This window comes from Dendropsophus ebraccatus, chromosome 10 (genome assembly GCF_027789765.1).
Source record: "Dendropsophus ebraccatus isolate aDenEbr1 chromosome 10, aDenEbr1.pat, whole genome shotgun sequence".
Taxonomy (NCBI): domain Eukaryota; kingdom Metazoa; phylum Chordata; class Amphibia; order Anura; family Hylidae; genus Dendropsophus; species Dendropsophus ebraccatus.
This window is the reverse complement of record NC_091463.1, coordinates 78,755,857-78,869,303: the sequence shown is the minus strand read 5'-3', so window position 1 is coordinate 78,869,303 and position 113,447 is coordinate 78,755,857. Positions and strand designations below refer to the sequence as shown.

General features: G+C 43.9%; 4 protein-coding genes and 1 long non-coding RNA gene across 5 annotated transcripts in view; 3 read left to right on the top strand and 2 right to left on the bottom strand.

Annotated features, from left to right (window-relative positions):
* Positions 1-23,117: 23,117 nt before the first annotated feature.
* LOC138766151 (uncharacterized) lies at positions 23,118-33,043 on the bottom strand. Its single transcript, XR_011358683.1, has 4 exons — positions 32,486-33,043; positions 26,471-26,577; positions 26,157-26,370; positions 23,118-23,617 (listed from the first exon to the last, which is right to left on the bottom strand). It is a non-coding gene; the product is annotated as an uncharacterized lncRNA (long non-coding RNA).
* Positions 32,495-47,617, top strand: LOC138766150 (putative Kunitz-type serine protease inhibitor). Its single transcript, XM_069943523.1, has 8 exons — positions 32,495-33,049; positions 40,833-41,003; positions 42,399-42,470; positions 42,554-42,715; positions 42,809-42,859; positions 43,652-43,822; positions 43,911-43,961; positions 45,399-47,617. Exons 1-8 carry the CDS (start codon positions 32,698-32,700, stop codon positions 45,566-45,568), a joined length of 1,200 nt encoding a protein of 399 aa, XP_069799624.1. The 5' UTR covers positions 32,495-32,697; the 3' UTR covers positions 45,569-47,617.
* A 16,574-nt stretch (positions 47,618-64,191) lies between these two features.
* On the top strand, positions 64,192-69,359 carry LOC138802991 (histidine-rich glycoprotein-like). The gene is made up of 4 exons (XM_069986798.1): positions 64,192-64,298; positions 67,064-67,263; positions 67,349-67,420; positions 69,088-69,359. Exons 1-4 carry the CDS (start codon positions 64,277-64,279, stop codon positions 69,202-69,204), a joined length of 411 nt encoding a protein of 136 aa, XP_069842899.1. The 5' UTR covers positions 64,192-64,276; the 3' UTR covers positions 69,205-69,359.
* Positions 69,360-73,183: 3,824 nt separating this feature from the next.
* YIF1B (Yip1 interacting factor homolog B, membrane trafficking protein) lies at positions 73,184-82,686 on the bottom strand. The gene is made up of 8 exons (XM_069986797.1): positions 82,566-82,686; positions 80,108-80,334; positions 79,880-79,984; positions 77,813-77,891; positions 77,668-77,725; positions 75,524-75,679; positions 74,818-74,911; positions 73,184-74,229 (listed from the first exon to the last, which is right to left on the bottom strand). The coding sequence occupies exons 1-8, from the start codon at positions 82,591-82,593 to the stop codon at positions 74,074-74,076; spliced, it is 903 nt and encodes a 300-aa protein (XP_069842898.1). The 5' UTR covers positions 82,594-82,686; the 3' UTR covers positions 73,184-74,073.
* A 10,657-nt stretch (positions 82,687-93,343) lies between these two features.
* Positions 93,344-113,447, top strand: part of KCNK6 (potassium two pore domain channel subfamily K member 6) — a 24,440-nt gene continuing 4,336 nt past the window's right edge. Inside the window, exons 1-2 of the mRNA XM_069986795.1 lie at positions 93,344-93,699; positions 99,267-99,583. Of these exons, the coding sequence (XP_069842896.1) occupies positions 99,277-99,583 (307 nt within the window). The 5' untranslated portion in view covers positions 93,344-93,699; positions 99,267-99,276. The remainder of the gene's footprint in view (positions 93,700-99,266; positions 99,584-113,447) is intronic.

Sequence of the window (113,447 nt, the reverse complement as noted above, 5' to 3'; positions counted from 1 at the left end):
AAGATGTTTGTGTTTCTGTTCACTTTTGCATGACTCTCTTTGGAGTACTTCCAACTCAGCATGGCTGTTTCCTCATCTATAAAGTCCAAGGAGGACACATCATAGGATGAGCTGAAGAAAAACTTGAAGAATTCATCAGTTTTAGTCACGATACTTGTGTTGGTTAAATTTGGTCTCTGTCCAAATTTTCCCCACAATGAATTTAAAAAAAGTTTTGAAATTTGTCGTTTTGCAGGATTTATACCGATTTGATCGGGGCGCAAAGATATCCCTTCTCTTGCTTTGTAATCTTCTATGTACCGCCTTTTCTTCTCCTCATCAGTACACCAGCCAGGATACCCAGAGGCTTCTTGCTTATCTCGAAGATGCAGTTCAATGTACTCTGAAAACAGACTGTCAGATGTTTTTGGAAAATGCCAAATTTCGTAGATTTTAGCAATCCTGTAACCCTTCTCCACAGCTACCTGGATTTCTATAGTGCACCAAGTCCCTGTTATAGCACGTTCTTCATCACTGTGATCACATTTTGTCCTAGCTAGGTTTATAGCACACGTCTGACATAAAGGGAACATGAGTTTGCCATTGGCTTTCATGGGCAGCACAGGAAAAAATAATTCTTTTGGTGGATACACCTTTACTTTAGCAATGCCAAAATACTCTGTTATGTCTTTAAAATCCTCATAAATGATATCTGGGTGGTCTATAGGATATACCTTGGTCTTGTTAACAAAAGGGTATAAGCTTGTAAAGTCATAGTAACTTATGGTTTCCCCAGGGGCCACTTTATGGTATAACTTAATGGCATTGGTTCGGCCCCCATATAAAGCTTCCCGAGGCTCGAGGGGTTGCGGTAACTGCATTTGTGAGAGAAAAGCTTGAAGCTCTTGGTCACCTTTGACCATTTGTTGCCACTCGTGTTCCCATAGAGCCCTAACTTTATATTTGCACTGTTTAAGATAACATTTTTTTCTTTCATATTTGTCATACAGCTCAGCATTAGGAGATTTAGTAACAACATTGGTGTCATCTTTGTTAAAACAAATCGGACAACCGTGGTAAATGCAGCCCAAAAACTCGAAGGCTGTGTGAACCCCATTAATTTTAGCATAGCCATCCAAAAAGTATCGTCCTACCTTCTTCTCACCCCCACGCAATGCATGTTGTATGTTGATTTGTTCCTTGTAAGAAATGTACATGAGCCATTGTATAGCTGGCGTGGAAAATCGTTTTTTCGTTTTGTGATATCTGTCATTAGGCAAGATAGCTATGGTCTTCTCGGGTAAAAACTTAAATGTATACATAGCCATACAGAGCGATGCTAACGTGGTGAGTTGGAAGGGATCTACAGTATAATCTTCCTCATTTTTTGTCATCTCCATTACTCTTTTTCTGAAGCAAACGCAAGCTTGTCTTAAGATTTCCACGTCTTGTTTGCAATACTTCTTAAGTTCTACCTGAAAGTCGAAAACCTCCTCTTTGTCCCTTTGTTCATTGTACCATTTCAAAAACTCTTCTTTTTCTTGTGGCATCATGGAATCCACCCCATAAGTTTCAATAGGAGGAAGACTTCCTACGTAGTTTTGGTTATCACAAGTATTGAAAAAATGAGGGAAGAAACCTTTAACCTCCGTGAACCCCAAAGCTTGGGGCAACTTGCTGAGTTTCATAGGTAGAAAATTTATAGAGTCAATGAATCGGATTTTGAGGGGAACTACGTCTACACATAGCAATTTACCGCCTTGTGCTATCAACTTTATTTCGAATTTCTCCCGAATCAGTTGGCGCAACACAAAATAGGAATCGTATTTCCCGGCATTATGAGCGATAAATGTGTATTTTTTAAACCTAGAATCTATAAAATGTTTCACAAATTGGTCTATACTCTGAAACTCCCAAAACCTGGTACCATCTAAAGTTGTGGCATAGATGTAATTAGGGATGTGCTTCTGGGTGTCCTGAGTGCACTCGATATCATATACAATGTAATCGTCATTTTCCTTTTGCGCTTTGTAACGGGACATATAACATAGGTGATCTTCAAATTTTCCTACAGTATCTCCACACACGCGACATTTTAGGCCTCGACACTCGTGTTTACTGTCGGCCTTATAGTATCGATTGCACTCTTCACAAAGTTCTTTAAGTTTGCATTCTACTTTATTTTCTTGGGCCTTCGTTTTGTGGTTATCAAGACATTCTTCAGAACGACAAAACAATCTGCAAGAGGGGCATCTGATTTCCCCCGTTTTGCAGCAATCCCTTCTAAGACAGGCTTTACAAAAACCCTTACAAGAGTGATCGTTTCTGTGATGAAATACAGACAGACAGCAGTTACAGAAGTAGTTAGCGCCGAGAAATCCCTTAATGTTCTTTATCCCATAATAATGTTCATTGTGGTGCAGTATATATAAAATGTTATCTTTATATGGTTTCTCGCCTTCAAAAAATTGCATTTTCTCCTGATCATAATAGAGAATGTGTATGGTCACATTTAAGTGGGTCTCAAACTTGGCTACATCACTGAAGCTGACCATGTGATCCTCTGATAGACCTAACTCTTCATGGAGGACCTTGGCTTTCGATAGACGTTCTTGGTCGTTTAATCTCTGACTTAATAGAGCAATAAGACTGGCCGCAAAACATAACTTATTGTGACTGAAATCAAAAAGCCACCGTCTTTTTTTTTCTATGATTTGACTGAAACATATAGACTTCAAGGTTCTACGTTTCTTACCAGAGCCAACTCTGTTTCTCACAATGGTGACTGTTAACGTGAGAGAGCTGCTCCCCAGACAGTCGCTGTTACTCTGCAGCACACTGGCCACATGGCTTAAAAACTTTTCTGCATCTACTTCTTCTTTATTCTTTGTGAAGGAATTTATCGACTTTGTGAGGCTATCGCCTTCCATTCTTAACTGGACACGATCCTGAGAACCAATGTCATCCATACTATTATCCAGTAAACTTTGTACTGACCAATGTACAGCCTCCAACACTTCTTGAAATGATGGAAGATGGTCTACATTTTTAAATCTAAACTTTTTGTAATATTCAACTACACGAAACTTAGTTAGATGGCGGTTAAATTCTTGGATGGTTTCCAATATTAATGATACATTTTCTTTTGGGACTGTCACTCCTTGCTTAGGTGTCTGAGCCCTAATGCCACAACCCAACTGTATACCTGCACCAATCTGTTCAAGGGGTTTAGGAGGAATATAGTCCGCACAATTTAGAGGAACATCTGAAGCAATCCTTTTACAAGTGGAAGACCCCTGAGTAACATTCGAAGATGGCTGTATAACTTGTTCTATGTTGAGATGATGGTCATTTGACCCAAGTGGCAGCGTAGCATATGAATCTGCAGTTGGATCTTCTTCCATCTTCTCCAAAGTCATGGAGGTCAACCCGTCATCCAGTGTTAAATTAGCATCATATGGCAGTTTTTGTCTTTTACAGTCACTGGCATTTTGAGGTGGTATACTATTTCTTCTTTTCGGGTCTTGATTTGTATTGGTAAGGCTGGTGGAAGGGTCCATCTTCACATTAACTGTAGCTGTACATCAAAGCAAGTAAGTTTCTTCCTTGGAAGAGCAGGTAGGTGGTTTAAGAAATGGTATTCAAAATGAATCCTGGAAAACAGCACAAAAGTATTAAACAAAGATGTAATAATATATAACACAATGGTTAATGAACTATATATGCCTGTCGCTTCTCAAAGGGCATGTGTTGTCACAAAATTACCTTTGTTTAAAGAGGTTAAAAATGTGTTAGCTACTTAAAGGAGAAGTCTGGTGAAAATTTTTATTAAAGTACTAGAAAATGTACCCGGCGCTGCCCGGGTATAAAGTGTCAGTGTGTTAATTAGATTTGTTCTAAGGTGCCCAGGAGGCCAAGCTAAAGGTATTGTTTCATCTGAGTTAATCAGTGGAATTAGTGTATACCTGTAGTGCATAGTTGGAGGGGTTCTGTATACCCACAATGTATAGTTTTTAGGGGTCTCGCATATCTGTAGTGCATAGTTGGGGGGGCTGTATACCTATAGTGTATAGTTGAGGGAGGTCCTGTATACCTGCAGTGTACAGTTGGTGAAGGTCCTGTATACCTGTACTGTATAGTTCAGGGGTCCTGAATACCTGTAGTATATAGTTGGTGCTGTATACCTGCAATGTATAGTTGGTGGAGGTCTTGTATACCTGTAGTTTATAGTTTGAGGGTCCTGGATACCTGTAGTGTATAATTGGTGGAGGTCTTGTATACCTGTAGTATATAGTTTGGGGGTCCTGTATACCTGTAGTAAATAGTTTGAGGGTCCTGTATAACTATAGTATAGAGTTGGTGGAGGTCCTGTATACCTGTAGTGTATAGTTTGGCGTCCTATATACCTGTAGTATATAGCTGGTGGAGTTCCTGTATACCTGTAGTATATTTGGGGTCCTGTATACTTGTAGTATAGAGTTGGTGAAGGTGCTGTATACCTGTATTATAGAGTTGGTGTAGGTCCTGTATACCTGTAGTGTATGGTTTTGAGGTCCTGTATACCTGTAGTGTATAGTTTGGGGTCCTATATACCTGTAGTATATAGTTGGTGGAGTTCCTGTATACCTGTAGTGTATAGTTTGGGGTCCTGTATACCTGTAGTATATAGTTGGTGGAGGTCCTGGATACCTGAAGTATATAGTTGGTGGAGGTCCTGTATACCTGTAGTATATAGTTTTGGGGTCCTGTATACCTGTAGTGTAAAGTTTGGGGTCCTGTATACCTGTAGTATATAGTTTTGTGGAGGTCCCGTGCACTTGTAGTGTATAGTTTTGGGGTCCTGTATACCTGTAGTGTCCTGTATACCTGCAGGGTTGTATTTACCCGTATGGCAGTGTTATTCAGTCACAGTGTGTCGGTATTGGTCATGTCTGGTATGACAGTGTTATCCAGTCACAGTATGGCGGTATTGGTCAGGTCTGGTGTGGCGGTGTTATCCAGTCACGGTATGGTGGTATTGGTCAGGTCAGGTATAGCGGTGTTATCCAGTCACAGTATGGCAGTATTGGTCAGGTCTGATATGATGGTGTTATCCAGTCACAGTATGGTGGTATTGGTCAGGACTGGTGTGGCGGTGTTACCCAGTCACAGTTTGCCGGTATTGGTCAGGTCTGGTATGGCAGTGTTATCCAGTCACAGTATGGCGGTATTGGTCAGGTCTGGTATGACAGTGTTATCCAGCACAGTATGGCGGTATTGGTCAGGTCTGGTACGGCAGTGTTATCCAGTCACAGTATGGCGGTATTGGTCAGGTCTGGTATGACAGTGTTATCCAGCACAGTATAGCGGTATTGGTCAGGTCTGGTGTGGCGGTGTTATCCATTCACAGTATGGCGGTATTGGTCAGGTCTTATATGACAGTGTTATCCAGTCACAGTATGGCGGTATTGGTCAGGTCTGGTATGACAGTGTTATCCAGTCACAGTATGGCGGTATTGGTCAGGTCTGGTGTGGCAGTGTTATCCAGTCACAGTATGGCGGTATTGGTCAGGTCTGGTGTGGCAGTGTTATCCAGTCACAGTATGGCGGTATTGGTCAGGTCTGGTGTGGCGGTGTTACCCAGTCACAGTATGGCGGTATTGGTCAGGTCTGGTATGGAGGTGTTATCCAGTCACAGTATGGCGGTATTGGTCAGGTCTGGTATGGAGGTGTTATCCAGTCACAGTATGGCGGTATTGGTCAGGTCTGGCAGTGTTATCCAGTCACAGTATGGCGGTATTGGTCAGGTCTGGTATGACAGTGTTATCCAGCACAGTATGGCGGTATTGGTCAGGTCTGGTGTAGCAGTGTTACCTAGTCACAGTTTGGTATACCTGTTGTGCCCTGTATATACATGTACTGTATAGATGGAGTAGGGGGTCCTGTATATACATGTACTGTATAGATGGAGTAGTGGGCCCTGTATATACATGTACTGTATAGATGGAGTAGGGGGTCCTGTATATACATGTACTGTATAGATGGAGTAGGGGGCCCTGTATATATATGTACTGTATAGTTGGAGTAGGGGGCCCTGTATATACATGTACTGTATAGATGGAGTAGGGGGTCCTGTATACATGTACTGTATAGATGGAGTAGGAGGTCCTGTATATACATGTACTGTATAGATGGAGTAGGGGGTCCTGTATATACATGTACTGTATAGATGGAGTAGGGGGCCCTGTATATACATGTACTGTATGGATGGAGTAGGGGGTCCTGTATATACATATACTGTATAGATGGAGTAGGGGGTCCTGTATATATATGTACTGTATAGTTGGAGTAGGGGGCCCTGTATATACATGTACTGTATGGATGGAGTAGGGGGTCCTGTATATACATATACTGTATAGATGGAGTAGGGGGTCCTGTATATACATGTACTGTATAGATGGAGTAGGGGGTCCTGTATATACATGTACTGTATAGATGGAGTAGGGGGTCCTGTATATACATGTACTGTATAGATGGAGTAGGGGGTCCTGTATATACATGTACTGTATAGATGGAGTAGGGGGCCCTGTATATACATGTACTGTATAGATGGAGTAGGGGCTCCTGTATATACATGTACTGTATAGATGGAGTAGGGGGTCCTGTATATACATGTACTGTATAGATGGAGTAGGGGGTCTACCAGTTATTACTGTGGATGTTGTGAGGCAGCTTCCCTAGCAACCATTGCTCCCTGTGAAAATGAAAGCAGTAATCCTATTGGTTGCTAAGGCTCCAACTGCCGTGTCTGCTGCAGCTAATTATATCACCTGTGTTTGCAGTGAGGAGATTTTCCCATTCATCTCTATGGGGCGCCTCTCTTTCCCCTCCCCCTCCCCTCCTGTACATCTGGCGGGGACGGGACCTTCGCAATAACCTTCCCGGGCACCCAATGTATCTGTGTGCCAAATTTGGGGTCAAACGGTTCAGGCGTTTGGAAGTCTATAGAGGACAGACAGACAGACAGAAGGACAGACAGACTTTGATTTTTATGATATAGACTAGAAAATGTACCCGGCGCTGCCCGGGTATAAAGTGTCAGTGTCCTGTATACCTGCAGGGTCGTATTTACCATTAGGCACCCATGGTCTGGTGTGTAGGGTAGCACCTTGCAGAGGGACAGTACCCTCCTGTTCAGACTTGCCAGAAAATCTGGTGTCTTTTCGAGGGGGGTATGGCGGTATTGGTCTGGTATAGCGGTGTTTTCCAGTCACAGTATGGCGGTATTGGTCAGGTCTGGTATGGCAGTGTTATTCAGTCACAGTGTGTCGGTATTGGTCATGACTGGTATGGCGGTGTTATCCAGTCACAGTATGGCGGTATTGGTCAGGTCTGGTGTGGCTGCGTTATCCAGTCACAGTATGGCGGTATTGGTCAGGTCTGGTATGGCAGTGTTATTCAGTAAAGTGTGTCGGTATTGGTCATGTCTGGTATGGCGGTGTTATCCAGTCACAGTACGGCGGTATTGGTCAGGTCTGGTGTGGCGGTGTTCTCCAGTCACAGTATGGCGGTATTGGTCAGGTCTGGTATAGTGGTGTTATCCAGCACAGTATGGCGGTATTGGTCAGGTCTGGTGTGGCAGTGTTACCCAGTCACAGTATGGCGGTATTGGTCAGGTCTGGTGTGGCGGTGTTACCCAGTCACAGTTTGGTATACCTGTCCTGTAGTGCCCTGTATATACATGTACTGTATAGATGGAGTAGGGGGTCCTGTATACATGTACAGTATTGATGGAGTAGGAGGTCCTGTATATACATGTACTGTATAGATGGAGTAGGGGGTCCTGTATACATGTACAGTATTGATGGAGTAGGAGGTCCTGTATATAGATGTACTGTATAGATGGAGTAGGGGGTCCTGTATACATGTACAGTATAGATGGAGTAGGGGGTTCTGTATATATGTACTGTATAGATGGAGTAGGGGTTTCTGTATATACATGTACTGTATACATGGAGTAGGGGTTTCTGTATATACATGTACTGTATACATGGCGTAGGGGGTCCTGTATATATATATATATGTACTGTATAGATGGAGTAGGGGGCCCTGTATATACATGTACTGTATAGATGGAGTAGGGGGTCCTGTATACATGTACTGTATAGATGGAGTAGGAGGTCCTGTATATACATGTACTGTATAGATGGAGTAGGGGGTCCTGTATATACATGTACTGTATAGATGGAGTAGGGGGCCCTGTATATACATGTACTGTATGGATGGAGTAGGGGGTCCTGTATATACATATACTGTATAGATGGAGTAGGGGGTCCTGTATATACATGTACTGTATAGATGGAGTAGGGGGTCCTGTATATACATGTACTGTATAGATGGAGTAGGGGGTCCTGTATATACATGTACTGTATAGATGGAGTAGGGGGTCCTGTATATACATGTACTGTATAGATGGAGTAGGGGGCCCTGTATATACATGTACTGTATAGATGGAGTAGGGGCTCCTGTATATACATGTACTGTATAGATGGAGTAGGGGGTCCTGTATATACATGTACTGTATAGATGGAGTAGGGGGTCTACCAGTTATTACTGTGGATGTTGTGAGGCAGCTTCCCTAGCAACCATTGCTCCCTGTGAAAATGAAAGCAGTAATCCTATTGGTTGCTAAGGCTCCAACTGCCGTGTCTGCTGCAGCTAATTATATCACCTGTGTTTGCAGTGAGGAGATTTTCCCATTCATCTCTATGGGGCGCCTCTCTTTCCCCTCCCCCTCCCCTCCTGTACATCTGGCGGGGACGGGACCTTCGCAATAACCTTCCCGGGCACCCAATGTATCTGTGTGCCAAATTTGGGGTCAAACGGTTCAGGCGTTTGGAAGTCTATAGAGGACAGACAGACAGACAGAAGGACAGACAGACTTTGATTTTTATGATATAGACTAGAAAATGTACCCGGCGCTGCCCGGGTATAAAGTGTCAGTGTCCTGTATACCTGCAGGGTCGTATTTACCATTAGGCACCCATGGTCTGGTGTGTAGGGTAGCACCTTGCAGAGGGGCAGTACCCTCCTGTTCAGACTTGCCAGAAAATCTGGTGTCTTTTCGAGGGGGGTATGGCGGTATTGGTCTGGTATAGCGGTGTTTTCCAGTCACAGTATGGCGGTATTGGTCAGGTCTGGTATGGCAGTGTTATTCAGTCACAGTGTGTCGGTATTGGTCATGACTGGTATGGCGGTGTTATCCAGTCACAGTATGGCGGTATTGGTCAGGTCTGGTGTGGCTGCGTTATCCAGTCACAGTATGGCGGTATTGGTCAGGTCTGGTATGGCAGTGTTATTCAGTAAAGTGTGTCGGTATTGGTCATGTCTGGTATGGCGGTGTTATCCAGTCACAGTACGGCGGTATTGGTCAGGTCTGGTGTGGCGGTGTTCTCCAGTCACAGTATGGCGGTATTGGTCAGGTCTGGTATAGTGGTGTTATCCAGCACAGTATGGCGGTATTGGTCAGGTCTGGTGTGGCAGTGTTACCCAGTCACAGTATGGCGGTATTGGTCAGGTCTGGTGTGGCGGTGTTACCCAGTCACAGTTTGGTATACCTGTCCTGTAGTGCCCTGTATATACATGTACTGTATAGATGGAGTAGGGGGTCCTGTATACATGTACAGTATTGATGGAGTAGGAGGTCCTGTATATACATGTACTGTATAGATGGAGTAGGGGGTCCTGTATACATGTACAGTATTGATGGAGTAGGAGGTCCTGTATATACATGTACTGTATAGATGGAGTAGGGGGTCCTGTATACATGTACAGTATAGATGGAGTAGGGGGTTCTGTATATATGTACTGTATAGATGGAGTAGGGGTTTCTGTATATACATGTACTGTATACATGGAGTAGGGGTTTCTGTATATACATGTACTGTATACATGGCGTAGGGGGTCCTGTATATATATATATATGTACTGTATAGATGGAGTAGGGGGCCCTGTATATACATGTACTGTATAGTTGGCGTAGGGGGTCCTGTATATACATGTACTGTATAGATGGAGTAGGGGGTCCTGTATATACATGTACTGTATAGATGGAGTAGGGGGTCCTGTATATACATGTACTGTATAGATGGAGTAGGGGGTCCTGTATATACATGTACTGTATAGATGGAGTAGGGGGTCCTGTATATACATGTACTGTATAGATGGAGTAGGGGGTCCTGTATATACATGTACTGTATAGATGGAGTAGGGGGTCCTGTATATACATGTACTGTATAGATGGAGTAGGGGGCCCTGTATATACATGTACTGTATGGATGGAGAAGGGGGTCCTGTATATACATGTACTGTATAGATGAAGTAGGGGGCCCTGTATATACATGTACTGTATGGATGGAGTAGGGTGTCCTGTATATACATGTACTGTATAGATGGAGTAGGGGGCCCTGTATATATATGTACAGTATAGATGGAGTAGGGGGCCCTGTATATACATGTACTGTATGGATGGAGTAGGGGGCCCTGTATATACATGTACTGTATAGATGGAGTAGGGGGCCCTGTATATACATGTAATGTATAGTTGGAGTAGGGGGTCCTGTATATACATGTACTGTATAGATGGAGTAGGGGGTCCTGTATATACATATACTGTATAGATGGAGTAGGGGGTCCTGTATATACATGTACTGTATAGATGGAGTAGGGGGTCTTGTATATATATACATGTACTGTATAGATGGAGTAGGGGGTCTACCAGTTATTACTGTGGATGTTGTGAGGCAGCTTCCCTAGCAACCATTGCTCCCTGTGAAAATGAAAGCAGTAATCCTATTGGTTGCTAAGGCTCCGTGTCTGCTGCAGCTAATTATATCACCTGTGTTTGCAGTGAGGAGATTTTCCCATTCATCTCTATGGGGCGCCTCTCTTTCCCCTCCCCCTCCCCTCATGTACATCTGGCGGGGACGGGACCTTCGCAATAACCTTCCCGGGCACCCAATGTATCTGTGTGCCAAATTTGGGGTCAAACGGTTCAGGCGTTTGGAAGTCTATAGAGGACAGACAGACAGACAGACAGAAGGACAGACAGACAGACAGACAGACTTTGATTTTTATGATATAGATTGTACTGCCCCCCAAAAGTTATACAAATCACCAACATACTCTTATTACAGGAAATGCTTATAAAGTGCTTTTTTCCCTGCACTTACTACTGCATCAAGGCTTCACTTACTGGATAACATGGTGATGTCACTTCCTGGATAACATGGTGATGTCACTTCATGGATAAGATGGTGATGTCACGACTCGACTCCCAGAGCAGTGCGGGCTGTGGCTGCTGAAGAGGATGATGGCAGGGGGACACTGAGGGACACAGGGCACTGGAGGGACACTGAGCATCCCTCTGCCATCATCCTCTCCAGCAGCCACAGCCCGCACAGCTCTGGGAGTCGAGTCGTGACATCACCATCTTATCCAGGAAGTGACATCACCATTTTATCCAGGAAGTGACATCACCATTTTATCCAGGAAGTGACATCACCATTTTATCCAGGAAGTGACATCACCATGGTATCCAGGAAGTGACATCACCATTTTATCCAGGAAGTGACATGACCATGGTATCCAGGAAGTGACATCACCATGTTATCCAGGAAGTGACATAACCATTTTATCCAGTAAGTGAAGCCTTGATGCAGTAGTAAGTGCAGGGAAAAAAATCACTTAATAAGCATTTTCCCACAGGGGCTTCTAGTATATGTGTAAAAAAAAAAAAAAAAAGTATTGTTATTAGTAAAAAGCCCCCTCCCCTATTAAAATGTAAACATCAAAAAATGACACCTCCCACAGCCCCATAGACCAAAGGATAAAAGCGCTATAAGCCTGGGAATAGAGAGATTTTAAGTAACATATATTTGAATCGAACAACAGTAAGTATGCAATAAGGGCAATGGCACACCAAAAATGAAAATGAATATGAATATCTTTATTTAAACAAACCATGAAACATGAAGAAAAAACACTTGAAAAGAGTTAAAAACACTTAAAAAACAGAACAAGAGACCATGATTGTAATCATGTGCTCAGGGCCAATAGTGGAGAACCATATACTCCAGGTAAATGTCTCAAACCCCATCCAATTACATAATGCTAGTCCCTTATCACAAAAAGGATCCTGGTCTCAAGTAAATGGATACAACCAAAGTTCAAAAGCATGAGAAATAAGCTAGATACACACATAAAGAGAATTTCACAGGAATGGAAAATACCTGTAACAAACAAAAGGAAGAAAAAGACAAACATGCAGGACCTAGATGGAATAAAGCACAAGAGACCTAGGAAACAGGGCCGTCTTACCCATTGGGCATGGTAGGCGGCTGCCCGGGGGCCCTTGCGTCCTAGGGGGCCCCTGCCCTCTGTGACCTGTATTTTTCGCTTTATAAGACGCACTTATAAAACTAAGTGCGTCCTATAAAGCAAAGACGGCTCCCAAGCAGTGCTGAGCACCGCAAGGAAGCCGCCCCGCCTGCCCCCTCTATTGCCGATCACTATGCATATGCATAGTGAGCGGCCCAGCCCGCCCCTTTTATCGCCGCTCAGCTGAGCCGATCAAAAGCCCAGGAAAGTGCAATGAGCAGCACTTTCCTCGGCTTCTGATCGACTCAGCTAAGAAGCGATCGAAGGGGCGGGCTGTCCCGGAACTCACCCGTCCGCAGGCCCCAGCAGCTGATGTCTCCCGGCAGCGCGCTCCCGTCATCCTCCGGGAACAGGCAGCGGGGTACAGAGACGCTGCCTGTGTCCTGGATGTGTCGTGCAGCCAGACACTTCCGGCACAGGCAGTCTCTCTGTACCCCGCTGCCTGTGCCGGAGGATGTCGGGAGTGGCGCGCTGACGGGAGAGGAGCTGCTGGGGCCGCCGGACAGGTGAGTAACTGGTTTGTTGTTTTGGGGGGCACTGGCTACTATGGGGGGCACTGGCTACTATGGGGGCACTGGCTACTATGGGGGGCACTGGCTACTATGGGGGCACTGGCTACTATGGGGGGCACTGGCTACTATGGGGAGCCCTGGCTACTATGGGGGGCACTGGCTACTATGGGGGCACTGGCTACTATGGGGGCACTGGCTACTATGGGGGCACTGGCTACTATGGGGGGATTGGCTACTATGGGGGGATTGGCTACTATGGGGGCACTATATGCAAAGATGTGGGGGATTTGATGGCGGCGGTTGGGGGGGGCAAATCGCACCTCTGCCCAGGGGCCCATAATGCTGTTAAGACGGCCCTGCTAGGAAAGACACGTGGTGAAGGGCGGGAGGGGGGGGGGGGGAGAGGCAAGAAACCAGTAACTATGGCCCAAAAGTGTAACTTTTGGGCCATAGTTACTGGTTTCTTGCCTCTTCCCCCCCCCCCTCCCCCTCCCGTCCTTCACCACATATCTTTCCTAGGTCTCTTGTGCTTTATTCCATCTAGGTCCTGCATGTTTGTCTTTTTCTTCCTTTTGTTTGTTACAGGTATTTTCCATTCCTGTGAAATTCTCTTTATGTGTGTATCTAGCTTATTTCTCATGCATTTGTATCCATTTACTTGAGACCAGGATCCTTTTTGTGATAAGGGACTAGCATTATGTAATTGGATGGGGTTTGAGACATTTACCTGGAGTATATGGTTCTCCACTATTGGCCCTGAGCACATGATTACAATCATGGTCTCTTGTTCTGTTTTTTAAGTGTTTTTAACTCTTTTCAAGTGTTTTTTCTTCATGTTTCATGGTTTGTTTAAATAAAGATATTCATATTCATTTTCATTTTTGGTGTGCCATTGCCCTTATTGCATACTTACTGTTGTTCGCTTCTATTCTGTTTGGTATGCAGGCTTTTGTGCACCCGTTTTCTTATTGGTATTTACATATGTTATGACATTTAGAGCAGTGCATCTCCAGTTTTTTTGTTTGCCAAGTAACATATATTTGTTAACAATGGTTCAAATTTTTTACAAGCCATAAGATACAAGAAAAGTTATACATGTTATATATTGTTTTAATCGTAACGACTTGAGGAACATGCATAACAAGTCAGTTTTACCCCAGGGCGAATGGCGTAAAAATAAATAACCCCCAAATAAAAGAAATGCAGGGTTTTTTTTTTTATTTCACCACACATTGAATTTTTTTCTGGTTTCGCAGTGTACTTTATGCAAAAATTCAGCCTGTCATTCCAAAGTACAATTAGTGACGCAAAAAATAAGGGCTCATGTGGGTTTCTAGGTGGAAAAATGCAAGTGCTATGGCCTTTTAAACACAAGGAGGAGAAAACGAAAACGCAAAAACGAAAATTGGCCCCGTCCTTAAAGGGTTAATGACAACATGAACTATGAAGCAACCTATTCCTAACCCCATATTACAGGTCAGCGCTCGATTACTCCTCGATCCCCGCTATTACATGCACTTTTTTTCAAGTTTACAGAGCAAATAATTTTTATGGAAAAGTCACTGCAAAGTACAATTGGGATCATAAAAAATAAAGTCTCATTTGGGTCTGTGGCTATGTTCACACAATGTCAAAAATAGAGAAAATGCACAGAAAATGCTGCAGCAAAGAGCAAGTGCCATATAACATTTTAGTCTTTTTAGTATTTTTTTTTTTAAATAATGAGGTTCTTAGCAGACGTTTGATCAAACTGAATGTACCAACTCACCACGTTAAGGTGCCCTCAGAGAGTTGGACCCTATACTAACAATTGCCTCTCTCGGACTATAAGCAGGGCCGTATTAACAGCTGCTGCTGCCCTAGACACTAAACCTGAAGGCGTCCATCTTGGGGAGCGTGGGGAAGAGTGGTCTTGGCCACATGCATTTTACATGTAGAAACATTATCTGAATTGAATTGGTAGATTGATAGGTAATAGCTCCAGGCATCACACAGCCACACCAGACCTGAATCATACTGCCATACTGTGACTGGATAACACCACCATAACCCCCCTCCGAAAAGACACCCGATTTACTGGCAAGTCTAAACTAGAGGTGGGAGACTAAAAAAAAATAAAAACATTGTTTCCTTCCCCCTGCTCCCTGGTGCTGCCCCCTGCAAGGAGGTGGAAAATACGGCCCTGACTATAAGTCTACATATCTGGGCATGTAAGAGCAACTGAACTCTGTGTAACACACCTGCAGGAGCTGGGTGAAGTGCATGGCTATAAGGAGGGAGCCACCCCCCACATGTGAAACATAACAAAAAAACATAACAAAAAAATAGAGAAAAGGCGTCTGATTTTGAAATTTAAAATAACGTCCGTTATTGCCGCAATTTAACTGACTGCAGTGCAATGCATTGAGGTCAATGGAAAGACGGACGTCCAATGCACACAATGTATTGAATAACGGACGCCAAAATACTGATCATGAAAATTATTTTGCAAACAGCGGACGTTTCTTATTAGTTGGTCACACACAGTTTGTCTTTTGTCACTGTTCTTTCTCTGTTTTTACTATTAAATTCAATGGACTCTTCAATTACGCCAATTAGTAACCCAAACCAGAATAATGTACCAAACAGCTGTCATTGCACTAAGGGAAGGCTAGACAGTTATGTGACGTCCGTTATTTTAGACTCAAAATAACGGACGTCATTTTAAATGGAGCTAAAAAACCGTTGTGTGAACAAGCGCTAGGGCCTTTTAAAAGAATATGCACAAAACAACAATTATCTCGGTCCTGAAGGGGTTAAGATTGGCTTAGTCTTGCGTACTGTGGAGTCTATTTGTGTTACAAACATACGTGTTTCAGGTTGGAACGTTGCAGAGTTGCTGGACTTCGGTTTCTTCAGCGGATCCGAGCAGATGCGAGTCCCGAGTGATGTGGTGAGCTGGGATTCTTTCTTTCTTCCTTTCTAGTAAGCAGGTTGGGATGTCTTTTCTATCTGTCAGTTTCCCTTGAAGCCCTGGCTCTTTTTTTGTTTGCTCAGGATGACATCCTGGTATAAGCCTCCTACAGTTCTCATAAATGGCATGCCCTATTGTATTACGCAGCTGGCTCTTTCCACTCGCCATAACAGGTTGGATTCGTTTTTTAGACGAATATACAGAAAGGCCAAAAAAAGAGATTAAACACAACACACAGATATCTATATAAGTTAGACTTACCTCAGCTTTCACCTGTGAGTTCCTGGTATGACTCAGTCTATCACCTCCAGCAAGTAGATCCCGTGTACTGAGAATCCCCAGATATCTTCAGTCATATACAGTCATCGTCCCCCTCACAATAATGGGAGGAGTTTCTTTGGCTCCAGTCAAAAGAAGGAACTAAACTACAATAACTACTTTGGCCGATTCTTTAACTCCAGATATCTGGTGTCAGAAAGTTACCGTATATAGATTTGTAATTTATTTCTATTTAAAAATCTCAAGTCTTCCAGTAGTTATCAGCTGCTGTACATCCTGCAGGAAGTGGTGTATTCTTTCCAGTCTGACACAGTGCTCTCTGCTGCCACCTCTGTCCATGTCAGGAACTGTCCAGATCAGTAGCAAATCCTCATAGAAAACCTCTTCTGCTCTGAACAGTTCCTGACATGGACAGAGGTGGCAGCAGAGAGCACTGTGTCAGACTGGAAAGAAAACTTCACTTGCTGCAGCATATACAGCAGCTGATAAGTATGGGAAGACTTGAGATTTTTAAATAGAAGTAAATTACACACCTATATCCTTTTGACACCAGCTGATTTAAAAGAAAAAAAATTCACTGGAGTACATGTCCTGGTACCGATCAGTAATAAAGACATAAAAGATATACATGGAAACTGAGCTAATCCTGACCGATCACTATTGATCACAGCTCCAGTGCAAGTGGTGGGGACTGTAATTTCTCTTTATTTCTTTTATGGGTTTGTATGTATTAACTGTAAGCGTTCTACTATGTAACATGCCTTAAAATACAACATTGCTGCATATAGAAATCAAAGGATTTTTTCTCAAGAACAATTATAGCTAAAGACACAGAGGCTAGAAACAAACAAAAAAAAATACCTACAATCTCATGCCGCAAGCTCTACTGGCAGCTATCACAGCTACAATGAATGTATCTGATTTATTTCCTGTTGCTTTTATAGCACCTTCAGTAATATGTAAGGAAGGTAGAAAGAGATACACTCTAGTCACGGTACTAGCTAGTACTGTAACAAACATGCAGTACCGGGAATAGCCTTGTGGTGGCTCCAGTAATCACTATTTCAGGTACACACTTATTCTCTGGGTACTGCTGCTTTCACGCTGGTTTTATTCTCTTGAAAAGGATAAGAAAGAGACAAGTAACAACCCCCCCCCCCTTCATTGCACTGCAAACAGAGTAGGGAGAAAGCCAACGTCTGAAGACTGCAGTGCTGCGTAGTAGGTAAGTATGGAGTTTTTTTTTCTTCGGGTGCTTGGTGGAATACATACTTGGGGGGAGGGGAGAACATGGTGGAATACATACTGGTGAAGGGCATAGTGCTAGGAGGGTGCCTAGTAGAATTCAGTACATACTGGTGGGGCGTATGTAGCTGGGGGGAAGAGGTGGAACACATACTGGGGTGATGTGATGCACATCAGTGGAAAACAATGGATGCAATCACGGATGGGTATCCACGAATCACAGATCTAGCTAGCGGACTAAAATCACGGTCCTTAAAAATCACTGGTCATGTGTATGAGGCCTTGGGCTATGTTCCCACACACTATTTTTGCTCAGTATTTTGGAACCAAAACCAGGAGTGGACTGGAAACACAGAAAGTTCCACTCAATTTTAAACAGTGTGTGAATATAGCCTTTCTGTGTTTTTAGTCCACTCCTGGTTTTGGTTGCAAAATACTGAGCAAAAACACTGAGGGAACATAGCCTTAGCCCATGTTCACACAATGTATCTTCTGCATAAATCATGGCCGTTGTTGCAATTTGCAACAATGGCCGTGATTTATGCAGAAGATACACATAGTATACGCTCCGATTGGGATTCCAACCGTCCGCACGAAAAACTGACATGTCAGTTTTGTGCGGCCACTATTCAATGTCAGTTCACACAATGGAGCGTGTGGCTCCGGCTGCTTGCTCCATTGTGTGCAACGGTGAATTGGGATGCGGGCGCAGACGGGTGTGCCCACATCCCAATTTAACAGAAATGAAGATCATCTGGCCAGTACTGCAGTACCAGCCGGGATGATCTTCTCTGACACTGATCGTTCTGTGACTCGGCTGGGTCACAGAACAGCCGGTGTCTTACATCATGTGAACATGGCCTTAGGCTGCGTTCCCACATTGCAGATGACGCATTAGTCCACAACCACAGCTATGTGTTCACGAATAGAGGCACAATGACACTGATCAATCCTGGCAATATCACAAGTCAATTGTGAACTTATGGGGGAATACCAAATTCTGGGTCCAACTAAGGATCTTCTGGTGCTGTGGTGTTGCTGTCTGATCCTGAGGTGACAGGTCTCACAGAGGGGCTTGTTATATGTAACCACTGACAAGCTACTACCCAGGGCCCTTAATGGCCTATAGAAATCTGAATCAGGCCCTTTCCTATCTTTGGAATCCAGCCTCACTCATCTCTTCCTATACAAACACTCTTTGTTGTGGTTCTAAATAAAGATTTAAAAGTTCAAAAGAACTTTTTATTCTTGGCTAATTTACAGGGAAAATCTCACCCAGTGGGCAATAAAATCAATCAATGTAAAATCAAGAACTGTGATTGTAGTGAGACCATGCAGTAAGGGAGTGTTCACACATTCAGGTTTTTAATACAAAGCCAGGAATGGGTCTTGAAAGCAGAGAGCTCTCAGTCTTTCCTTTATATGCGTCTTCCATTTTTGATCCGCTCCTGGCTTTGCATTTAATAATTGCCATTAAATACCTGACTGTGTAAACACAGACTAAAGGGGTTAATGATAAACTAACTTATAGTGACCTCTCTTAGGGAGTGTCCTCCACACAATAACCGGCCTGACTAGTTTATACTGCTCTGCCTTCAATTGACTTTAGTTGTTTGGCTGGAACTGGAGTCTTGAATGGTTGAAGACTCTTCCTTGTCGTGCGCAGCTTTGAATTTTTCTTGGAAACAGCAAATGTTGTCACATGCAATGGATACCTGTTACTAGTGACACAGCATAGGCATGGAGTCCAGCAACACTAATATGCTGGTGTGTTACATTGTGGCAGCATTAGCAACGCAGTTAATCCAACTCCCATTAAAGTTGATGGAAGTTATGTATATAAAATAACTGGCATTTATGCTGATCACCTCTGTCAGCCTCCAGCAGACCAGAGCAGTCCATTCTAGAGATAGATGTGAGCCCCAGAGATGGAAATTCTGTGGATTGTGTGTGTGCAAATAGCCCTTTAAGGAACTTTATCAGGTGGAAAAGTAAAAACTAGAGATCGTGGCGCAAAAAATGACACTGCAACCAGCCCTGTAAGCGGAAAAATAAAAGCCCTATGGCTCTTAGAAGGCGAGGAGGAAAAAATAAAAAGGCAAAAATGAAAAACGGCCTAGTCATTAAGGCCAAAATGGCGGCAGAGGCAAGGAGTTAAAGGGGTTCTCCTTGCACCAAGATAGTTTATAGGCTGTCGGGAGCAGCATAACAAAAATAACCTTCTCACCTGCCTGGGTTTCTTGCAGCCTCTACTGGGACATCTTCTAATTTCCGCTTGTCACTCTTCTTCCTACATGGACTCACCTTGTCAATAACTTTCCGCCTAAGGGCCCTATTCAACGGGGCGATTATCGTTTGAAAAATTGTTAGATCGTTCGTAATTGAGTGATAATCGTTTTGTGTAATAGCAGACAACGATTAAATGACCAACGAGAAATCGTTGGTTGTTTGATAGAATTTGGACCTATTTTTATCGTTGATTGTTTGCAAATCGTTCGAGCATCGTTCGTGTGTAATAAGACGTTGTTCGCAGTAGCGGCGACAGGGCGACTGCAAGAATGATCATAAGTAACGATCATCAATCCGTGTAATTGGGTGTCAATTTCAGGTCATTTGCTTGGTGTGTGGGGACCTTTAAGGCCCTTAATCACGGTCCGATTTAGAGGAACAAGCCAGCGCCAACCTGTCAGGTGTTACACACACCCACAGCAAGCAGGTAAGTGGGGGGGGGGGCGGGAAGCTGCGGGGGAGCTGCCCAGGTGATCATCAGATCGTCCCGGGAGCCCATAGTAGACAGCGGCGGTCTGCTGCCACCACCCCTATTACATGGAGTGATGGCAGCAGATCGTTGCTCATTGATCGTTTGTGTTTCAGCCTGTCAAAAGACAATGATCAGCCAACATTGTGCATGTCGGCTAATCGTTGTCTGCTATTACACGAAACGATTATCGGCCGTAACTGCCAATATCGGTCGATATTTGCTTTGTGTAATAGGGCCTTTAGAGTCAAGAAGGTTCTAGAGGTCAGACCCCAATGATGGGGAAGTGATCATATATCTGAGCAATATGCCATCACTTTAAGGACTGGATTTAGGAAACACTGGTCTTAGGTTTACACAGGCCGATAATTGGTCAGGAGCATTGCAAGAAACTCTCCTGTGGCCCATGTTTAAGTGACTGAGAAAACGCACCTTGGCTGATCTTCTGTTTAGAACAGGCTCCAAAACAGATAGTTATCGGCTATGTGCCCCCGTATACTTGTCATCATCATTATGGTTGACCTACTGGGTACTAACACTATGGTAATATTTGCCAATCATGGGACAGTTGTTTGTATAGATTGACCTCCTTATGGAGAATGAGCAGTATATGATGATGTCACGGCAGGGCCCGGGTTATCCTCTAATGTAACACTGTCATTAGTGTCAGATAATAATAGCACATAAATAGGGTGACTTATACAGCGTGTCTCACAGGATTAAACCAGAGCTGATGATGTTCTATAGAGATAACACAGGGCCCGCTCACAACCCCTTGTCTCTATTCTCTATTGGTTCTGTTACGGGTATTAGCTGCGCTACATGAATCCTTTGCCCTTTTCAATACAGAACAGCATTGATTTTACTTGCCCTGTATGGCGCCATTATGGTATATATGTATACTTCCCTTGACCTAATAAAATTTTAGATATGTTACCATTTTATTGAATGCTCCACATTGTATCATGAAGTCATAGGGGCACGGAGGTAGCAGTCCAATAGGAAATATATAGGACTGTAGTAACACCTGGGTCCTAGTGCCGCCACATAAGAGAACACCAGTAATAAAAATGGGTGGACGGCCATGCTACAGATTTTGCATTGGGGCCCAGGAATTTCAAGTTACTCGTTAAGGAAGCCTGAACAAGGGAGTAACCCCTGCTGCATATTCATGAGGTATTGTGATTAAGATAGACATAGGAAATAAGGATCACAATGTAAGTTATTTAAATAGCTTCTCCACCTACATTTATGTTTAAAGCATTACTGTCATTGAAAAAACTTCTGAAACACAGACATGACAGGTTTTGATCTCAGCACCGAGTCTTTAGATATAGCTGAGAGAAGAGCAAGGCTATGAGCTTCACTCCCTGTCTTAGCACCTGGTCCAACAGGATCCATAGACTTATAATGTGAAGCACACATTCACGCTCTTCTCCCAGCTATTTCTAGAGGTTAGTGGGGATCTCAGCACTTCACCATTAAAATTTTTTGCCATGGCTGTGTGACATCAAACACTCATTTAAAGGGGTTTTCCAAATTTAGAAAAAATATTTTCATATAAGTAGTTCTGAGTTAATACAGGGTTGTTCCTGTGTTCAGATCCTCCTCTCTAAGTTGGAGTGTAGAGCTATATGGAGCATCTCTCTCTGTAGAACCTGGGCTGTCCAGGATTGCACAGACAACCCATTGATGTATATGGGCACTGTAATACCTAGTTCCTCCAGTGGTGGTGCTGCTGAGATCTTACTACCACAGATGATCGCTAAGGGTCTCAGTAGGGAACTCTTTGTGATTAGCTTAAAGTATCACCGTCGTTATAACTTTTTCAAAATCTAAATCAACAGTAGATGTGATATAAAGCAAGTTTGCAATATACATTAATTATTTTTGTTGTTGTTATCACGCTGTAAAACAAAACTGTACTTACCAGAAATCCAGGTCCAGTCTCCTGAAGGCAGATTTTAAGACTTGTGCTGGTTGAAAAAAACAGACTAAACACAGGAATTCCGCCCAGTACAGAGTCATGGCTCAATGTGTCCATCAATCACATGACTGCTTCTCTGTGTGAGCGCTCAGGTGGCCTGGGATACATAGGACTTCCTGTTTTCTGTTTTTGAGAGAAAAACAGAAAATAGGAATAGCTGTGTTTTCCATGATAACTAAAAACAAAATAATGGATGTAAATTACAAAGTTGCTTTATATCACATTTATTGTTGATTTAGATTTTGGACACTGTAGGGTACAAACACACTTGCCGTATCGGATCCCGGACCTGTGTACTCAATGGCAGACAAACTCGCAGCAGGGATGTACATCCCTGCTGTGAGTTTGTCCACAGCGCGCCCCGTTAACTCCCCAGCGGCTGGAGACTGTTTGTCACCTGATCCCGACTCCAGCTTCCTCCGGCTTCCTTTGCTGATTCCCAGACGTCGGGAGCCCCGAAGCAAGCCGGAGGAAGCCAGAGCCAGGATCAGGTGACGTATAGTCTCCAGGGGCTGGGGGGTTAATGTATATCCCTGCTGCGAGTTTGTCTGCCATTGAGTACACAGGGTCGGGATCCACAGCGAGACTCGCTGCGGATACGGCAAGTTTGTTTGTACCCTTAATGTCTAGACACAAGAGATGAGCGAACCTCAAGCATGCTCGAGTCGATCCGAACCCGAACTTTCGGCATTTGATTAGCGGTGGCTGCTGAAGTTGGATAAAGCCCTAAGGCTATGTGGAAATCATGGATATAGTCATTGGCTGTATCCAGGTTTTCCAGACAACCTTAGAGCTTTATCCAAGTTCAGCAGCCCCAGCTAATCAAATACCCAACGTTCGGGTCCGGATCGACTCGAACCCGAACCGGGTTCGCTCATCTCTACTAGAGACCCTTCTAAAAAGTAGGACTTGAACCCCTTTAAATGCTATCACTATTAGGCAGCATTATACAGTGTTGTGCTGTTCCTTTATTCATTTTCCCGGAAATGTATGCATAAATTGACAACTGGGTGTTACCAATCCCTTCTGAATAGGGGATAGAATGGAATTCATGAACTTCTTGATGTTTTTCAGGGCACCTGACAGGAGCTGAGGCTTTCTGGTCATACAATGGTTGTGTGGTTACAAGTACACTGCAGCCAGCCCTGGCATTAGGCGCCTTATATTTTATAAAGCTGTCAGTGTTTACTAGAATAAGGATTTCCTGAATATACAATAAATCTTCATACCGGTCACAGTGTATTCCAATAACATGCCTGCCCTGCCAAGCAAAGCCTATTTCCGGATCTCAGACCTCACCTTTCTGGGATTGCATTGTGCAACCATTCTATGGATTAGATGATGTCATGGCTGCTCCATGTATGCAAGCAGGATTACTCACTATGACACACGGATGGCTGATCAGTGGCTGCTATGGCGAGAGGGTGACATCAGGTCAAACGCATGCAGTACAATACAGGCACATTACGGCTGCCAAAATCCATTCACTTAACAAAAGCAAAAAGAAAAAGACTTTACAAATGGGGAACTTTTCTTTAATCATAGTCTGTAAATGATATGTTTATTCAAAAGTATGTTTGTTAAAGAAAAATACAGCCAATGAAAATTGGACTTAATCCCTGGATAGTAAAGAGGATTTATTGTTGGCTAAAGGATAGATATCAGAGGGTTGTTGGTAATGGTGTATATTCCGAGCAGAGGCTGGTTACAGGTGGTGTGTTACAAGGGTCTGTTCTTGTCCTGTTCTTTCTAATATGTGTTTGTAAGTGACAGAGAAGGTTTGGTAGGTAAGGATAGTGACATAGGAGAAGGTTGGGTAGGTAAGGTTAGTGATATAGGAGAAGGTTTGGTAGGTAAGGTTAGTGATATAGGAGAAGGTTTGGTAGGTAAGGTTAGTGATATAGGAGAAGGTTTGGTAGGTAAGGTTAGTGATATAGGAGAAGGTTTGGTAGGTAAGGATAGTGATATAGGAGAAGGTTTGGTAGGTAAGGTTAGTGATATAGGAGAAGGTTTGGTAGGTAAGGTTAGTGATATAGGAGAAGGTTTGGTAGGTAAGGATAGTGATATAGGAGAAGGTTTGGTAGGTAAGGATAGTGATATAGGAGAAGGTTTGGTAGGTAAGGTTAGTGACATAGGAGAAGGTTTGGTAGGTAAGGTTAGTTATATAGGAGAAGGTTTAGTAGGTAAGGTTAGTGACATAGGAGAAGGGTTGGTAGGTAAGGATAGTGATATAGGAGAAGGTTTGGTAGGTAAGGTTAGTGACATAGGAGAAGGTTTGGTAGGTAAGGTTAGTTATATAGGAGAAGGTTTAGTAGGTAAGGTTAGTGACATAGGAGAAGGGTTGGTAGGTAAGGATAGTGACATAGGAGAAGGTTTGGTAGGTAAGGTTAGTGACATAGGAGAAGGTTTGGTAGGTAAGGTTAGTGACATAGGAGAAGGTGTGGTAGGTAAGGATAGTGATATAGGAGAAGGTTTGGTAGGTAAGGATAGTGACATAGGGGAAGGTTTGGTAGGTAAGGATAGTGACATAGGAGAAGGTTTGGTAGGTAAGGTTAGTTATATAGGAGAAGGTTTAGTAGGTAAGGTTAGTGACATAGGAGAAGGGTTGGTAGGTAAGGATAGTGACATAGGAGAAGGTTTGGTAGGTAAGGTTAGTGACATAGGAGAAGGTTTGGTAGGAAAGGTTAGTGACATAGGAGAAGGGTTGGTAGGTAAGGATAGTGACACAGGAGAATGTTCGGTAGGGAAGGATAGTGACATAGGAGAAGTTTTGGTAGGTAAGGAATCCTCTATCCGAGTATCATACAGGTAGTTCTATGTTGGCAAAGACTTCAGAAGAGAAGGATTTAGGGGTAGTGATACTGATATAATAAAACGGGTCCTAAGTCGGGCTACAAAAATGGTGGAAGCAGAAAATATATCAGGAATGACTTAAGGATCGAAATCTGTAAAGTCTGGAGGAAAGATGGGAAAGAGGGGACATAATCGAAACCTTTAAATATGTTAAGGGACTAAATAAGGTTCAGGATGGAAGTGTTTTTAATACAAACTGAACACAAGGACAAGGGGGCACAATCTGAGATTAGATGGGGGTAAGGTCAGAAACAACAAGAAAGTATTACTTTACTAAAAGAGTAGTAGATGCTTGGAACAAACTTCCAGCAGATGTGGTAGGTAAATCTACAATACCTGAAAGTAAACCTGCCTGGGATAAACATATATCTATCTATCCTAAGATAATAAAAAATGAAATACTAATAGGGCAGACTAGATGGACCAGGTGGTCTTTTTCTGCTAAAAATCCACTATGGGGGAGATTTATGAAGAAAAAGGGGGCGGAAGTTAATACGAGATCGCCGGTCTTATATTAAGCTCCGCCCCTTTTTCTCCGTAGGATTCACTAAGAGGCGTACGTCTCTTAGTGAATCTGGCCAACCGGGTGCCCGGTGTACCAAATATACACATCCTCCCAGCAGGTGTAGATTTGCGAGCAGGCGTAAATCATGATAAATGAGGCGCAGGAGGAGGCCACGCCTCATCACGCCCCTGCAAGCTCCACCAGCCCGCCCATTAGGCGAGCAGGGCGCACAGGAGGCGTACACACTTTTGGCCGCAACCGGTGGGTCTCCCGAGACTTCACCAATAAATGATGTTGGTAGAAAATGGGGTCACTGTGATGGAATTTCGCTGCCTGACCCTGTTTAAATGTTTTTTGCTGCTGTACTGATACCACATTTCAGTACAGTAGCGCGAACATTTTCGGAGCTCCCAGCATCATTATGAATGATGATGCCGGGAACTCTGTTCTGTAGCACATCATCCATATTTACAGAGCGTGCACATCTGAATGCCCCCTTAGGAACTAGTTCTGTATTTATAGCCAAAACCAGGAGGGGGCTCAAAACACAGAAAACAGAAATTCTTTGTTTTGACGTTTTTCTGTCGGCTCTCCTCCTGGAATTGGCTAAACCTACTGTGCAAACTCTTATGTGTGAATGCGACCTTATGCAGGTCACACAACCCTACCTGGATGGCCATAACCAGCGACTTTGCTATTTACTGCTGCTTTTCTATCACGTGCTGACAGGGCAGGAGCTGTCACTGTAATATGATATTATCTCATCATGTTCTGCCGCCATACATTGATCAACCAGTTTAACCAGACTGAATACATGGGAATGTGCTGGAGCCCTTGTCCTGCTGCACCTGTAACTGCACCTCCATGGCTGTAAATCATTGCCTGAAAAGGAACAATATGTATGTAACCAGGGGCACGTATAGAAGATAAAGGCTATAATCCAGATGGGCAGTCCTCCACAGAACGGCTCATATTACCTCACCTCAGGGATTTCTCTACCTTTCTATATATTCCAGTTATTGTCTGTACAGATCCTGAGGTGGCCGACAACAACAACTGTCCTGGAAGATTGTCAGATGTTGTAAGAATCTACAGGAGAAGTGAAGCAGATCGAATCTGATCAGATACATTCACAGATTATTAGATTATTATACAGATACACATCCCCCTTCTTCTAATAGGCCCAAAACACTGATTGATTGATTGATTGATTGTATTGAAATCTGCAAATAATCCATGTGAAACTGCCCATTGTTTTCAACAAGAATGGGTATTAGAATTTAAAGGGCCATGGTATTTTAAATCTTTGTTGAGAAAAAAAAAAAATAATAATAATAATCTTCTTGCCGTGTATTCAGCCCAGAAACTGTATCAGGTAGCACAAAAGTGCATGAGCCACATTAAGAGGGTATTTCCATCTGATATAGATAAACTTGTAGGGCACATTGAGTTATATATTTTCATAATACCATTCATTTAGCAAACTCCTGATATGCTGCTCTTTCTCTCCCATTGTTGACAGCTCGTTGTCTAGGTTACCAACCACCACTCTGCTCTAAAAGCAGTGGTTGGACTAATCTATATATTAATATAATGTAGATGTATAGAGATATAGGGGGACATTTATTAAGACCGGCGTACTCAAACACTGGTCTTAAATTAGGTTACACCCCCATTCATCCCACCAAATTTACAGACTAAGAGGGGCTCTCTTCTTTGGTAAATCCGGTGGTACCTGTGCCTGCTGCGAGGTGGGCACAGAAAACTACACCTGATTTCTGCCATGATATTATGCCACAGAAATCTGCGCCATGGCTTACACCAGGGACCCATTTGATAAATGTGACCTGTAGTGTATATATACTGTATTATATGTATATATATATATATATATATATATATATATATATATTTCCACAAGCATAGGTAGTTGCCAGCAGTAGAAGATTCTATACCAATCTTCCCCTTAATATAATACTAAGAATACCGCAGCAGAATTCACTCCAAGCGGCGTTTATTCTGTTTATTCCATACAAAAGCACAACAAGGTGCGATGTTTCAACTGATTATGCTTGAGAAAGGCTGCATGCTGGGCTGAAACATTGCATCGTATTTTGCTATTGCATGGAATAGGGGTCATCACTTGTATGATTTCAGTTCGGGTTAAAAAAAGAACAAATAAAAGTTTTCCAATTTTTTTTCTGGATAACCTCTTTTTTTGTAAACCCAGACATCCCATATATCTGTGTCTCCCCCTTCTGCGACTGGAGGTCACTAATCCTCTCCGCATAGTTTATAGTCTATTGGTGATGTAAAAGCAAAAACAGTAACTATCCACATAAACCGCATAGACTTAAAGCCGCTATATCAGGTATGAGGAACCTTCAGCCATCCAAAACTACAATTCCCATCATTCCTGGACAGTGAAATCCAAGCTCTTGCTGTCCAGGCATAATGGGAATTGTAGTTTTGCAACAGCTGGAGGGCCGAAGGTTACCCATCCCTGCTGTATATGGATAATATGCTGTGTTATAGCCACGTAGTAGGGTAAGTTCACAAGTACTAGGTTTGTTGCAGAGATTTCTATGACTAAAATCAGTTCCATTCAGCTAAATGAAGTTGCAAGAATCTTTTACACTAATTTAGATGACAAATACATTTTTACAACAATACATTATAGTGGCATTTAGGATTGCATAAAGCTTGTGCATGGTTACATGATGGCTACATGGGCATTGGTGGCAGCTCATGCAATACTAACATAACATAGACGTGTAAACCTGTTATATAATGATCTCGTTCCCTTTAGTTTGGAGACCTAAATGCTCGAACTTTGACTACACAGAGTATCATAAAAAACAACAAAGAACAATCCTGAACAGTGCGTACGCGATATAACGCGGGGGAAGTGACAAGTTACAAGAGGGAACACAAGAAAGGTCTTTTGTGAGAATAATAGGGATATAAACAGCAATGAGTTCATCATATTAAACAGAAGCAGAAAAAAAGAACTAAAAGCACCAAAAAGCCAGCTGAAAAATGTTTTGTTTTTTTTCTGGTTAATTTTAATAATTAATAAGGGGTCAGATTTGTCCAGGGGTTATTCTTAGTACTGAATAGGACTAAGCTGCAGTAACCACATACATCCTGTGGTCAGGTGTGGAGCTGTGTTTTGAGAATAAAACATCAATGTTTTTCTAATCCTATACAACTCATTGCAACCTTCTTGTTATTGGAGTGGCACGATGGGTTGTGTCTATCATTCATCAATTCCAACATGGAGCAAAATGGCAGCCTATAGATATGCCGCCAGCCTGTGCATATGTGGTTGGATCATCCAACGCCTACATTTGCCAACTCTTCATGATTATGGAAATTAAATGGCGTAATCTTGGGGGGCGTGAGTTAAAGGAGCGGTTAATAGAGATGAGCGAACCGGGTTCGAGTTCATCCGAACCCGAACGATCAGCATTTCATTAGCGGCGGCTGCTGAACTTGGATAAAGCTCTAAGGTTGTCTGGAAAACATGGATACAGCCAATGACTATATCCATGTTTTCCACATAGCCTTAGGGCTTTATCCAACTTCAGCAGCCACGGCTAATCAAATGCCGAAAGTTCGGATTCGGATCGACTCGAGCATGCTCCAGGTTCGCTCATCTCATCTAAAAAATTAATTCTTTCAAATCAACTGGTGCCAGAGATTTGTAATTTACTTCTATTAAAAATGTCAAATCTTCCAGTACGTATCAGCTGCTGTATGTCCTGCAGGAAGTGGTGTATTCTTTCCAGTCTGACAGTGCTCTCTACTGTCACCTCTGTCCATGACAGAAACTGTCCAGAGTAGTAGCAAATCCCTATAGAAAACCTCTCCTGATCTCCAGACTGGAGAGAATACACCACTTCAAGCAGGACATACAGCAGCTGATAAGTACTGGAAGACTTGAGATTTATTTTTTAATAGAAGTAAATTATAAATATCTGCCACTTTCTGGCATCAGTTGATTCGACAAACTACCCCTTTAATGTACTCTTTGGGGAGGGGTGAGCCACAGTCACATTGCTCTGGCAGAGGATTATCACTCTCAGAACAAAAGAGTTGGGCAGCACAAATCCAGCATGCCCAACCTTCTCTCTCTGCGTATGATATGTCAGTTAAGAGCTGGCGGTAATGGTAGTGTAAATTTCCGTCAATCATATGATCGTTGCCTGCATATACACGCACATTTTTCGCACAATATTTCCATGTCATAGGCCCATAGTGTCATATGATTGCCTTAGCAACTCAACAACATGGGATGGCATCATTTTACAGACTTTAAAGGGTGGTTCGTAAACAGGATAGCTGTATTAGCCATGATGATTCCATAGCTCCTAGAATTAAAGGGATGGTGTCACATAGAACACTATCTCTATACTGATATATTATGTGAAATGAAACATATTTCCAATGTACATGCATCTCTTATAATGTGTTGTTTGAAAGATATAGACTCACTTATCCACCATGCGCTGTTCTGTTTCAATATCTGTTGCCCTTGGTTACGTCCCGCCAGACATCCACTTTCTAGTGTTGCACATGCTCAGTTCAATCACTGTCACATGATCTGTCTCATTAGTACTGGCAGTTGGTTTTCACTTCGCAGGTAAGCAAGGAGTATTGTGAGAAAGTGTCTGGGCAGTTGCATGGCAACCGTGGGGCAACAGTTCAGAGAGGAAACCAGGGATTTAAAGGGGTTGTCCAGGGAAAATCTTTTTCTTTCAAATAAACTGATATCAGAAAGTTATATAGATTTGTAATTTACTTCTATTTAAAAATCTCAAGTCTTCCCATACCTATTAGCTGCTGTATGTCCTGCAGGAAATGTTTTATTTTCAGTCTGACACAGTGCTCTCTGCTGACATCTCTGGCCGAGACAGGAACTCTGTCTCAGTTTTCTATGAATCTCCATAGAAAACCTCTCCTGCTCTGGACAGTTCCTGTCTCGGCCAGAGATGTCAGCAGAGAGCGCTGTGTCAGACTGAAAATAAAACATTTCCTGCAGGACATACAGCAACTGATAAGTATGGGAAGATTTGGGATTTTTAATAGAAGTAAATTACAAATCTATATAACTTTCTGATATCAATTTATTTGAAAGAAAAAGATTTTCACTGGAGTACGTTCACACGTACAGGATCTGCAGCAGATTTCATCTAAATAACTGAACACAGTATCAAATCTGCTGCGGATCCTGTACGTGTATTTTCTGAACACAGCATCAAATCTGCACCATCAAATCTGCTGCGGATCCTGTAGGTCTGAACGCACCCTAAGGGGACGTTCACACTTACCGGATCCGCAGCTTATTTTTGGCTGCGGATCCGCAGCAGATTTCATTTAAATAACTGAACACAGTACCAAATCTGCATCATCAAATCTGCTGTGGATCCTGTAGGTGTGAACGCACCCTTAGGCTATGTTCACACAACGTATATTTCAGTCAGTATTGTGGTCCTCATATTGCAACCAAAACCAGGAGTGGATTAAAAACACAGAAAGGCTCTGTTCACACAATGGTGAAATTGAGTGGATGGCTGCCATATAACAGTAAATAACGGCCATTATTTCAATATAACAGCCGTTGTTTTAAAATAACGGCAAATATGTGCTGATACGGTGGATTCCTCAGACTGGGCAGTAGCGCTGTGCACTCGTCTACGTCCTATAACCTGTTTATTTCGAATGAACATTTTTGGTGATTACCACCGTCACTTCTGCTATTGATGAGGACTTGTCTGTAGTCACTGTTCACACTGCAAGGACTCCTGACTGTCCTGCCTGTTTAGTAGTGCTGAAATGGCGGTAAGGAACCTTGGCTTGCCAGCTGTTGCAAAACTACAACTCCCATCATGCCCAGACAGCCAAAGCTAAAGCTTTGGCTGTCCGGGCATGATGGGAGTTGTAGTTTTGCAACAGCTGGCGGGCCAAGGTTCCCTACCCCTGGACTCAAAGAAGGGTGATGAAAAAGGAAGGCAAATCTTACATAAGAACGGGGGTAGTATTACCACAGAGAGAGTTCATCAAAGCCAGGAGGATTATTATTTGCTTATTACTTGGGAAAGACTTGCAAAATTGCAGGTTATTTCGTGTGGTGAAACGTGGTTCCAGGAAGACGACTTAAAGGGATTTTCCTACACAAACTGGAGCTATAGCCCCAATGGATTCTGCTGGAGGACGACAGGAGGAAGCCCGCTGTATTATGACATCATAGGGGGGCCTTACCCACGGGACGATTATCGTTCGGAACAAGGCGATAATCGTTCGGTCGAACAGCAGTTAACGATTAAACGACGAAATCGTTGATAAAACCTGGACCTATTTTAATCGTTGTTCATTCGCAAATCGGTCGTCGTTCGCAGTAGCGACAAGACGACCGCAAGAACGATCATAATTCTGTGTAAATGGGTGAACGATTTCAGGTCGTTTGAGATCGTTTATCGTTAACGATAATCGTCCCGTGGAATAGGGTCATAAGTCCACTATATACATGCCAATAGTGTGCATCATGACTGTAGTGACAACCCTGATGACACACTGTACAGGATATTACTCCTAATACACAAGGAATGGCCTCCTGCTGGGAGTTCTGCTACAAATGGAGAATTCCTGTCAGGACAATACACAATTATGGCTCTGTGAGGGCCATTAGTCACTGTGCACACAGCTTATCAGTGCGCCACCATGTCACTGGATACTGAGCAGCCCTGCTGTGTGATGAAACTGCTCCCCACCCCCAAACCAGTTTCACTAGAGGTGTGAGAGGAGAAGTAAACAGGAAGAAAACATGGCGTCCGCTCCCTTCTCCGCACCTGAGCGCTGAAAGGGAGTGGGCGTGGCTAAGGGTTAACAGCGCGGGTTAATAGGGCGGGATGGGCGTGACGTAAAAATGAGTGGGCGTGGTGAGACGCGATAGCGGGGGTCTAGTGACGTATTAGGGGGCGTGGCTTCCGCTCACCTGTCGGCTGGGTTAAAACCAGACGGGGCTGGCTATGTCTTTACCTGGAAACGTCAGAGGGGCGGGGCTTAGTAAGGAAACACAGCTGCGCGACTCACAGACCTCCAGAGACGGCAGCGCCCGATAGTCAGCGACAGCGCAGCGGGCTCCTAGCGTCACGTGACACGGAGCTGCACATTTACCGGCTAATAAGGCGGACAGTTCGCTTAGGGATGGCGGCCTGGGCTCACGGGCTCCTTATCCTTCTCATCCCCTTGGCTTTGGCCGATACGGAGCTGCCGTGTGAGGGATACGAGGTGGTGGAAGGGTTCGGGGTGGACAACGTGGACTTGCCAACTCAGATAGGAGTGAAGGTGCTGGAGGCCAATGAGGAGGTGGAGGACGAGAAGGCGTGCTGGGCCCGCTGCTGCAACACGGACACCTGCGACCTGGCCGTCATGTCTGCCGGAAAGTGCTACCTGGTGCGGTGTACCCTGAACAACTTCAACCTGTGTGAGCTGACGGCGCAGGAGGGCACTAGGACCTATCGGAAAGTCAACGCCGGTGTGGCGCCTGCGCAGGAAGGTAACTTAGGGGCCGGGCTTGGGATGTTGCCTATAGCAACTTTAGCAACTAATCAGAGCCCAGCGTTCATTTTAAAAGCTGAGCTGTGATTGGTTCATTGTCATAACTGTCAGTGAATGGTATGCTGGGAACTGTAGTTTTGCAATGCCCTTCCATATAACTCTATGGTAGTGACAAACACAGAGGTGGGGAACCTTCAGTCCTCCAGCTGTTGCAAAACTACAATTCCCATCATGCCTGGACAGCCAAAGCGAAGGTTTGGCTGTCCAGGCATGATGGGAATTGTAGTTTTGCAACAACTGGCTTAGTGAGTGGATAGCTCTCATGTTTAGAGAATGAAAGCAGACATCTGATTGGTGGCTGAGCAGCTGCATTACCAGAGTGTAGTAAATGATTGGCACTACCATACCGTACACTACCCTACCATATACTACAATACTGTATACACTTTTGGGAGTATATCGCACTCACATCTGTTATACCAATAGGCCACGACCACACAACGTTCAATGTTGCTTTGATGACCCTTTTTTTTATTTGACGTTGTTTCAACGTCCGTTGTTTTCAAAAAATATTTTGTTGCCAAATCTCTGTCGAACATCTTAAAAAAAAAGAGTTGCCTGGTGGTGGCCATACAGTAGAAAACATACAGAAAGTCAGACTTTAGATTGAGCCCTATGTATTTCTATAGCGGCGCCATCTGGTGGCTGCTTGTCCTGAAAGCCTTTTTTTTTTTTTTTTTTTTTTTTTTTTTTTAAATTTTTCCGTAGTTATTATATACAAAACATGTACATAAAGATAAAGAGCCAGAGTTTGCCAGATCTAGAAAATATACAGGCCCCAAATGAATTGTCGCTTCACATCTTCCCCACCAACTTGACTCCGAGCCTTTGTTGGAGAGTCCAGTAACACCTGAACTCTGTTACATTAGGTAACGCTAGGTGAGGACAGCATCCAAAAACATAACAGAAACTACCCCGACATATACGCTCCCATCCCACCCCTCTCTCTCTCTTGGACTGGCCCCTCCATCGACCCAGATATAGGCCCTCAATATGCCAACGTCCTGAAAGCTTTTATTGCTTTCCTGTGTGCTGAGGACAGGCACTGGCTTTGGGTTATTGCAGTTGTGGTGATGTTACTTTTTTCTCTAGTTAAATAGTCTATAAATCTTTACAACCTGGGAGTGTAAGTGGCCGTATCCTTTGACCTATATATGTGATGGTTAATGTAGCGCCACGTTGCTGTGGGTTTAGATGGCGGTATAACATGGAGATCTGTGTATGGAGCAGAGGTTAGGAATGTACATTCTGGAGTATTACCACTCCTTACATTTGTAACATTCCAGTCTTTTTAAGGACTTGTTTACACTCACAGACCATACACAAAGGGTCGCGTCCGCCATGTGCTGATCAGGCTTTGCTGCCAGTTTTGGTATGTTCCTATTAAAAAGCAGAAACATCGCTTCTAGGGTGTACAATACCTCCTTAAAGGGAACCTGTCACCATGAAAATGCTACCTGAGCTATCGCCATCATGTTATAGAGCAGAAGGAGCTGAGCGGATTGATATATAATCTTTCTTTAAGGGAAAATATTCAGTGTAATTTTAATTTATTGATTCAAATCTAAAATGTTTTCAAGCTTAAAGTGTCACTGTCATTTATTATTTATTTGCAGAAATCAATAGTACAGGCGATTTTAAGAAACTTTGTAATTGGGTTTAATAGCCAAAAAATGCATTTTTATCGTGAAAAAGCAGTTTGAAGCTCTCCCCCCTGTCTTCATGATTTTCAATGGGAGGGGTGGAGGGAGATGAGGCACCAAAACAGGACAACAGAGTTAATTTAAAGCTACATCACCGGGCTATCTCCTCTTAAGTCTGCACTGACCTCTGAATACCGGCTTTCACGCAGGTCCCACTGTGTAATCCTTTTGTTCTCGGCAGCTGACTAATCTCCCTCCTCCCCCTCCCCTCTATAGATTACACAGGGCTCGACTAATGTAAAAGAGTCGCGATTTCCTGATAATGAGCAGTGGATGGAGGGGGGGGGGGAGACCTGGGGAAAGTCTTCTTTGAATGCAGATAATGGCATATTTGCCTAATAAACCCAAATACGTTTCTTAAAATCGCCCGTACTATTGATTTCTGCAAAAAAAAAAGACAGTGACTCTTTTAAGAGTCCAGTCCATTGAGTGACATTGCCCGCTGGACTCCTCAACCCAGAGTGAGCAGGGATTTCAATCATGTTCCAAGTTATGCTGAATCTTTTCCCGAAAAGTTATAGAGCTGGAAGAACTGGACAGATTGATGGTGATAGATTACATAGCATCGTCTTGGTGACGGGTTCCCTTTAAATCAGGTTGGCACAGGTCCTGTCATATACATGAGGCCTCACTACTCGCTGTCTCTTGGTCACATGGAACGTGACATGGAACAAATCCAATTGGTTTCAGTAGGAACGCGTAAAAGAGAATGAAAGTCAGTACTTGTTACTTGATATCACCAGAGCTATGGATGGGTATAGGAGTCTGCTCTATTGTCTATCATTCATAGTGTTGAGAGAAGATTTCCTAACTAGAGGCAAGATGTTGCTGGGTCATGACTTGGATATCCAGATTCTCTCATCCCTTTGGGTGTTGCCTTACTATTAACAATCCTTCCTTATGTTGTGCCTACCCTAGAGTCCCAAGACTAATCAGATCCTGTGGTGCTGACTATATAACCGGCTGTAATACTGGATGTTATCCCTTCCATCATATACCGGCTCACCCCCATAGTGTCTGTGCACTTATGGATGGGCTTTTCAGAGACCTTTCCCTGTATCTCACTACTTCATTGTACACTAGGATGTGTAAAGCAGCTCTCGCACCACCTTGAGAAGGTACATTTCCCTTCAGCTCAGTGTTTCACTCCATCTAGCAGTCTTAGTACATGACTGGGGATAAATACTAGAGATGAGCAAACCTGGAGCATGCTCGAGTCGATCCGAACCCGAACGTTCGGCATTTGATTAGCGGTGGCTGCTGAACTTGGATAAAGCCCTAAGGCTATGTGGAAATCATGGATATAGTCATTGGCTGTATCCATGTTTTCCAGACAACCTTAGAGCTTTATCCAAGTTCAGCAGCCCCCGCTAATCAAATACCAAACGTTCGGGTTCGCTATGGACTCAAACCCGAACCCGGTTCGCTCATCTCTAGTAAATACCAACCAGAAATCTCTGAAAAGAAAGGCCGCCCATCTGCAGACAGCTGTTCAGGGTTATTGCCCTTGGTCAGTATATAGGGCAGGGCAGTGAGAGGCCTATTGTCATGGGATAATTCTCAAGGAGAACTAATCTCTTCCATCCCACCACAATAGGCCTCTCCCCATCCAGCCAGCACCCTGCTCTGCATTGATAAGGGGAAACTAGCCAACTACCCCAAAATTGCTGTCAGAATACGGGTATTTATTTATTATTTTAATATAGAGATCTCTAGTATATCCCTAGTCGTTCTAGGACACCTAGCTGTAGTAAAACAGACTTGAAGGGAAGGTGGTGTGAGAGCTATGTTACCTATCCTTTCTTCCCAGTACAGCATGACGGGCCTGTAGGTCTCTACACCTTTATGACGCTCCCCTAAAGGAGGATGCGTGTCCCTTTGGTCTTATCTGTGGGTAAGGGTCCTATTGCACAAAGCGAATTTTAACTATGAACAATAAATGATCGCAAACAATATTGTTTATCATTAACCTGAAATCATTCATCATACACTAATCGTTACACTGAACGATTAGTGAACGATAGGGAATTAGGATATGTTCACACTGAGTAAAATGGGCGGAACTCTCTGCCATGGAATTCCGCCTGTCTTATGCCCCTATTACACTGGTCGTCAGAGGAGCAAACGAGCGCTCTCAGCGCTCGTTTGCTCCTCGTTCCCCGCTCGCTGCCGCCGCTATTCAGCGCGGCTGCAGCGAGCGGGTGAGTGCTGGAGGGGCTGCGGGGGGCTGCCTGGGTGATCGCTACATCGTCTGGGCAGCCCATAGGATATAGCAGCATCTGCTGCCGACGCTCCTATTCAACGGAGCGACAGCAGCATATCAGTCGCTTGTTTTTCAAGATGTTGAAAAACAAGCGACTGCAGCGATCAGCCGACATGAACGATGTCGGCTGATCGTTGCACTCAATTCCACGGGACGATTATCTATCGTCCGTAGCGTCCGATATCGGCCGAATACGAACGATAATCGTTCCGTGGAATAGGGCCTTTTAGTGTGTCATAGCCTGTCTATGGAGGAGCGCACGCTCTGCCGCTCTCTGCTCAAAGAAGTGACACGTTATTTCTTTGAGTGGAGAGCGGTGGCAGCGGAGGAGCGCACACTCTCCCTCAGACAGGCTATGACACACGGAGACAGGCGAAATTCTGCCCATTTTACTCAGTGTAAACATACCCCCCCTTTTTTTTTTTTTTTCTTTGAAATACTTTTAAATTTTCCATAATTTTCAGTTACAAGGTACATGCAGAACATAATGGGGTTTCTACACAATATGAAAACCCTACTAATACATAAACAGATCATATTCTCTATAGGCCAAGTTGACCAGTGTACAAACACAGAAAAAAAAAAAAATTTGTTTCCTATTAAACTTACCCCCACCCTGGCCCTTGTGAGGAATCCAAGGGGAGAAGAGGAAGGGAGAAGACAAAGAAATAATTAAAAAATTACTACGAATCTAACCAAATATTCCAAATTTTACCAAATCTTCTCTTTCCCTTAACACTATTTGAAAAATAAAAATAAATCTTTTCATAAAATCTTATCTACCAAATGTAACCATTCATACATACCCTTACAGCGAAGGATTAACCATGATTTTAGGGTCAGATCTAAATCAAAGATCAAGCGAGACACAAACAATTTTTCGATCGTCTACTGCAATTACACAGGACGTGAAATTCGACCGATATAACGATTTTTTTGCACGATAATCGTCCTGTGTAATAGGGCCCTAAGCAAAGAAATGTCCTGTGCTGTCTGCCCTCTAACCAGCTATACATCAGATGTTTATGTGCCCCATTAATATAATGTACATGCAGTACAGTCACATAATTATTCATGATGGGGTTAGCCGGCCCACGTACAGAATGTCAGGCTTATTCACATAGTCATGACTGTCCAGGCCTCCAGTGTATTTTCATGCATCGGAGGCTTTTGTACGGTACGTCATAGAGGAGGGCTATATGTGTGTGTGGGGGGGGGGGGGTGACTTCTAGTATCTCAATTTAGATCAGTTGGGGTCCATGTGCTGAGACCCCCGTCAATCACTAGAATGAATATGGAAAAGCACTTCTCTCCCCATCCCCCTCCTGGCTGCCACCTGTTATATGGCCATTGGGTTCCTCAGCCAGTGGGCTATATACATACAGGGACCTGTGTGTATAACCTTGTACTGAAGGCAGCTGATAATGTACACATCCTGGGATTATGGCAGTCCTTATAATGGACGGCTTCTGGAATCCCACCCGTCCTGACTTTATCGTGTACAGCAAGAATATGCTTTTACAGAACTACAATTCCCATCCTGCCTAGAGATCTCTGGCTCTCCAGGCATAATGGGAATTATACTTATGTAACAGCTGGAGGGCCGCAGGTTCCCCACCTCTGTATACAGTATACATCCTACAGCCTGTGGTTCTGCACGGTGGAATGGCCGATCCCAGGAAACATTACCCCGGTCAGCTGACATTAACCCAAATCCGTTCCCGCAGTGGCCCATCCCGTGTGACTGTAGACATCTATTCAGGGCTGACAGTAAACCTGTTCGGCCTGTTTGCGTGTGAGTAATAAGAGGTTTCACGTCCCTTTTGGCCCTTTGTCTTGTTCCTCTTACAAAGGTTTCACCAGACATTACTGTGCACATCTCAAGATCTTGCAAAACTTAGTGGTTAACCCTTGCTGAGCTCTGACAGCGTGGTTATATAAGCGGCTCATAAAGTAACACACTTGCTGCCTATAGTGTTACAATATTGTAATGTTGTTGTATACAGCTCCTATGCAGACCAATGTGTTATACACTACAGGCAAACCCAATGTAGTCTGATCCTGCAGTCCTCTGTGTCCTCCTTTCTGCCTCATCCAGGGCAAAGTGTCATTTCACTGCTCTAGCACATGGGAGGGACAGAGGGGGTGGAATAGGGGCTGACTGCAGAATCAGACTACACAGAGTTGGTTTGTAGTCTGTAACCATGGCGATGCATAGGAGTTGCGCACACACAAATAACAGGCTGCATCTACTTTTTTATGCAATGTGGCAATCCAACCAGTACTGCCACTTTTTTCATAAATAAAGGTTTTATTAGACGCGTAAAAAAAAAAAAATACATGCGTACATGTGGAATCCAAAATAGTACAGCTTTCTACATTCGCAATACACCAACCCCACAGATCAGAAATGCATGTAAAATGTTATCATTGCTGCCACTTTAAAGAACTTCTGACATGTCGCGCGCGCGCACACATTTAATAATTTTTTTTTTTATTTAGGGTCCAGGTGTTCAGACCCCCACCAACTGCCAGATAGAGAGGAAGTGTGCAGCAAAGTGCTTCACTCCTGCTGCTCTCCCAATCTTATTGTTTTCTATAGCCTTACTATAGAACCCCACTCCTGCAACAAGCTGAGGAGTTAAGCGCTCTGGCACGAGCTTCTATCTGCATATCATATCACCAGTTCTGTGTTAGTGAAGACTTCAGAAGAGAAGGATTTAGGGGTAGTGATATCTGACAGGCTTAAAATGAGTCACCAGTGCAACCAGGTGGTGGGGAAAGCAAATCGTACACTGGGCTGTATTGCTAGAGGTATAACCAGTAAGAAGAGGGAGATTGCGATTACACTGTATAGAACTCTAGTGACATCACATCTGGAATACTGTGTCCAGTTCTGAAGACCTCACCTACATAAGAATATTGATAAAATAGAAGGGGTCCAAAGACTGGGTACAAAAATGGTGGAGGGTGTGAGGCATAAAACTTATCAGGAAAGACTTAACCTTTAAATATGTTAAAGGACTAAATAAGGTTTAGGAGGGAAGGGGTTTTAGAAAAAAACCTGAACTCCAGAACGAGGACACAAAGAGAGGTTAGTTGGGTGAAAGATCAGAAGCAATGTGAGAAAATATTATTTTACTGAAATAGTAGTAGATGCTTGCAACAAACTTACAGCAGGTGTGAGAGGTAAATCTACAATAACAGAATGTAAACCTGTCTGGTGTAAACATCTGTCTATCCTAAGATAATTAAGGCCCTATTACCCTAAGCAATTATCGGCCGTATTTGGCCGATACCAATCGTTACGGCCAGTAATTGCTTTGTGTAATAGAAGACAACGATCAGCCAAGATGCGCAATGTCGGCTGATCATTGTCTTTCAACATGTTGAAAGATCGGTGCTCACAATAGCAGCCATATGCTGCTATTGCTCCGTGTAATAGGAGTGGCAGCAGCAGACTGCCGCTATAGTCTATGGGCTGCCCAGACGATCTAGAGGATCTAGTGGCTCTTACCCGCGCTGACCTGACAGATCTTAAGACACCCCACCCAGGCACACTAACATGTCTGCAGTAACAGTGACACTTTATAGCCGCCTCTTTATAATAAAGGGGATGTGGTCCTGGTGTGTTAGTGGTCAGACATTCTCTGTATGTGAGTGTATGGACTCTTCTATGTACACAGTCTAGGCTTTGTGTGTGTGTGTTGGTGCCGGTCTGATCTGTAACCCGGATATCTGTTTCTCCCCATCAGATTTCTGCCTGGCACAAAAGGAAACTGGCCCATGTCGGGCATTCTTCACAAGATGGTGGTACGATGTCGAGACTGAGTCCTGTAAGAACTTCACCTATGGGGGATGTCCTGTGAACCTGAACAACCATGTCGGAGAGGAAGAATGTATGAACAAATGTCAAGGTGTAAAAGGTGAGGATGGTGTGCTTCAGAACAAAGCCTCGTATACACAAGTATGTCCTTGAGCCGGTCCACATACCTGTCATACTATGGGATTGTGTCTCTATTACTGATAACCTCACCCTGTAAACAAGTGATCTGCATATGTTGTGGAACTACAACTCCCAGCATGCACGGATAGCCAGTGGCTGCTGGGCATTGTAGAGTTACAGGGTGGAGATTATTGCCGTAGACTGTGGACGCTCCATACACCTGGTCTCCATGGAGCACAAGAGCTTTTTCTGTTCTGTGTAGGTTAATTATTAATGGTAATAATCCCTATATGTCTCCACTCCCTCACCATGGAAATTCCATTGTAAATGCTATAATGAGGCTGTTCAGCGCTTCTGTATTCTGCCGGAGCTGGTGAGGAGTGAAGCCGCTGCACACCATGCGAGACGGCTGCCATTACGAGCCATACACGTTACGTACTGTAGTAGGTTAATGGGTAAACAATCACGTCACCGATGTAGCCATACACATCTTAGTCCGGTGTGTCCTGCTGTTCACCCAGTGGTGTTAACCATATATGACCAGTTTTAATGGCAAACAATCATTCACCGGAAACATTCTATTGGGGGGGATAGGCCAACAATATCAGACCATGTTCTGACTCATTCAAGAATTACAGCTCATCCTAATAGATTGAATAGGACACGTTGTAATACCAGGTACAGACTTTGCAGACTGGTAAAGAGGCCATAACACTTGTATGACTCTGTAGCCTCAATCTGCTGATCAGTAGGTCATGAGTCAGGGCTGAACCAAGAATAAGCCATCCGTGTAATGGTTCTGGATGGTAATTAATTCCGTGTATGGCCACCTTAATAATACCTGCTTGGCTGTTCCGGCAGGTGGCCTGTATGGCATGCAGCAGCATCGCTCCCCCCTGATGATATATCGAGCATAAGAGGGCGGTGCAACACATGTTTGTTGTACATGGATGTGTTCCCTAATAGTCACATGATGGAGGGTTGAGTAATAGGGTTAGTAATACAACCAAATAATACATTGTCTGACCTACACTTGGGACATGGAAAGTGATTCACTGCTCTAAACAGTCCATCAGGGACTATAACTAAGTTCCTAGAAGCCTTGTCTGTCCCAGTGTGAGGGCTTAGATGTGACCTGATTGTCTCAAGCTATACAACTGTACGCAGATCGATGATACCTTATATAATGCCAGGGTTCTACAAGGTGCGGTGGGTCTATTGTTCCTCTTCCCCCTGGCATTCCTATTCATGGACTGTCTCCTATTTCATATGTCCCTGCTGATGTGACTGAGCTGATGTGCAGTACCATAGACATGAGTGGTGCTGACGTATATATCACTTCTCTTATATCTGCCGTATTGTTTTCCTTATTTAGCTGTAAAGTCCAAGGAGACGGACCCTCCCAGTAAGCGTACAGTGTCTGCAGTGTCTGACAACCCACTGCCAGGTAAGTTTTTGGCACTTGTATTTTTTCCTGTTAATGCGTTTCCAGTGTACATGATATAATGCTCATCCTTCTCCTGTATCCAGAATACTGCCTGGGGCCCCCTGAGACTGGCTATTGCAGAGCTGCCATCCGTCGCTGGTATTTTGACACAGAAGCGAAGTCCTGCAAGTTGTTCATCTATGGCGGCTGCGGAGCCACTAAGAACAATCATTTGTCTGAGCAAGATTGTGTGGACAAGTGTGTTGGTGAGTAGACGGGCGGCTGTGGTAGGTTCTAGCACCTAATGCACTCGTTCTGTATACTGATGAGTATTTTTTTTTTTTTTTCCCCTCCTTTAGCATTAAAGCCGATACCTTCAAAAGTCCAATCCCCTAAAGGAGAATTTAAAGGTGAGTTACTTGCAATTAAATATTTCTGTGGCCATAGAAAGAAAGATGGTCGCATAAACATAATGCACAACACTTCAGAAACTGTCCATATGTTTATAGGGGGTACTCTGATGATGGGTAATAAAAATGCTGCAGAAGCATATAGCATTGGCTGACCCCAGGGCTAATATCTGCCAAAAATCCATGTTACCACTTGGCTGAGCAGTTGCGTCCATGCCCATAATGCACTGCTTTCCCAGTGCTCTCAGACCCTGCCTACTTCTTTCCAACAGTTCTTTACCCACAGCTGATGCAGAACATTTTAGCTTACAGCAAGTCATTCTGCAGTCAGTGAATCTGCAGCACCGCCTGCATTCGTTCCCGGTCTGCCCCACTGCCTGTGGCATTGTTCATCACATGGCAGCATGCTGTAAACATACCGCATTCAACACTATAAATATAAGACTTATATGGTCGGGAGATGGTGGTGACATCACTCGAGCTGGGGCATGAGCAAGGATCTAGCAAAGTCACGGGCAAGGATGACATTGTCTTGGGAGCATGGGGGGGGAGGGAGCCAATACAATTTGTAGTAACACTGTATTAAGCTATATATCTTGCGGTGATGGTTGTATTTAAATATTTTCTGTTATCGGTACCTTGTATAGTAGTACTACTTCATTAATGTGAATGGGGCTGATGTTGTTTTAACAGATCGTAGTATTGCCATGTTGTTGTTTTTTGTTTTTTTAATTATTTATTTCTGGGTAAGCCCTATCATGGCTAATGCGTGTTTGTTTTCTGTCTCCCTAGAGTACTGCACTGCACCTGCTTTTACCGGTCCTTGTCGTGCCGCCTTCCCGCGGTGGTTCTTTGACCATTCATCGGGCACATGTAAAACATTCACATACGGCGGCTGCAAAGCTAACCGCAATAACTACTTCAAAGAGGCGGACTGCATGAGCATGTGCTCAGGCCGCACAGGTAATGTATATAGCTTCTTTATTCAGAAGATGGAAGTCTTAAAATGTGTCCTGTAATTAAGATTGTATTTCTTATCTTTGTGTTTCAGGAGAGGATGAAGACTATGCAGATCACAGTACACTGCACCGCTCTGTGACAGGTGAGTTAAACACTATTCTAGTCCCCTGTGTGTGTATAAGCATTAAGGGTAGACTCGCTCAGAACTGATCCGCTGTGGATCCCTTGCCGGTCATTTTCAATGAGATTACATACTTACAGTGGGATTGACCTCCCGCTGCGAGTATGTAATTGTCAGCCCCCTTAACCCCTTGCTGGCCAGTACATACATACCTGCTTCAGGGCTACTAGCGTCTGGATGTTTTACTCAGCCCATCAGTGGCTGTGACGGGGCAGTGCACTGTTCGGCTGAGCCGGGACATCCAGCCGGGAACCCCCAAAGCAAGCCGGAGCGTGGAGCAGGTAATGTATGAACCGGCTGGCGGGGTTTAAGGGGGGCAGACACTTTGACATCTCATTGAAAATGACTGCAAGGGATCCGCAGCGGATTTCGCTGCAAATTCACAGTGTGAAATCTGCTGCGGATCCGTTGTCTTTCTATCCTAAAGGGGTAATCCGCTCGAATAATTTTTGATATGTTGCTGCCCATGGGGAGACTAAGAATTCCTTTCATGCTTGTTTTGTATTCGGTCTCCTTCCACCAGTTCTGAGCTGCTGCTTTCTGCTGAAGACACAAAAAACAGTGTGAGCTTTTATCTCTCTCCCTCCTCCCCCCTCCATTCTGAGACAGCTGATGTAAACATATCACTGACTGACTTTATCTGCAATCTGCAACATTGGAGCTGCTTAGTAATGCTGGGAGGATTAATCACATTGAGTGTAACAGCAATTTGACCTCTGATTAACCCTCCCAGCATTACAAAGAAGCTACAAATAGGGACTCACACACAGATTTTGGGTCTTTAGCATAAAGCAGCAGCTGAAACTCGAGGAAGGAAACTGAATAGATAAGTATGAAATTTAATTGTTACACTCACCATGGGCAGCAACATATCAAAAGTTAGGAGAGAGGGGTTACAGCTATAAAGAGATTACCTCCACAGTCCTGTCCCCTGATGTAAGCCCCAGCCTGAAGTGGATTTGCTATGATTTGGAAGGTGAGGGAGACTTCCTGGGTCAGAGTACAGGGCTGTAGACCACGCTATGCAGACCATGCCCCTCCTCCACTCCACCAACCAGGACAGGGAGCTCTTACACCAAAGCAATGCTTATATACCAAGTTACACTTTTGAAAAACTGTTGAGCTCTTCTTCTCTTCGCTCTTAATCCAAGTTACTCTAAAACCAAGGTACTACTGTAAGTGAATATTTTTGTAGAGGTCCTTCATAATCCACTCACCGTGATAAGCAAGGATCACAACAGACACCTGCTGATTTTTATTTTTTTTCCTGTAATGTGACCAAAAGATTTGCCACTTTAAGTATTGTTCCAGATTGGTAGCACATCATGGACTCTCCTGATATAGTCTGGAACTTGCTGTCTGTACTTGCGCATTAATGGTTGTACATTTCCTCCACAGCTGTGGTTCTGCCGATCCTCCTCGCCCTCCTGGCTGCCACGCTGATGGGCATCATGATCCTGTTCTTTGTGAAGGTGACAAAGAAGAACCAGGAGACTGCAGGTTTCCGAGCCATGTGGAACCCCATTGATGATAAAGAGTGCCTTATGAATAGCGCCTACACTCTCTAGAGAGCAGAGATCAAGGGGAAAAAATAAACACTCCACTTTATACCAAGGCCTATAATAAAACTCCTATCCTACTGATACCGCCTCTCACTCGGCTCTAATTGTAACTCGTGAAATAGCAAGGTTTCCAGCAAGAGAAGTCCATGTCCCTCCCCCCACCCCTCCAGAATCCATTACTTGCATCCAATTACGAGACAGGGCTACATTTTAGAGCGGACTCGGCAGTGAAAAATTCTATATATTTTATTGAACTAGAAATTCTTGATACTTTTATCCAAACAATAAGTTGTATTTTAGTTTGATCTATAAGTTAACTAAAGCCTCTTGACGTTACTGTGTGCAGCTTCTTAAGGCTTTTGATAGCTCTTCTCAAAACTCACAACACCAGGATCAGGATCCTATGAGAGTAAGTGTATAAGCGTGCCTTAAGGATATTTTTTGCAGGGAATTTTAAGACTGTCTGCCAAGCTGGTACTCCCAAGAGTCTTGGGGTAAAAAAAAAATCTCAAGAAGCAAAGGGATGTTTTTATTTTGGAAGGTGACATGTTGGCTTAAATGTGCATTTTATTTCTATGGGGAGAAACAAGCATCTGCCCGACCCCTCAGGTGCTGCTCATCTTTAAAGGGGTTATCCAGCGCTACAAAACATGGCCACTTTTCCCCCCTCTCTCGTCTCCAGTTCAGGTGCGGTTTGCAATTAAGCTCCATTTACTTCAATGAAACAAGAGTTTGAAACCGCACCCAATCTGGAGACAAAAGAGGGGGGGAAAGTGGCCATGTTTTTGTAGCGCTGGATAACCCCTTTGTGGCAAGAAAAATCTACTGCCACATGATCTGGGTTGGAAGCCCCTATGGGCATTACATTGTTAGTACTAGAGATGAGTGAATTTACAGAAATAACCAAGCGAATCTCTTCATTAGCTCGGCAGTCGGCTGCCTTTTAACTCTGTGCCATTCCTCTCTGGGTGTGGGGAAAAGCTGGATCCAGTCCTGGGAAACTTCTCCCAGTTTCCCAGGACTGGATCCAGCTTTTTCCAGCACCTGGGAAGGAGCGGCACAGAGTTCAAAGGCAGCCGACTGCCGAGCTAATGAAGAGATTCGCTTTTATTACTGTTAATTCGCTCATCTCTAGTTACTGCCTTCTGACTCTTAAGGGGTTATCCAGGATTAGAAAAACATGGCTGCTTTCTTTTAAAAAATAAAAGTACAAGGTGGTATTACAAACTGGCTCCATTCATGTCAATGCAATACCACACGCAGGACTGAGGACAAGAGAGGCGCTATTTCTGAAAGAAAGCAGCCATGTTTTTTTCTAATGCTCAACAACCCCTTTTAAGACAGGATCACTTGTGTTAGTGTACTTGACTTTTATTTGGGTTGTAGGTTTGTACATCCTGGAGACTGTCAGATCAGGTCTAAAGAGCAGCGCCACCTGGAGGTACTGCGAGGTTCACACTTGGCACTGACCACTAGAGATGAGCGAACTTACAGTAAGTTTGGCCATTGAATCCTGCTGCCTGGAAAACATGAATACAGCCCTAGGTCTTACTGTAAGTTGGCTCGTCTCTACTGACCACTTAGACCTGAACTGTTTTTTTTCTTTTTCTGTTTGCACTAAACTTCATAACACTAGGTTTCCTATACAGAGATGTCGGGGCTGTGCCCATGGATAACACTTTGCGTTATTTGAAGGGAATGGTACTTCTATAAAATGACATTGTAATGTATACAGAACAGTAGCCAAGATGTACATACACAAAGTAACAACTATAAATGATTGTAGTGTAGAGGTGACCCCTGTACGGTAAGCGGACCGCAGCATGCTGAAGGCCACAACCTCCTATATCACTCCTCCTCTCTGTATCTATTACAAACTCTTCTTACAATCTGCACTGAACTTTTCATGGGTTTCTTTGAATGTCGATGTATTTTTAAGTTGTGTTTTTGTTTTGTTTTTTCTTCTGCATACTAGTGACTTTTTTTAAAAAAAAATGGAGATCTGTTTTCTGAGCCTTTCTTTATAAGCTTTGAATAAAATCTTTACATACAGAACTTTTAGTGGAAACTCTTTTTATATAATTTTTTTTTTTTATAGAAATGTCATAGGTGCTGATAGGACTGCATGTTCTAGCCTAGTGACCAGCCACGAGTAAAGTAAAGTGCTTTATCTCTGACATCCGCTCATCAGCCAGCTTCCATTTCTTTTTTTTTTTTATTAGTGGCTTATGTAATATTTGAACATACATATTGAAAATTCATTACATATTCAAAAAGAAAGTCGCTCACAGGCAACAAAGGATTGTATGTTTACAATATCATACAGATACAATGAGCCTTTGTAATAACCTTAAAACACATATTATCATATACAATACAACGCAGTCTTACCAAAAACATAGGTAGAAAAACAGTAACCTATAATATCACCTTAAAACATGGTATAGATGTCAGATATTCAAATATGCTACCAATAGAATGGAGAGAATTGTCTTTAGGTTACAAACCCACTTGCCGGATCTGCAGCGAGTCTCCTTGCTGCGTTTTTGCAGGGAGACTCGCTGCAGATCCCGGCCCTATACTTTCAATAGCAGAGAAACTCGCAGCAGGGATGTACATCCCTGCTGCGATTTTGTCTGCAGCCCGCCCCATTAACCCCCCGGCCGCCGGACATTATACATCACTCGGTCCCTGTTCCTGCTTGCTTCGGGGCTCCCGGTGTCTTCACGGCCCGCCTGGCCAATCAGTGCGCTGCAGCGGGGCAGCGCACTGATTGGGCAGGCGGAACGTGCTGGGAGCCGCTGAAGCAAGCAGGAGCCGGGATCAGGTAATGTATATCGCCCCCGGCCGCACGATTGCCCGCAGCCCCCGGCCGCACGATTGCCCGCAGCCCCCGGCCGCACGATTGCCCCGCAGCCCCCGGCCATTTGGACATAAATGTTTTTGTTGATTTTTCTTTGGTGCGCAATACATCCAAAAGTTCCCAATGAAAGATCTCCTTCAGAGCGGAGATTACCTTAGAAATGTCTGGTAGAGTATCCAGTATCCAGTGTCTTAATAAACATTTCAGGGAAACTAATAGAGTTAAATGAATTCCTTTAGAAGTAAGCAATTTAGGAGAGGGAGTAGTAGAGTCTATATCAATAAAATGAAAAAGATAACTAAGAGGGAGAAGTGGTATGGCATGGCCCCAAGTGGACAAAAGATAGAGCCGCACAGAGTCCCAAAATTCCTGCATTCGCGTGCAGGCCCAGGCACAATAAAACAAGTCTGCTTTAGGAAGTGAACATTTCGGGCAACTGTTTATGTGAGAAGTGTGGGAGTTGGAAAAAGGAATATTAAAGGCATATATAGCCTTGTGTATAAAGCGGAAATGTATTTCACGTAGAACCACATTGGGAGTGGCAGAATGCACTAGTTGAGATCCTCTCAATATTTGTTGGGTCAGATCCTCTGAAAAAATTACGGAGGACCATTTTTTAGAAAAAATTTGTCTAGAGAGCGTGATCTAAGTTCTCCATATGTATGTGATAAAGAATTATGAACCGGTGGTGTTGGGAATAGATTTTCAAATTCTATATCACTTTCTGCTTCTGCTATGTCCCGCACTCTGGAAGTAAGAAATTCAATTATAGAATCGTATTGAGGTAAATGAAATGAAGACAATTTAAATCGTGTTCTGACGACATCCCATAACAAGAAAGTGTTGGAATTATTATCCAGCAGATCCCCAACAGAAGAAACATGTGCACTCTGCCACTCTGAGTAGTCCAATCTGTCTGAGTCATGTGGGTAAAGTGGTGAATGCCACAGAGGAAATCTTTTCGATAGGCAACGGCTTCCATTTCAATGACTACTACTCTACCCCAGGTCACGGAACGGCCGGTTTCATTAAAGATCATTACAGCCGGTACTGCAGTACCGACCAGATGATCTTTAGCGCTGCAGAGTTCTGTTGCGGGTCGCGGCTGAGCTTCGGATGACGCTGCAGAGGGCGGCCGGCACTCGGGAAGATCCGCCGGCCGCCCGAAGAAGACGTCACTGCTGAGGATCGGAGACCGTGGTCGGCACGTGACAGGTGAGTATAGCGCACCACACTTCCGGGTACACGGGTGGGGGACACGGGGAAGGGGGCCATTCACAGACATAACATACGTTACAAAGTTGTATAACTTTGTAATGTGTGTTATTCTGTGAATAATTTTTTAGCGCCGGACAACCCCTTTAAAGATCTGCAGTGTTAGGGCAGTGCTGCTGTCTGCAATATGGAGAGATGATACTTCACCTCATGGCAGTCACTATTCTATCTATTTCTTGCTGAGGGAATCCTGGCTCATTGAAACCCAACCCACTTGTAGGATGGCTACTGTAGTGTATATGTAATCCAGGACTACAACTCCTACATGTGTGATTGGGTATGTAGTCCTACAGCAGATAAACTAGTTTTCCAATAAGAAAAAAATGTTAGACAACCTCTTTTTAAAGGAGAAGTCCAGTGAAAATTTTTATTGAAGTATTGTATTGCCCCCCAAAAGTTATACAAATCACCAATATACTTATGGGAAATGCATATAAAGTGCTTTTTTTCCCCTGCACTTACTACTGCATCAAGGCTTCACTTCCTGGATAACATGGTGATGTCACGACCCTGACTCCCAGAGCTGTGCGGGCTGTGGCTGCTGGAGAGGATGATGGCAGGGGGACACTGAGGGACACAGGGCACTGGAGCAACACTGAGCATCCCTCTGCCATTATCCTCTCCAGCAGCCACAGCCCGCACAGCTCTGGGAGTCTGGTCGTGACATCACCATTTTATCCAGGAAGTGAAGCCTTGATGCTGTAGTAACTGCAGGGAAAAAAACACTTTATAAGCATATCCCGTAATAAGTGTATATTGGTGATTTGTATAACTTGGGGGGCAATACAATACTTAAAAGGGGTTATCCAGTGCTACAAAAACATGGCCACTTTCCCCCTCTCTTGTCTCCAGTTTGGGTGGGGTTTTGAAACTCGGTTCCATTGAAGTAAATGGAGCTTAATTGCAAACTGCACCTGAACTGGAGACAACAGTAGGGGGAAAAGTGGCCATGTTTTTGTAGCGCTGGATAACCCCTTTAATAAAAAATTTCACCAAACTTGTCCTTTAAGAAATAATCCAGAAAAAAAGACAATACAAGCACCAGTTACCCCTTGCAGCAGCTGCTACATCTTCTACAGTGCAATCCTCACCCCCTAATGTGTTTATGGGCTGGAGCAACTGTATTCTCTGCTCTGAGCTTCACACTTTATGGTTTTGTAAGGATATTACAGGAGATGCCCATAATGTATCAGCCAATGAACTGTATATTTTCTAACTGATTTGTGTGTTGTCTGTTCACACATATACAATGCATTTTGAAAATGTCTTTACACCACAGGTGTCAAACTGCGGCCCTCTGGCTGTTGCAAAACTACAATTCCCATCATGCATGGACAGCTTTGGCTGTTAAGGCATGATGGGAATTGTAGTTTTGCAACAGCCAGAGGGCCTGAGTTTGATTCCTCTGCTTTACACCATTTTGTGTTGAGACTTTGTGCTAAAATTTTAAAAAGGACTGCACTCTATACCCCATAAAAATGTAAAACTATTTATATGAAATTATTTAAAAGACTAACATTATCACGGACATAATATTCTAAGCCTTTTTGACACTTGGCATTTAGTGCGGCCTCCTCAAATTTCTGTCATATCTGAGATATTTCTGCACCTGCGGTAAGTTTAGCTTACTGGGCGGGATCTGCAGAGACACGGTTCTCTCTATATACGGTTTCACAGGGGAAAAAAAAAAAAGTCATACGGAGACTGGTTAGGAGTGAGGGAAAGCTGAGTGGAGCAAAGTACAGAGAAATTCCTAATGAAAAGGAATCAATCACTCAGACTGGGCTAAAGCTTCACCTTCTGACGACAATGATCCTGAACACACAGCCAGGACAACACAGGAGCTGCTTAGGGACAGCTGTGAATGTCCTGGAGTGGCCCAGCCCGAACCCCAAAAAAAAAACCTTTCTAGAGACCTGGAAATGGCATCCAGCCTCACAGAGCTGGAGAAGGTCCGCAGAAAATCCTGGTTTGTGTAAACCTTGTGGTCTCACAGCCAAGAAGACTGCGGGACAGAAAGGAGTTGACCGAACCTCGGAAAATCCTAGGTTCAATCTAACTCGAACATTCCCAAACCTTCCGCATTAGATTGCTGATGCCTTCCCTGTCCGTGGGAAAGGAGGAGACAACCCGGGGAATGCATGAAATTCCGGGATTCCAGGCAGTCCCAGGGCACGCTCCTCCTTCCCCACAGACCAGGAAAGCATCAGCAATCTAATGCGGAAGGTTCAAGTTCGACCGAACCTAGGATTTTCCGAGGTTCGATCAACTCTACTGACTAGCTGCTCTGTATACTTATGTCAGTGCAGTTTTTCCTTTTCAGTAAGTTAGCCAAGATTCCTAACTGTCTGTGTTCCCTTTGTGAGATATTGAGAACAGAATAATGGGGATTTTTGATTTTTACAGTAGATCACAACATAAACAAAAAACACTTTTCAATTTAAGAGGTGATCCAGCATTAGAAAAACATGGCCACTTTCTTCCAGAGACCGCACCAGTCTTGTCTCCAGTTTGGGTTTTGCAACTGTGTTTCATTGAAGTGAATGAAGCTTAAGGAGAATCAATTGTGGGCTTTTTTTTTTTGCCAAACAGTGATCTTGCACTATTCAGCACGAGATTGCAGTGTATTAGTAAGTGTCCATATTAGAAAAGTGTACTTGCCTCTGCAATACTGTACCCAATCCTCTTTTACATTGCTGTAATATCCGACACTTCCATCTTTTGACATCACTGCGTGCCAGCGATGGAGCGTACCACATGCAGTGATGTCACCAAGATGGGAGCGCTGGATGTTACAGCAATAGAACAGAATCAGGTTAAGTATTAGATACAGGCTGCAATGGCAGTCTGTATTTTTTTTTACACACAAAGTGACATATACATTTTTAGAATAGGGTCACCTAAATTCAGAAGATAGGTTCTCTTTAAAGGGGTGGTGTCATGAAGAAAACTAATTCTATACCGATACGTTATGTAATATGAAACATATTCCTTGTTTACAAGCACTTATAATGTATTGTATGAAAGATATAGACGCAATGAAACAAAACAGCACATGGGGGGATTATTATCTGTTGTCCTTGGTTAGGGCCCGCCAGGCATCCACTTTCTTGTGTCCCACATCAATTCTTTGAGCGGAGAGCGAAGGCATGCAAGCTCTCCCATAGGGATGCGTTTGACACTGAGGCAGGCGGGATTCTGCAGAGGAGAATTCCGCCACATTTGCTTGATGTTAACATTCCCCTACACCAAATTACCCCTTTAAAAGGGGTTGTGCAGGGATTTTTTTTCCTTTCAAATCAGCTGATATGAGAAAGTTATATAGATTTGTAATTTACTTCAATTAAAAAAAATCTCAAGTCTTCCCATACTTATTAGCTGCTGTATGTCCTGCAGGAAATGTTTTATTTTCAGTCTGACACAGTGCTCTCTGTTGACATCTCTGGCCTGTCTCTGTTTTATATGAATCCCCATAGAAAACCTCTCCTGCTCTGGACAGTTCCTGTCTCAACCAGAGATGTCAGCACAGAGCACTGTGTCAGACTGAAAAGAAAAACCATTTCCTGCATGACATACAGCAGCTAATAAGTATGGGAAAACTTGAGATTTTTTTAATAGAGGTAAAATTATAAATCTATATAACTTTTTGATATCAGCTGATTTTAAAGAAAAAAGTTTCGCTGGACAACCCTTTTAACTTATTATTCTTTTGCATGGAAGTGCCCTGCTAACTGTAGTTTCGCATACACAGTAAATATCACCAGGGCACTTCCATTGGGAATTCCACAGCAATAGTGGACTGACTAAAGCAGTAGAAAGTGAAGTGAGAGTAGAATTTTTTGTTTGTTTGTTTCTCTTCTATCTCATGGTAATTATTTGATTCGCCTAGAAAACTTGTTAAACCTAAAAGGAACATAGCAATTAAAGGGGGCTTCAACAATCTCCATACAACTTGTTTCCCCAGTCTATTATTAATGGCCTATCAATCCTGAGTGCTCAGATAACCCCCTATAAATGTGCCTATAATGACATTGCCGATACTTAATTGAAAATAAGATTTATTTTCAAAATAGAGGAAGAAAATACAGAAATAAATTGAGTTTCCTAAAAGATCATTGATTTTCCTTAGTGCAATGCACATTTCTTGTAACAAAAATAGGGACGTCCAGGAGATGGTCTCCCTCAGCAGAGAGCTTCAGGCCGCTGTGTACAAGGAGGCTTCATGGTGACCGATAAATCCCGGATAGAGATAAGATGGCGGACGATCGACCAGAAAGAAATCCAGCCTCAGTCTGCCCATTGCCAAGTACAGACCGAGCTATCCCCTGCACTCAGGCCTCCTGGATCCCGGCTATTTACAGTCATTATAAAAGCAAATCTACAAAATACTGAGCATTAAAATTGCATCTTTTCCCTTTAATTTTGAGATGAGTGAAAATGTCCGACATTCCCCAATCTTCTGTGTTCTCCGGGCACATTGCTGCTGTGCTACCTCAGCGAATCCACCCTGGAAGAGAAAACACAAACCAGTCAGTGTCCAGTGCTCACCGAGAAGGCTGCTGGGTAATATTTACTCTGGACAGCAGAGGGCGCTATAATCCTATATCAGAAATAACCATACACTGGTTCAATAGAACATGCAAAGTCCGAACGAGAAATCACCATATCAGTCTAATAAAACATTTGGCCTTTGCTATGGGAGGCCTGATAAATATACAACCTGATGCTTATCACCTGTGGGTCACTGATGCTACACGTTTAACTCTTCATAGTCCTAACTACCCTGGAGAAAGGTCAATTTACATCTACAGGCCGCATCAAGGCCGAAAGGTCAGGTCTAATGGCCCAATGTGAAAAAATCATGGATCTCTATGACTGTCTGCTAGACCCGTGGGTAGGGTGACACCACTGTAATACAGACATACAAGTACCCATCTGGGACTGGAGTGTGAATTTCTAGGGTAATGGGTCCAGATATGACAAGGGTGTGCTAAGAAAATTCATAACTTAAAGGGGTACTCTGTAGAAAAAAAAAAGTTTTTAAAGGGGCTGTTCATCAAAAAAATGTTTAGTTCAAAACAACTGGTGCCAGAGATTTGTAATTTACAATCCCAGATCCTGCAGGAAGTGCTCCAGTCTGACACAGTGCTCTCTGCTGCCACCTCTGTCCATGTCAGGAACTGTCCAGAACAAGAGCAAATCCCCATAGAAAACCTCTCCTGCTCTCCAGACTGGAAAAAAAATACATCACTTTCTGCAGGACATACAGCAGCTTATTTCAGATTTTTTTTAGGAAGTTACAAATCTTTGACACCAGTTGATTTGAAAAAAAAAATTGTGAACAACCCCTTTAAATTAACTGGTATTGTTCAATGCAATTCACAGGGGGGGAAATCTGTCAAAAAAAAAAAAGTTGCCTATGGCAGCCAATCACAGCAAAAAAAAAAAAAAAAAAAAAAAAGTTTGTGCCAGACCGACACAAAACAAAACTATATTAAAGAAAAAACAAATATTCACTGGAATACCCTTTTAAAGGGGTTGTCCAGCTAATAGCTTTTTCTTTAAAATCAACCGGTGTTAGAACGTTATATAGATTTGTAATTTACTTCTATTAAAAAAAAATCTCAAGACTTCCCATACTTATTAGCTGCTGTATGTCCTGCAGGAAATGTTTTTTTTTTTCAGTCTGAGACAGTGCTCTCTGCTGACATCTCTGGCCGAGACAGAAGAGGTTTTCTATTGGCATTCATAGAAAACAGAGACAAAGTTCCTGTCTCGGCCAGAGATGTCAGCAGAGAGCACTGTGTCAGACTGAAAATAAATAAACACTTCCTGTAGGACATACAGCAGCTAATAAGTATGGGAAGATTTTTTGAAAGAAAAAGATTTTCGCTGGATAGCCCTTTTATTGTTGCTTAGGACTACCATACTGTCTTGGTTATAATTAAATACCAATGTGGTGTGTATCCTTGGAGGGGATCCAATTCTCAGCCCTCAGGTGATCTGCTGCCTAAGCGTCCGCAGTACTCCGATGATTGATGTGACCCCCTTCATGGTTTGCCAGGCACATGTCTGTACTTTTGGTTTCTCACAGTAAGGCAGCCAGACACCACTATAGCACAGAACACGATGACCCCTTTCATTTAGAAAAGTATAATGATCTAAAACGGATGCAGCCTCAGTTATAGAACAAACTCTGCTCTGCTACATCTCTATACATAGGTTGTTGCTTAATAATTGCAGGTGGTCCACATAAAGCGTGTTTACACTGCCAGCTCCGCCGGAGGCTATAAATATAGGAACTGAAGCCCCTTCACACGCTGCGTTCACTCACCTTATAATTATGTACATTATCTGGTCGGGGTGGGTGACATAAATCCTGGGAAGGAAACAGAAGAGGACTGTTAGATGGCGCTCGCCTGGCACAGCGCTGCCCCAGTGCCCCGTCCAGACCCGGTATTCACAGCCCACCTGTCTCCCCACTGGTACGCAGCTCTATCCTGGAACAGATGGCAAAGGAACAACCACATACTGATGGTCTCCATCCAAAATATGACCACCACGAACCAGATGGAGGAGAGGAGGAAAAACTCACACACCATCCTGCCTCCGTCCCACCCAGATAGGGGCGCTGTTACCCCCACAGACCCTGCAAGAGAACAGAGTGTTACAGGAGGGCACACATATCACCTCAGCATAGGTTAGCTGCATTATTTACCCGAAATAGGTATCAAGCTTCCAAACATTTACAAGAACGCACCCATTCACTGACAGCAAGCAGAGCTCTTTATAATGGCAAGGAACTGAAAAACAAAGAAGAAAGTAGCAGAACTTTTCATGATGAAGTGACTGAAGTGTAAGCGAGATTAGTGCGGCCAGAAACACTGGGGGTGCGCTGCGGCTTTGGAGCTTTCAGCCACACAGGTTTTGGGGGGAAATTAAAAAAAAAATATATATATCATGACTTTTACATCCCCCCTCCCTCCCCTCTCACAGCAAGCATTCATACAGGTACACAGAGAAACTGCATCCCCCTCCTCCCCTCTCACTGCATGCATTCATACAGATACATAGAGAAGCTGCGTCTCCACCCCCCCACCTTCTCACAGTATGCAGTCATACAGATACATAGAGAAGCTGCATCCCCCCTCCTCCCCTCTCACAGTAAGCATTCATACAGATACATAGAGAAGCTGCGCCTTCACCCCCCCACCTTCTCACAGTATGCAGTCATACAGATACATAGAGAAGCTGCATCCCCCCTCCTCCCCTCTCACTGCATGCACTCATACAAACACAGATGAGCTGCTTCCCCCTCCTCCCCTCTCACAGTATGCAGTCATACAGGTGCATAGAGAAACTGCACCCCCTCCTCCCCTCTCACAGTATGCAGGCACACAGATACATAGAGAAGCCCCCTCCCCATCTGCTGGCGGACTGTGATGTCACTGATGGCAACGGCAGAGGTCTCCATACATTAAAGGGGTTATCCTAAGGGCCCTATTCCACCGGACGATTATCGTTTGCATAATCGTTAACGATTAACGATCTCAAACGACCGCTATTGCGAAAGACCTGAAAACACTCATTTACATGGAACAATAATCGTTACTTATGATCGTATTTGCAATCGTTTTTTTCCTCGCTATTGCATTCGTATCTACTGCGAACAACGTCTTATTCAATGCGACAGATTTGAGAACGAGCAACGATAAAAATAGGTCCAGGTCCAGTAGATACTAACGCAATAGCGCAGAAAAAACGATCGCAAATATGATAATAAGTAACGATTATCGTTCCATGGAAATGAGCGAATGTTTTCAGGTCTTTCGCAATAGCGGTCGTTTGAGATCGTTAATGATTATGCGAACGATTATCGTTCAGATTATCATTAAATCGTTTGAATCTAAACGATAATCGTTCGGTTGAAATGCAGTTAACGATTAACAACCGAACGAGAAATCGTTGATCGCTTTATAAGACCTGGACCTATTTTTATCGTTGCTCGTTCGCAAATCGTTCGCATTGAATAAGACGTCGTTCGGTGGTTCGCAGTAGATACGAACGCAATAGCGAAGAAATAGTGAACAAAAAACAATCGCAAATACGATCATAAGTAACGATTATCGTTCCATGGAAATGAGTAAACGTTTTCAGGTCTTTCGCAATAGCGGTCATTTGAGATCATTAATCGTTAACGATTATGCAAACGATAATCGTCCGGTGGAATAGGGCCCTTATAAAGCGATCAACGATTTCTCGTTCGGTCATTAATCGTTAACTGCATTTCAACCGAACGATTATCGTTAAGATTCAAACGATTTAACGATAATCTGAATGATAATCGTCCGGTGGAATAGGGCCCTTAGATGAAAGGTTATGTTCTATCCACAGGACGGGGATAACTAGCTGATCACTGAGGGACCCCCACCACCTATCAGGCTAATAGGGTAATAGTGAATAGAAATGGAATCATGGCTCCATTCACTATCTATGGGACTTGGTAACACAGGTAGTCACAGCCCCTGGTATCACTCAATTCCTTTACACTTTAAGGGATCCTCCATTATCAGGACTGCTGAGGATCCCTGCTGCCCCCACCAATCACCTAAGGATAACCCTGTACAGCAGGGCACATGAGACCCCCTTAGAGCAGACTTTTTATGACCCCCTGACCCTCTAACACATGGATGGGGAACTTTCGGCCCTCCAGCTGTTGCAAAACTACAACTCCCATCATGCCTGGACAGCCTTCGGCTGTCCAGGCATGATGGGAGTTGTAGTTTTGCAACAGCTGGAGGGCCGAAGGTTTCCCATCCCTGCTCTAACACATAGACCAGTCACCTGGATGCAACAATGGAGGGCGCACACTACCTCAGGCAGCAGGGGGGCACATAGCCGGGCAGCTCTCACCAGGCTGCAGGGGCCCCAGGGAACGCCGCTCCGAATCCCCAGCTGAACCCACAGCTGTTTATGGAATCCAACACTTCCGCGTTAAGCCCCGCCTCTCTTAATTGTGACGTCACGCCGCCGCCCATATCCTCCAAACACGCATGACGACAGTGGGAGTCTTTGCACCACATTCACTCACACCACATACCGCACGTCTTATCCAGTTTTATTACATTTGCGCGTTATACAGCATACAGCGTGTAAACTAGTGTCAGAGAGAGTCTTCAGCACGTGACCCAAAGCAACCAATCAGCTTTCAACTTTCACAATACAAGCCGCAAGCAGATTGGTTGCTATGGGCAACGTGTCCCTGCACTGTGTTTAAAGGGGTTATCCAGCGCTTCAAAAACATGGCCACTTTTCTCCCCTACTGTTGTCTCCAGTTCAGGTGCGGTTTGCAATTAAGCTCCATTTACTTCAATGGAACTGAGTTTCAAAACCCCGACCCAAACTGGAGACAACAGTAGCGGGAAAGTGGCCATGTTTTTGAAGCGCTGGATAACCCCTTTAACAAAAAGGCTTGCATGGCAGTTTTCTACCCCAAAGAAATTTTACATTTATGTCATTTTGCTTAAAAATTTGCAATTTCCACCACGAAAGGGGGGGGGGGTTTGTGTAGTGACACGATGGCCATGTTCTTACTGTGTACATTCATCACACATCTAGGGACAATTTATTAAATGTAGCACCATTGAAACCGGCATGAAGGAAAACACTTGAATAAAGACACAAAAAAATTACAAATAATACATTTCCTCCATGGTCTTTAAATAATAATAATAATAATATTTATTTGTATAGCGCCAACAGATTCCACAGCGCTTATTTAAATATATAAATACAATACAGGCTATATTTATATTAAATTATACAATGAATAAATGAGTGACAGAAAATGTAATGTCCACCTCTTTGTAAGGAGTGTAATGGTTATAATATCCTAATGCCTATAAAGACGTTATTATGTTATCACCATTACTACTAATATACGTATTGATCATTTACTATAACTGTTTATGAGGTCCCTATCACAAAAGCTGTTGATCCAGAAGAAGGTCATGCGTATGGCTTTTAGGTTCTTGCGTGCAGCTGAACTCTGAGGGATGAATGGCAGAAATCAATGGGAATAAATTAATTGTATATTAATATTTTTTGGGGGTGAAATAAAAAATAATTGCCATTCTGCAACCTTTGGGAGGGAATACTGATGTTATTCACTATGCAGGAAAAACTGCTGGTCTGTAAAATTACAACAAATCTTAAAGAGGACCTGTTTCCCCCCCCCCCCCCCCCCCCCCCCCGTGTCGGGGTGACAGGCTCCCGACCCCCCGTTAGAGCCCCCTATACTCACGTGATCCCGCCGTGTCCAGCTTCCTGAGCCGGTCGGGTCACGGAGATATGAGCGCCCGAAGCCTGGCACGCGTGCTGACAGGAGAGTCCGGTGCCCATAGAGAATGACGGAGCATCGGACTCCCCATTCATTCTCTATGGGCATCTGACTCTCCTATGAGCGCACGCGCCGGGCTTCGGGCGGGGGATTGGGGTTTTGAAACTCAGTTCCATTGAAGTAAATGGAGCTTAATTGCAAACCACACCTGAACTGGAGACAAGAGAGGGGGAAAAGTGGCCATGTTTTTGTAGCGCTGGATAACCCCTTTAAGGTCATGTTCAGACGATGGATGAACGTTGGCCGTTGTTTGACATGTTAAACAACCGCAGGTGTCTCAAATGTTCACCATACTGCATTATCGGCTGGGTGAACATCACTTCTTTCTAATTGAAATGCGGGCACATTTGGGTGTGTCCACAGTCCAATTAGCTATAGACAACAATGTAAAGTATGTCCGGGAGCCTTACTTTACATTGTGAGAACAGGCTGTTCTATACTATTTAGTGAACAGCGGCCGCACAAGATAGACCTGTCAGTTATTTTGTGCAGCTGCCCAGAGCACCGGCCCTAGTGTATACAGTGTGTATACACCACGGCCAGTGTTCTATATACTTCAGTGCAGTCTATTATCGTTAGTTAACAATGGCCGTTGTTGTAAGCTGCACTACTGCCACAAGACAGCCACACTGTGTGTGAACTGTCAATTATTTCTAGCATCTGGAAACAACGGCCAGGTCAATGATTTCCACGGCCGTAAATAACAACAGTTGTTCAGTACCTTGTGTAAACAAAGGTCATTGTTTGCCTTGATTTCAATGCAACCCCTTTTTTATGACAAAAATGGTTGTTGTTTTAATCAGCAACAAACAACATTGTGTGAACATAGCCTATGCCTGTATCCATGTTTTCCAGGCAGCCTTGGGGCTGCATCCAACTTCTCCAGCCACCAGAAGTCAAATGCCACACACTTGGGTTCAGTGCCCGATGTTCGCACTTCCCTAATCAGCAGCCCTGCAGGTCCTGTCTGTTATATCTCCTAGTACCTGTCTGCTGGGAACTGCTGCTCCATACTTAGTATAGAGCTGGAAGATTACCTACTTATAGAATAGTGCCATGTTCTTGCCCCCAAGCTAAAATGTGCCATCCAGTCCCTGATGGCTGGACGTATTAGTTGGCACCCAGCTTTTCCAGCTAGATGAATATGTGCAGCTTACAATCATATATTCACTATATTGGAGGTGGGATCGGTATAGTAGTCACTCATAGACAGTGTTTTGGAACATGTTATTTTTTCTGTACAGGGTGAGCGGATAGGTCACTGCCTGGTGACAGGTCACTCCGATGAGACGTGAGTCATTGGTTGCTCATACACAATAGACATTAATATTTTACAAGCTTTGGCATTAGGGTGTAACCTGATCAGATATCAAGCGATCAACACACAATGACTTCCAGTTTTACAACCAAAACTTAAAGGGACATTCCATACAATAACATCTCTCTCCTGTGCACTGGATAGGCGATATACAATTCAACAAGTAACGCACCAAGTAGGAGAAGTAGGAGAAATTGAATGAAACTTTATACTGTATGTATGATGATGTGATGATATGTTTGATTACAATATTAGATGAAAAGAATATATTTACTGTACATGAGATATGGTTGGCCATGGCGGCATTCCATATGGCACCCTACAGCACATTTGCCCACAGATGTTGGCACCTGGCCTGTAGATCCTGTAGACACTTGTAGGATACTGAATCTGGTGTCCCAGCTAGTTCCAAAAATGCTTGATAACAGATAAATCTGGCATTCCTGGGAAACCCTTGCTGTGTGTGGATGAGCAAGCCCTCCCATAGACAGCTGGTATAACACTGAGGCTGGCGGGATTCCGTGGTGGAGAGTTTTGTCACAGATTTCTGCTTCTTTTACTCTGTGTGAACTGGCCCTTATAGTCCACATATAAATATTTTGTAAATACATTACCTTATTTATCCTGCATTCCTCCTAAATAAAGATGCCCATACACTTTATACTAAAGTCGGCCAAAGTCTAGCCATGGCTTACCACTCCTGGCTGTGCCAAATCTTTTCGCCATGGGAGATGACTGTCGGCTGAACATTGTGAGATTTGTTGTGAGATTTCAGCTCTGAAGCCTGCAGAATTGAACTATAATACAGACTGTAACCAACAAAACACAGTAATCACTGAACTCAAGGAGAACAGTGAAAAAAACTCCAATGAAGTACTCAATCAAGAGTCTCCACTGATGCCCCCAAAAATTTAAATATGCAAAACAAGAGTCCGTGGAGCCTCAAAACACGGGATAGCCAGATATCTCTAGCCTGTTGCCACGGGGTGCCTCCATGATGGGGAGAGCACCACACCACCCTGATAGATAGCCCCTTAAATCCCACTTGGTTGCACAAACACAAACAGGGAGGCCCCTGGTATTTCCCTGTTTGTGTTCCAATACTCGCAACCGAGTGGGACTTAAGGGGCTATTTATCAGGGTGGTGTGGTGCTCTCCCCATCATGGAGGCACCCCGTGGCAACAGGCTAGAGATATCTGGCTATCCCGTGTTTTGAGACTCGCAACCGAGACTCCATGGACTCTTGTTTTGCATATATAATACAGACTGTAACAAGATAAATAGTTATGTTATCCATATAGAAAGTTACTCGTTGATTCCATATAGAAATTAAAATGATGCTTAAAGCGGCACTATCAGCAGGTTCGGGCCAGTGATGATAACCTGCTGATAATCATAGGACTGCAGAGCCGCTGTTCCTTCTCCCTTGTGGTCCGGTAATGGGCAGATTTTTGATAATTCCTGATATGCTAACTAGGCGGGCCGGGAGGGTAGGCTAGGCGGGCTGAGCGGGTGCTCCTGGCAGACGGGGAACACCCCAAATGCTCGAAACAGCCTAATTAGCATATCAGGAATTATTAAAAATCTGCCAAGTACCGGACCCAACGGGAGACGGAACAGCAGCACTGCGGTCCTACGGTAATTAGCAGGTGGCGCATATCAGCAGGTTCACTGGCCCGAACCTGCTGATAGTGACGCTTTAAAGGAGAACTCCGGCCAAATTTTTTTATATGTTATTTCCTAAGCAAAGTTAGACAAATTCCTAATGTACGTTAATTATGGGAAATGCACAAATAGCGCTATTTCCCTTAATTTTGTATTTCAGGTACTTCAATTTCTCAAAAAAATATTACGTCACAACCTGGGTCTATACGTGAGGTGTCCAGCAGGGGGCGCAGTATATGTAGACATAACGGTAGGTTCACACTACGGAATCCGCGCGGATAAGTTCCAGCAGATTCCATGGCTTGTATGCGCTCACGGCCACGCGCGTCCGCCCCTGCCTTAGACACCATTCTATATCCGGCTGAATTCCACAAATCTGCCCGGCCATAGAATGGTGCCTATGGAGCCGGCGGAAAGGCGCGCGGCCGTGCGCGTGTACAGCCGACGGAATTCCGCAGAATTTATCCTCAGTGTGAACCCACCCTCACATGGTAAAAATAACAGGGTATATAGACCCGGGTCGTGACATCACATTTTTTTTTAAAGAAATAGAAGCCTGATCTACTAAATTGAGGGAAATAGCACTATATGTGCATTTTCCATAATTACTGTACATTAGGGATTTGTCTAACTTTGCTTATGTAATAACATATTATAAAAATAGATTTTGGCCGGAGTTCTCCTTTAAAGGCAGACCCAGTAATTTCTAAGTATGTCTACTATGTATGCCTCCAGATTGGGGGACCTACAGTGTAATTTGACAACCCAAGCTCTAGGCCAAAATGTATTGCAGTGTGCACAAGTCGTGGCCTGTCCGCCCCTCTACAATATTTGCTCCTTGCTTGTATTTTGGAACGACTACATTGCCCGTAAGTAATGTGCATTTCTCGCTTGTGTACACAGCACTAGTCTCCTGACTCCCCATGACCAGATAATTCAGGGTTCCCTCCAGCAGGAATATTTAGCCTGGCTGCTCGCGAACATCCCTGCACAATACTCGGTCTGTAATAGAATATTTATAACCAGGCTGGATGCCGCCCCAGGCTCAGGGGTGTATATTCCCCATCATGTCACCTCCTCCAGTGGCAGGGGATAAAGGCTCAGAGTCCAGGACACACCTAGTTCTATATAGTCAGTGTGCCAGCTGCCTCTCCTCATCCCAGTGCTCAGAGATACACCGACCCAGCCACATCATGGACTTCAATCTGTCTGCAGGTAAGAGAACTCTTATGTGCACCACATTACCTGAGCAGTCCAGAAGCTGAGATATGGGGAGCTGTATTGATATACTGTATAGCTGCTTTAGGCTCTCTGCTCATCTGTCCTTGTACATGTCTGACAGCAGATGACAACCCATGTATAGTTTTTCATCACTCGGGAGTATTTTATAACCAAAAACTGTAGAAGATCTGAGTGGTGTGAACAAAGACAAACTAGTTCTTGTGTCTTCCTATGCAGCTTTGCTACGTTACACTGAGCCTCCATCTTTTTATACCAACACGTCTGACTGATTATTTTTTTAATATACTGTGATTTGGGGAATTTCCAGTGTCCCTGTAAAACCTTCGACATATCAAAGAGACGTGTAAAAAACTGTCGTGTTTCAGACCTCCCACTAGAACAAGGTGGGAGAGACGCCTGTATATACAGTGATGAGGAAGACAGGGGAGAAGCATCTAGCAGGGTGCTTCTTCTACCTCAATGTGATGATTGGAGGGAATCTGAACACCCAGACTGCCTCCATCGTTTGGGGTGGGTACGGAGTTTACTGCACCCTAGAGATGAGCGAACCTTGAGCATGCTTGAGTCCATCCGAACCCGAACTTTCGGCATTTGATTAGCGGTGGCTGCTGAACTTGGATAAAGCCCTAAGGCTATGTGGAAAACATGGATATAGTCATTGGCTGTATCCAGGTTTTCCAGACAACCTTAGAGCTTTATCCAACTTCAGCCGCCCCAGCTAATCAAATGCCGATCGTTCGGGTTCAGATCGACTCGAGCATGCTCGAGGTTCGCTCATCTCCAGCACTATGTTTATTATGAAGTTCAATGTGGACAGATCCTAAACTTCCTCCTTGCTACTGTGTTTCCCCGAAAATAAGACAGTGCCTTATATTCATTTTTGCTCCCAAAGAGGCACCATGTCCTATTTTCAGGAATATTCACCAACATCCTCAGTGTGAGCAGCAGGAACCATGGATCAGTACAACGCTGGCTGTGAAGGTCCACAAGGGGATTAGGTGAGTCCCAGAGGGTGGCGGTAGGAGGCGAACTTACTTTCGGGGGTGCCTTAGTTTAGGGTGGGGGTGCCTTATTTTTGGGGTGTCTAATTTAGGAGGATATCTTACTTTTTCGGAAACACAGTAGAAGCATCCAGAATTCTTAATTTAAATCTATGGCTGGGCAGTGGCTTTTAGAGCTAGATACACAAAAATGAGTGAAAATGTTGCCTACAGGATTGTATTATCAGTGATACGTTTGATGTGTTCTCCATCACAGAGAGGTGGAGAACTGGTTTCTAATACACCTGATCCCCATGTTCCCTTGGGAGACAAGCGTTGCTATAGTAGGGTTTAATGCTGTCAGTATATACGGGTGGTTTACACAAGTCCTGATAAGAACAGGGTGGGTGATGTGTTATACAGGGCTGTAGAACACTCCTTGCTTCAGAAACTTTGACAGTTCAATACTTTATTGGATTGTCCTTTGGGTGTGTACTGTACAGGGGTTATGGTAGAGGTGAGTATGGGGCTAGTATAAGGTATCTCCTGTAGCCGCACACAGATTAGTAGGTTGCATTTGAAGCTGCAGCTCCTAGAAATGCATTGAGTAGCATTATCATATTGTGCAAAAGGGGCTGCTTGCCCATGACTAGTCCGACAGCCTGACAGTCAGCTGAGCACGGCAGCTCCTAACACTCCCAGTTATCATCTGTAATCACTTTCATGCTGCCTAAACTATGAATCATTGGGAGGGGGGGTCCCCGGTGGTTTCACCCTGTCTAGTCGGCCTTGATTGATAGATCTCTTCTTAAACCAATAGAGAGATCTATCAATCAGGGCTGGTGAGAAGGAAGAAATAGGGTACGTAATAATATTTGATAAATGCATGCAAAGAGTTCCATAAAACGCTAGAGATGAGCGCAACTCATGCATGCTCGAGTCCAAACATTCGGCTTTGACTACTGGTGGCTGAAGAAGTTGGAGTACTGAAAAACATGGATACAGCCATAGGCCATAGGCTGTATTTCTGTTTTAGGGTGGGTTCACACTGAGGAATTCTCGCGGATAAATTCCACAGAATTCCGTCGGCTGTACGCGCTCACGGCCGCCCGTGTCATAGACACCATTCTATGCAGGGGCGGATTCCGCCGAAAGAATTGACACGTCAATTCTTTCGGCGGAATGCGGAATCAGCCGGCCCATAGAATGGTGTCTATGGAGTCGGCGGAAAGGCGCGCGGTCGTGCGCGTACAGCCGTCGGAATTCTGCGGAATTTATTCGCAAGAATTCCTCAGTGTGAACCCACCCTTACAGTCAGCCTTAGGGTTGCATCTATTTCTTCAGCCACCGGTATTTAAATGCTGAATGATCGGATTCATGCATGGGAGGCGCTCATCTCTATAAAACTCTCATAAAGCACATCAAAAAGCACCAAAAAAGCTAAAACAAAAATTGTGCAAAAAAAAAAAAAAAAGAAGAAGAAAAAAGTCTAATTTGATGCTAGTCTTACAAGTTCCATGCGGTCGTGCAACTCATTCAAGTCCATAGGGTCATATTGCAACCCACAAGTGGCTGCGACCTCAATCCTGCAGTGGCAAAGAATGAACCCTAGAATGAAGGTGTTATTTGGTTGCAGCCACTTGAGGGTCTAAACTCTATTCACTTGAATGACTGGTACAGTTGGGTGACGGACGGGACAGCCCGATATTCCAATTCCAGTCGATAGATAATAATGTTCTAAATATTATCTTTTCACAGCAGTTGACCCTAAGAAATGTGATGATGCTAAAAAGCATGATCATAAGCATGGAGACCACAAGCATGGAGAACATAAGCATGGAGACCACAAGCATGGAGACCACAAGCATGGAGAACATAAGCATGGAGACCATAAGCATGGAGACCACAAGCATGGAGAACACGGGCATGGAGAACATGGACACTGCAAAGGACACAAGGTGCAGCCATTGATACACTGTAACGTAATTACAGCCATACTGTATATATCTGTACAATATAATATAAGATCTGGTGTCTTCACAGGGTGAGCACAGCAGCTCCAGTGACTCCAGTGATTCCAGCAGCTCCAGTGGAAGTGACTGTGAAAAAGGAAAGGTATGAGGATAAAGGGCCGACTTCTAGAGAAGCATGAAAGGCAACAAGACCGACTTTAGACTACCATCATATAGACACATTGTAAATCCTGTATTATGGATATAAGGTCAGGTTCACACACAGTAAGTGACATACTGATTAGGTGTTGGTGGAATATCCAAGCACTTTTACTCATTTAACGTTTTATCCTGATAAATGGTTTAGGATTTTGGTATTCTTTGTTATATCACACTGGGCTTCTTACATTAGTCTTCATGTCTAAGGCCCCTTTACAAATCAGGATAATCTATCTTATCAGGATAGGGTTCTATTGGGCACGGATATCCTTTAGGATTTTTTTGGAAGGGACAGAACCCTATGGGCGCGTGACGTGCGTCCAGAAACTTTTTGGAATGCCAGATGTCCAGGCCAGCGCCAGCACCTGGGGAAGTGCCGCTGGGTGCTGATGCTGGCCCTTTAACTGTATGTGTTCCTAATGAGAAGTGCATACAGGTAAATGTAGCACTGTGTTCGGCTGGGCAAGGAGCCATTGGCTCCTGGCCCTATCAATCACCCTTCTGGTTGGAGGCAGCATTATGTTGGGGGGTAGAGAGGCTGCTTTCTCCCCACAGTATTGTGGCACATGAGTGACATCACTTAAAGGAGAAGTCCGGCAAAAGTTTCTTATGAAAGTATTGTATTGCCCCCCAAAAGTTATACAAATGACCAATATACACTTATTACGGGAATTCCCCCCCCCCCCCCCTGCACTTACTACTGCATCAAAGCTTCACTTCCTGGATAAATTGGTGATGTCACTTTCTGGATAACATGGTGATGTCACTTCCTGGATAACATGATGATGTCACTTCCTGGATAAAATGGTGATGTCACGCCCTGACTCCCAGAGCTGTGCGGGCTGTGGCTGCTGGAGAGGGACACAGGGCACTGGAGGGACACTAAGCATCCCTCTTCCATCATCCTCTCCAGCAGCCACAGCCCGCACAGCTCTGGGAGTCTGGTCGTGACATCATTTTATCCAGGAAGTGAAGCCTTGATAGAGTAGTAAATGCAGTGAAAAAAGCACTTTATAAGCATTTCCCGTAATAAGTGTATATTAGTGATTTGTATAACTTTTGAGGGGCAATACAATACTGTAATAAAAATTTTCGCTGGCTTTCTCCTTTAAGCACTGGCAGAGCCAGAAGACAGGAGCACAGTATGAATGAGTATAGCTTTATAGTATAGTATAGTATAGCTCCTGATCATTGTTTTCTGGCTGTAATAGCAGCCACAGATGTGTAAGGGGACCTAACTTCCTAGCAGCCCAATTTCCTGCATGCCTGCTTACTGCATTACTGGACTTGGACATTGACCGGTGTTTCTCACATTGTAAATGGAAAAAATCTGATTAAGAATTTGAAGTTATGATGCTGCACAGTACAGAGCATCAGCTGACACCAGAAGGGAAGACACTGTGTGTGTTATTGAGGTATTAAAGTCCAAAGGGTTCAGCTGGACAGAAGGTCTTAAAGGAACACTAACCTAGATTATCAGTACAGCTGAAAGCATTCTACAGTTCCCTGTTATCATCCATGTCCTCATATCTGGTCCATTAAACAGAATGTGAGCACAGCCTAAACCATAGACTTGATCCTAATCTTAATATACGTGTTCCCTATATACAGTCACATGGAGAAGGCCATGAGCACAAGAAGAAGGAGAAGAAGCTGCATAAGGAGAAGAAACCCAAAGATAAGAAGGAGAAGAAAGAGAAAAAAGAAAAATGTGAGAAGAAACATTAACGGAAATATTCTGTGTTCTCTCGCTTTAAAATCACTGAAAAATAGTTTATGTTCATCAGTTCCTCAGCAGCCGATAGGAACACATTTTCGGCCATCTTGTATCCCAGGCTGCTCTGTGTGATGTGTTAATAAAGGTCGTCTATAATTTACCTCAATCCATAGGTAACAATATAATGATTTTTTTTATATACTATAGTTTTTTGTAATCAGTGATTAAAAACTCAGCTGTGTGATGTGTCCTTAGTGGGTGCATACGCTTTATAGGGCCAGACACTAGTTGCCCCACGGCCTCTGGTATTTCACTAGCTGTCATATATGCAGATTGGGGTATTTTTCACACCCAAAAAACATTTGTACAGTGTGAACTGTGAAACCGCAGTGTATACCCCCAATGGGATGAGTACTGTAGAATCCTATGGCACGTGGTTTTTGCCAAAATATGTTTTAAAAAACTCATCCTAGCCTGAGAGGCAGCATTCAGTAACTAATGTATCACTTTATTCCAAAACACCCTTGTAGTTTTTTAGTGGAAAAAAGCACACACATAAAAAAAAGTTTATGCACCCCAAAATTGGTGCAGCTGCTGAAGTATTGTTACAATTGCCATGGGTGACACAATTCCGTCTCGGAAGTAGGAAATGAGAGACAGGATGGTATAACACTGGGAGCTGTGATGGAACAAAGGTAGGATCTCCCGATAATAAATGTAAACGAGCGCCGATCTGCTTGATCGGCGCTCGTTTACTGGGCCTATTACATGGCCCGATAATCGTTAAACAAGGGCTGCAGGGACATTGTTACCGATGTCCTTGCAGCCCTTGTTTAAACTTTATACATTACCTGTGCAGGCTACAGGGCTCCTCTTGTTCTGTGCTTCTCCCGCGGCGGTCCTGCCCAGTGATTGGCTGAGCAGCCTGTCAGCTGAGACAGGCCGCTCTGAAGCTGGAGCACACGGGACACGGAGAGAGGCACAGAGCGAGAGGAGCCCTGCAGCCTGGATAGGTAATGTATTCTTCTTTGCTAATAGCCGCGCACTGCTATTACACGTCGGCACCCGACAATTATAGGTCAGAACCTGTATCAACGATCAGCCGATAACAACGATCATCGGCTGATCGTTGTCTTTATTACACAGAACGATAATCGTCTGGATAGGGCCGATTATCGTTCCTTGTAATAGTACCCTAAGCATGTGCGTCCACCTGGGCACTCACAGAGGTGGACGCAGCAAAACTATTATATATAACAGTTAGATGGACAGCAGATGGGCCTCCTGGTGCTGGAAATGCATTACATTTTCTGTATGTGTCACTGTCTGTTGTGCAGAGCTGTAGAGGGCACTGAGCATGGTGGCATTTGGAACAGAAATAAAGAAGTTGGCATATGATTTTTCATAAAGGCAGGCACGAGGAGCATGGTGGGGGCATTTTTTCACTCATTAACACTTAAAAACTGGTCTGGCCAAGGTTGGTGGAGACAAATTCTTTGAAATAACTTCTAAAGCAGTGCTTCTAAATTCCAGTCCTCAGGCCTCACCAACAGGTCATGTTTTGAGAATATCCCATACAAAGAACACCTGTGATAATACCTGATGCACTGACTATAATTATATTACCTGGGAAATACTAAGGAAATCCTCAAAACATGACCTGTTGGTGAGGCCTGAGGACTGGAATTGAGAAGCACTGACTTAGGGTATATGCCCACTACGGAAATCACTTGGATAACTTTCCGCAGATTCCGCCGCTCGTCCCTACGTGCTCCTATAGACTCCGTTCTATGCGTAGGCAGATTCCACTGTCCATCTAAAGAATTGTCATATCAATTCCTTAGGCGTACAGTAGAAATTCTCCTGACCATATTAGCGAGTCTATGGGACTGATGGAGATTAACGCGGGAGCACGTGGGGACGAGCAGCGGAATTCGCATATACCTAGAAAGAATACCTTTCACGGTGAAGGCCGATGGAAGTTCAGATTGCTGTAAGAACATTCTAAGCATTCTTCAAAGGGGTTATCCAGTGCTACAAAAAATGTCCACTTTCTACCAGAGACAGCACCACTCATCTGCAGTTTTTTTTTTTTTTTTTTTTAACTCTTAACTCCATTGAAGTGAATGGAGCATAATTGCAAACCGCACCTGGACTGGGGACAAGAGTGGCCATGTTTTTGTAGCACTAGATAACCCCTGTGATAGGACTTAGCTAATGTAGGATCATGCACTGATCACTGGTCAGTGGCTCCTTCAAATGAGCGAGTGACCTAATAACACACGGCCAGAGCAAACAGGACACACTAGCGAAGCAGCATCGCCAACACCACGTCTGATGGTAGGTATATGGTGATTTAAAGGGCAGAGACCTGGTAGCACGTCTCCTCCCAGGAGCTTCTTTGTCGTGTCTGTATCTCGCTGCTGCTTCTAACTCGGGATGAGCAGTATTCCTGTGAGGCTGTATCCACAGCTCCTCATATAACAAACCTGAACCCTGCCGTGTGCTGATGTCTCTAAAGAGCAGGTAAAGGCGTTACATATGCCAGCTGGTTATTAACAACAAGGATATGTTTCCTTTGAGACAATCCTGATACATGGCTCCCATTACATGTTGGTCCCCGGAGTGCTGACACAGATGCGTACTCTGTAATGATTATACCGGCCTAGTACAGATGTAGCTCTTAGAAGGCAATGCTCACGTGAATATAGTGTAAAAAAAATAAAAATAAAATACAGGTACATCCACTGTACAGATATGCATTCAGATTTGTGGATGGATAATCCATAATGGAATCCAGGACCAGCAAAGTTGATGAGGATTTTCTCTCCACTTTAATGCAGAAGTAAAAATTTGCAATTGAATTCAGGACTTAAATATTTGCAGTAAAATCTACAAGTACGTAAGTTGTGTGATAAAAAGTCAGGAGTGGTCCCTACCTGATGATATGCTGCAGCCGAGCACAATGGTGGTGTGTCATCACCGGAGCCAGAACAGAGGGCAGGCGGGAGACCAGAGAAGCCTCCGGGCCCTCTTACATGAGGTGGCAAACAAGTGCAGATCAGCTAAATCAGCTTGATCAGTTGTGTGGCCGGGCCTCACAAAGGATCATTTTAAATGCATTGTTATTAGCCACACATCCGAGGGAGGACAGGAGGGATGTGCAGCCAATAATGGTAATCAAAGAGGTTATCCAGGCTTAGAAAAACATGGCTGCTTTCTTACAGAAACATCGCCTCTCCTGTCCTTACTTTGTGTGCGGATTTTGCAGCTCAGTTGCATTGAAATGAATGGAGCCAAATTGTAATACCATACACAAGCTGAGGATGGGGGGTGGGGAGCTGCTGTTTTTTTGTGCTTTTTCTAATCCTGGTTAAACCCTTTAATAGATAATAATAGGACTGACCAAAAAAACATGTGAACCTAATCTTAAGGCCCATTTACACAGAAAGATTATCTGACAGAAACAGACTATAAACAGAGATCAGGTCATAAAGGAAAGCCTGAAATTTTTCCTTTTTTAAAATCCATTCCTGGCTTTGTCTTGAAATCTTTGGCAGATATTCTGTCAGATAATTTTTCCATGTAAATGGACCCTTAGGATTATTTCATGCACATAAACCATGCTTTAAAAGGAGTAAATCAAGGATTAGAAAAAGCACAGGTACTTTCTTGCAAAAACAGCACCACCCCTGCCCTCAGGTTGTTTGTGGTATTACAGTTCAGCTCCTTCACTTCAATGGAGTTAAATGAGCTGAAAACCCCACACCCAAACTGAGGACAGGGGTGGTGCTGTCTCTGGAAGAAAGCAGACATGTTTTATTGAGCCATGATAACAACACGTAGCTGATTAAAGAGAATCTGATATCGTGCTACAAATTCAAGCTTTCTGTGCTGTATCTTACTAAAAATCCTCTCATTACTATACAAGGTGCTCGCTCTAGCCACAAGGGTGGAATAAATGGCAGAAGTAATAAAAAAAAAAGTCAATTTGACACTGGAAAAGTATTAATTTAATGTACAGATGGGATCAGACTATGGAGCCTACACTCCTGGACAACACAAGATTCATAGTCACACGTGTACAATTCTTTACTGTGCTATGCAGACACTACTATAGTGACCCGGCATCGTATCATAGCAGGATCACGCCTATAGTGTCCACTAATAAAAAAAAAGGAAAGCTTGGTGTACCCATAGCTGAAATAGTTAATAAGGCAAAGTCCTGCAGTGTACGGAGTCCCGTGACTTCCTAAACATTACTAAAATCAAAACGCGCAGGTTTTCAGAGTCCAATGGTGTGCCGCTTCGTGGGGCCATATACATTAGAAGTTGTGGGTGTGGACACTGTACAGACACTTCAGATGTGTGTAAAAGCGAGGACATAAATAGAGTTTGCAAACAAAATATTACAATCAATGGCTTTGTGGTAAAATGTAATGCGTAAACTAGAAAGGCTTTCTGTTGTTTCTGTTTCCTAATACTTATTGGCCCTTCCATTGGCACACAGAAGCGTAGCCATATCTAATGGATACTTAAGACAACAGGTAGCTGCTAAAAAGAAGGGGGTGCTTCATATATGGGGGTCATCAGGAGATGAAGATTTCCCAGACTGCATTTATGGGGGTCCTACTATCATCTCAAGTAGTCGTTGTTGTCCAGTTGCCCAGGTTAGCAGATGTTTCTGAATGAAGAGAAGTAGTAGGGACCCCTACACAAATAATATCCAGTCGGGTCCATGCACAGAAAACAGTACAAAAAAAAAAAAAAAAAAAAAAAAAAAAACAGTTAAAGAAGGTTGGAGTGGCGCCATCCTGACATAGGGCTGATGTTCCAATATGGCACCTCCGTCTTCAGAACATGCTTTACCAGGTGGGGAATCATCTCACTAGGTGGTATGTCAGCCAGTACATGAAGATGGGCTGCACAGCAGCGATTGCCATAGTCAAGTACATACGCAGCTGGTTCCTGGCACCGCGTACCAGAACACCCTCTGCTGCCGCTTCTGACAGGATCTTTAACCGCAATGTTCTAATCTGGGAAGACAGAACAAAAAATACTTAAAAAGCCAGAAAAAAAGCCAGAATTATGACTTACTGATAATTCACTTTTCATGAGTCCATCGTGACAGCACCACATGGAGGATGTTACCTTTGACCTATCAGGTCCTGTTAGGTCAAAGGTAACATCCTCCATGTGGTGCTGTCATGTAGGCAATGTGTAAAAGTTAATTAGTTTATAAAGGTAATGAACAAAGAGGTGTCCTAACAATAGACATTGATGGCATATATGGCTGATCACATGTGCTGACAATTGTCCTGCCTCTTTTGGTAGAAGCTATGTAGAACTAACAACAATAAAACAAACACCTGTCAGATGTATATGGCGGATACTCTGTATATACAATAAGGGGGAGATTTATCAAACATGGTGTAAAGTGAAACTGGCTCAGTTGCCCCTAGCAACCAATCAGATTCCACCTTTCATTCCTCACAGACTCTTTGGAAAATGAAAGGTGGAATCTGATTGGTTGCTAGGGGCAACTGAGCCAGTTTCACTTTACACCATGTTTGATAAATCTCCCCCATAGTGTCAATTATATTACACTCGTATTCAGCACTTACCGTGAAAAACACTATGGAGATGCAGCACCAGCTTAGGACAATGTAGTAGCCAGTTTTCCCAAAGAGAAGTCCCGACAGAACTCCTGAGATCATCCTGAATAAGAATATAGAAGTGAAAAGGATCATAATATGAGTATTCAAATTTGTAGTCGGTACAAACATAGAACTGCCACCCCCATAATCATTGAGGCTCGGGCTACACGGCTATTTCAGCAGTGACAGGGGTCACACGATCAAAGATCACCATGTCCCACTATGTGGACACAGTTTAACATGGCAACATCCACTCACGCAAACCCTGATGCTGCCAAAATTGCTGTGTAGGCAAAGAAATGATTGTTAGAAGGATTTCATGACAATATCCAAATCACAAAGACTAATCTGCAAGGAGGAAACCTGACAGTAAGTGTCCAGTTTCCAGGTGGTGCCACCACAGGGGAAATGAAGCATTACGCCAGGGATGGGGAATATTCAGCCCTCCAGCTGTTGCAAAACTACAATTCCCATCATGCCTGGACAGCCAAAGCCTTAGCTTTGGCTGTCCAGGCATGATGGGGATTGTAGTTTTGCCCCAGCTGGAGGGCTGAAGGTTCCGCATCCTTGCATTACGCAGTGCCCTTGCAAACTAAAAAGGTAGTCAGAATAATGCAGTACAGGACTTCAAACAAAAACGGAATATGGTATCCTCCATCGCCTTTCTACTCACCCCACATATTTGTAGCCAGAGAATGCAATAAGATCTACCGTGGTGAGGTCAGTGTTAACAGTCACCAGGTAGAGGCTGAGGAGGACGGCAAACACTTCCACTATGAGCCAGGCTAAAGCAGAGCTGGCCTGCATGCCCAAGATCTCCGGGGAAAAGCTGAGGATTGGAAACAACATTAAGACGCCATGATTAGAATTCAGACACATTACAAGAACATATACAAGCAGCATCCTTACTAAGGCTGCGTTCACACTACGAATATTTCAGTCAGTATTGCAACCAAAACCAGGAGTGGATTAAAAACACAGCAGAAAGGATCTGTTCACACAATGGTGTAATTGAGTGGATGGCCGCCATTTAATGGCAAATATTTGCTGTTATTTTAGAACAACGGCTGTTATATTGAAATAATGGCCGTTATTTACTGTTATATGGCGGCCATCCACTCAATTTACATTGTGTGAACAGATCCTTTCTGTGTTTTTAATCCACTCCTGGTTTTGGTTGCAATACTGACTGAAATATACATATACTGACTGAAATATACGTAGTGTGAACGCAGCCTAAATTAGGATGACATCTAGTGGTGAAGAGTGATCACAGCAAGAAATCTGGTTCAAAGTGTAAAGCCCCACAATGACAGAGGTTACACAGCTTGTCATCTACCATGAGGAAAAAAAATAAAGTGTTCACATGAACACTGCCTGTGAGAACCCCCTCCCCCTCCTTATGAAGAACAATAGAAGTCAAATACAATGAAGGCGGTCACGCTTCAGTAATCATCACTTCACAGAGGTATATACAGTCCAAGGTATTACAACACATATCCATATTTAGCACTGTAATGCAAAGTAATGTACACTGGTCCTTAACCCTTAATTTTTCAAAAACTATGTGAAATATTCCTTGACTTTAAAGGCTATAGACACCTTTTTTACTTCATATATATTTCATTAGAAATATTTTGCTATTTTCCTGCTGTAGAGTCTGTGCAACTCCATTACATAGCCTGCTATCCTGCTGCTTATGACAGACAAGCTCTGGAGAGATGAAGATACAAGAGAGACAGAGAGGAAAGACTGTAGGGGAAGGGGGGCCATATTGACCATTGGCATCTGTCAGCACAAGGGGTGAGGGGATTAGAGAGGTAGAGGAGGAAGCAGCATCCTTGATGCAAACACATCACAGCCAGCATGTATTACTGGGAGGGATACACCAACAGGAGAAAAATTAAACTAAGATCAGGTTACACTACAGGTTGGAAAACAAAGGACAGTGTCTGAAACGTTAAAGAAAATATGTTATGGAAATGTAGTCTAATCTGCAAGAGGAGCTGAGTAGACTCAGTTTTGTAGGAAAAATTTTATGATAACTTATCATTTATTCATCTAAATCTCTGCACACAAGCAAGACCAAGCAAGCAAGACCAGGAGTTGATTGAAACCACAGAAAGGCTATGTTCACACACTGTTGAAATTTAGTGGATGGCCCCCATTTACGACAAATAATTGCCATTATTTTAAAACAATGGAAATTATTTGCCATTAAATGGCGGCCATCCACTAAATTTGAACAGTGTGTGAACATAGCCTTTCTGTGGTTTCAATCCACTCCGGGGTTTGGTTGCAAAATACTGAGCAAACATACTGTGTGGGAACATAGCCTAAGGCTGTATCCAACCGGTAATTAAAGGGAACCTGTCACCCCCCGTGCCGGGGTGACAGGCTCCCGACCCCCCGTTAGAGCCCCATATACTTACCTAATCCCGCCGGGTCCCGCTTCTGGAGGTGGTCAGGTGACGGAGATCTCAGCCGCTGCAGCCCGGCGCGCGCGCTGAGAGATGAGTCCAACACCCATAGAGAATGACAGGAGAGTCCAGCGCTCCGTCATTCTCTATGGGTGTTGGACTCATCTCTCAGCGCGCGCGCCGGGCTGCAGCGGCTGAGATCTCCGTCACCCGACCACCTCCAGAAGCGGGACCCGGCGGGATTAGGTGAGTATATGGGGCTCTAACGGGGGTCGGGAGCCTGTCACCCCGGCACGGGGGGTGACAGGTTCCCTTTAAATGCAGAGAATTCAGACAGACTTGAAGTTTGCTTATCTCTATTTATGAACAATTCACAACAAAGACGCACAATACTCACTTGTTCTGTGTTCCCAGAGCCAGCCCAGCAACCAGAATATAAGTGATAAAAGCCATGACTATTTATAAAAAAAAAGAAGAAGATATAATTAAGACTTATATGAGACATAACTTATTTTGCATAGCAAAAAAAAATATTGTCCTACCTGGAATGTACAGGTCCGGAGCATTGACATCAAATCGTGGAGCTACAGGGATATCTTGCTGGTACCGGACCTCCCAGTCCTAAAACATACAACGTAGAATATTTCAGTAACTTTTCCGAAACATGTGACTGGTTAGTAAGTCATATGAAGTGGCCATTAAATCATTGGAAAAGATGCTAACAGACATAAGCCATAGCAATCATTCCCATAGGTCAGCGTTTATAACCCTGCGGCTATCCTTGCCCTGATATGGTAGAAGTAACTTAAGTGCCGCAGGTTGAGGGACACTTTCCCAAAGGTTAAAGGAGAAGGTCGACAAATTTTTTTTTTAAAGTATTGTATTGCCCCCCAAAAGTTATACAAATCACCAATATACACTTATTACAGGAAATGCTTATAAAGGGCTTTTTTCCCTGCACTTACTACTGCATCAAGGCTTCACTTTCTGGATAACATGGTGATGTCACTTCCTGGATAACATGGTGATGTCACGACCCGACTCCCAGAGCTGTGTGGGCTGTGGCTGCTGGAGAGGATGATGGCAGAGGGATGCTCAGTGTCCCTCCAGTGACCTGTGTCCCTCAGTGTCCCCCTTCTATTATCCTCTCCAGCAGCCACAGCCCGCACAGCTCTGGGAGTCGGGGCGTGACATCACCCTGTTATCCAGGAAGTGACAGCACCCTGTTATTCAGGAAGTGAAGCCTTGATACAGTAGTAAGTGCAGGGAAAAAAGCACTTTATGTGCATTTTCCGTAACTTTTGGGGGGCAATACAATACTTTTTTTTTTTTTTTTTTTATCCAAATTATTTTTATTGAAATATATGCATTTTTTCTTTAACAAACAAAAACTCCCCAGAGGGCATACCCTCCGACCCCTACCCTCCCTAACCCTCCCCCCACTCCTCAGTCCTGTCAGTTCCACAGTCCTTGTGAGCATACATAGAAGTCTGCAGTCCACGGTTCTCGACCTCCTTCCACCGCGTGAGTGGGTCTGCAATTGAAAAATGTTCACCAAGGGCAATTAAATGTAAAGCACGACCAAGTAGCCTGAATGGGCCATGCCCTGCACACCTCCCACCAGCCAGCGGAGACAAGATACAGGCAGTGATAGCATAAATCGTCCTTCTTCCCTGCCCACCCCACCTCCCAGCCTATGTGTGAGAGCCAGTGGACCCTAGTTCAGGGATAGCCAACCATTTTCCCCAGAGTTTCTCAAATTTCTTGGATGTTTTTCGTTGTTCATACGCATATCTCTCCATGCCAATCAACCAATTAACCTTCCCCACAAATTCCGATACCGAAGGAGGGGTCTCGTCCAACCAATGCTGCGCAATGAGTTTACGCGCCATAAATAGAATACAGGCTACTGCAGTTCCAATACAATACTTTAAAGGAGAAGTCTGTCAAAAATTTTTATTAAAGGGGTAGTGCGGCGCTAAGAAATAATTCACAGAATAACACACATTACAAAGTTATACAACTTTGTAATGTATGTTATCTCTGTAAATCGCCCCCTTCCCGTGTCCCACCCCCCCGCACGTGTACCCGGAAGTGTGGTGCATTATACATACCTAAACCGTGTCGCGCCCGTCCGCCATCTTGTGCCAAGACGTCATCTTCGGGAGGCCGGCCGAATCGCTGCCGCTGTCCCCGATGCCGGCCCCCCTCTGCAGCGTCATAACTGTGCTCAGCCGCGATTGGCTGAGCACAGTTATGCTCAGCCAATCGCGGCTGAGCATCTGATGACGCTGCAAAAGGCGGCCGGCACTAGGGACGGTCGGAGCGGTTCGGCCGTTCGTCCGAAGAGATGGCAAGATATGGCGGAAATGCGCGACACGGATCAGGTATGTATAATGTACCACACTTCCGGGTACACAGGCGGGGGTGGTGGGACACGGGAAGGGGGCGATTTACAGAGATAACATACATTACAAAGTTGTATAACTTTGTAATGTGTGTTATTCTGTGAATAATTTCTTAGCGCTGCTCTACCCCTTTAATGGTCAGTATCCACCTTTGTTCTAGATGAACAGGAGTCAGATTTCCTTACTGATTCACAAGCTTACCTGGTGCATATAGGGGAAGAGGAGGAGCCCAATCTTTTTCCCAACATAAACTGTGTCCACTGCAAAATAATACTTGAGCTTGTTTACTGGGATGATTCTGTCAATCTGCAAGATATAAAAGACCTATTACACACATACAAGACAAGAGACCGCCATGGTCATTTCTCAGCATCAGCAGAATAAAGACCAAAATTCATTCTTAAGTATCCTCCTATACCCGGCGCTCACATTTTTGTCCACCATCTCTTTTCCCTGAGTGGCCAAGCTGCTTCCATAGGCCATGGCAAAGTTGGACATAGGTTCTGACAGAAAGGCTTGAGCAGGGATGCCCAGAGCTGGAGAGCCATGGTTGGGGTATTCTGTGCCATGAGGTCCAGGCGCGGCACTTGTGTCATCAAACAACTGATGTGGAGTGGCCATATTGGGGTTGGAGCCTCGAAGGCGCCTCTTTGAAGCTGTTAAAGAAAACACATGTGGGTGAACTAGTACATACGGTAACCATTGCATATACAGTCCTGTAAAAGAGCTGTCCTCAGTGTATGGGCTAAATGTGTGTTCATCAGCTCGAATCCTAATGGTCTGTTTGGCTGACAATCCCCCGCCTTTATAATAGAGCCCCAAGGGTCATATTCACACATGCAAGATTTGTTGCGGAAATGTTTCCAACTGTCCTTCTCATCTGAAATATCCCCATTCACATGAATAGAACTACAAACTCTACAGCAAGTCTGCTGCTTGTGCACTTAGCCTTGGGCTGCTTTCATATGTGCACAGTATGTATGCAAGTCCTGGCCTGACTATCTAGAGACCTGCACTGAAAACATCTCAGTGATCTCCAGGCCTGCAGCAGGGACTGACTTCTGTATTACACACAGTTGGAGGTGGCTTCATGCAGAAGCTAACAAGGAATGCAGGAGAAACATTAGGGTGGTATGACTTGTGCAGACATTGAATACATGGATTACTCTGTATTACATCATTGGTGTATTTACTATACATGTAAATGTGAGGGTCTAAGTCAGCTAGGCCCTCCAGCTGTTGCAGAACTACAATTCCCATCATGCCTGGCTCTCCAACTATAATGGGAATTGTAGAACAGCTGGAGGTCCGCTGATCAAGAAAGCCACTTTATACAGAAGGGTCCCTACACTACACAGACTCCTCCAGTCTCCTGAGCCTCCAACATTAAAGGAGAAATCCGGCAAAATTTTTTATTCAAGTATAGTATTGTCCCCCAAAAGTTATACAAATCCCCAATATACACTTATTATGGGAAATACTTATGAAGTGTTTTTTTCCCTGCACTTACTACTGCATCAAGGCTTCACTTCCTGGATAACATGGTGATGTCACTTCCTGGATAACATGGTGATGTCACTTCCTGGATAACATGGTGATGTCACTTCCTGGATAACATGGTGATGTCACTTCCTGGATAACATGGTGATGTCACTTCCTGGATAACATGGTGATGTCACTTCCTGGATAACATGGTGACGTCACTTCCTGGATAACATGGTGATGTCACGACCCGACTCCCAGAGCTGTGTGGGCTGTGGCTGCTGGAGAGGATGATGGCAGAGGGATGCTCAGTGTCCCTCCAGTGCCCTGTGCCCCTTAGTGTCCCTCTGCCATCATCCTCTCCAGCAGCCACAGCCCGCACAGGTCTGGGAGTTGGGTCGTGACATCACCATGTTATCCGGGAAGTGACATCACCATGTTATCCGGGAAGTGACATCACCATGTTATCCAGGAAGTGACATCACCATGTTATCCAGGAAGTGAAGCCTTGATGCAGTAGTAAGTGCAGGGAAAAAAGCACTTTATAAGCATTTCCTGTAATAAGTGTATATTGGGGATTTGTATAACATTTGGGGGGCAATAAAGTACTATAATAACATTTTTTACCAGACTTTTCTTTTAACTCAGGGGAGGTAAGAACCAGCTCTGTTCTGCTCTGCATAAGTATCACCCACACCTTTTGTTTGCACGCAAAATCAATGGAACGTTGTACAGTTGCACACGTCACCCACAGGCAAAAGAATGTATACTATGTGGTGTATGTACTGTTCCAGGAGAACACTGAAAAACTGAACATATAATCACTGGCCTGGCATACGTATGGTCGTACTAAATCAGAAAAGGTTGAGTATGTTTTTTTATTTCAGTTGACGCCATGCCCTATCCAAGCCAATGGGTGCAAAGCGTTCTGCTGGACCTATGTGAACAGACCCCTAGGGGCCTATACACAGAAGATCATGAAGACCCCCAGGGTTCAGACGGCCCCTCCCCCCATTCAGTGTTCCCCAACCTGACGTAAAACTACCACTCCTACCAGGGCATGATGGGAGTTGTAGTTCTGCAGCAGCTGGAGGGACCCAGGTTAGGGAAAAAAACTGATGTTAATAGAACAGGAGGAGATAGCACCGTATGGCAGACAATACAGCACTAACACTTAAAGGGGGTGATCAGTCAGGACAACCACTGCCCCCACATAATACTGATAGGGTCACATGGATTACCACTACCCCCACCTGTACCCCTAATATCAGTCACTACCCCTCACCATACAGCCCCCTCCTAGGCTTCTACCTCCAACACGCCACACCATGTGCAGGGCAGCTCACTACACCGTCTCCCATAGTAACCCGGCTCCACCCACCCCCAACACCCGTCCACTACTTACGGGCCCTGAAGCTGCTCTCCCGGTTCATGGCTCCGGTTTGGTGACGCTACCTCGCCTCCTCCTCCTTACCAGGTGACGCGCAGGCACTCCGCAGACCAATCACAGCGCTGTGTTAAAGAGAGGGTATGTTAATAAAGTTTGTTGAGTCGTAGAAAAAAAAAAAAAAACGAACGTAAGCGTCTGCGATGTGGCATAGGAGGGGCGTCATGACGTCATATTAGAGAATAGAAGGGTCGGGCTGGGATACGTCACGTTAGCCGGTCAATAGGGCGCAGTGTACGGGGAGTGTTGCTTGCGTGTCAGTCCTGATATCATGTGGCCCTACAGCCGGATCTCATATATCAGAACAGTGTATAATGTAATAAATAAAAATAATAATTATATAGTGAAACTTTAAATTGACATATAATTGATGAAAGGCCACGTGATATACACTAAAACATAGGCCAAAAGCCTGAGGCTGCTCTACTGATTATGCAGCTGTGTTGTCATGGAAAACTTGTCTATCCTTTTCTACAGTGTATTTAAAGGGCTTATCCAGGGCTACAAAAAACATGGCCACTCCCCCCCCCCCCCTCTCGTCTCCAGGTCAGGTGGGGTTTGCAATTAGGCTCCATTTACTTTAATGGAACTGAGTTTCAAAACCCCACCCAAACTGGAGACAAGAGGGGGAAAAGTGGCCATGTTTTTGTAGCGCTAGATAACCCCCTTAGGCTGCCTTCACACGTACCGACTCGCAGTGTTAATAACGCTGCGAGTCGGCTAGGTCCTGGCAGATCACTGTCAGTACATACACGCAGCAGTCTGAACGACCGCTGCGTGTATGTAAATCTGCTGGCCGCTTAACCCCTTCTGATGCCGCCCGCCTCCCGCTCCCCTCTGTATACATACCTCCTCGCTCCACGGGGTCCCGACGTCCTGCTCTCGCGCCTGGCCAATCAGTGTGGAGCGAGGACAGGTAATGTATACAGAGCGGAGCGGGAGGCGGGCGGCATCAGAAGGGGTTAAGCGGCTGGCAGAATTACATACACGCAGCGGTCGTTCAGAGCGCTGCGTGTATGTACTGACAGTGATCTGCCAGGACCTAGCCGACTCGCAGCGTTATTAACGCTGCGAGTCGGTACTACCCGGGTGCAAACACACACGGCATATACGCTGCAAATACGCAGCAGATACGCAGCAGATTAGATCTAAATAACTGAACACAGCATCAAATCTGCTGCGTATACGCTGTGTGTGTTTGTACCCTAAAAGTAAAAACTGCAGTCCTCTCCCCACTCCCGATCGGTAGGGGTGTAAACACTCAGACCCGGACCGATCAAAACTTTTGACATGTCTCTATGACATGTCAAAAGTTTTTTTTATAACGACAGGTACACTTTAAATTCCGCTGCGAGAATATTGTGCTGTAGACTTACTGTTAACTGCTGTTAACTACTTAGCTCCCGACACCATGCTTACCTGTATGCGTTCCACCATCACGCTCCCACATGCTTCTCCGGGTCCCTGCACACTGACAGCCCGCTCAGCTAATCACTGAGGTGTTCTTCTGCAGCCAGTGATTGGCTCTCAGGGACCCAGAGTAGCATGAGGGAGCAGGACGGTGGAACGCACACCAGGTAAGTATGGTGTCGGGGGCTAAGTAGTTAACTTTTACAAGTATATGGCACGATTCTTTCTTGCAGCAGAATGAAAATCCACTACGAGAATGGAGTGCCATAGACTTTAACAGAAATCAGTATTGCAGTGGATTTCACTTTGAGCGACTCGCACTGTGAAATCAGCTGCAATAAGGTATGTGGGAATCCACCATAAATCACCCTATTTTAACTCCTTCAAGTTTTTTTTTATTTTTCGGAGCTGTGTGGGGGCTTGCATTTGGAGCCATGATCTGTAGTTTTTATTGGTACCATCTTGGGATAGATGGGGCTTTTTGATCACACTTAGGGGTCATTTAGGGCCCTATTCCACGGGACGAGGAGGGCCCGATCAACGATGTAAACGAGCGGCGATCTGCTAAATCGCCGCTCGTTTACTGGGCCTATTCCACGGCCTGATGATCGTTGAGTGAGGGCTGCAAGGACATCGTTACCGATGTCCTTGCAGCCCTTGCAGCATCATACATTACCTGTCCAGGCTTCTTCTCCACGCTGTCTTCATCCCCGGGTCCCGCGCGCTCTATCTTCAGAATGGCCGGTCAGCTGACAGGCCACACTCAGCCAATCACAGGCCGCGGCAGTCCCGGCCGGTGATTGGCTGAGCGCTCCGTCAGCTGACCGGCCATTCTGAAGATAGAGCAAGAGAAGAAGCCTGGACAGGTAATGTATGATGCTGCAGCCTGTCAAATCGGCGGTCGCCCGCCGCGCACCGCTATTCAACTGTAGCGATGCGCGGTGGGGGAACGATGATTTTAGGTCTGGCCCTAAATGAAAGATCAGCCGATGACACGATCATCGGCTGATCGTTCTCTCTATTTCACCGAACGATAATCGGCCGAATCGGGCCAAATGGGGCCGATCTGGCCGATTATCGTTACTGTGGAATAGGGCCCTTACACGACCGTAGAATTCCGTCCATGAACGGACGGTGTTCTGCGGCCTGGACCTGGGAGCTCCCAGCATCATGATTAATTATGATGTCGGGAGCTCCTAAACAGTTTAAAGTGACTCTGTACCCACAATCTGACCCCCCCCCCCCCCCCAAACCGCTTGTACCTTCGGATAGTTGCTTTTAATCCAAGATCTGTCCTGGATTCCGTTCGGCAGGTGATGTATTTACAAACTTATACAGCTCCTTAGAACACTTTGGAAGGAAGACATAAGGATTGATACAGCGCTCTTCATATGACGTCATTGCAGGGACAGTGAGTGTCATATAAAGCAGCTGCTCTTGGCACTACTTTGTTTACAATGGAGCAGAGCCTGAAAAGACAATAGAAAGAAAGATCCTCACCCCTCCCAAGCAATATTCACAGGTATTCCAGCCAGTGTGGTTATTGTCCTTGCTTTCTTGATGTACATGTAAAAAGTTATAAATATCACATTCTTATGACTCTTCAAGTTGTTCGTCCTGCCCTTTAAATCCTAACTGGGTTAAATGGTGTGAGCAATTTTCTGCGCTGATGTGGATGTGAACTGGGAACAAGGAAACAACATTAGTGCCAGGAACTTTACAACATGGCCTGTGACCCCCTTCTCCCTCTCTCTGTGTTATGTATGTCAGCAGTGCCTTGTTGAGCAGGTAGTAACCTTCGGGTCAACGCATCACAGGAAGCAGCATTGGGCAATAAGGTGCTTGAACTCCGCCTTAAGGCCAGGTTCAGACTATGTAACTGTGCGGCTGTATTTGCGGCTGTAATTGTGCGGCGGTATTTTTGGTGGTTCATGCGTACGCTGGAAAGTATAGAATATACGGCTGCACAGTGCACACTATGTATGAATCTACGGCCCGATCGTAAACGGACCCGTAAAAAATGAACAAGACCATTGTTTGCGGCTGGACATGCGGCCGTGGATTGACAGGCGGTCCGTACGGAGTACTTCAAAAATAGCCGGCAATGATGCCGAATGCCGATGCCTCTAATAGTTAATATATTAAATTAATAAAACACATTTTCTTTGTAATAAAGTCCCTTTCATTGGTCAATAATTTAATTCTAACGAATCCATCATTTTGCAATTAAATATACTGTTAAAATAAATAGATATATAAATAAATGTATATTTATATATATATTTATTTTTTGACAGTATATTTAATTGCACAATGATGGATTCGTTAGAATTAAATTATTGATCAACGAAACTGAATTTATTTAATCGAAAATGTGTTTTATTAATTAAATATTAATTAGTACAGGAAGCTCCATAAGCCGTTAATTCATATTCCCGGGAATAGAGCTTTCTGTACTAATCATCACTTTACTTTAATGAAAACATCAAATGTTTCTTCTAATTATGTTATCACAATAGCATTATTAGAAGAAACATTTAGAATTATATGTGCGCTCAGCTGATTGGCTAATCGGCTCAGCGCACATATAATTAGCAGGTACGCAGCACAGTGACTTCATTGTGCTGCGGACCAGCGAAGAGACAACATCGGGGTGAGTATACAGCTCTCCCCACCCCCTCCCCAGCACTGCACCCCTCCCAGCAAGGAAGGGGGGGTCAGTTAACCCCTTCCTTGCTGGGATGGGTGCAGTCTGACATCAGTCTGGCCCCCAAGGGGTTAAGAGGGATGCAATACATCCTCCCTTAACCCCTTGGGGGCCAGACTGTAAGCAGCGATCTGTAAAGATGCTGCATACTGTAAGGAGCACAACACCGCTCACAATGATGGGTGTTGTGCTCCTGTTTGTGTGTTTTTTGTGTGTTTCTCCCTTTTTGTTTTTCAGATATCGGTATCCTGGGGATTACGTCGGATTCCGTGGACTACGTCGATGACCAGCGTTTTTGTAATATTTTTTTTTAATAAAATGGTCAATGAGGGGTGTGGGGGTGTTTTTATTTGAATAAAAATTTTTTTTAACTTGTGTCTTGTCTTTATTTCTTTACTTTATAGACTTAGTAGTGGAAGCCGTCTAATAGACGGAATCCATTACTAAGTTGGGGCCTAGTGTTAGCCGGTATAAAATGGCTAACACTAACCCCCTATTATTACCCCAGTACCCAATGCCACCAGGGGTACTGGGAAGAGCCGGGTACCAGTGGTCCCGGAGCGTCAAAATTGGCGCTCCTGGACCGGGCGGCAGCAGGCTGGTAAGATTTAGGCTGGGGAGGGCCTAAACCAATGGCTCTTCCCACCCTGGTGTTACCAGGCTGCTGTCGTTTGGTTTTTAACCCGGCTGGTTATAAAAATAGGGGGGACCCTATGCGGTTTTTTTAAATAAATAAATAATTTAAAAAAAACGCATAGGGTCCCCCCTATTTTTATAACCAGCCGGGTTAAAAACCAAACGACAGCAGCCTGGTAACACCAGGGTGGGAAGAGCCATTGGTTTAGGCCCTCCCCAGCCTAAATCTTACCAGCCTGCTGCCGCCCGGTCCAGGAGCGCCAATTTTGACGCTCCGGGACCACTGGCACCCGGCTCTTCCCAGTACCCCTGGTGGCATTGGGTACTGGGGTAATAATAGGGGGTTAGTGTTAGCCATTTTATACCGGCTAACACTAGGCCCCAACCTAGTAATGGATTCCGTCTATTAGACGGCTTCCACTACTAAGTCTATAAAGTAAAGAAATAAAGACAAGACACAAGTTAAAAATTTTTTTTATTCAAATAAAAACACCCCCACACCCCTCATTGACCATTTTATTAAAAAAAAAAATTACAAAAACGCTGGTCATCGACGTAGTCCACGGAATCCGACGTAATCCCCAGGATACCGATATCTGAAAAACAAAAAGGGAGAAACACACAAAAAACACACAAACAGGAGCACAACACCCATCATTGTGAGCGGTGTTGTGCTCCTTACAGTATGCAGCATCTTTACAGATCGCTGCTTACAGTCTGGCCCCCAAGGGGTTAAGGGAGGATGTATTGCATCCCTCTTAACCCCTTGGGGGCCAGACTGATGTCAGACTGCACCCATCCCAGCAAGGAAGGGGTTAACTGACCCCCCCCCCCCTTCCTTGCTGGGAGGGGTGCAGTGCTGGGGAGGGGGTGGGGAGAGCTCTATACTCACCCTGATGTGTCCTCTTCGCTGGTCCGCAGCACAAGGAAGTCACTGTACTGCGGACCTGCTAATTATATGTGCGCTGAGCCGATCAGCCAATCAGCTGAGCGCACATATAATTCTAAATGGTTCTTCTAATAATGCTATTGTGATAACATAATTAGAAGAAACATTTGATGTTTTTATTAAAGTAAAGTGATGATTAGTACAGAAAGCTCTATTCCCGGGAATATGAATTAACGGCTTATGGAGCTTCCTGTACTAATTAATATTTAATTAATAAAACACATTTTCAATGAAATAAATTCAGTTTCGTTGTTCAATAATTTAATTCTAACGAATCCATCATTGTGCAATTAAATATACTGTTAAAAAATAAATATATATATATATATATGTAAATATACATTTATTTATATATCTATTTATTTTAACAGTATATTTAATTGCAAAATGATGGATTCGTTTAAATTTAATTATTGAACAACGAAAGGCACTTTAATACAACGAAAATGTGTTTTATTATTTTAATATATTAACCATGAGAGACATCGGCATACTGTAGAGGATCGCAAACCCCGGTAATAGCAATTCATGTAAACTGTTTCCCTGCTTTCCCAGATGCATCCAGAGGTGTTTGCATCACTTTCTTAAGATTTTATTTGTTATTTTTAGTTGAACCAGATTTCCAAGTAAATGACCGTATGTTTTGAACCGCATGTCTATTTTTTCCCACGGCCGTAGTTTCATCCGCACATTTACAGCCGCATAAAAAATACAGCTGCACAGTTACATAGTGTGAACATAGCCTAAAGGGGTAAAAAATGACAGCCTGCTAGGGATGTACAGTAATAAAATACAGAACAGCGCAAAAATCTTAGTTAAAATGCCACACAGTAAGAGCTAATGCACACGTCTGCAGAAATCGGTCCGTGCACGGATGGTGTCCTGTAGAGTGGACCTCAGGGCTCCCAGCATCATGATTCATTATGATGGGAGCACAGATAATGTTTGAGGGTTCACGCTAATGTACTGACACAGGCACACGGCTGTGTCATTACACTAGCGAGAACTTTCAAACAGAACAGACTTCCCAACATCATCATTAATCATGATGTTGGGAGCTCCGAGGTCGACTCTGCAGGACACCATCCGTGCACGGACCGGTTTCTGCAGATGTGTGCACAAGCCCTAAGACATCTACCATCAGAGAAGAAATCCGACTGGCTCTGAATGTTTTCCTCTGTTTACTTCCCCTGATGATGGGAAACAGTAAAAGTACAGGGCCGCTCTTAGGGCAGTATTGGCGGTACAGCTGTAAGGGGCCCGAGCCCATAGAATAGGATCAGAGGGGCCCGGCCTACCTGACAGCTGTACTGCACACACTTCCCTCCTGCCTGTCCTTGTCTCTACCAGGGGCGTAACTACCACTATAGCAGCCATAGCGGCTGCTATGGGGCCCGCCGCATCAGGGGGCCCCCTGGCCTGCTCCTGCAATACACTGGGCCCCCTGAGCCGTCATCATTTGCAGCACCGGGTGGTCCTGCTGGTCTCCTGGGTTTTGCAAATGTCCCTTTAACTGTAAGCACTCCTGACCAGAACTAGCAGTTATGTAGTTATGACTTCACTTGACCGTTTAGTGGTCATAATTATATGACCATGATGATATAACAACAGTGTGCAGAGGAGCCCATATGTGATGCAATATCCTCAGCGGTTTACCCACACACTATTCTCTATTTAAAATTCTAAACAATGTTTGCATGCCATGTACCGGCACACATTAATTGCTAAAGGAAGTCCCAGGAATACATCCGAAATCCTGTCTTGGCCAATCAGAACAGTCTGCAGACAATGTTGTAGAGGTCAACAGTTTCCTGTAGGTGGCGTTCTTGAATCCAGATAATGAACCAGACAGCTCCTAAAGTCCTTGTCTCCCCCAGGTCTGGGAGAATCATTAATCCCATGTCCAGAGGTGTGCTCCTCGGAGAACAAGGTCAGACAGCTTTCTTACAGATAACATTATTCTAGGATTAGCAGTGTTTACTGTTCATTCAGCACAACAGATGCACAATAGATCCTCATTTTATGGTCCAATTCTTTTCCTTCTGTAAAGGCCATTGCCTAAGGTCACAAGTTTATGAGACATTAGGAGGTTCCAAATTGGTTGATAAGGGGACCACTTAAGTTGCCCATTCACTATAGCCAAAAGCCTACTAAATCTGATAACTTTAGCTTGGCTCCATTATAATGGAGCCTATCGAACTTCCAGCAATTGTGCCTACCAGAAGTTCCATAGGCCTCCATTATAATTCCGTCTTTTCCTAAATTAGCAGTAGACGCGGAGAAGAAGGGGCAGAACATGTGCTGCTAAGCGATTCTACACCTTTTTTTTATAGCAATTGGCTATTACATGTCATGTTACATAGTTGATATGGTTGAAAATAGACGCATGTCCATCAAGTTCAACCAAGGAACTTGTCATTTTCTAATGACAGGTATGCTGTCACTTTATAGGTCTTTTCCAGAGACTTTTTTTTTTTTTTTTTTTTGTATTTAAAGTTATTCTCATGTGCCGATCTTTCAGTTGCCAAGTGCAGTGGTTGGGAACTTAGGCAACGAGCTGTCAACTGTATGGCGGGAGAAAGGGGTCAAAGACAAAAGTTTAAGTGATGAAAATAACCCTTTAACTGCACCCTGCGCTCAACAGGGCACATAAATATGTATTACTCTCTTCAAGTAGAAATGCCACTCAGACATACCGTATATAGGTATACATTAGAGATGAGCAAGTAGTGAAATATTCGACTTTTAAGAATTTGAATCGAATAGGCCCCGAGATTCGACTATTCAAACGAATATTCGATCCCATTATAGTCAATGGAAAAAAAATATATATCAGGTGCCCTTAGTGGGCTACTGGAACAGTATGTATAACGTTCCCTTAGTGGGCTAAACCAGGGACACTATAAGTCACTTGTACACACAGGGTACTGGAATGAATCCACCTGCTGATGCTGATGCTGTTATATCATCTATTTCTTAGCACTGAGAAGCTTTGGATTCAGAGATGATTTTTCGTTGGATCTTAGCCCTGAAAAGGACTTTTGGGTTCTGTAGTAATCCTGCCTAACCAAAACACTACTAAAACCTATCTCTCCCTGCTCCAAGATCTTTCCCTGTCTAGGTTGAAAGCTCATCTGCGGTTGAGAGGCGGAAGCCAAGTATTTAAGATTTGAGGCCATGTGGTTCAGCCAACCAATGAGAGTAGACGCCGTTTTCGCGCTGCATGTGTACTCCCAGGGTCCCTCACGGGCTCCCTGCATGGTGATTGGATTAAAAAAAGCGCCAACTGCGATGGGAAGGCTTTCGAATGTTTCCCGCGTATTCGCTACACTACTCGATTGAATTTGAATCTTTCGAATACCGCAATATTCGATCGAATACCATCTCGATCGAATCGTATTCGCTCATCTCTAGTATACATATTCATATTGATTGATTATAAATGAAAAATATAACAGGAAAAAGATATACAATGTAGGTATAAAGCATGGTACCTACATCCTTATCACTTTAGCACTTACAGTTTACCAGGGCTGATCTAGCAGCTCAGACATTTCACAAACTTGTGGCTAAGGTGCAATCCTGTAACTGTAATGTAAGTTACTCAGCTCTTCAGGTTTTTTTTGCTGTAAACCAGTTTGAACATTTTAGGCTTTTTATGGCTATAAAATAAATCTTTTTTCAGTGGTAAAATTACATCAAACAATGAAGTCAAAGACTATGTCCCCACACAGCATTTTGGGCCATTGTTATTTCAGCCATTTCTTCAGGGCCAAGGCTCAAAATACTATGTGTGCCATTAGCCTCAAGCTACTAATTGTTGTTTTTTTGGTTTTTTTGGGGGGGGACAAGCCTCCAATATATATATATCTCCCAGTGGCTAAAATGTAACCCTTTATATAATTCCTTTAAAATTTCCCTTACATGTGCAGTATGTTAAAATGCCATTGCAACTTGTCCAGACTTTAAGGTGCTAAAGATTGCCCTCCGAAGTACAATTACAAAGGGCAGGCACTAGTCGGGTCCCCCAGCTGGGGGTTCATGTTTTTCCAAGTGATGAGCGACTCAAGACATGAATTTTTTCTGATATGTCTCGTCAGCTACTCTGACTCTTTCAAGGAATTGACAACAGCGGGAAGAGCCTTTTGTATCCTCTCCTGATGATCCGTTCGTGGATAACCCGATGTGTTTAGCCTGGCGCTGGATGTGTAACAACTATTCCTCCCAGGTTACATGCAAGCTCTCATAGCAATGGTTATTCTTATTTGATTGATGTATATTCAGCCAATTGAATTATGAGTTTTCCCACCAGTGACTCACTCACTAACAGTTTGCGCATGTCTGTGTACTTTACCATGATTCTCGATGGCAATGAATTAGTACTTAGTGTATTCAACAAAGCTGAGGCTTGACGTGCGCATGTTCTTTTATTTAGATGTTTTCTGATATTTTGTGACATCCGGATGTGCATATTACTATTGCATATTACTATGAGCTTTTTTTTTAATTCTCATTTTGGTCAGTATAAGGTCAGTGGGTCCAAAACAGAAAAAGATACACATCTTTCTATTATAGTTTTTCTCTATATCAATACCATACCCTTTCCAGCTTTGGTAAAAACCTTGACCCTAATAGGAGCCTTATCAAATGGCATGTACATTAAATGAACGAAGCTTGTGTATAGAGCCTGTCATATTCATGCGGACAGGGCTGCACAAATGATCGATAGATTGTTCAGGTCACCCTTTGCTACCGTCATTTGTTTCAAAGTTGACATATGACAATCTATGTTGGCACCCATTTTTGACAGGTTGCTTAACATTTTGAGGTGAGTCTAGCTTTTTCAACAATTTTGCGAAACCGTGGCAATATACCATGTGTTATATTGATTGTACATGATGTATGTGCGTCTTTCCTAACCCGACACGTCTCCTCCCTTTTCAATAATGACTCCTTTACAGAAACCTCACACTGCTTATGGTCTCTCCTCCTACACACACACAGGACTCTCTCCTCCCTCTCAGTGGCCGCTGTCTCTCCTCCCTCCCTGCACTCTCAGGAAGTTCTGACTTTTCATCTCATGTAAAAGTTTTTTGTTGCTCAGAGGTGTAGAGAGCTATAAAGTGAACAGGAGAGAGACAGGGGGAAGGGAGTGGAGAGACAGTGGGCACTATAGACAGACTGAGGAGACTGAGCCCCTGACAGAAAGAGACTGGTTACTGCAGAGAACTGGGTGAGAGATTGGAAAAACTGAGCCATAACTATGAACATAGGAACAGTAAGGTCTGAATGCGAAAGAAGAGACAGCTAGGTAAGGGTGATAGACATATAGGCTGTCTATCTCAAAGAAGACGGTGAGAGACCTGGAAGAGGCACCAGAGACCGAGCAGGTGAGTGAGCGATCTATATGAGTGCTTTACTGTATTAGGCATCTTTTATGCTTTTGTTAGACCTATGTTGATATGAAAGGAAATCTGACTCACTCTGAAAGGCGACCATCGTTTCTCACTTTACTTTCAATTTACACATCATTACGTGTTATTTCCGCCTGTTATTTGGATGATAGAGCGAGAAATAAAGATCTCTCTGTGTATTAAGTTGTGGTGTACTAGGCAACGCTAGAGTCAGCAAACTGAGGTTTTGTGTCATCTCAAGGATGATTTGTAGTGTATCACAAAGGCCCTGAAGGGACAGAGTTGATGTACCAAATACAGTGAGGACAGGACGCCTGGATATGTGTAGCCTTGAGAAACTTACGGCTATCTCCAGCCTTTGTACAGATGGAGACGTATAGTTATGTGACATATCTGCTAAGTAGTTTTGACAACGTGTAGTCATTTTCCGACGTATGAGAAGAACTGGTAGAGATGAGTATCAATGTAAAGGTTCCTTGTAATGTGTATGGGTAATGTTTCTAGGACTGTCCCAAGGGATCTGAAGGAGTGGTAGTAGAGATGTGGATTGTATAGGCCTGTTTGCACTGGATCTACTGAGGTTTGGGTCAGCGATCAGCCAACGAAAAAGCAAGAGCCCATCCATCGCCCAATCGCATCATTTAAATTATCATTATCAGCCACACAATGCCCTGGTCGACGGTAATGAACTTAAAGGGATACATAGATGGTGGAGCTGCAATATTGATTGAGCATTGTGAAGGCTTCAGGAAACAATGTCCGATCACCAAGATCTGGAGCCTGTCAGCTCATCTAAAAGATCCTCAACAACAACAAAGACAACAACCAAGTCAAGGGTCAGAGCCAGATGTAGACGTAACAGTTAAACAATCCAAGGGCAGAGGCAATATCCAGGAACAAGTGTGAGGATCAGGGTCAGTCACAGAAAACAAGCACAGGGAACAGGGGGCCAGTACGTGCATCTGAGGGCCTTTTATACCGGCTGATTATGTTGCTAGAAACGCTCATTTGAAAAATTTAAAATCTTTTGACCGGCCCCGTAAATCATAGAAACAGGGATTGTTCATGCGACCCAGCTCTGAACTACCTACCCGTAGACTTTGCGCCGAATCCTGCTATCTCTTTCAATGGGAGGCCTTGCGCGCCTCTGCTTTCTGCGCCTCTCCGCTCAAAGAATTGATATATATCGGAGAGAGTCTGCAGGTGGGGGTATTGAGTGGAATTTTCCCGTTGATTCCGTAGTGTGAACGGGCCCTAAAGGCATTGCAAGTGAGTGCCAATCTCGCCGATCGCCACTCATTTGCTTCCGTAGACGACCCCATATCAGGTCCTCTAAAAGGACACTGACCTAAATCAGCAGACAATAACCCCCAAGCCTGAAGTCATCATTGGGTATCGGTTGCCTGGCACTGCCATGTAGTCTGGGCAGGAGGACTGTGGCCCAAAACAAAAAGGGTTGTGGTAAAATTCTGAGCCAGAACAGGAGAAGAGGAAGCATCTGGCTGCTTATAAACCAGACACGGGTTTCGACAGGGACCACAGCTCTTTGGAGGGATGCAGAACTAGAACTGGTTGTTGAACTAGTAATAATCAGCCCCAATTTGTCTCTAAAGGCTTCCATACACCAGGAGATGTCATACAGCTTCTAGACACCTTGGGTCCACAGTGGTGTACGTATAAAGTCCCCCCTTATATAGGATAGGTGTGATGTCATGTTCTTTAGCTTGCCAGAAGTGCTCTATATCTAGCCTCAGTCTAATTCTTGAAATATTGGACATTTATGGCCAAATTAAACTGTATAAACTAACCTCAGAAAGCAGAACATAATCTAGTACACTGTTCCCTAATTCTGGAACATTGCATTATTTAGTGTTTGTGTATGGTAAGATGCACAGAGCTTTAGTCTTTATAGGTGCTACAATATAAAGTACTCTATGGATAAGATGTGGGTAGCAGGTGCCTACGTGAATGTAAGTTATCAACTGAATCACCAACTTTCGTTAGCCAATCCTGAACGTTTTATGCTTGATTCCCTATGGCCGCATAAGTTGGATGCCACCGTAAGGAGTCCTGGAAAACATGGCTGTCCTGGAGTCTGTGGCTGTATCCATATTTTCCAGGGCTCCAACCTTTGCAGCCGTGGGGAATCAAACCCAGAACGTTCGAGTTTGGCTAACGTTGTCGGCCGGAAAATTAGTGATCCAGTTGATCACTGGCGTCCACATAGGCACCTGTTGCCCACATTTCATTTTCATCCAGAGTACTTGGTATTGCAGCACCTATAAAGACTAAAGCTCATCTTACCATATACAGTATACCGTATAGGCTCATCTCCCTATAACCTTTCTCTATATGCTTCCTTACTAGTTACATGGGACTGGTAGACAAGTGAAATATCTGTATAAGAAAGAGCACTATTGAGCTGTAGTGGAACTAAGTGCCCTTCTCCACATTATCCGATCTTATCAATGAGACACATTAGATGAAAAGCTGTTTGTAATGTAGAAAATTCACGGTTTGCCACGACGATCGCTAAAATAGTTATAACAGAGGACTGTGAAATAAATGGGTTATGGAAGCTGAAACATACAACTCATTTGCAGGGAAGTGCTAAAGCTTAGAAATGTGACATTATATTAGCAATCAGGGATCACACCTTGATGCAGAATGAGACGTCCTGCAGCCTCCTAGTTACACAGTGGGACATTCTTCTGTAATTGAAGTGTTTCACTGTTGAGTGGCTAATAAAGTGCAAAATAACTTCTTTAGATGTGCCCTGTAATTCAGAGGTCATTCTATTCTACCTCTCCAATTATGATTGACAGCTAGTTTTGGCTTGAAAAACTGCATCACAAAATCGGAATGAACATGTAAGAGTAATCTTATCGGTAATACACATTACAGCAAAGTAAAGTCGAATGAATATCATAATAAATCTTAAGGGGGACATTTAAATTAGGCCCACCTCCAATTGCCCTGCCGGATTTACTAAGAGGGGCGCGCTGCCGTAGGGCTGGCACAGAAATCTATACCTGCTCCTGAGCTGATGTAGATTTCTGCCATCATTTACACCTGCAAGGGCGGAACTCATGGTAAATGAGGTGCCGGAGGAGGCCTTGCTGCGTCCTCCCTGTCCACATCAGGCGAGTGGGGGAAACGTCTGGCATATACCAGGGAGAAGAGGCGAACTTGCTCCTTCTCCCTGGCATACACCACTGGCACAGCCTTCATAGATGTCCCCTTTATTCTTCTATAATGGTATGCTATCAACTGATACAACTACTACTGGAAATCTTGGTGTGGTGGTAAAGATGTACCCTGATTGAAAGCTTAAAGTGTCCCTGTCGTTATAACTTTCAAAATCTAAATCAACAGTAGATGTGATATAAAGAAAGTTTGCAATATACATTCATTATTTTTTTGTTGTTGTTATGACACTAAAACAAAGCTGAACTTACCAGAAATCCAGGTCCAGTCTCCTGAAGGCAGATTTTCTGACTTGTGCTGGTTGAAAAAAACAGACTAAACACAGGAAGCTTGTCCAGTCCAGAGGGTCACGGCTTAATGTGTCCATCAGTCACATGACTGCCTTCTCTGTTAGTGCTCAAATGGCCTGGGATACACAGGACTTCCTGTTTTCTGACTCTTTGAAAAAAAAAAAGAGTCAGAAAACAGGAAGTGCTGTGTTTTCCATGATAACTAAAATAAATAAATATACAATGAATGAAAATTGCTTTATATCACATTTACTGTTGATTTAGATTTTGAAAGTTATAATGACAGGGACACTTTAAAGGGATTATCCAGTGTTAGAAAAACATGGCCACTTTCTTCCAGAGACAACACGATTCTTAAGTTCAGGTGTGGTTTGCAATTAAGCTCCATTCACTTCAGTGGAACTGAGTTGAAGAACCACACCCAAACTGGACAAGAGTCATACTTAAAGGAGACCTGTCAACCCGGCTTCCAGGGTGAAGGCCGCCCGAGCCCCCACTGGAGCCCCTTATACTTACCGCTTCTACGAAATCCCGGACCCGGAACCTGTCCCACTGACGAGATATCCCCGTCGGAAGCTGTGCACTCGCTCACCAGAGATGAGTCCGACGCCCATAGAAAATGACTGGAGCAGTCATTCTCTATGGGTGTCGGACTCATCTCTGGTGAGCGCGCGCACGGCTTCCGACAGGGATTTCACAGCGGCGGGACGGGGTCCGGGTCCGGGACTTCATAGCAGCGGTAAGTATAAGGGGCTACAGTGTGGGGTTGGGCGGCCTTTACCCTGGCAACCGGGGTGACAGGTCTCCTTTAAAGTGAAGTTCCCATCTAAGCTTGCTATAGATAATGTACAGCAAGCTAATCACTTGGGGTTTGACCACCAGGACCCCACTGATCCCCAGAATGGGTATGCAATTGTCCCTGCAATGAATGGAGCACTCATGTGCCTACATGGCCAACTCAGCCTGTGCTCTATCAGGCTTCTAAGGGATCGCTAAATGTTTCCAAATTCAGAGCTCAGAAACCTTAGGCGGCCCCATAGAGAATGTATAGCATATCGGTGTAGGTGGAAATAAGTAATGTACGGGGGCTGGGAGTCTACACTGTTTGTAGTGTACAGTAGCTGCCATTGAAGTAAATGTGTGCCAGCGCTACAAACAGTGTATGGCGCCAAGGTGATCTTGTCAATAGGCCATTAATAATTGCTCTGATTGCTTCTCGTCTTGGCTACTGTAAAGGCCCTATTACAAGGAGTGATTATCTGCCGAATCAGGTAGCTATCTCCTGATGTAATAGAGTATTATACCGATAATATAATTAATATATAATTAGTGATGAGACAGAAAGCGAGCAAATGTTTGCAAGCTGTCTGATCATTAAAGGCGCGCAGGCAAGGTAAGCACTCCATTCAGGTTATCAGCTTGTTGTATCATACCCTATGGATAACCAGCTAGGATGTGAATTCCCATTTTAATGGTCCCCATTCACCTTCAATAAATGAAGGCCAAACGTTATCTCTCACATCTCCATCATCCCTATACACAGGAACGTTCGGCACAGCGAGCTTTCCTGTGTTCTCTATGGTAAGGGGTAAGCTGCAGTCAGAGAGCTCTGGCTACAGCATGTCTTTTCCAGAAAAAAGGGGTAGGGTGGGGATTTTCCATCATGTTGCGACCCCTATCTCCACCAACATCTTCTGTGGGTGGTCATTTGATAGAGGCCCATGCATGGGGTATAGGGAATAGTTCTCATTACATCTCGAAAAAGAAACGTCATTAGTAAACCTAGAACCATGACTCAAGATGATTATTCAGCTCTGCCAACTCTTACATCATTATGGGATTTGTGTTACAATAGGTTATGATGTTATATTGAGGAATGAGGTTGAGGCATGAGGCTTTCATGAGTCTATGTCCTACTTGTCTAGGAGAGTATGTTGAACGCATACCAGTCAATATTAAAACCTATTACAAAAATTTTTCAACATCAGCAACCACCAGAAAATATCTCAAATAAACTCAAATAGTTTCTCTTTTCTTTTTTTCTAGCTCTTCTGAGATGAAGTCCTGGCTGGTGCTTACACTGCTCCTGGTTGGCTATTTGGTCTATCTATTTCTGGGTGCACTGGTGGTCTCCACTATTGAAGGTCCATATGAGGGAAATTTGCGCAATGAGCTAAAGAGGCTAAAGCAGACATTTCTAAATAACAGTCCGTGTGTGAATGAGAGCGGCCTGGAGGCCTTCCTGGAAAAAGTGATCAGCGCCAACAGGTTTGGGGTCTCGATCTTGTATAATGCATCTAATGAAAGCAGGTGGGACTTTGCGTCTTCCCTCTTCTTCTCCAGCACATTGGTGACCACTGTCGGTGAGTACTGGAGTTACCAATGAGGTTAATAAATAATATTTGACTGATTATGTATTTTTTTAACGCATGTGTGTATTGATTTGCTGACCGTTTTGCATACCGAAATTAATATAGTATAGTACGAACATCATAAAAAAATAATATTGGCGGTGGACAACCAACCAACCTAAACTCGCGTGGTCGGACATCTTGAGTTAAATGTCATTTGTAGCCTCTGGTGAATTAGTTCATCCAATCTAGGGTTGTCTGGTTTAGAAAAAAAAGGATTTTCAAATATCTTATATACTCTATATAATGAAAACCTAAAGTGAGCAACTGTAAAGAGTGCCTTTTTTGGAGTACCCTACATATCCATGCATTACATGGGCAGCTGTTGATTACATTTGGAACCATCATGTACTTTATTTCTCCGGCAGTGGTACTGCCAAAAAGTTGAGCACTTATAGGAGTATCTTGAGCAAAATACTGATGAGCTATCCATTGCTATAGCACTTTGGCACCACACTACACAGTGAGTTTGTCTCCTTTCACTGTGCGGTGGTGGCGATGCGTAACTGCAGCTCAGGTCCCATTTAAGTTAATAGGAGCTAAGCTACAGTTACAGGTCGCCACAGCTACACAGTGAATGGAGACAAATTCAATGTGTATTCTGGTTCCGAACAGTTGATTGGCTCGAGTAACCGTGCCGATCAGTGACTGGGGAACCCCTTTACAGGGTCCATTTGTGTCTACCATATCTCAGTGGATTTCACCCATGAAAATCTGCTGAGAACTTGCATTTATTGATCTGCTAGTTTTCCACATTGAAACTCGTACATTTGCTCATTTGATTGGACAGTTGTAGAATATGCAGGCACAACCCCAGCTGGTCACATATAGTTGTCAATTTATTCATAGGTTTCTCTAAGGAATAACAGGAACATTGTTGTTCCAAGAAGTATGTAAGTATATATGTCAGTAGAGATGGCGAGTCCTCTGTAACCTACAGTCTAATGCTGACAACTCGCAGGGCAAATGTTACATGGCTGTCTGGTTGTGCTTCTCTATTTTGGTAATCTGTCGGCATACATACATAGGGTTAATGCAAATATCCTGGTGGCTCTCCCTAATCTTTACTATCGGAATGCAGAAGGAAATGTTATAAAGTCCATTGCTCTTTGGTAGTGTTTCCGCCCTTCATAAACTCATGTTCCCAGTCACATGTACAGTAACACCTGCTCTCCGGTTACACTTGGCGAATTAAAATCAAACATGAGAAAAACACAGACTGTATAATCCGATGTATTTCCCTCCCGGGCCTTGGAAAATGTCTCAATCCTTGTTCAAATATCTCCATGTGTACACATCTGTTAGGTAAGCGCTACTCACTCATAGAAGATAATCCGTCACACAGCAGCAGGTAACAAGCTGGAATCCTGAGGACAATGTCATGTCTATGGGTCCTATTACATGGAGGGACGATCAGCCGAACCAGGATGATTCAGACGATTATTGCTCTGTGTATAAGAGAGAACGATCAGCCGATGAAACGGTCATCGGCTAATCATTTCTTTAGATCCAGACCTAAAATCATCGGACGCCGCTTTGGCTGGCTGATGATTGTAGTATAAAATAATAAAGTATTTACTTACCTTACCGCGTTCCCCATGTTCCGGCCTCCTCCGGTTTCTGCAGCTGCAGCTCGGCCTTCTGTTTCCGTCTCTGCACTGACAGGCCGATCAGCCAATCACTGGCCGAGACAGGAACACGGCCAGTGATTGGCTTATCAGCCTGTTAGTGCAGAGACGGGAACAGAAGGCCGAGACGCAGCTGCAGAGACTGGGGAAGGCCTAAGGACACTGGGGAATGTGGTAAGGTAGGTAAATATTTTATTATTTTACACTAAAGGCAAGGGCTGCACGGACAAAATACTTTACATATACAGCCCTGGCTGCCAGATAGTTGGCCTGTGTAATTGTGCAGTAATCTAGCAGATCAGCTCTTGTTTACACTTTATGATGGGGCGTAATCTGAGGAACCTAAGGGCCAGTTCACACGGACTAAAACTGGCAGAATTCCCGCCAGCCTCCATGTCATACTGGCAGTCTATGGGAGAGCTTGTGCGCGAGCCCTCCCATAGACTGCCTAATGAAATGGAGGCTGGGGGGATTCTGCGGCGGAACTCTTCCAAGCAGAGAGGCGCGGAGAAAGGAGACACACAAGCCCTCCTATAGACTGCCTCTATGACACAGGGGCTGGTGGGATTCCGCAGTGGAGAGCTCAGCCGCGGAATTCTGCCAGTTTTACTCCGTGTGAACTGGCCCCAAGGGTGGCCATAGATGTGATCATGAACTTTAGACTGAGACGAGCATGCATTATTATGGTGGCTTATCCACGTCTTTGCAATATGTTAAATGTATGTGGCGAATGTACCAGTTGGAGAAGTGAATAGTTTTTTCCCCCTACCTGATGGGCGCTTCTGTGTACATTATGGTGGCGCGGTCCATTGTTTAAAATGCTGCCCAGTTCCCATGATCAGCGTTTCTTCATGTGCACCGGCCCGCTGTTTGCACTGGAAAATTCACTACTTCAACTGATATATTAGGTGGAGTTTGCTAATAAAATTCAATGTCAGCAATAATCTGTAGTAGGCTCCAAGTTACAGGACGGTGTAGCACATGGTGTATGCCATCTCTACCGGTCAGGTAGATCCAGGTCGCCGCCATTCCTGAGTCCTTGTGGATACACCATAAATGTCTCTCATGAGAACACCCCTATAATGGGAAGCACTTTGATTATAATCTGCCCTACAATAAAGCCTTGTGAATAATATTAGTAATATGTGCACAGTGAACTGAAAAGCATGAGCATAATGTCTTTCACCTATGCATGTATAATGTATAGGATATGTATACTAGATTGGAGGTTTAATCATCTTGTATAAATCCAGCCTAAGCCATACCTGAATACAGCTTGGCAAACAGGTTTAATGGGTCAGTTCATTCTCATTTCAGACAGTAGCCAGTTCAATGGGCCACCTCTATGTAGAGCTGTAATAACACCAGGAGCCAGTTTTACCACCTGACGTAGTCAAAATAACTTTTATGGAGGAGGAGGTGATGAGTATCTGAGCGGCACCTTTGTAGGCACTTACCTTAGAGCAGGGATAGGGAACCTTCTGCCCTCCAGCTATTGCAAAACTACAATTCCCACCATGCTTGGACAGCCAAAGCTTCGCTTTGGCTGTCCAGGCATGATGGGAATTGTAGTTTTGCAACAGCTGGAGGGCAGAAGGTTCCCCATCCCTGCCTTAGAGGAACAATTGAACAACTGACATTATGTCTTCTCTACAAGCAGTTTGTCTATAAGCTCTTTGTACACCTTATCCCAGATCGCTATCATCGTAGGGAAACGTGGGCCGCAATTGTGTCCCCAAAGCCGACCCCAAACTGTCGGGACTGTGATAGTAAGTTTGGGTCCATACATTTGGCATGCCCTCTATGCACGAGGTGCCACCCAGAAACAAGAATTTTTATGCCTGATGGAGAACAAACAAGTAGCCTATGTTATTGATGGCTGGCCATGTTTATACTGAGCTGGGAACATCCTAACAAGTGATCACAGTGATCTAGCAAGTCAATGGGAATGAAACAGACTGTTTATTAAGTGTATGCCCCTCAGCTTGGCTATATATCAGATTTCAGCATCATTGGATACACCATACTGAAAGCTTTCACTGTGCACTGCCTCATGCTTGGCCCCTACAGTCACTAAGTACATCTGTGTGTCTTGGCACGGGGCCCGATCCTGGGTCAGCAGCTTATTCGGCTTGTAAACATATTACATACTAGTAAAAACAGCAGGGTCAGTGCAGTTCACAAATAATCCATGTGATATACTGGGGTAAAGTGTATGTTTTAGTTAATTCTATATCATGTCATTAGTCAATGAAGAAGAAGAAGCGACGGGCAAGTCATCAGAAATCCTTAGATCTACATGGTACAATGGTGTCTCATACAAAAACTGAGGTCAAGCGTGCATGCGTTACCTAAGATGTATGGCCACACATCCCGACTGGATATACATGAGTAGTTCTTGCCTACTTTGAGCTGTCTATTCAGGTCAGTGATCAGGCGAGAACCCAAGCATCAATGAAGGACTTAATAGGAGCTTTCAGCAATTATTGGAAAATCTCCAGGTCATTAACTCAATCCTAGTATTTCTTATGAAAAGGAGGAAGGACGGTGCTCAGTGCTTATGCTCAGCCGGCTAGATCCCTGAGAGGTCACTGGTGCAACTGGTTAAACCACTGATCTATTTACCCATTCATCTTAGCTTTATTGCCTTACATCTTCAGGTTGAGACAGGAGTTGCTGCGTCCTCGAAACCATTATTGTGTTGTGTTTCTAAGGGGAAGCTGTGTAGGTTTTTATCAGGAAGAAGGTGCAAACACACTTACCTATTGGGGTCAGCCAATTTTTACTAAGAACAGTGCCATACACTGTACCATGTGCTTGTACTTGGTATAGCAGTTGTCCTGTTCACTTCAATGGAACAAGCTGCAATACCAGATACAGCCAATACCTAATGTACAGCACTGTGCTTTATAGAAAAGTAAAGGGGATTCTAGGATGTTAGGTGTCACCCATGTTAGTGTTGGTTGGTGTTATGGGTGCATACCATTACAATGCCCTGGGTACCTGGTGTATGTGGCTGTATGTGTACATGGTGCTGGGTATGTGTTTTATGTGGAGTATATACCTTTATTAGAGATGAGCGAACCTCGAGCATGCTGGAATCCATCCGAACCCGAACTTTCGGCATTTGATTAGCGGTGGCTGCTGAACTTGGATAAAGCCCTAAGGCTATGTGGAAAACATGGATATAGTCATAGGCTGTATCCATGTTTTCCAGACAACCTTAGAGCTTTATCCAAGTTCAGCAGCCCCAGCTAATCAAATACCGAACGTTCGGGTTCGGTTCGCTCATCTCTAACCTTTATCTATATACATAAGGTTAGAAAGATGACACTTAACGTTGTAACATGAAATAAGTTCTTTCTGCCTATTAGTAAAAAATGTAAAAAGAAGGAGATACAGCTCACCAGTAAGCAAATGTAGTAACAGCAGGCAGGATTGGATTGAGAAGGGTGCTCGATCTTCAAGGCGTTGGCCAGACGCCGCATGCAGGATGAAGCTGGAAGGAAGGGGTGTGGAAGTCGGCACTCCTGGACGTAGAAACTTAAAATTTAACTTTTATTCGTGCATTTTAAAATTCTGTGGTGGGCATAGCAGGACCTACGCGTTTCGCGCTACTGCGCTTAATCATGGTCTAGTAACAAATGAATCTCGTAACGAATAAAAACAGGTGACCAACCAATGAGAAGATCCCTACGTCATGGATCATGTGCCTGAGTAGCACAGGTGTAGCATGAGTACCACTCTCTCCCGTTACATGTGTATTTAAACGAATACTAAAATACTTGCAGAGTGAGAGTGCATGCTGAATAATAAAACAAACTCAAAGATAATGATACAGCAGGTCATTTTTTTTAATTAAGACCTTTAGGAAATCTAGTATTTAGGCGAAAAATCATTTCTGCTTCCTTATGCAAGACTTGTTTGTGCCAATCACCTCCTCTCGGTGGTTTGTTAACCCTTATTATAGCATATGTGCTGAAGGTGCTGACATCCCCTCCATGTTCTTCTATGAAATGTTTCGCTGCCCCTGATGCATTGGTTCTGTGCTGCTTCCTAATACTAGTGAGATGTTCGCTAATGCGTTGTTTATATTTCCTTATTGTACATCCCACGTAAGATAAGTTGCAAGTAGTACAGTTTATAATGTAAATTACATGATCGCTATTACAATTTAGGAAGTCACTGATCTCATAGGTTTTAACTCCGGAACTATCACTGAAAGTCCCTCTGTTATGGGTGACAAACTTACATATGGGGCAACGTGTGTCTCCGCATCTGTGGCAGCCCGTAATCCTACGGCTGGTTTGCGATGTCTCTGAAAGTAGCATGCTAGGTGATAGCAAATCCCCTAGTGATCTGCCTCTGCGCGGTACACATCTGAAACCCTGATCCAAAATCTCGGACAGGATTTCATCCTGCCGCAGGATGGCGACATTTTTTTTGAGGATGTCTGTGATTTGTTTGTATTGAGGTGAGTATGTGGTGGAAAATGTAATCGGGGTATGCGATTTCTGTGTAGTATGTACATTGCTAGTGGATTTTGAAAGCAATGAATCTCGGTTTTTAATAGAGACAATGTTTTGGGCTCTGCGTATGATTTGTCTACTGTAGCCTCTTTTGGATAAGCGGGTTGCGGTTTCCTTGCATTGTGTCTCAAAAACCGTGTTATCTGAACAAATGCGCTTGACCCTATTAAACTCCCCAACTGGAATAGCCTGTATGGTATGAAGGGGATGTTCACTCGTGGCATGTAGTATAGTGTTTCCCGCAGTGGGCTTTCGGAAAACTGAAGTGGTGATATGTTTATTGTTAGGCGAGGCTTGCAAAGTAATGTCCAAAAAAGTAATTTCTGTTTTATGAAGATCATGGGTAAAAGATAAATTAAATGCATTGTTGTTTATGTACTGGACAAACTGTTGTGCCTCCTCCTCCTCGCCTCCCCAAACTAATAGCAGGTCATCTATAAAGCGGCCAAACCATTTAATGTGGTGTAAATAAGGTGGTGTAAAGAGAAACATTTCATAGAAGAACATGGAGGGGATGTCAGCACCTTCAGCACATATGCTATAATAAGGGTTAACAAACCACCGAGAGGAGGTGATTGGCACAAACAAGTCTTGCATAAGGAAGCAGAAATGATTTTTCGTTTAAATACTAGATTTCCTAAAGGTCTTAATTATAAAAATGACCTGCTGTATCATTATCTTTGAGTTTGTTTTATTATTCAGCATGCACTCTCACTCTGCAAGTATTTTAGTATTCGTTTAAATACACATGTAACGGGAGAGAGTGGTACTCATGCTACACCTGTGCTACTCAGGCACATGATCCATGACGTAGGGATCTTCTCATTGGTTGGTCACCTGTTTTTATTCGTTACGAGATTCATTTGTTACTAGACCATGATTAAGCGCAGTAGCGCGAAACGCGTAGGTCCTGCTATGCCCACCACAGAATTTTAAAATGCACGAATAAAAGTTAAATTTTAAGTTTCTACGTCCAGGAGTGCCGACTTCCACACCCCTTCCTTCCACTTTCTGCCTATTACCTGCCCAATGAGGAAGCAGGTGATTTCCTGCCGATTTGCCTACTTCCCCCACGTCTTCTGTATTTTCCGTACTTTTCAGCAGTTCTGTACCCACAGCGAGGTTGTTCCCCGTACACTATGAATCTTTGTAAAAGCCCCTTAAAAACCTCATCTATAAAATTTATGGTCCGGTCCACATATTACAATCCACAGCGGGTACATTTCTGTTGTGGCATTTTCTAGCATTGACTCCTTCAGGGATCACACAGGCGGATATTGCTATAGATCTGTAGCAGAAACCTTTACACTGCACAGCTGGCATTCATTATTGTACTTTAAGGCTATGTGCACATTATGTAAGAGACCCGCCGTTCCGTGACCCGACCGGGTCACGGAATGGCCGGTCCCTGAAAAGATCATTCCGGATGATCTTTTCGGCCGCAGGGTTCTGATGCAGGCGCATCCATGCGCGCCCGCATCAGAACTCGCCACAGCACACTATGGAGCGAGCGGCCGCAGCCTCTCGCTCCACAGTGTGCACTGTCAGTTGTTTGCAGCGCCGCTAGGGATCCCACCCGGAGCGTATACTATATAATCTATTGGATCCCATAGATGGAGAGGTAACAACGGCCGTGATTTTACGAAAATATACGTTGTGTGAACATAGTCTAAAGGTATTTATAAGTGGTGGAGGCATTTACTGGTTTCTTGTGTAATGCCATGTTCCCACTGTGTAAGTTTCGTAATAATCACGGCCGTTGTAACAACAGCCGTGATTACTACGGAACTTACGTAGTGCTGCCTTCTAAGGCATCCCGGCCGGAGTGTATACACATAGTATACACTCCGGCTGGGATCCCTAGTGGCGCCGCAAGAAATTGACATGTTCGTTTTCTGCAGCTGCTATCCACTGAATAGCAGACGCAGAAAATCCTATCAGTTCACACCATTGTGAGCAGCGGGGAATTAGGATGCGGATGTGCCTGCATCCGAATTCAGTGGTAGTGAAGATCATCCAGCCGGTACTGCAGTGCCGGCCGGGATGATCTTCTCTGACACTGGTTGTTCTACAGAGTGGGAACATTGCCTAAGGGCCCTATTCCACTGGACGATTATCGTTCGCATAATTGTTAACGATTAACGATCTCAAACGACCACTATTGCGAAAGACCTGAAAACATTCACTCATTTCCATGGAACGATAATCGTTACTTATGATCGTATTTGAGATTGTTTTTTCTACGCTATTTCTTCGCTATTGCGTTCGTATGTACTGCGAATGACCGAGCAACGTCTTATTCAATGCAAACGATTTGCGAACGTTTTGTGAACGAGCAATGATAAAAATAGGTCCAGGTCTTATAAAGCGATCAACGATTTCTCGTTTGGTCGTTAATCATTAACTGCAATTCAACCAAACGATTATCGTTTAGATTCAAACGATTTAACGATAATCTGAACGATAATCGTCCGGTGGAATAGGGCCCTAAGGGTACTTCACACTGAGGAAAACAGGTGGGGATTCTTCCTGGAATTCCACTCGGAATTTCCGCCGTTTTCCTCAGTATAAGGGTAGGAGCCCATGTACTTAATATGTAATTAATTTCACTGTGTGGATTTTATCTATTTTTTTTTACAGTCAATCTGTAATTCATGTTTTGAAATGTTAACACTGGTAAATAGATGTTAGTACAAGGAGACACATGGTACCTTTCATATATCCATCTGTGATAAATGCTTTCATTCTCTGGTCTAAAGAGTCAAATCTGACTGTCAATCAAACAGAGATAGGGATGGGAAGGGGAGTGAAGAGGCCTTACAAAGCTCATCCTCTCAGGAGCTTGGGACTCTTTGTGCCAGAAAATAAAAGCATTTTTTTCTATGCTATGGAAGCACAGACAGATAGATAAAAAGGTACCATGTGTCTCCTTGATGTAACAGCTATCTAACAGCATCAACAGATTGGAATATGGCGGATTTACTGTAAATTAATTCAAACTGCAGTGGATTAAAGTGAATTTACCATCAGGTACATTCGCTTTAAGTGTTGCACTTGAATTGAACGGTGTCGGCATGGGGAAGCCAGTGTTGCGGTCCTTTTTTTGAACTGCGGCCCAGTTCCCGCGCATGGCACCGGTCTATTACCGAGCACTGCCCCAGGCTGAAGCACTGGTGGCAGGCCGGCGCACCCCCAGTGGGAGAAACCTCCAGCCCCTCTATGACGCGGCTCTATTGATTCTAATGAAGCTGCGTCACAGAGTGGAGGGAGTTTCCTCCCACTGGGGGTGGGCTGGCCTGCCACCAGTGCCTCAGCCTGGGGCAGTGCTCGGTAATAGACTGGAACCAGGCCGCGGTTCAAAAAAAGGAACACGGCACTCGCTTCCCTGCACCAGCGCCGTTCAATTCATGTGCAGCACTTATGCTGCGTTTACACGGAACGATTATCGTTCGAACTTACGCATAAACAATCGCATTTGAGCGATAATCGTAGCATGTAAACACAGCAAACGACGAGCGAGAAATCGTTCATTTCGATCTTTCAACATGTTCTTAAATCGCCGTTCGTTGTTTGCTGAAAATTCGCAGATCGCTTCGTGTAAACAGTCTTTCACCGATTTACCCTATGTAAAAGATGGGCTTAAGAGATCTTAAAAACCATCGCAATAACGATTTTTTTTACGAATTTTCAAACGATTTTTCTAACGATTTATTCGTCTAAACGCTGATCGTTATAAAAACCAAATTGTTGCTTCAAAATCGATCGATTGGGTGAATTATCGCTCTGTGTAAACATAGCATAAAATGGTACACTTGCTTTAAGTATGTGTGAACACGCCCTAAAGCATCTGGTAACTTAAACAGGATGTGAAAATGTTTAACTACTAAACATAGAGTGTACTGGATAAGAGTGGAAAATGTACTCATCCTACACACACTTATACAAAAAGACACACCTGTATAAATGAAACTGTTCACAATGTACATACTGATACATAGGACTCGCTAAATGACAGTACAAACGGCTTCAGTTCTTAGCACAGATACACATTACGTACACCATCATACCATCAGAGTAATGGCTAATAGTGACTTTATTACTAGACTCTATGTGGCAACACCATCTGATCACACCCTGGCCTGGACTTATATTGGTGATCAGCTGATTCACCACCACTTGTTTTCCTTGCATTTGGAACATGATATTCAGGACATACGAGGACAGTAGCCTCCAGCCGGCTCATCCACATGCTTCATGTTTATTCTTTCCCTGGAGATTAGAAGAGATAATAAGTGGAATAAATTCTTTACATGCTGAGCTGTGTATATGACATTACCCCAGTGGTTAGGCCTCATTCCTAGTCTCCTATTACTTGATCTGTACTCACATAGTTACACACATTGAGATAAGACACATGCCTATCAAGTTCAACCTTTCTTTGTTAGATCGGAAAACAAATTACCTCGGGGCAATTATATAAGACATTGCCAGACTCCTCTGGTAGGGGTTTATCTCCCCAACAAACAAAAGGATCAGACATATTGAAATCCAACATGCCCAATCCTTCTTTCTGCCAATTGCTGTGAAGAAGAGTCTGGACAACCCCATACACATTAGATGTTCAGCCAGTCAATCAATAAGTTAAAGGGAATCTGTTAATAGGTCTATGCTGACTTAAATGAGGGCAGCATACACTAGTGACAGAAATGCTGAACAGATCGGTGTATTACTTCCATCATTCTGTTCAGCCGTTCTCCTAATATGCAGGAGAATAGGATTCTTGCCACACCCCTCCCCCCCCCCCCACCCTACAGCTACTGATTGCAGAGACTGCCTATACACAGCATAGAAAGATAACTGCCAATCAGCAGCTGGTGGGCGGAGTTTTCTGTTTCTCATGAATATCCAGGACTACTAAGCTCATGCACATAATGGAGAGGATATCTCCGTATCAACTGCACAGAACAATGTAGGTGATACATCATTCTGTGCAGATAACTATAACATGTCTATGGCCATCTTTAGTTATTCCTGTACTTTATTCCCACTCCTTTACACAAAAGTCTCACATACTTTGTTAATAACCTGTATAAATTGGTTTTGGCTGCCAGCGCTGTGTATACGCCAGTAATCCCCCCTAATCCTCTCCATTACATAAATGCAAAGCGGCAGGGTGCGAATTAAGCCCGATGATATAATCTAATTTGGTGAATAGCCTATAATATAATACAGTGACAGGGTCACAGTCCAGTCCTTGGTTCTGGTAGAACAAACCTGGCTCTGTATACTCTGTAAATCGCATTTCTATCAGTCAGGGACTGGATATTCGGCTTGTTGTGTTGAGCTGTAAGATTATGACGCTGATCAGAGGTGTTTGAGTGAACTAGGACATGGGGGGGGGGTTGATATTTGCTTAGAAATTTATGAAGGAAATTTTTCTGGAACAGCTTCTATATACAGTACCTGTTAAGATTAGGTTCTTATGAGTGTATTATTGTCTATTTACCAGTCTGCATTACTCACTTAACAGCAGGACTCCCTATGGATCAATGAAACTGGTGTAGAATCAAAATGGGTGAAACATTGGCGCCATCTGAAACTGGTCTATGGCAAAGATTCTTGCTCTGAGAGTCCCTACAGTCCCGTGTCCCCAAAATCACTGCTTCTAATGGAAAACACCTCCGTAATATGGCATAAAATGGAATCCGCCAATACAGAATTAAATCGCTGTAAGGCTGCATTCACGCGTCCCAAAAAAATTGTCCATGGTCACGGATCCGTGACCATGGACAATTTTAGGCATTCAATTAAAGTGAATGCAGCTATTCACATGATCCATGCCGCGACCCGCACCGCGAAAAAATAGGACATGTCCTAGTGCGGATCACGGCACGGTTCACCCCCCCCCCCCCCCCGCGCGCTACCCGGCAGCAGAGATAACAGGAGAGCATGGTGTGCGCTCCTGTCATTGCATCTACTGCTCACCTATTCCCCCGTACAGGACGGCTACATGTTCACCAGAAGTGGCCTGGCCTACGCTACCTTCTTCTCCCGGCATCATAGTCCAGGCCACTTCCGGTAAGCATGTGTAGCTGGCCTGCACAGGGGAATAGGTGAGTACTAGATGCGATGTTAGGAACGTACATCATGCCCTCCTGTCATCTCTGTTGTGGCGTGGGGGGGATCTGTGCCGGGCAGCGGGAGGGGCTCCGACTAGGGGATCCGTGCACGGATCATGTGAATAAGGCCTAAAGCTTAACTTTAAGTAGAATTTATTAAAGAGGTAATAATATTAAAGTAAAAATTTTTTACAACAGAGACACATTTCCAAACAATAAGAAGTCCACTTATTGCATACAACAATTGCAAAGGGGTCAGGTCACAAGTGTATCAATATCCATGAATAGAAACCAGAATTTCACAAGTGTATCAATATCCATGGATAGAAACCAGAATTTCTTTAAAAACATACACAAATAATCATTATAATAATAATAATAATAATAATAATAATAATAATAATTAGTTGTACTGAAGAAGGAGGTTTGTCAGTCCCAACATGTTTCACCCTAGGGTGGGTTCATCGGGGGACAAAATTCTATATATGCCATGATATGCCATGATGATTTCCCCTTAGAATTCACATGATCCAGTAGGAATAAAAGACTCTGCATATAATATTGAAGACACACACAGCTACAGTAGGGGTCACAGAGCTTTATAGACTTTGCGTTCCTTCAATACAGATCAGTATGGTTGTGTCTGATGCCTAAAGGACATATATATGTTCACCCAACAGCTATTTCTTCCAATCTCCCTGTACACATGAATGAATGGTAAGGTCAAGGAAGTGTATGCTGCTGCCAGACAGCTCTGGCGCCAGTTTATCTTTATAAGAACAATAGGGTTGGGCAGTTGAAATCCAACATGGATGATTCTTCTCTCCCCCAATATCATTGGTAGGAGCGAGTCGAGAGGCCATCATACACTGTAGACAGGCAGCTGGTTCTGCCAAGGTCATCAGGTTTGATTGACTTTTGTCCAAAGTGAATAGGAGGCCATTAGTCTGTATGTTTTCAGCAGTATATAGTGAAGGTGACAGAGACATTGGAACTCATGGTTGAGGTAGTAGACGTATAGATTACTACTCCAGCTGCTGTGACCTGACGTCTATAGAATTGTGAATGCAGCTTTGGTTTATATAGGTTATAACTCAGAATCCATACTCGATATGTAATGGAATATGCAGTCTCATGAAGGGATTATATCTACATGCTAATAGTTTTCAAAGGTGAACATACACTGGGTATATGCACACTGCTATAGTATGATTCTACACATGTGAAATACAGGGCTCAGACCACTATGGGTCCATACTGTACCTCAGTGTGCCTCCCATTTTCAATATAAATCTAATAGATGATGGGAAATTTATGGCATGCTCCATCATATGCACTACTATGCAAGTATTCAGAGAACCATAGGTGCCTATATAGTAATGTTGTGCTATGCAATGTCGAAATGAGCTGAGTGCTGTACTGGCCTCTCTCCAGCGCCTCCATTCATTCTCTATAGAAGCGAGCCGAAGAGAGCCGAGCAAGCAACAAAAGAGCCACGTACAAAACAAAGAAGCCGATACAGAGATTTCCTGGGGGTACG

What these genes read in the sequence shown, in the direction of transcription:
- LOC138766150 (XM_069943523.1), top strand. Translation starts at nt 32,698, where the DNA reads ATGGCGGCCTGGGCTCACGGGCTCCTTATCCTTCTCATCCCCTTGGCT. An exon ending in TGTGGCGCCTGCGCAGGAAG is followed by an intron (nt 33,050 to 40,832) that starts GTAACTTAGGGG and finishes TCTCCCCATCAG; the next exon opens with ATTTCTGCCTGGCACAAAAG. An exon ending in GTCTGACAACCCACTGCCAG is followed by an intron (nt 42,471 to 42,553) that starts GTAAGTTTTTGG and finishes TCCTGTATCCAG; the next exon opens with AATACTGCCTGGGGCCCCCT.
- YIF1B (XM_069986797.1), bottom strand. Translation starts at nt 82,593, where the DNA reads ATGAACCGGGAGAGCAGCTTCAGGGCCC. An exon ending in TCCGGACCTGTACATTCCAG is followed by an intron (nt 77,726 to 77,812) that starts GTAGGACAATAT and finishes TTTTATAAATAG; the next exon opens with TCATGGCTTTTATCACTTAT. An exon ending in TCTCCATAGTGTTTTTCACG is followed by an intron (nt 74,230 to 74,817) that starts GTAAGTGCTGAA and finishes CTGTCTTCCCAG; the next exon opens with ATTAGAACATTGCGGTTAAA.
- LOC138802991 (XM_069986798.1), top strand. Translation starts at nt 64,277, where the DNA reads ATGGACTTCAATCTGTCTGCAG. An exon ending in GGACTTCAATCTGTCTGCAG is followed by an intron (nt 64,299 to 67,063) that starts GTAAGAGAACTC and finishes ATCTTTTCACAG; the next exon opens with CAGTTGACCCTAAGAAATGT. An exon ending in GTGACTGTGAAAAAGGAAAG is followed by an intron (nt 67,421 to 69,087) that starts GTATGAGGATAA and finishes CCCTATATACAG; the next exon opens with TCACATGGAGAAGGCCATGA.